Below are 144,179 nucleotides of genomic sequence, written 5' to 3'. Positions count from 1 at the left end.
ACAACTGCAAGATCACCGTCTGCTTACGGATCTCCTTCCTAAAACCCCTCTGAAACTTCCAGGCCTTCCGCGCTTCATAAGGATCATATATAAGGCAAAGCGGGATAGCTCTTGAAACTTGGCAGCGTACTGCTGTACTAATAGTGAATCTTGAGTCAGGTTCATGAATTCTTCCATTTTTGCATTCCTGACAGTGGCCGGAAAGTAACGTTCAAAGAAGAGCTCTTTGAATCGGGCCCACGTCAACGCTATTGGTATCTGTCGGTACTCTTCCATCTGGTTTACAGACACCCACCATCTTTCAGCCTCCCTTGCCAACTTGAACATGGTGAAGGTGACTTTCTACCTTTCAGTGTAGTTCAACACATCTAGGATCTTCTCAATCTCCTGGATCCAATTCTCAGCACGAACTGGATCTGTACTGCCCATAAAAGCTAAGGGCTTCAATCTGGTGAACTGCTCAATAGAGCAACCCATCTCAGTCGTAGTACAATCCTGCCCCCTATTCGTCCACACTACCTCAGCCATAAGCTGCTATGCAAAGTCACGCAACATACTAGTAGAGTCATTACCAGCCTCAGGGCCGGCACCCTCACTATTACTTCCACCCACGTTGGCTGTGATATCCTTGGATTCCATCCTGAAAATAATTACGAGAACCCATTAGAAAGGTAATAACCTACCCATCAACTACTACTATCACAATATAAGGTCAATTCTCCAAGTTCACGTTCTTAACATTGACATACTCCATAAATTTGACATCCTCATTCTAACCCAAATTTCACCCTTCTACTAGGAAACAAAATCATCAATGGATTGCCATGATTTTCTCAACCTTTGGACTGATCCATAAAAACACAGAAGTCTATCAATGAATTTTCGTCTCCAGATATACAAAGCAAAATCTAAGGTCTTATCCTTGTCCTATACTCTGGTATATTCTATACTATCACAACTAGCAACATCTTAGTTTAGCACATATCCTAAACCAGGCAGCATGAATCAAATCATACTTCCAACTGGCTATGGGCTCTGATACCAACTGTAACGACCTGACCCTTTATGCAGGCGTAGGTGGCTACTAATCATACAAATATACCTGTACCTGTTCAAGATACATAAACAACTCGCCCTAAACAGGGACATACGGGTGTAAATCATACATAATTACGATGTAAATGTTGCGAAAAAACATAAACATCCATTGGGATTTCTACTAGACTTATACTAGAGTTTACTATTATATTCTCAATATACAATCATCCAGATTCAAAACGAAAATTACTAATACAACCCCCATAACTAAAATGTTCCAACTACATTTAATCCACATATTTTACTTATACTATAATCCAAAAACGATCTTCCAAGTCCCTCTAGCTACTAGGACCGACATCCTGATGGACCTGAAAATAAGGGTTATATAACGGGGTGAGACACATCTCAGTACGGAAGAAAGTGTTACAACAGTGTGTGACTGCATATATGCACATTTTGATACAAACTCATTTGGTTGAAACATTTGTTTATAATATTGTAACGTATAATATATATTTGTATAACAAATATTTAAATCATGCATATGATTATTAGAACACCCCCAGCTTGATATGACAAAATGCCTATTTTACCCTGTGGCACGGGTTGTGCACTGATTGCCTCCGACAGTGCCCTGTTCGTGCAGACAAAGTCGGGCATCTTATGGTCCGAACGGCCCTTGGTTTATTTTTACCAGTAGCTTGCTAACTCCTCGCAGGACAACCATCTCATGTACCCATACTAATTTTCTCATGTATGGTTGCACTTGTACTATCCATATCGATTTTCTCAAGTATGGTTGCACTTAACGTGCCAGCATTGGTACCTAGCCCTAGGAGTTTATTTCAACCCCCATACTGGAGTATTTTTCAACCCCTTTTTTTTCAAATGAAGTTTCTTTCAACTTCTTTTCGGTCACAAGCTGTGGTTCCAGTATCATATATACAATTTATAGCAAAATATAGTAACCTGTGCAATTCCAGTATTTTTCACAATTTCAGATAATCTCATTGGGTTCAAACCGGTGCCTATCCACTCAGTTTACCCCTCTTTACTGATTCTGCTCGGTGTAACACCGACCTCTATTTTTCACATAATCAGTATATCAATATTGGAACTTTGTTCCCATAATCTATATCAATAGTATAGAAAATTCATACATTTCCATTTCAACATATATCACACGAGTTTAATCCAAAAATCCGCTAAATGATATAAATCCAGTAAACATTGTTTAAAAGGAAAAGTGAAGAATTCAAACATCTCCTATTACAATATAAATGCAAATAAGTGTTTTTCGTAAAATTTGGAGATCATAAGCAAAAATCCTCGTTTTTACCAAAAAATGAAAAATTAAAAAATCGGCATTTCTATTCGGTAGAATTTAGCAAATAAACAGTTGAATCATACATATAAGTATAAACTAGCTTTTTAGCTGTTTAGTTTTCCAAATATACTGTTGTAATCAAATTCCCCGTACCTTAAACTCGAAACGAAACTACGTTCGGAAACGATCCAAACTGACAACCCGGAATCCCGAAAACCTAAAACCACAAAACATAATCTTACTATATTTTTTACTACTATCCAAATATCCAATCAAAACTAAGATCAGATCCCTACCTTGATTTTTGGGAAAGACACGAAAATCTTTGAAACGACGATCCAATTTGCTAAAATTGTAGAGTTTCCTCTTCTGATCCACACAGTACCCTCCGTTTTTGGAAACGAACGACGAATGGCGAAGGATCTTAGAGAGAGAGAGAGAGAGAGAGAGAGAGAGAGAGAGAGAGAGAATAAAAGAATTTATAGAATAAAACCTAACTTAGTCTTTAAGTAATCTAAATAAATATTTCATCCAAGATATTTATATATAAATATCTCAAAATATCTTCTCCAAAATATCTCTTTATTTATTTATTTATTTTATGTTTATTTATTATTTATTATTAGTATTATTATTATTATTATTATTTATTTTTTTAATTTTTTTTTCTCGAGGTCGGGTTACTATAGAGCTGATATATTGAATGATGTGTTTTGTGAAAAGTGTGCTAGTTAACTACTATAGTGTTGACCTTATGGGTCATACCCCATTTTGATTATGACAAATACTTAGGTATTTAATGTCTGCCAAGTTGATGTGCAGGTTTATCTTGGCAATATCATATGATGGCACTCGGAGACCTGGAGGAAAATGAAGACTCTAATTGATATTTATTTGTTGTAATTTTTATTTGGGTCTATAATCTTAATTAAGAAAAGGTCTGTAATAATCTACATATCATGCATGTAGGACAATAAGCTCAAGACCTTAGAAAGACCTTATGAATCACTCTTCAGTTGACCAAAGCAGGATTTTTTCGGTGTCCTCAAAAAAACCTTAGACTGGCCATAGGACACAATTATGCATGAAAATGTTCCCTATTGCCTTAAAGTCAATCATCATATAAATAAGGAAAATATTTTAAAAAGAAAAGGACTAAAAGTGCCAAAATTGGCATGTTCAGTCGACCGGACTCCCATCAGGTCAACGGGTTGATCTCTCGGTCGACTGACCAGAAGTATATAGGCATAACCTAATCGACCGAACATTCCTGGGTTAACAAGTTGAACGCTCGATCGACCGACCAAGTTTATATGGACAACACCTTGGTCCCCCCCCCCCATGTGGGAAATGCCAACTTCCCGATCGACTGAACCTCCTAATTCAAATTGACCTAGTTGACCGAACCGCGTGGATTTGGAAAATCACCTTTGAAACCCTCAAGTCCAGTTGACCATCCTTCTAGTTCAAATTTCTCCTAGTCGACCAAACTCAGCCACTTGGTCAACCGAACCTTAAGTTTGGTCGACCGGTGCTCTTGGGTTGGCAAGAATTACTGAGGTTAAAATGCAGTTAAAATTTATTAACCTCACTTAAACTTTCTCAAAAATGACTAACATTTTCCTGACGATCATAATTCTTCCCATGTCTATATATATGAGATCATTTTCTAAAATTAAGACAAGATTAGGGAGTTAGATTAAGAAAATTCTCTTTGAATTTTTAAGTGTCCTTTCTTTATGCACAACCCATATACTCATCCATATGATCATTTTATTGCTAAATCCTTTTGAGTACGAGTATCTTGAGAGATCCTACACTAACTTATACTCTCACACTTGTGATTGCTTTGTTGATTTTCTTAAGAGTTAAGCCCAAAGGATTTCCCCAGTGATTTAGTTCATTAATTCATTTTTTAGGGAAACCTTCTTAATCTTGTGAGTCTTTGCATTCTCATTGCAAAACTCAAAAGTTTGTCTTGTGTTGTGAAGATAAATATTTTTGACAAGCTTATTTTTCAGAAACATCTCTTATGCTTGAGCTTTTGAAAATCTTGTTTGAGATATTTGATTGTCATATTGAGAGTTAAGTAAGGATTTTTCCACTGATTTAATTTGATACATCTTGTGTGGGAAAAATCCTATAGTTAAGTGGGTCTTTGCATTGTTATTGCAAGACTCATTTGAGCTTGTATTTTGTGTGTGCAAAAATCTTTTTACTAGCTTATTTTTAAATATCTCCTTGTGCTTGAATATTAAGAAAGTATTGTTTAGAAATATTTAGAATACCCTTGGTAGTAATATTTGAAACCCTAAGTTTGTGATTGAAATATAGTGATACATAGTTTCAAAGATAGTTCTAGAATACACTCTTGTACTTGATTAGATAAAGTCATTATTCTGAATGTTGATTGCACACATAGAGCACTGAGTTTATAGTTCCTATATTATATTATTGATGTGCATTGATTAGTACTTGTGCATAGTGGTACATATCATCTTGTGTAAGAAGCATTTCCACGTACACAAAATTTTATATACATTTGTTGTATTCTAGGCATAAGCCTGAAGAGGGAGACTAGCCCTGTTGAATAGTCCTAGATTGGCATAGACTCGGTTAGGAAAGTTAGGTGCATCATCCTGGTAAAGTGTAGGTTGAGGTTAGCCCCATTAATTGACCTGGTTGTAAATGGTGCCGCTCCACCCATTAAGTGAGTATTAATGGAATCCTCGGACTTGCGAGCTAGAGGCAGGGACCTAGGCAATATTGTCTGAACCCCGATAACATATCGTGTGTGCATTTTATTTTTTCGTAATTTATTTATCGCACGTGTATGTTATATTGTGAATTCCGCACATGATTTAATTTCCGCACGTTTTATTTATTTGTGCATTTGGAACTGTATAGTCAGACTCTAGGTTGTGAAATAATACTGATATCTTACTTAACTTAGGAGAAAAAGTTTAAAATTTCAATTCATCCCCCCCCCTCTTGGGAATACACCAAAGCCAACACGTAGGTTGTGAGTTGTTGAAATGAGATATAGGAATAGAAGTTCCAAAATGTTCTAGATTATGTGAAAATGCAGAGTCAGAATAAAACTGAAGGACTAGGACAATCGAAGCGTGCCAATTAATTACCGAAAGCTAAGATATGAGGTGTGCCGGAATAATACCATAGGAGGCCGAGTTAGTTAACTACCGTAAGCTCAAAAATCCGACTTGAGGGCGAGTGTGTGAAATACCACCTATGATTCCAATTGGTCACCGAAGGGTGTGAGTTGGCACCATGTTTGCACCTGTTGAACGTTGTGGGGCTTATGCTATGCCAGGTTACCAGGGGTGCCGTGTTGTGCGGCCAACTTAGGCCGAAGAGTGTGACAACACTAGACCAAGTGTCGTGACGTCCCAGACCCCTGCCAGAGAACTACTCTAGCAAAAATGTGAGTACGGCTGTGAATTGGGAAAAATGGATGTGTGATTTTGAAAAAGTATTTTTCATGGAAAACAATATGTGATGGAGTCGCCACTAACCTTTAGAAATGCGCTTAGAATACTTGATTGCTACCCCATTAGGTGTAGAATCGATCTGCATTACCATATTTGGGCTCGGGAGTACGGTTACGCGAGGGGAAGGTATTAGCACCCCCTACGCCCTCGTTCTTACGAATGGTACCAGATTAATCAAAAATTTTCCCAAAATAAATCTAACAAGCATTTCAAAATGACTCCCTTCCAAAAATCAAAGAATGAAAATACAATATAGGTATTCACTCAGAACTAGGGCAATCCAATACTTTGAATAGTCCATACCCTTTGTTGCAAACATCGGGATGGAAAATCAAGAAAATAAGATACCAAAATACACTCCTAAAGTTTTAAAATCTATAGGATTTTTCTAAGTATGAAAATAATATTTCTGAAAGTTTTTGGACTCCTTCAAGACGAAAACAGACCTCAAAAATATTTTTTGTGATTTTTCAATTTTTTTCCCGAAGTAATTAAATAACAAAAAAGGAATTAAGGCAAAATCAACAAAAATTGAAAAGAAGATGAGAAATAAAATGGAAGACCAAACCGGTTTCATATCGATTCAGAAGACCCAACCGGGTTGGGAAAGAACCAATCCAAGGAGGATCGACCCATTTTAGGACTGGTTAAGGCCAAGTCAACCAACGGTGCCCATGGGACACATGTGAGAGTGACAATGTATCAAAAATAGTCTTTATGTCACAAAACATTTTTCTAATTTTTATCTTTTCTATTCTTAGAAATTTTCCATATCTCTCTAGTCTCAAATATCGAAAAGATAAGTAATGAAAGTCAAACCAAGAATATTTTTTGAATTTTCTCCTAAATTTTTCCTTTTTATGATTTTTTATGTCCCTACAAATATACAATAATCACAAGTATATATACAAAAATAATGCAAATAGGATGGCATGAGAAAGAATATCATAATGCATGTGTGTGACGTGCATGCATGGGATGTTTGGGTGTGTGAGTGGGTGATAAATGAATCAATGTGTGCAGGTCTGTGCAGTGAGTGGGTGACGCTTGAATCAGTGTGTGTGCAGGTGTGTGTAGTGAGTGTGAGCGAGTGGGCGATGCGTGAATCAGTGTGTGTAGTGAGTGTGTGCGCGTGGGTGATGCGTGAATCAATGTGTCGAGGTAGGTGTGATAATGTGTGTGCAGGTAGGTGTAAGAGTGTGTAGGTGTGTGTGCATGAAACAGTGTGTGTGGCAGTGTGTGTGCATGAAACAGTGTGTGTTTTAGTGTGTGTAGCAATATGTTGATGTGTGTATTTGGGTAAGCTTTTGTGTGTGGTTTAGGGTGTGTAAAGGTGTGTATGTTGGTGTGAGTTTTCTGGGTGTGTAAGGGCATGAATGGTGGTTGGGGCTCAATGGTGTGTGTGTGGGTGTGCATTGCTACATGCGGGAGTTGTATGCGGGTGGTTGTGGCTGGAGTTGGGCTGCCGGAGTTGGTGATGTGGGTGGTTGCGGCTATATGTGTGTGGGTATGGAAGCTACGGGCGAGGCATGGAGTTGTGCAGTAGGTGAGAGGACAAGGATGGTGGTCAAAGCTATGAGGGGGATTTTGTGTGTGTTGATGGGTTGCCGAAATTGGAGTTGGCCACAGCTATGGGTGCATAGGTCGTGGAGGTGTCGTGTTAACAGAGTTGCAGGTAATTTGCGTTGGTGGGTGAGTGTTGTGCGTAAGGGTGTATTGAGTATATGTGTGAGTTGTGTGTTAGCTGTTGTGTACCGTGGCTGTTTTCAACAATTGAACCTTATCAACTCAAATTCGTTCTCAATGAGCAAGCAAACCTACTAAGAACACAATAATGCTTTTCAGCACCACAGTTTTATCATCATAAAGTCACTAAATATTAAACAAGCGTCCATTCTTCTGGAAACTCCACAAAGTTCCACATACTTCATATGATCAACCATCCTCCCAACTTTGATTCATCCATACTAACCATTGCAAACTACTTCCTCTTCAACTATCACTACTCAAGAACAAATTATAACCAAACAGGGATCAAATCCACCGTTATTCTCATTCTTTCTTCAACTAAAATCAATGATTCAATAACAAGAAGACCCGAGTTTCCATCAAACGTACAGTTTATGGAAAATTGAGTTTGAATTTGCTTCTCACAAGTAGCTGTCAGATTGCAAGTTTACGGAAGAAAAAAAAAATCAAGCAAAAGGTTCTTGGAAACTTGAGAAGGAAGCTAAACGTACCTTTCGTTGATCCTAGGTGAATGGCAGATATGGAATTTTAACGAAGTTTTCAAAAGCAGGGGTTAGAGCTCTTGATGCGACATCGTTGTTACCGGTGGTGGTGATGGCGCCGGGCTAGGTGATGGCTGAGGGTGACGTCGGCTGCTGGTTTGCTAGGGTGAGCTGGTGATGGTGATCGGAGCTGTTTGAAGCTGGAAGCGTCATCAGGATCTCGGAGTTGATGGGGTGGCCGGAGTGAGGTTGTGCTGGTTTGAGGAGTGACAGCGAAGCTCGAGCTATAGCTATCTTGTTCCGAGGCCGAATAAGGGAACTGAAGAATGGCTGGTCTTGGCACGACGACACTAGGATTGGTGTAACGACGACGTGGGGGTGACGAGGGTGGATATGGCTGAGACAGTTTCTAGAGAGACCAGATGGAGAGAGAGAGTTGGGAGAGAGATGGAGCTACTGGTTTGTTGGCTTGGTTGGAAACAAGAGGGTAAAGGAGGAGTTGGGTGGCAGTTCTGATGGTCTCGGAGAGGGAGTTTGGATCCTGATTGTCTGGTATGTGAAAGGGAAGACGTGGGTGGCTGAGATCTATACAGTGAGGGTCACGGGTGTTTCCACTGCGGCTATGAGTGAGGTTAGATCTGTTGTGGGAGACGAGAGGGAAAACTAGAGAGAGATGATGATGGGGGAGTCTCTGGCTGGAGCAGCTATGTGATAGGTGGTTGCAGGTGAGTCTACAAGTGCTACTGGTGGTGCGAGTGGTTATGGGAGCAGCTGGGATGCTTACTGGGCTGCGAAGGGGACCCGAGAGAGGAGGGAGCTGTGATAGAGATGAGCAGTAGAGAGATAGAGAGAGCCAGGGCCCAAGGATGGTGCTGGTTTGGATGGGGGTTGCAGGTGCTGCTCGTGGCCTCGAGGGTGCTAAGGATGGCCGGAGATGGTTGAGAAGGACATGGGAGGAGATATTGTGTGTGGTCTGGGGGCTGAGAGGGTAGTGCACGGGAGTTTGAGATGCTGGATCTTCTCGGTGTTGCAGCGGGGATGGAGAGGGAAAACCAACTAAAGAGAGAGAGAGAGAGAGAGAGAGAGAGAGAGAGAGAGGAAAAGAAGATGAACAGTGAATGTCCTCCCCCCCCCCCCCTTCTCTTTTTCAGTTATGCGTAGGTGCACTTATAGGGAGTCTATAGAGGGTTTTGGTGCACAAAAGCACGCGGGAAGCAAGAAGAAAGAAAAAAAAAATATTTAACAGAAAATATTTCTGCATGTCCTTTCTATTAAAAGGGTTCCTTCACACGCTTTTCCTTTTCTTACTTTTGAATTTATTTTTTGTTGCTCCATTTTTGTCTTGCAAAAGGAAAGACCGAGTTTAAGAATTAAAACTCGATTCCTGGCAACGGCGGACCCGGAATAAAAATGACTTAAGAAAAATTCATTTTAAAAATTAAACGACTTGACTTTGAAAATTTTGAAAATTTTGGAAAAACTCAATGTAAAAATTGAAAATTCTCAAATTGAAAAATTTAATTTTAAAACAAAAAAGACTTAGTTTTGAAAATACCCAGACTCGATCTTAAAACAGGACTCCAATAAAATAAGACTCAATTAAAAATACCGGGACTCGGTTAAGAACATAGGGACCCACATAAAAAATACCAAGACTCGATTAAAGACATCGGGACTCAATTAAAACTACTAGGACTCAAATAAAAATACTAGAACTCGGTTGAAAACATTGGGACTCAATTTAAAATATTGGAACTCAATTTAGAAGATCGGGCTTTTCAAAAGAGGTCCTCCAATTTTTAGGATTCGAAGTCAATTTTTATTACACCGGGTCTTCCCAGGAAGGGCTAGTAAAAATTGGGGTGTCTACAGGTGCCCCTCTTTATAGGCACTGTTGCTCAAAATAACAGTGGAGACTGCCCCTCTGTTATTTTAGAGCAACATGACTATAAAGATAAAAGAAGCCAATTTTTACCAAGCTAAAGCACATTGATCATCAAGGAGTTTTTTTTTTTTTTTTTTGGAATGGTGATTGTGGTGGATTCCATTTTGTCTTGTACTAGATTTGAGAATTTGAGCACCATAATAATTGATGACCCATACCAGGATAAACCTGAATACTATAGCAAATGACAACTTGTACTGGGATGAACCCAAGAACTATAGCAAATGACAAACTTGTACCGAGATGAACCCGAATATTATAGCAAAGACAACTTGCACTGGGATGAGCCCAAGTGCTATAGCAAAGACAACTTGCACTAGGATGAGCCCAAGTGCTATAGCAAAGACTGTAATGATCCAAAGAATAATGGTATTTAAATAATTAAGAGAGTGGAAAAAATGGAAACATAAAATAAAAGGGGGTAGTAGGCTTAATTGACGAGGTGATGTGGCTCGTCGACAAAGCCCCTAGTATAAATAGCCCAAACCTTGGATTTTACGCAGAAAAATCGGCAAAAATCCCTCTCTCTCTCTCTCTCTCTCTCTCTCTCTCTCTCTCTCTCTCTCTCTCTCTCTCTCTCTCCTCCCTATGGTTTCTCTCTCCTCTCTCTTCAATTTCGGCTCCGTCATTAGCCAGATCGACGATCTGAGGCCACCACGACACTCCTGGAAAAGTTCTCTCCAAATCTACTAAAGCGGATCATTAGTGGGGCAGAGTTGAAATTCATCCCTGGTTTAAGGTCAGGATTTTTATGCCAAATTTGGCCTTACCATAGTTATAGGAAATGTTATTCACCAAAAAATACTGAAGTTTAGTTCTCACGATTATTGGATTCAGAGTGTTGAACGGGGAACCCTGCGAGTGCAGGACCAGTGCATTTAGGGGGTTTCTTTTCAGTATCAAGTAAGAGAATAAACTAAAGCAATTATTTTCCATACAATTTATTATTATTTATCAGCAAATTAATTTTTAGGAAAACATATCTTATATTTGTAAATGCATATTTAAGAAAATATTGTTGTTATACATGAAATATGATTTTAGGATGAAATGTATGATTTTATTCAGCATTGTGTGGCATGAATATTATTTTACATGGTAAGTATTATATTATGACAATTTTATGAATAAAGTGTGATTTTCAGAAGTTATGAAATATTCGGTGTAAGGTCGTGATTAATAGCCGGCGCAAGGCCGTGTACATGTATGATTTTGGCACAAGGCCACAAATATGAAAGTAAACGGCACAAGGCCGTATGTATTTATGTTATTATAGAAAATGTTATCAATCTATTTACATTAAACTATATATTATCATGTATTATGTATTATAAGAACCCGAATGATAGTTTAGTTCAGTTATAGGAGGACGGTACCGTAACTATACAGATCAGATTACTATGTTCAGATTTGTGCTAACCGCCCCACGAGGGGGAGGGAGATAGATAGTCGATGTGGCTTTCAATGTAGAGCGTAGATGTCCACCTGGTAGTCTGGACCAAGGTGTGGCGGGCCCATCATACTTACAGACATTTTTGACTCGGTAGTGACCAAACAACCATTGTCGAGTCCCGCTTTCGGGCTGCACAACCCATCATGGGGGGTAGCTAGCTATATATCCTGGGTGAATTTTTAGTATTATTAGTTATAATAGACATTTTATGAACTGTATGATTTATTAGAAAATATAGAAGTATATGTTACCCTCGAGTTTGGGTTGACTATTTTATTTATTATGTTTTATTTTAAGATAAATTAAGTAGGTCGTTACAGTTTGGTATCAGAGCCTAGGATACTAGGTTCTGTAGACTTTAGAATGCAGGAGTAATAATACCAGAGTATAGGATAAGGGAATTTGAGGTCTGGTTTTGTAATCTAGATGCAAGACTTCTATGGTGGTTTGTGTGATTTTTCTAGGGTGACAATTTCAGGAAAGTCATGGTAAACTATCATCGGGTTGGGTATTTAGGTTGTAGGATTGAACCTTGAATTAAGAGTAGGAAAGATGAATTAATTATAAGTAAATATTATATTGGTTGGATGATATGTATAGTGACGGGGTTCTAAGTTAAGTTTTTTTTTTTTTTTTAGGATGGACCCTAGTGATAGTAGTGCCCATGCCATTGGAAATGAGGGTGCTGGGCCCTCGGGCGCTATGGATGGTGATTCATATGCAATCTTACGCAACGTGGCACAACAGGTTAGGACAGAAATTGCCAGGAATTTCACGAAGCTGAGTGGTTCGTCTGTAGGCCACATCAGCTCGATAGAGAAATTCGTTAAGATGAATCTTCCAGCTTTCTTAGGAGGAACTGATCCTACGTTACTAAAAACTGGGTGCAGGAGATAGAGAAAATATTTGCAGTGCTGCAATGTTTAGAGGAACAGAGGGTATTGTTTGCTACCTATAGATTGACTGGAGAGGCCGAGAGATGGTGGACGGCGATGAAACTCCTAGAGCAACAAAGGATAGTACCTGTGGAGATGACATGAGAGCGGTTTAAGGAGATATTCTTTGATAGGTATTTTTCGGCTTCGTCTAAGGAAGCTAAGATAGAGGAGTTCCTGAATCTGAAGCAGGGACAGCAGACCATGTAGCAGTACGCGGCTAGGTTCATCGAATTATCTTGCTTTGCCCCGTACATTATTCCAAATGAGGTGAAAAAGGAACGGTAGTTTGAAATAGGCCTGAGAAGAGAAATACATAAGCAGGTGTCGATACTGAAGCTACAGGATTTTACTGATTTGGTAGATAGGGCCACTATAGCAGAGGTTGTGGAGTGGATGGAGGCTGAGGAGCAGAGATAGAAGAAGAGATCCACACCTTCTAGTTCCCAGTAGGGAGTCGGCCATGGTTTGTGGAAAAGAGAAGGCTACTACAGAGATCATAGGTAGGATACCGGGAATCACGGTTTTCAGGGTGTACGTCTCTAGCTTGCCCGTCTTGCAAGAAGAGACACCTAGGGGAGTGTTGTGCCGGGTGAGGTGTCTACTACCGGTGTGAGGAGCCAGGGCATATGATGAGGGATTGTCAAGCTCAAAGTGATGTTGCTCCTGCTCCTAGATCTGCTTGAGGAGGCTACCAGACACCACGTGGAGGCCAGCAGAGGAATATGGCTCCAGCTAGGGTCTTTGCTCTAACGCCGGGTGATGCTGAGATAGTAGGCGACGTGGTGACAGGTACGGTTAATATGTTTTTATTTAAATTTATTACACTTTTTGACTCAGGGACCACACACTTGTTTGTATCTGTGGGATGTGTTAAATTTTGTGGGGCTGAAACATAATCACTAGATGTTGAATTATTAGTGGCTACACCGACCGGGTCAATGGTAAGATGTATTAGGATGCTCCGTTGTTGTCCAGTTGATATTCAAGGGAGAATTTTATCTACTGATTTGGTGGTACTAGACATACTTGGATTTGATATCATTTTCAGCATGGATTGGCTAGAAGCTAACTTCGCCAATATAGATTGTTGTGCAGGAGAAGTGATATTCAGACCACCAGGAATACCAGAATTTAGATTTACAGGGTCACTAGTGCAATCTCTACCTTAGATGATCTTAACTATTTAGGCGATGAGACTACTCCTTAATGAATGTCAGGGGTTCGTGGCTTTTGCAAAGGAAATGTCAAAGAATGAATTGAAGCTTATTAATAAGCCTGTAGTGAAAGAATTCACAAATGTGTTTCCAGATGAACTACCAGGTCTACCACCTGATCGTGAGGTGGATTTTCCTATCGATCTACTTCCTAGTACAGCACCGATCTCTAAAGCCCTGTATCAAATGGCACCGACAGAGTTGGCAGAATTAAAAGATCAGTTGCAGGATTTACTTAATAAGGGTTTCATATGACCTAGGGTATCCTCGTGGGGAGCTCCAGTACTATTTGGGAAGAAGAAGGATGGGTCTATGAGGATGTGTATATATTACAAGGAGATTAATAAAGTGAGAATCAAGAATAAGTATCCTCTACCCCATATAGATGATTTATTTGACCAGCTTTAAGATACACGGGCGTATTCTAAGATCGACTCCAGATCAGGTTCCCATCAAGTAAAGGTAAGGGCAGAAGATGTATCGAAGACGGCCCTTAAGACCAGGTATGGGCATTACAAGTTCCTTGTTATGCCATTTGGTCAGACAAATGCTCCAGCTATATTTATGGATTTGATGAATAGGATTTTTCATCCCTATTTAAATCAGTTTGTTGTTATTTTTATTGATGATGTACTGGTCTATTCGAGGAGCTATGAGGAACATGAAATACATTTGAGGCAAGTTCTACAAATGCTTAGGGAGAGGAAGTTGTATGCCAAGTTCAGTAAATGTGATTTCTAGCTCGAGAAAGTTGTATTTTTGGGGCATGTTATCTAAGGAGAAGGAATTTCTGTGGATCCCAGTAAGATTGATGCGGTGGTGAATTGGGCTAAACTGAGGAACGTCTAGGAGATCAGGAGTTTCTTGGGGTTAGCTGGTTATTACCGTCGTTTTGTTGAGGGGTTCTCAGCATTATCAGGGCCTCTAACATGGCTGACTAAGAAGAATATCATATTTGAATGGGATGACAGTTGTGACCAGAGTTTTCAGGAATTGAAGCAAAGACTTGTCACAGCACTAGTACTGATCATCCCATTAGGGAATGAGGGTTACGTCATTTACAGTGATGCATCCTTGAAGGGACTTGGCTTTGTATTGATGCAGCATGGCAGGGTGGTGGCATATGCGTCGAGACAGTTGAAATAATATGAGAAGATCTACCATACCCATGATCTTGAATTGGCTGCAGTGGTACACGCATTGAAGATTTGGAGGCATTACTTGTACGGAAAGCAGTGTGAGATTTTATCCTACCACAAGAGCTTAAAGTATTTCTTCACTCAGAAGAAATTGAATATTAGACAAAGAAGGTGGTTAGATTTAATTAAGGATTTTGATTGTATTATCAGTTACCACCCAAGGAAAGCAAATGTGGTAGCTAATGCGTTGAGCAGGAAGTTTGCGAGACCAGTGTTAGTAGCTATGGTGGTCTTGTATCTGATTATAATGGATCAAAGAGACTCGGCATAGAGTTGGTAGAGAGTGATTCTCCAGTATGTATCGCCAGTTTAGTGGTACAACCTACTCTATAGGAAAGAATTAAAGCCACTCAGAAGGAAGACCCAGAATTAGCAAAGGTGATAGATAGAGTGTAGACTGGTCAGAGAGAGGAATTCTGAATTTCAGATGATGGAGCTTTACGGTTCTGTTCCAAATATTTAGAATTCAAATAAATTTTTGGTAAATTTATCTTTGGGATGTTAACCAAATAACGTACTTCCGTATGGTTTCCGCAAGATATGGTGTAACCAACGTACTCCTTTTCAATTTTCGCAACCCAAATAAAAATTAAATCTTAAGTTTGTTTGATTTCCAAATATACGTAGTTTATATGATTTTCATATTTAAACCATCCACACAATTTAAATATGCGCTAAAAATAAAGAATAGGGAAAGAGAGAGTGAGACGGGGATTTTTACAAGGTTCGGCTTATACCCAGCCTACGTCCTCACCTTTGGCAAACCACCAAAGGATTCACTAAACCTATTCCATTGACGGGTTGAACAAAACCTTTGCAATCGATACCCCATGCTCAAACACTCCTTCACTAGGCTAGAGCTCGCCTCTCCAAACGATGTCCCCTCGTTCGGTCACTCCTTTAGGCTAGAGCCCTTCTCTCTGAGCAATATCCGCTTACTTAGCCAACGATCCAAACAATCCTTGGAACATCTAAGAACTACAAGAAAACAAGATATAATTTGCGTACAAGTATACTCTCTCAAAGATCAATTTAGAACAATTTCAGCACTATATACTTTAATGTAAAATATCAATATGAAATAGAATGAAGTTCAAGTGTAGAATTCACCAATATCCTTCTTAGATGAGGATTAGCAGTAGGAATTCAGAGAAGGAAGGATTAGCACTTAGAATATCTTAGCAAAAGAGTTTTGCAATGAGTGAGAAAAAAAACTTGTAAGAACAAGAGTGCTTTCAGCTTCTCAAAACAGAATTTTCAATTCTTGAATATATTTTGATTTGCAAAACCATGTATTTATAGGCTTTCAAACTTGTTTCCATGTTGATAAAGTTTCCTTAGAAAGTTTTCCAAGTTGTTAGAAAAATTGGAATTCAAAATGGCTATATTTTAAAATATTAGAATTTAAAAATTTGCCCGTTGAATAGTGTTCAGATGTCTGAAGATTTGAGTTCAGTCATCTGAAGTTCCTGAAACCCTTTAAAAAATGAACTGGACACAGGGTCAGATGTCTAAAGTGTTGAGTTCAGATATCTGAAGTGTCGAGTTTAGACGTCTGAACAGCTACTTCCTACTTTATTTTTGTCCCAAAAAATCTTCAGACGTCTAAAGTGACGAGTTCAGACGTCTGAAGTGGTTTTGTGTGCTGTTCAGACAGCTGAAGTGCCTCCCGTGAACAGTGTTCAAATGGTTGATAGCTGTGACCCTACTTTAGTATTTTTGACATAACTTTTTCTTTATAACTCCAAATTAAGTGTTCTTGGCGTCAAAAGAAATCTAAGAAAAAATCCTACAACTTTTATGTTGAACAAATTTTAAAATAAGGAGTTTTGATAGAGAAAAATGTACCTCAATGCGGATGTATAAAAACTGACAGCATTTGGAAAAACTCTTTTTGGTGCTTTTCATTTCAAAAACGATTCTAAGCTTTTTTTTAAATAATTTTTAACCGTATAAAAATATTTTCCAAGTATGTCCAAGTATGTTAAAAGGTATCTAGGTCCAAGAAGTTAACCTAAGAGTTTCAAAATATTTCAAACGATATTTTAAACATTAAAGCACTTACATGAGACTTCTATGACATTAACATTATAGGTTCTTGAGTCTTCATGCTTTGTCCTTGGATTGGGTTCATCTTTTCTTCAAGCTTTAATATTCTTTGAGCTCTCTCACTTTGCTTTTCTTTGGCTCTTTTGACTTTAATATTCCTTGGCTTTCAACAACTCATTGATGTCCTCATATTCTTCAAGGTTTAATATATCATCTTTAAATCCATGATTTGACTCATTTAAGCTTCATTTGATCCTTGTGACCACTTTGACCTTGTTTCTCATATATGAGCCCTGAAATATCATTACTCACACAAATACATTAAATTTCACTTGTTTGTTACCATTAAAACAAGATAACAAGATTTTAAGCCTTATAAGGCCAACAGTAGATCAGTTGACCAAGACCGTCCATTTCCTCCTTATCATAATCAACTACTCCCTCAGTCAATTGGCAGAGATTTACATTCAAGAGATAGTTGTTCTCACGGAGTGCATGTGTCCATAGTGTCAGATCGAGATCCACGTTTCACGTTACGATTTTGGAGAAGCTTGCAGGAAGCTTTAGGGTCTCAATTATCGTTTAGCACGGCATTCCATCCTCATACAGACAGGCAGGTTGAGAAGATGATACAGATATTAGAGGATATGCTCTAAGCGTGTGTATTAGATTTTGTGGGTAGTTGGATTCAGTTTATGCCGCTGGTAGAATTTGTATATAATAACAGTTATCAGGCCAGCATTGGCATGACACCGTTTAAGGCTTTGTACGATAGGAGATGACATTCTCCTTTATATTAGGATAAGATGGGTAAGCAGCGAGTTGTGGGACCAGAGCTTGTGCAGCAGGCGTATGATAAGGTTCATCTCATTGGGGATAGAATCAGTGCAGCTCAGAGCCAATAGAAAAGTTATGCCGATAATCGCTGTAGGAATTTATAATTTGATACTGGTGATCATGTATTTTTGAAGATAGCTCCATAAAAAGGAGTTATGAGGTTTGAAAGAAAGGGTAAACTTAGCCCTAAGTTTATCGGTCCATTTGAGATTCTAGAGAAAGTGGGTCCGATTGCCTATAGGCTAGCTTTACTACCTGCGTTATCCAGGATGCACGACGTATTCCATGTTTCCATGTTGAGGAAGTACGTCCCAGACCCTTCTCACATAATCAGTTTTGGTGAATTAGAGCTCAGCGATTCACTAGTCTATGAGGAGGTACCCATGCAGATTCTGGACAGAAGAGAATAGGAACTACGTAATAAGAAGATTCCTCTGCTAAAGGTTCTATGGAGAAATCATGCAATAGAAGAGGCTTCTTGGGAGCTCGAGGAGAATATCATACAAAAATACCCACAATTGTTCCAAGAAGATCAGATATAACTAGAAATGTAAGTAAATATGTAGTATTTCTTTTGTAGGTACATGTAATGCTTTAGTTAGTAAATGGTATTTTAGTTTTGGGGGAAATTTTTTTTTGTATATGTAATCTCCCAAGACTCAGAATGTAATCACGGTATTCTTCTGCCATAAGTGAGGGTAAGTAATAAAATAAGTAGACCGTTTTTCCTTTAAGGGATGATGAGGCATATGATAGTAAATTTTGAAGTCAAAATTTTATAAGGAGGGGAGAATGTAATGACCCGAAGAATAATTGTATTTAAATAATTACCTTTAAGGTGTGCTTCGTCTTCGTCGATGAATGTCCCACAGATTTTGGCGATGAGGTACACATGTCTCATCGACGAGAGATTACCAAGAGTTTGGGGAATTTTAGGAATTTCAAGTTCGTCGATGAAATAGACCCCTCGTCGACGAAGTGTCTTCATGGGTTCATCAACGAACCACTTGAATTCGTCAACGAATGTTGGGTTATAAAGGTCCCTCATTTTAGAACATGATTTCTCTCTCTCTCACTTTCTCTCTCTAGAACCAAGGTCCCCTCTCCTTCTCTCTTCATTTCTGGCTTTGTTAAATCCTGAATTGACGATCGGGAACCGCCATGAGGTTCTTGGGAAGATTCTCTGCAATATAGGCGGAGTAGATTTTCATATTGGAGTTCTGGGGCACCATCCCAAAATCAGGGTAAGTTAGATACTTTAAGGGTTTTAAAGTTGATTTGAAGTATATGGAGTTTAAGGATTTCCGAATGATATTTGTTCTAGGAGTTGAGATGTTTAATTTGGTAAAAATGTGATTTTTAGGCTTTTGAGTTGGGAACACTAAGGAGTAACAGATCTAGGGTATCAGTGAACCTCTCCGTAAGATAGGTAAAGGGAATAAATAATAGCAGTCTTTTTATGGAAATTATGGGTTGAGGAATATGTGAAAATTGTGTATGATGTTTTACCTGAAATTTATTTATGATATAAATATCAGATGAAATTTGTGTGGTATATGATTTATATTGAGAAATGTTTAAACTAGGTTAAATGAATTACCCTGAGAAATATGAGTTTATGAAATGTGTATTGATATATGATGATATTTGACCTAACAAGGTTGGTCAACCACAATTAGGTCCAGCCTTCGGACCGCACAACCCTATTCATGGGGGGAAGCATGACGTGGTAAGATATCCTTAGGGCAGCCATGAGTACAGACACGGATGTATTGGTAACTAGTGACACTCATGAGCTTGATATAGAAATGGAAATGAAAAGGAAAATGCAAATGGAAATGGAAATGAAATGAGAATGGAAACAAGAAAGAAAATTAGAAATGAAATTGCGTGAGTTAATAAATAATTAAAACGAAGTAAAACACACCGCCTAATGGCTTACTGAGTAAGGTGAGCGTTCTGATAAGTATCAGTTGTATCTGAACCCGAGTTAATCGGGTTAGGTTGCAAACGATATCAGGGCAGAGGGAAGCTGCTTGTATGGCGGGTAGGCTTCCCTATTCTCAGGAACCTCGCCAGTAATCTTGGGATACAAATGAATGATTTTGGAAATGGAAGTAAAATCTTAATGAAGCTTGTGTTGTATATTTATATGAATGTAAAAGTGGAAATTGTATATTTTCTCAGAAGATACTATCACTGGTATGTTATATGTTATGACATAATGAATCTCGTACTGCCACACACTATAGATAATTTATTCTATCTTACTGAGATGTGTCTCACCCAATCATTTAAATATTTCAGGAAACCGAGATAGACCTGATGATAAAGCTCTGAGATAGAGGGGAGCAGATACCTTGGGTAGACAAAGTGTGAATTTTGTGCTAGTTAGATTTGATTCCCCTAGAGTTTTTGTATTAGACTTGTATATATGGATGGTAGTACTCTGCTATGTGTATTCGTTGTGGTATGTATATATATATATATATGAAATGACTTCCGCTGTTAGGATTGTGTATTTGAATACAAATGTATACCTGGTACCCACTTTCTAGTTGGGTTATGTATTATGGTATCAGTGTTGACGTGGCTGATATGTGGTGTGTGTATTATTTATATGGAAAAAAATGGTTTGAAAAATTGAGGCATCACAGTATATGTCACAACATCCCAGAGGTGTCAACTCTCGAAGTACGGGGGGTTGAATCTTCATGTCGACTTAACCAAATGCTGAGCTGGAGTTTATGTTAAGGGAGTAATGCATGTAATGAGAAATGGGTCAACATATGGTCCAAGGGAGTTTCCACTAACATATTTAGTTCCAGGTGAGGTTAGAATACCTATTTAATATACTACCAATTCATCGGTATCTAAACTATTCCTAGATCCAAGAAACTGATAGTCATCCATAGTTTGCATTAGTCGGTCAGATTTGGGAGTACATATGGTTATGTAAAGGGAAGGTATTACCACCCCGTTTTCACCCTTCCAAAGGATAGTACCTGACTAACCTATGATCACCTTCGAAATTAATCGATCAAGACTTTGGATTCTTACTTTTTATTATAATTACTAGTTTAATATATTGGGAGGCTCTACAAAAGATAGAAACTGCCCTCACCTCAAGATCCCTGAAGGCATGCGAAGATACAACCTCCGACGATTCTAATGAGAATTAACTGTTTATTTATTTTATTTCAAGTTAGACAATTCCATTACCTGATCTTTAAATATCGGGAGGCCTTGCAAAAGACAAAGGTCACTCGCCTATGATTTCTCGAGGGTATGCAAAAACATAGCCCCCGAGTCTAGAGGAAAAATTATTATGGATTTCAATTTCATAAACACATATAGCAAATAATGCAAGTGTTTATTCAAAGTATGTAAACCACATGACATGTAAGAGAAATATGTATGGAAATCGAAGGATCTAACAAAATCTCTATTGTGTAAGTTTGAAAGGGTTCTACTAGACTCCTCACCCCTTAGGAGACAACCGGTGTCACAATGTCTTGGAGACGGGTTCGGAATGGCAAATATTAATAATATTGAAAATTTGATGGAGTCGCCACTAATTTATTATTTACCTAGGTGTGATTAATTCTCCTAATTACTACTTATTGATTGGTCTTCTAAACTAATCTTAGGCCAAGGAACCACTTGTCTCAATCTGCTTTTATTAAAGTTGGAATCAGTTATGCAAGGGGAAGGTACTAGCACCCCCTACATACTCGTTCTATATACGATACATAATTTATTATGAATTATCCATAAATTAAATCTAATGATCTTTAATTAACTCCTTTAAAAATAATTAAACAAATTAATTAATTAAAATTCAATAGAAAAATCAAAATCAAAGTGCGAGTAGGAATGCTTAATAAAACCTCCAAATGAGGGATCTTGTTAGATAAACCTCCCTTAGAGCTAATACAAGTGAGATTTGAAATACCTCTTTACCCTTTTTAAAATCATTGGGATGCACACACACGCACAAAAATCAATTAAAATCATCAAATTATAATCAAAATAATCTTTAAAAACATTCCCAATTTTTTTCAAAAGTTTTTAGATTTTGTTGAAAATTTTCAACATTTTTCTAAAATTTTCTAGAATCTTAAAAGACTTTTCCTCATTTTTTTGTCATTTTTATTTTTTATATATTTTAATTTGAGCCAAAATAACTCAAATATTTTTCCTATTTTTAATGAATTTTTATTATTTTTCTCCAATTTCTAAAAATTAAAAACTAATTCAAAATAAAATATATAATAAAAAAATTTTAAAAATGGTTCAGGAAAACAGACTGGTTCAGCCAATCTGAACTGAGTCATCCTGTTCAAGTTAGTGGGCCACATATCCACCCATAATGGTGATACGTGACACCTTTTATTCATTGTTTTTATTATTATTTTTTAAAAAAAAATTTTACTGTAGCAAGGTGATGTCAACATTACGTCACCCTGCCACGTGGTATCTTCTCCCTTGTTTTCTTTTTCTTTTTAAAATTACTACAATAGGATGGCGTGAGCATGATGACACCCTAGCACATGTCACCTCCTGAGTGGCTCAGTACAAAGGACAGGGATTGTTGACGTGGCAAAAATCCAACTGTTCAAAGAAAACACAAATTGGATGGTTAAGATCAAGCCACGTCACCCCTTAAATACTTGGCACAGATCATGACACGTGTCACCATACGAACGTGACACGCGTCCCACTACCCTTATATATAAAAACTAGCTTTTTTCTTCTTTTTCTCTCATTTTGCAATGTACTTTCTCTCTCCTCTCCTATTTTCCTTTCTTCTAGTTTCCACTTTTTTCTCTCTTTACTCCTCATAGCTCTCTTTACTCTCTCTAACTTCTCCTTTTTCTCTCACCGCTCTTCTCCTAGCAGCCTTCTGTACTCTCTCTTCTCCTTCTTGCAGATCACCCTAGTTTTCTTCTCTCCCATTTTCTTTTTTCGCTCATCTCACCTTTGATTTCCTCTTTATTTTGCAAGTTTTGGAAGCTTCAAGGGAACTACAACTGTCTCTCAGGGTCAAATCAAAGAGAGAACCGTTTGAAATGTCTATTTTTTTCTTGTTCATTTGTATTTTCTTTGGTGAAATTTTCTTGCACTTTCGCAACATCCAAACAGATTTGATTTACCCAAATTAACCTTGGTTAAATTAAGGGTGTTTGGGCTGAGAACTTGAATCGAGTTTGTTTGGGCTAATATGCTTGTATTATTGAATTTGGGCTCTATTTGGTTCTGAAAACTTGTGCCCGACCCATGTTTAGGCTAAGATTTTGGGGCCTTTGGACTCTAAGTTGAAGTCTAGGCTCAACTGATTACGCTCAAACACTTGGGTTTTAGGTTTTGAGTGAAGACTTGGGTTCAGTCCAATATGTGGGCTAAGGCTCTTGGGCCGAACCTTTTATTTGAAATAGATTTGGGCTTAAATAAATTATAGGTTAATGGATCCAGGTCCAAATTGGACCTGGGTCTCGGGTCTTTGGGTCCATAGCTCAAATGGGTCGAGTCATCCAGGTTTGGTGGATCGAGTCAACAGACCCGTTTTAATGGGCCGGATCCACCAATCGGATCCGGATCATCGGTTCAATTTTAGAAAAACTTTTTTACTGGATTGAATGTGAAAAACATAACACAAAATGTAAAACCAACCTTTGGTCTTTAGCTCCCCTAATCTTCAATCCCCCTTTGATTTTGTCTACAATTCTCCACCCTAAATTCTAACTTTTTAAAACCTCCAAAAAGGCTCTAACCTCGCAGCTCAAATTCTCTGCAATTTCTACAAGACACACTTTTCAATCAGAATTTCTCTAATCTCTTTACCAAAACTTCGAGAATAACCTCCTCTGTGTTAATGTTACTATATGAATCTATCAATGTGTGTCCTCTCCTCACTTTAAAGTTGTGACAACCTGCTTATTTTCCCCATTTTTTTATAATAATAAAATCAATATCACAAATCCCAACTCAGAAGATCATAATCTACCTGGACCCGTGGGTACCAAGGTTACATCAGAAACACATCACAGAAGCTTATGTAGCAGGAAACATAAATCACAAACACCTCATTATACCATACACCACAATACCAGAGTTACAACAATCACTATATACATATACACAACACTCAAATCAAAAAGATGGCTTAGGGCCATTTCTACAAAATACAACCAACCCTATCAAAATACTTACCCTTCTGGAAGGGCAGATTTACCGTACTAGATTAGCGGGACTTTATCCGCTCTGCTATCAGGGGCTCTTGAAATATTTATAAAATTTCGGGGTGAGACACCTCTCAGTAAAGGAAATAAACTAATACTAGTATGTGGCCACATGAGTATTCTGTGTTATACATATATCGTATAAAAACATATTTAATCAACTGCTATGTCATATCGAGGAAAACATATATATCATCATAACATGGCAGAACATACTGCATTTTCATAAACATATTTCATCTCATATAATAATAATACAAAAACATTCCTGGTAGGTTAGCTGGCTGTTGTCATGTATTACCCCCACATGACTGGGCTCTGTGGCCCGAAAGCGGGACCTGACAATGGTTGGCCGACCATTGCCAAGTCAAAAGTACAGTCTGTAAGTCTGATGGTTCAACCAAACCTAGTCCGTACACCAGGGGCGCTCACATACTTCTTAAAAACCACATCGACCATCCAATCTCACACCACTCCGTACAACAGCATTAACACAAATATCATGATCATGAAGACCATAGACACATAGTAACGGTACCATGCAAGTGCTAGTCTAGACCAAGCCAACCAGCTTCTGATATCATATAACATATACTGAAACTGTGATACATGGATATTACATATCATTAATTATCAGATTAATCATATCATTTTGCATATATACGTGTATCATGAAAAATCATCGGCCTATATGTCGGTATTTCACATTTTACCATAGCTCGCCCCGTATGCCGGCAAATCATAGCACAACCTGTACGCTGGCAAATCATTTCCATAGCTCGGCCTGTATGTCAAAAAACATACACATAGCACAGCTCGTACGCTGGCAAATCACATCCATAGCATAGCCCCTACACCAACAAATTATATCCATAACTCAGCTCGTACGCTGGCAAATCATACACAAAGCACGGCCCGTGCACTGGTTTTCCATTATAAAAATCTGTATCATTAACACATTCCCAAAAAATAGTATTTCATAATAATTTCTACTCACGCCACACTAACAGGTTTTCCGCATATTTAACATACCATCATTTTTAACAATATTTTCCTAATTATATAAATCATATATAAATATATTTATTTTCTGAAATTGAATGCTATAACAATACACATATTTTCATAATATACTAGCTTAGTTTATCCCCTTACCTGATTCTTGAAAAGCCCCTAAGAAAATCTGTCCCGCGCCCGCAGGGTTCCCAACTCAATACCCTGGGAACAACATTACCCAAAACTATTCCCCAGAACTAAAGTTCAGTATTTCTAAGCATATAACACTTTCTACAACTACCAAAAATCCAAATACTGAGTAGAAAGTCTTACCTTGGATTTGGGATGGTTTCCAACTCAACCCCACCGACGATCTGCTCTAGTAGACTTGCGGAGAACTTTCCCAGGAGCGTCGTGGTGGCTTCAGATTGTCGATCCGGTGAAGATCCGGCCCGAAATCGAAGAGAGAAGGGGGAAGGGCCGCAGGATAAGAGAGAGAGAGAGAGAGAGAGAGAGAGAGAGAGAGAGAGAGAGGGTTTCTACACTTAATTTCCATCAAAAATCTGAGTTCTTCACTATTTATAGGGCTGGATTCGTCGACAAGCCACGTCATCTCATCAACGAGTCCTTTAATAATTTTGTTGAAGAAACTCACTACTCGTCGACGAAATTCAAACTACCCAAAACCTCTCTCGATATTTCCTCATCGACGAATCCCCTGTGTTCGTCGATCTTTTATTATTTAAATACCATTATTCTTCGAGTCGTTATGAGAGTCCTTTATTTATAGGCTTGAAGGATTAATTTAATTGAATTTTGATTTGATCAATCAATTTTGATTGCTCTATTAACTTTTAAAACATATGAAAAGTTTGATCAATTAGTAATTCAAATTAAATTATCCCTACTAATCACCTTTACTTCTAATTTTTGACTCATGTTTAACCCTATTTTTCCTTTCTTTGTAGGTTCAAAATTATTGCAGATTCAAAGATTGCTGACCCACTACCTAATTTGAATCTTTGCATCTCCCTTTTCCCTGTATTTTTTATTTTTCCTATATTTCCTTTTTTTGTATTTGTATTTTTTCATGAAATAAATAAAAATGCCTTTATTTTGGTTATATAAGGCCCGAACTATTTTGGGTGTTTACAACAGTCCCTCTTTATAGGTTTGCAACTTAAGATGACAAAAGATCAATCTCTTGTCATCTTTTAGTAACAAATTTATAAAGACAAAAGACACAAATTTTGGATCGGGTCTTATAATAAAATCCCTACAAAAGAAAAATATATGGATTTACAAAGATTTATGGAATTCCAAGTCAACTCAACAAACTTATAGAGTAAGGTGTAAAATGTCCTAATTGATGGAAAGGATTACTACCGTAGGTTTGGAAGTCATGCCATGAACCATAAGAGTAGCTCATACAACTACTCAGATTTTTGGGAACTAGTGTCACATGCCTCTAAAAAAAATCAACAATTTGGATGTAAGTATTCAAATTTGGGAACTAATCTCATGTGTCTCTGAAATAGCCAGAACAACTTGAATGAGATCACTCATATTTCGAAACAATAAACATTGCAAACCTTTGAGATGACTAGAACACCTTGAATGAGACCACTCAGATTTGGGAACTATAAATGTAGGAACCCAAACTAAGAAAAAGGAAAAGGAAATAAATAAAAGAAAAGAAAAGAAAAGAAAAGAAAAGGGAAAGGAAAAGAGGGAAAAAGGTTTGGCACAAGATCAAACCGTCAACGGTTTCAGGGAGCTCGGAAAAACTATCAACAGTTTCAAACAACCGAGAGTTTTTATATAAGAATACGGAAAAATTGGTTTGATAAGTGACCAAACCGTCAACGGTTTCCCGCGGGCCAAGGGCTTATAAGTTAAGATCTTATATTTATTTTTCATTCTAACTCTCTCTCTCTCTCTCCTAGGGTTTTCACTCACTCCCTCACCCTTTCCCTAAACTGAGTCTCTTACTCTCTCTCTAGCCTAGGATCTCTCCTCACGTACTCTCCAATCCTCTCTCTCTCTCTCTTCTCCCGGCTTGCCGATCCTCGTCCACGGCTAGTTAAGAGGCTAGGGTTTGTTCTCCAAAGAAATAGGCAATTTTTTAGGAATAGATAAGGGGATTAAATTATGTCAGTTATTTTTGAAATGTGAACTGATTAAATTGAACTATAGGGATACGGGAATATTATATATGATTTTCTAAATGAATCAAGCATATAAAATGAGGATTTTGGTTATTATACGTATTTAAGGAAAACTAAAGTGAGTGGGGTGATCATCTTCTTTTCCTGAAAAAACCTATATACTGAGTTAAACTAAATCTTAGAGATAATCATACCTTTATTTCCAGTAAAATATATTTTTCCCCGGACAGTTTATTATATTATGATATATCACTTAAATCATGTGGCATGAGAATGTTTATCATTATTGCATAATTAGACCTAATGGTTTTTATGGTATTATACAGTGTAAGTTATGGTTTTATACTAATCTCGGAAATTGTTAAGAATAATGTGAATTTATGAAATGACGATTTTATACCGAGTTTTGATATGACAAGTTCTTTACAGAATTATGAATATGATGGCTTTATACCAAGTTGTGAAAAAGAGATCATGTTACTGTTTTTACTATGTATATTATATATATGGTGTTATACGTTGGAAGGGCCACGAAAGGGGTGAATTGGTCATGTAATGTGTGAAGGGCCACGAAATGGGTGAATTGACCATATAACATGTAAAGGGTCGCGAAAGGGTCAATTGGCCATATAACGTGTGAAGGGTCACGAAAGGGGTGAATTGACCATATAACGTGTAAAGGGCCACGAAAGGGGTGAATTGGCCATATAATGTGTCAAAGGCCATGAAAGGAGTGAAATGAACATATAATGTGTGAAGGGTCACAAAAGGGGTGAATTGACCATATAACGTGTGAAGGGCCACGAAAGGGGTGAATTGGTCATATAAAGTGTGAATGGCCACAAAAGGGGTGAAATGGCCATGTAATGTGTGAAGGGCTATGAAAGAGGTGATAGTCGATTTTTATACATATTAGTAAATTTATGAAAATGGGTTATAATGAGACGAAAGTATGTCATCGGGTAAATTATGTATTTTTAGTTATATAGGTGTGAGTACAGTTTTCAAATGCTATTTCACCTACAGTTAAATATATAAATATATTATGATCACACTAAAACTCATGTTAGCCACACACTGATGATAATCTAATCCGTCTTATTAAGAAGCGTCTCATCCTAATATCCAATTTATTTTTTAGGACCTATAGGGAATCGAGCCTAGCGTGCTACAGGGCTGGGTTTAGATTTTGTAGTTATTGTAAGTGTTAGCGAGACACTTGTTTATCATGTTTTAGTTTAGTTTAGGATGTAATACATAACATGGAGATAAATATGTGTCACTGGGATGGTTTAGAACTTTAGTAAAGTATTCTGAGGTTTAATTATCTTCCACTACATGTTTTATATTGAGTTGTGGATAGAAACACCCGGGACCCCCTTCCAGGTTCGGGTCGTTAGAATTATGGTATCATATATATATATATATATATATATATATATATATGGAAGAATTGCACTCCGGGCCCCACCGGGTTCGGGGCACTATAATAAACGTCGCAAATCTCTAAGATGACCAAAACAACTTGAAAGTGACTACTCGAATTTGGGAACTCTAAATGCCACAAACCTCCGAGATAGCCAAGATAACTTGAATGGGATCACTCATATTTGGGACCTATAAATGTCGCAAACCTCTGAGACAACCAGAATAACTTGAATGAGACCACTCAAATTTGAGAACTATAAAAGCCGCAAACCTCTAAGATGGCCAGAAAAACTTGAATGTGACTACTTGAATTTGGGAACTCTAAAAGCTGCAAACCTGTGAGATAGCCAAGATAACTTGAATGGGATCACTCAGATTTGGGAACTATAAACGCCGCAAACCTCTAAGATGTCCAGAACAACTTAAATGAGACCACTTAGATTTGAGAACTATAAACGCCGCAAACCTATGAGATGGCCAGAACAACTTGAATATGACTACTCAAATTTGGGAACTTTAAACTCCGCAAAACTCCGAGATAGCCAAGTTAACTTGAATGCGATCACTCAGATTTTGGGAACTATAAACACCGCAAACCTTTGATATAACCAGAACAACTTGAATGAGACCACTCATATTTGGGAACTATAAATGTCGCAAACCTCTAACAGAGCCAGAGCAACTTGAATGAGACCACTCAGATTTAGGAACTATAAACATTGTGAACCTCTGAGATGGCCAAAACAACTTGAATGTGACTACTCGAATTTGGGAACTCTAAATGCCGCAAACCTCGAAGATAGCCAAGATAACTTGAATGGGATCACTCATACTTAGGAACTATAAATGCCGCAGACCTTTGAGATGACTAGAACAACTTGAATGAGACCACTCGGATTTTGGAAATATAAATGCCGCAAACCTCTAAAATAGCCAGAACAACTTGAATGTGACTACTCAAATTTGGGAAAATTAAATGCCACAAACCTTCGATTTTGGGAACTATAAATGCCGCAAACCTTCGATATGACCAGAATAACTTCAATGAGACCACTCATATTTAGGAACTATAAATGCCGCAAACCTCTGAGATGGCCAGAGCAACTTGAATAAGACCACTCATATTTGGGAACTATAAACGCCGCAAACCTATAAGATAGCAAAAGAAACTTGAATGGAACCACTCAAACTTTGGAAACTATAAACATCACAAACATCAAAGATAGTCAGAATAACTTGAATGGGATCACTTAGATTTTGGGAACTATAAATGCCGTGTTGGAATTGGTGTATTCCTAAAAGGGGGGTGAATTAGAATTTTAAAAACTTCTTCCTAGGTTTAACCAGATATCAGTAATACACAACTTAGGGTCTTTCTAATCATATACTAATTACGTAGATAATGATATATGGAAATTAAATCATGCACAACATTCACAATATATTAAATATAACATACATGTGTAGGAATATAAAGTATTGGAAATTAAAGTAGACACACGATATGTTATCGGGGTTAGGCCAATACTGCCTACATCCCCTCCTCAAGTCACTAGCCTGAGAATTCCACTAATTGCTCACTTAACAGGTGGAGCGGCACCGTTTACAACACCTTACAAGATGGTGCACCTAGTTCTCTTAATCGGGCCTGAACCAGTCTGGGACTATTCATAGGGCTAGTCTCCCTCTTTTGACAACTCGTTGGGAGAACAACAGATATTCAATATAACTTTTGTGTACAAGGAAATGTGCTTCCAAACTAAGCAGATGATGTACAACAGTATGCTCAATACACTTGCGTATGATAAGGATTTATGCTCAAGTGAGATAAGGCCAGGCTATAAATCAACTTTTGGCCAATGTGTATATACTGTATATACGTGAGAGTGATACCTTTGATTCAATATAATATATTCAACAAATGAATAATCAAAGAACCTTGGAAACCCTAACAAGTATCCCAAAAAATATTTTATCAAATATTAAGCACAATAGATACTAGGGTTTGAGCTTGCAAAAGATTTTATTAAAAAAATAATATGCAAACTTTTGACTCTTGCAATAAAGATGCTAAGAATCAGAAGCGAGGATGAGATTTTCCCAATCAATATTTATCTATATCAAATAATATGGGAACAATCACAATAGCAAACTCTTAAGAAGGTTTTTCAAATATGTATGTTTATGTGAGAGTATATGCCAAGAGACGATATATGAATGTGCCAAATAATGAATATCAAAACTCCTTTCAAGTTGCAATTGATTTGCAAATAAAGGAGCAAGGAAAATGAGCAATATGCCTCAAAAGATTGGAAGAATATGAGCTATATGAGTACAATGAGTGAAGATAATTTCAAAGAATTTTTGGCTAATGATTTTTTTAATCTCTCCTACAAATTAGACCAAATGAATGGGTATATATAGATGTCCTAAAAAATATTACCATTGGGGACGTAGGAGGAATTTTGGAGAATGTTTAATGACGGTTAATTATAAATAACCTCATTTTATCACAGTTAAAAAATTTCAACCCGAGAGTTTCGGTTGACCCAATTGCCAAGTTCGGTCGACCGAGGCATTTTTGAACTACAGATATAGTCAGCTGAATTGAGGTGATTTTGAATTCGTTCGAGGTTCAGTCGACTATACTTGAAATTCGGTTGACCCAATAAAAAATGAACTAGAGGTTCGGTCGGCTGAACAGTTGGGTGTCAGACACGAGCCAGTTCGGTCGACTGTGGAAGATCACATTCAAAACTGTTCGGTCCACTGAACCTTAGTCAAACTATTGACCCCTGAGTGGTTCGATCGACCGAAACCCTTTCAAATTTCATTTTACGTCTAAATTCTTGATAGAGTTTACCCCTGATATATATGGTATGATTTGTAAGATAGAGGAGATTTTCCAAGTGATGTTAAGGGACCTAATGGTCGATTTATGGCCACTTGAGCTAACCCAAAAATTCGACGTCGGTCGACCAATGGTGATCCCTAAGGTCATTCTACGATCTTGAGCATAAATACCTATTATGCATGATATGCTGATTATTATAGATCATATGATTATCACAGACCCAAAGAAAATATAACACAATACAATAAAACTTGAAACAAAAAATTAAAATAACTTCATGCTCATATAAGTGCTTCTCGGCTTCCATTTCTCATCTTTCATCCGTGCTTAGAAAAGTAAACATGTTCATACACTTAACACGCAAATGAGATACTATGGTTTGTCATAATCAAAATAAGGATTGGACAAAAAGTCAATAATCTTCCCCTTTTTGATGATGACACACACAAAATCAAAATTTGGGTTTGCCTGACAAGGCTCCTCCGAAAAATATGCATTAAAATATTGATATCCAATAAAGTTCACATACAAGCATGAAGACTTCAGAATTTAGTTATGCATTTAAGTGCAGTTTTCATTTTACTTTATCATTTCGATCTCATAAAACATCTCCCCTTTTGGTATCAGCAAAAGGGCTAAGTTAAGTAAAAATATTTGTTCATTTTAAAATAAACCTTAGTTAAAAGGAAACTCTCCCTCATTTTGAACTACTTTCCCGCATTAGTCGTATAAATTCAAAAATAAATTCTCCCCTTTTTGATATAGCCTTTGGGCAGATAAGTAAGAAAAGAATATGTCACATATAAAATCATTTCTTCCCAAAAAAAAAATATATATGTAAATAAATATGTTGATTAAGGTGTAATCCCAAGAGGGGGGGTGAATTGGGTATTTTAAAATTCTTTGAACCTATTTACCACTTAATCCCTATTTGTATATTTACCAAATCAATTGCTAGGATTTATAACTAGCTTAAATTGATTTTATCAATAAGTTCTTTTTACCCAACTAATTGTGTGTAAATAATTCAACATCCATATGCAATGCAAATAATATAATGTAATGCGAAAAGTAAAGAGTTAAGGGAAGAGAGAAGACAAACACAATTTTTATGAGGTTTAGCCAACTCAGACTATGTCCTCACCTTGAGTAACCCACTCAAGGATTTCACTAAAATCCCTACTCCTTAAATTGGGACGGAGCTTCTCTTACAATCTCCTGCCTACAAGAGGTACATCTCCCTCCTACTCTGTTGCTTACAAGAGATACAACTCTCTCCTCAAATCCCGGTTCACAAGCTGAACCGTGAATACAATGAATCTGTAAAACACTCAAAATTTCTTCCAACAAAATCTAGTGAGAACAATTCAAGTTCCTAATACATTTACATATGATTAAACTTGAAACTCAGAATGTATGAAACGACGCAATTGTTTATGTATGATATGCTTCCACAAACAAAATTTTTCTCATCAAATCTCACAAAGATATTTATATAAATCATGGAGAACTTAAGTTAAATCTTTGAATACAAAAACAGCTTTGAAGATTGCAAAGATTTGACACACACTTTGTCAAAAACAATATTTCTCTCAAGATTTCAATCTCAATATGATCTTAGTAGTTTTTGGCCATATATATATGTGTGTGTGTGTGTGTGTGTGTGTGTGTGTCTATATGATGAGAATACCAAGGATCAAAAAGTTAATATATGATTTTCAAACACTATCCTTCAATATGTATAGATATAGTTATGCACTTCTTAGGATATCTAATCAACTAGTGAAATTAGGAATAACTTCCCAAGAGGGAGGGTGAATTGGATTTTAGTCCCTTTAGGATTAGTTCTTTTAACTTGTAAATCTTAAAAACAGTCACAATCAACACAGCAAGATCAAACACTCAGTATGTAACAATATATGTGAAAATTTGTTGCACTCACTATAAGCCCTATATCACAATTATTCTTCTTCCTAATGTTCAATTTTTAAATAAACTTTCAAATTAATAGGTCAAGGATTATCAACCAACGTAGTCCCTTTCGGTTTCCATAATCAATACTGATTTATCCAAAACGAATTACTTTCCGGTCTATTTAACAACCAAACATTCAGAATTAAAATTTAAAGCAACCATGCATATTATATCCTTAGAAAATAAAGAGTAGAGTAGAGAAAGAAGAACACAAGGATTTTTACGAGATTTGACTTCAACACAGCCTACGTCCTCGTCCTTGGCAAAACGGCCAAAGGATTCACTATTACCGTTCCTTTATCAGTCGATACAAAACCAGTTACAAGCACTTCTTGGGTAAGGCTAGAGCCCGCCTTCTCTAAACAATATCCCCTTGTTTGTTCCAACGATTCAATACTCAAATTGTCAACAAATCTTGTTACAAAGATTGAAAACAAGACGTACAGGAACTTGCTCCTCAAAGAGCTGATTAGTACAAATTTGAAACACTTATGCACTTCAGTAAATTCAGAATATGAATTTTAGAATAAAGCTCTTAGAAATTTATCACCGTAGGTATCTTTCAATGAAAGAATAAGCAACTTAATGATCAAACACAGTGAGAGATTGAGCGAAAAATTCTCTTAATTTCGAGCAAGGATGAGAGCAATTTGAAGCACTTTCAGAAATTCTGAATAAGAGAGAGTATGACAGCAGGATATGATTTCTTAATGATCTTGGTGTAGAAATCAATGTGTCTTAGGGGTATTTATAGATGTAGAAAACCTTTTTTCTTATTCCCCAAGAATACTTAGATTTGTTTCCTTATATTAAACTTATTTGAGTTTCCAAATATTTGAATTTCAAAAATTATATTCGTTGGAAAAAAGAAAAAATCCGCGAGGCAGACGACTGTGAAGTCCTGGCAGTCATCTGTCCATTTAATATAACTATAAAAACATAGGCAAAAAGGTGGCAGTCGTCTGTCCCTTGAGTGGTGATCGTCTGTCACTAGAATATGAGGTAACAGTCGTCTGTCCATATGGTGACAGTCGTCTATCCATGTGTAATTTTAAGCCTTTCAATAACATAGAAGGTGGACAGTTGTCTGGTGAAACTTACACAATCTTCTCACTTTTCACTGATAGTCATCTGTCAGAGCCTTGACAGTCATCTGTCAAGCTTCTTTGTTTCAGTTTTAAGCCTTGTTAATTTAGCCAGTCGTCTGTCTATTAATAGACAGTCGTCTGTCCACTTACTATTTTTCTTTTCTAGTCAATTTTTGATTTCTCTCTCATTGTTGCTTGGAATATAGATTTGTTTTAACTTTAAAAACATGTTCCAAGTTTTTATTTTAAGGTCTCTAAGTCTCTTTGCCTGATAAGCTTCAAAATGAAAACTTCATACTTGAATAAATTTAAAGTACTTACAAAGACTTGTCCTAAATACTTTAAAACTTCTTCTTTGTTCTGAACTTTCTTTGTTGCTAGTCTCTGATCTTTCAGAATTCTCTAATCTTTCATCTCTTTAAATCCTTTTGATATTTCGTCATTGACTCAGACTTTGAGCTCTCATGTTGATCTTCTTTAATCATCATGCTCTTATGGTCTTCAGACTTTGATCCATACTATCAGACTTTGATCCATGCTACAAGAGTAATTTCAACATTGATTCCTGAGAAATACAACACTCAACCGAAGCATGTTAAGTCCTACTTGTTTGTTAGCATCAAAATAGGGTATTAAGCCTTGTAAGGCCAACAGTGCCTTTAGAAGAACTAGCCAAGTGTTTCTTAATTTTATCAACACGTTGAACAAGATTTGAACAGTGAGTTTCCACAATGGAAACCTTCTCCCCAAGCGTGCCAAGAATAGTTTGCATTCCATCGCTGAAGGTCATATAGTGATTGTAAAATGGAATGAACCAAGAAGGAGTTTCTGGGTCAAACTGTACTAAAAGGGCTGACATGGAGGGCTGAGAAGGTGGTGCAGATGTGGTGTGATGATGTCCCTTGTGAGACCATCCTTTAGTAGTTTTCTTAAATCCCATACACTTAAGAATTGTATCAGAAAAGATATCGTAATGGGTTTTTCTTGTAAAGTTGAATGATGGTGTGAGAACATTAAAATGTGCATAATACTATATTCAATATGCCAACATATGGTAGAATGATACGAGGGACATCAACTTTCATATTTATCCATTTGAGAAGTAAACTTGGAAGATCCAGCTTTTTCCCTTTAAGAATACGCCACGTGATAAAACAATCTAAGAAAGAAACATGGTCATGGGAACTAGAGTGAGGTAGGATATTATATGTAATAAGTTTATGCAGGATTATAGCTTGGAGATTGAGCTGTTTGTAAAGAGTTGGATGCCCAAAGGAGATGGGTGTATCTGTTATGACTAGAGGTAAAAATTCCTCTGGAGTGAATCCTTGGGCTATTATCCATTGTTTTTCAGCAATTTGAATTTTGAAATCTCCCGGCTTAACTCGAAGAATTTTTCCCAAAGATATGGGAGTAAGATGAATACTCTGCCTTAGGAGATTCATTTTTATCCCATTATCAAGTTTCTCCATGTTAGCATAGAAATTTCGTACTACGTTTGGATAATACCCTTTTGCTTGATATGTAATAAATCGTTCCCATCCAATTTCCTTAAAAAGTTCCATGATTTTAGGAAAATCAGAATTGAAGAATGTAACATCAAGTACTTTTCCTAGAATAGTTTCTGCTGAAGCTATTTGATTTCTATAGAGAGTTTTGGAGTGAGGAGTTACTAACCACTTCTCTACTTCGTCGTTGTTGATTCGTGTGGAGGAAGAGGTACCCTTGTTACCAACTAATTTGATCTGAGGCATATTTGTTTTGAAGAGTGAAACTGATAAACCCTAGAACTTTATGCGAGATGATGCCAAGGTTAGGTTTGAAGTAGGATTTTAGACGGATTTGGAAGAGAAATTTGTTTGAAAAAGAGTAGGAATGAAGGATTTTGGAGTGAGAGGAGAAGGGGCAAGTGCTTGAGAGTAGTTAAAAGGGCACATAACAGGGTTTTAAACCCTTACCCATCGTGTGGCAGTCGCCTGCTATGAGGCGGCAGGCGCCTGTCAACAAAAGAAATGCAAATTCAGTAGCATGGCAGTCGTCTGCCAAGCAGATTTCTTGTTTAAATAGCTTCTCATATATGCATCATTCCTAATTCTCGTTTAATGAATATGAACCGCTCCTCAGAGAGTGGTTTTGTGAATATGTCTGCTAATTGATCGTTTGTATTGACAAATTCTAGTATTATGTCCTCGTTTTGCACATGATCTCTCAAGAAGTGATGCCTTTTGTCAATATGTTTTGTTCTTGAGTGTGGTACTGGATTTTTTGAAATATTTATGGCACTTGTGTTGTCACACTTTGTTGGAATAGTTTGATATTGAATTTTGAAATCTTTTAAATGTTGTTTCATATACAATGTTTGGGCACAACAACTCCTAGCTGCTGTGTATTCTGCTTCTGCTGTGGATAATGCCACAGAGTTTTGTTTCTTTGAAAACCAGGAGACTAATGAGTGTCCTAGGAAGTGACAAGTTCCACTAGTGCTTTTTTTTTTTTTATCTATTTTGCATCCAGCAAAGCCTACATCTGAACAGCTTATCATTTCAAACTCAGTTCCCTTTGGATACCATAAGCCTAGTTTGAGTGTGCCTAGTAGATAGATATCTAAGGATTCATTTAACTGCTATTTGATGTGATTCCTTAGGAGCCGATTGGAACCTAGCATACATACATACACTAAACATGATATCTGGTCTACTTGCTGTTAGGTAAAGTAAGCTTCCTATCATGCCTCGACAATGCTTGGTATCCACAAGTTTTCCTTGTTCATCCTTATCAAGACTCGTTGAGGTGCTCATGGGAGTTCCTATAGGTTTACTTTCTTCCATATCAAACTTTTTTAACATGTCTTTAATGTACTTAGTTTGATTTATGAAAGTTCCATTTTTAACTTGTTTGATTTGTAACCCTAGGAAGTAATTTAACTCTCCCATCATGCTCATCTCAAATTCTTTTTGCATAGACTTAGCAAATTCATTACACAATTCTTCATGAGTTGCTCCAAAAATAATATCATCAACATAAATTTGTACTATAAGCATGTCTTTATATTTGGTTTTTATAAATAGAGTGGTATCTATCTTCCCTCTTGAAAAATTGTTTTGAAGTAAGAACTTGCTTAGTCTTCCATACCAAGCTCTAGAAGCTTGTTTCAATCCATATAAAGCTTTTGTTAAGTTAAATACATGATTTGGATTTTTTGAATTTTCAAAACCTAGAGGTTGTTTGACATACACTTCTTCATTTATATATCCATTTAAGAATGCACCCTTTACGTCCATTTGGTATAATTTAAAATCCTTATGGGCTGCATAAGTTAGGAGCATCCTAATTGCTTTCATTCTAGATATGAGAGCAAAGGTTTCATCGTAATAAATGCCTTCTTCTTGATTATAACTTTGTGCTACTAACTTAACTTTATTTCTTATAACTACCCCATTTTCATCCTTTTTATATCTAAACATCCATTTAGTTCCTATGATTGACTTATCTTTTGGTTTAGGTATAAGTTCCCGCACTTGACTTCTTTCAAATTGATTTAGTTCCTCTTGCATAGCTATAATCCAAGAATCATCTTTTAAGGCTTCTTCAATATTCTTGGGTTCATCTTGAGACAAAAAGGCATAATGGTTGCAAATATTTTTCAATGAGACTCGAGTGGTTATTCCTTTTGATTTTTCACCAAGAATTTGATCTTTTGGGTGACTTTTAGCATATATCTATTCTTTAGGTAGTTCTAGATTTTCTATAATGTTTTCATTTGAAGTTTCATTATTATTTTCTTCTTTTATTTCATGATCTTCTTCTTTTTGTGGAATATCTTCTTTTTCATCAATCTTAACTCTATTGTTATAATTATTTGATTCATCAAATGTTAAGTGTATTGATTCAATAATAGTAAGAGTTCTTCTATTATAAACCCTATAGACTTTGCTATTTGTAGAGTAGCCTAAGAAGATACCTTCATCAGATTTGACATCAAACTTTCCTAAATCATTTTTAGTGTTAAAGATAAAGCATTTGCATCCAAATACATGAAAGTATGATATATTAGGTTTTCTACCTTTCCATAATTCATACGGTGTTTTCTCTATACTTGATCTTATAAATACCCTATTTACAATATAGCAAGCTATATTCACAGCTTCAGCCCAAAAGTATTTAGGTAGGTTATTTTCGTTTATCATTGTTCTTGTCATTTCTTGTAGGGTTCTATTTTTTCTTTCTACAACTTCATTTTGCTGTGGAGTCCTAAGTGCTGAAAAATTATTATTTATTCCATGTTCATTACAGAATTTGTTAACCTCTTTGTTTTTAAACTCCATACCTTGATCACTTCTAAAACATGTTATATTATATCCCTTTTCATTTTGTAATTTCTTGCATAAGGTGATTAGCATGTCACAAGCTTCATCTTGTTTGCTAAAAATAATACCCAAGTGAATCTTGAATAATCATCCATTATTACAAAAGCATATTGTTTTCCTCCTAGGCTTAAGGTTCTCATTGGACCAAATAAGTCTAGGTGTATTAGTTCTAGGAATTTTTTAGTAGATATATTTTTTTTTCTTTTTGAAACTTGTTTTGACTTGTTTTCCCTTTTGGCATGCATCACTCATCTTGTCTTTTATGAATTTGGTATTTGGTAATCCTTTTACAAAATTTTTCTTTGATAATTTGGATAATAGGTCCATGCTAGCATGTCCTAATTTCCTATGTCATAACCAACTTATTTCATTCATTGTTGCCAAACAAGTTACATTTTGATTCACTAGATTCTTAAGATTTATACAATAAACATTATTTATCCTATGAGCTATAAATAATGTTTTATTTTCCTTAAGATTTTGGATAACACATTTTTCTTTCTTAAAGGTTATTTCAAACCCTTTGTCACTTAATTGGCTAATGCTTAAAAGGTTGTGTTTTAATATTTCTACTAATAACACATTATCAATGGTAAGAGAAGGTTCTTTACCTATTTTCCCGATGCCAATAATTTTACCTTTGGCATTATCGCCAAATGTGACATATCCTCCATCCTTTTGTCTTAGAGAGGTAAACTTGGTCTTATCGCCGGTCATGTGTCTTGAACACCCGCTGTCCAAGTACCACTTATCCGTTGACAGTGTTGTCCTAAAACATCTTTACAATGGAGGATTCATTGTGTTAGTCTTTGGAACCCAAATTCTTTTAACTTTCTTTGTTTGGTTGTTAGTTCCATTATTAACTTTCCATTCTCCTTACACTTTAACATACTTTCTTTTTAGTAGGCAATTGAGCATTACGTGACCTTTAGTCTTGCACATATAGCAAGTGGTGTGTTCATGTTTGTTGTTTGAGGAAGTGCTAGCATAGTGCTTGGCTTCCTTGACAAAGTATCCCATGTATAATTTCTTATTCTTTTTATTTGTTTTACCATTATAACCTGTCCCTTCTTTATTTCCATGTAGCTTTTGCTGTCCAATCATCTTTTCAAAATTATATTTACCTTTGGTAAAGTTATATATAATTTTCTCCTTATCCTCTACTAATTTCTTAAGTTCATTTACTTCCAAATCCTTTTTATTCAAATTTTCTTTATGAGTTTTGCCTAATTCTTGAGTTACTTTATTTACTTCCTCTACTAACTTCTCAATACAAGAGTCTTTTCTTTTTCAATGGTTTTGAATGATTCAAGTTGCTTCAATAGTTCTTTATTTTGTTCCTTCAAGGTTATATTTCTTTTGGAAATTTTTATGAATCTTTTATGTAGAGAAAACAATTCAACTTGTAATTCCTTGTATGAAGGCATACTATCACATGACTCATCACAAGACTCATTGCAAGATTCTGTTGAAGAGTAGTAGGAATTTACCTCTTCTTCATTCGCTATAAAGCATATATTTGCCATCTCTTGTCCGCTTGATTCGTTTTCTGTCTTGCTGGAACTTGAGTCATCCCAAGTGGCCTTCATAGCTTCCTTCTTTTTCTTCTTGTCTTTCTTGAGCAACGGACAGTTCGGTTCGATATGCCCTGGTTTCTTGCAGTGATAGCATATTGGAGGTTCATTCTTACTTTTATTTTCTTTCCTACTTGTCTCTCCTTTTTCAGGTTTTTTTTATTGAACTTTCTAGGAAATCTTTTATTTCTTCTATAAAACTTACCTAGTCTCTTAGTGATGAATGTTAATTCATCTTGATCTAAGTCACTTGTTTCACTTTCCTCTTCACTAAAGCTGTGGCTAGATGCTTTTAGTGTAATGGATCTTTTATGCTTTGATTCAGGATTCCTTTATTTTAAGGTCATTTCATAGGTAAGAAGTGAACTTATGAGTTCATCTAAGGAGGTGGTCTTAAGGTTTCAACCTTCTGTAATTGGTGTAGCCTATGGTTCCCATATGGAGGGAAGGCCTCTTAAAATTTTTCTAATCATTTCGTAAGTGGTATAAGTTTTTCCTAAGGCACTTAAGGAAATGATTATGTGGGTGAATCTTGTGTACATACTTGATATGGTTTCATCTGAATTCATCTTGAATGCTTCATACTCGCTTGTTAACATGTCTATCCTATTGTCCTTAACATCAATAGTTCCTTCACATGTAACTTCTAATTTGTCCCATATTTCTTTAATTGTCTTGCAGGCCATGACCCTATTAAATTCGTTAGCATCTAAAGCATAGTATAAAACATTTATAGCACTCAAATTGATTTGAAGCATTTTTATAATTTAAATCAGTCATATCCTTTTGCTCTTTTGGAATCTATTTTCCATCTACTATTTTAGTGGGAATAAGGTCTCCATCCATAACTACTTCCTACGCTTTCCAATCCATGTGTTGGAGATAGATTTGCATTCTCTTTTTCCAAAAGGTATAGTTGTGTCCACAAAAGATTGATGGACGGGTTAAGGATTGGCCCTCTCCAAAAGGAGCTACTCCTATGTTTGCTATTTAGATCTTTTTATAGCTTCTTGTTAGGAATTTGCTATAACTTGTTTCAGATACTAATTGAAATTATGATAGCTTCCCGAGAGGGGGGTGAGTTGGGTTTTTTTTTTTTTTAAATATTTCCTTTTTAATATTTTTATAACAATAAGCACAACTAGTATACCTCCAACATAATCACCAAATTTAAATCAAGTCAACCACAACCAAACAACAAAGTAGTCAATATCTTGGTCTTTGAAGCAATAGCCCTATATCAAAGTGTAAAGCACACTGAATTTATATTAGTCTTGTGTTATTTCACAATCACACTTCTTCCTAGTGTTCAATTTTTAAATAAACTTTCAGTTTAATAAGTTTAGGATGATCAACCAACGTAGTCCCTTTCAGTTTCCACAATATATGCTAATCCAGTCAAAACGAATTATCTTCCGGTCTATTTAACAACTATACACTCAGAATTTATCAATTTTAAAGCATCCACGCAGGTTGTAAATTTTGCTGAAAAATAAAGAGTAAGGAAGAAAGAGAGAGACACAAGGTTTTAAGAGGTTCGGCTTATACCCAACCTACGTCCTCGTCTTTGGCAAATCACCAAAGGATTCACTAGTTCAGTTTCGTTGACGAGTGGAACAATACCGATTACAACCACTCCTTCCTTTAAGTTAAAGCCTGCCTCTCCAAATGATATTTCCTCGTTCGGTCCAACGATTCTACAACCTTAAATCATCTATAAACAAGAAATAAGATAGAGAAAGATTTGTGTACAAGAGACACTCTCATAATAGAGTTGATTAGTACAAGATTCAACATAAATATACTTCAAAGTAAATCAATATAAAAAGATTGAAGCTTAAACTAAATTTAGATCACCAAATGTATCTTCCAAGTATTAAAAGATTTAGACTTTGAAGGCTCTACTTCAGAATTTGTATCAACAGCAATTCAATAGTTGAAGTAGGATAAACACAAGAGAGTTTGAGAGCTTTTAGAGAACTTTGATTGCTGGAAAATTTTCTTGGTGTTGAAATCTTTGAAGTTTGAGGCTAATTATAGATGTTTAAAAGTAATTCCTTGCCCCCCAAGTTTACTTCGAGTAATCCTCAAGTTTTTCAAAAGAGTAGTGACCAAGTAATCAATTTAAAAAAAATCTTCCCATTGAGAATTTTTAACAATCTGTTCGAGTGGTAATTGCCTGCCATAGAAGAAACTAAACACTCAGAATACTGGCAGTCGCCTGCCAGAACCCAGACAGTCGCCTGACTTGACCACCCAGGCGCCTGACTATGCTCAGGCAGTCGCCTGGCACCCTACTGCATCTTTAAAAAATCCTTTTCTAATTTGGGCAGTCGCCTGGCTAACTAGCTTCACTTTATATTCTTTAAAAAAAAAAAACTTTCTTCTTTTAAGACCTCATTTACTTTGATTATAAAAACATTCTTTAAATATATTTCTAAGTTTCTTTTGATTTATTAGAACTTCAATTTAGTTTATATTGAAGTTTACATGAAGTACTTACATTCAAACATCCTTAAAACTATATTTTTTTGATCTTCAAGTAAGTCTTTGTTCTTTTATCTTCTTTGAGCTTCTGATCATCTTTCTTTCTTGATCTTTTTGAATAGTATTTTCACTATAAGCTTTATCATCCTTTTGAACTTTGAATTATCTTTAAGCTTTGCCTTCTTCCTAAAAGAATTTCACTTGAAACAAACTATATTAAACATTTCGTGATTTGTTATTATCAAAATAAGAATTGTAAGTCTTGTTAGGCCAACATACTGCACAAGTCCTATGCACAACTTCTTACCCTTGCAGGTTGTAGGAAAAATAATAAGCAGTAAGGTTCTTCATAGGATCATGTCCTTCGTATAAGCTTTATGAAAATTTCTTCACTTGGTTTGTTCTCTTTGATGACAATCTAGGAGCCTTTAGAGTTTGTGACATGTAGAGCCTCTATACACTAGAAAACAAAAATGCTAAGACATAGGGAGCTATAGACATCATCCTTAGGAGCATATCAATCATTTGTTCTATGTTTTTGTCTTCACCCTTGTAAAATTTAATTGCATAAAGAGTATAACATGTCAATTGGATTCACTAGGGCTTTTGAGCCAAACTAATATCAAGACTATTTGATGTGTTGCACTAGTTATGCTATTGAATTCTATCATAATTGTTACTCATGCATTGCCTAGTGAAATATTTGTTCTCTCTTTACAAATCTTAATTCATACAATCTTCATTGGGTAATTAAAATTCCACAAAGAAGGAAAAGTTATCTAGCTACTTATGACCCACTCATTACTACAACTTGTCATAAGATTTGGAGTTACTGGAATCTAATTAGAATGAGGATAACATAGTCATAATAAAATCTCCACTTTTGAGGCTTTGGAAAAATTTGTAGGAAATCTAGTGTAGCTTATTAGAGGGAAGTCATTTGTAGTTATTGAAGCTTAACCTTCAGTTGCACCACTAGTTTCTCAGGAACCCATTTTCATTAATATAATTGGAAAAGAGGCAAGTCCTAAACCGATTAAGCCATAACAAGCTAAGTCAACCAAATCCAAAGAAGAAGAAAGTCAGTCATAATGACAAAGATCATATGGCTTACATTGAGGAACAATTGAGGTCAATTCAAGGCATACAATATGGAGGTGTTAGAGATTTTGAAAATTTATGTCGTCTTACTAATGTGGAGATACTAAAGAAAGTCAAATTACCTGACTTTGATAAGTATAATGGGATTGGATGTTTGAAGATTCATCTTTAGATGTATGTAAGGAAAATGACTCCATTTTCTAAGAACCAAAAGATGTTAATACACATATTTAATGAAAGCCTAATTGGTTGACCTTTGAGATGGTATGCTTCACTTGACAAGAACCAAATTAAAAAATGTAGGGATTTGGCCAATTTGTTCATGAAACAATATTAGTTCAATGTTGACACCGCTATAGACAAAATGAGTCTTCAAACATGGAGAAGAAGACTTCAAAAACTTTCAAAGACTATGCTCAAAGATGGATAATGGTTGCTGCTTAAGTAAATCCGCCACTATTAGATATTAGAATGGTTAGTATTTTTGTGGGTACACTGAAAGGTGTATACTATGACAAGTTGATCCTACAAAGTCTATCTAACTTTGTGACAGTTATGGCTATTGGAGAAATAATTGAAATTAGACTAAAATTTGGAAAATTGACTAACTATACCACTTTGAAAATAGCTAAATAAGTTGTTAGGAAGAAATTTTTTGTCAAGACAGAGAAAAATGAAAAGGAAAGTGAATGCAGTTTCCAAGGACAAGGCAAAAAGCCAAAATCCAACTCAATCTATTTGCACATATACCACTAAACCTGCCATTAACTTACAATCCAATATGCCTATCTCATCGAATGCCAATCCAAATCAAGCCAATTCTAACCTAAGACCAAGGAATGAATTCACCACTCTTCCAATTCCCTTAGTTGACTTATACCATTAGTTTAGCTCAAGGGAATATTATGCCAGTACCTATGAAATTGAGGCAGAATATGGGGTTCTATGATTCGAACCTAAATTTTAAATATCATATGAATAAACCTATCCATGCCCCCAACAACTACTTAGCCTTTAAACATCAAGTCCAAGACCTCGTTGATGCAAAAATCTTGAAATTCTAGCCAAACATAATGCTTCAAATCCTAATGGAAAACAAACCCTTTAATAGATTATGGAAACACATACATCAATACTCTTGAATATGTGAAATACATGACACCAATCAATCAACATCTTCCATTACCATTAGTTTCACGCCAACTGTGATCCAGTATAATCCATGCTTCATATCTAATACCGAACCTTTGATTCTTAAACCATTTACTTCATTCCCATATTCCTCAAAACCACGTTGTGCCTTGAAAGTATAAAATAGAAGTGGTGAAAGTAGAGGAGTTAGCTAAGGTGGCTAATTTATCTATTGTTGGTGGTATAATAAGAAGTGGTTGTTGTTATACTCCTGCACAATTGGAAAGAAAAAGGAAAGGTGAAGAGAAAGTGGGTGAAGAGAAAGAAAATGAAGCTAACATGGAGAAGAACAAAGGTTAAAAGGTTAAAAAGTTCCCACAACAACTTAAGATTTGTGACTACATCATTGTGGAACAATGAATAAAACTTTAGCTTAGATTTTCATACTCAATTTACTCATTGCTTCAAAAGGTCACATGCATACCTTGCTGAAAGTATTAAAGGAAACCCATGCATCTCAGAATGTACCGATTGAACAGTTTAAGAACATAGTCAATTTTATGTTGACAATAAACAAAATTGCCTAAACAGATGACAAAATTCCATCTAATGGAAGAGGTCATGTGAATCTATTATATTATGAAATAAAATGTTCATCCAATGGTAAAAAAAAAATTAGTGTAAAAGACACTCACATCTTCTAAGGTTTGTCAAAAGACAAGAACCTCCACTGAGGTTTTTAAAATCCCATAGACACCCCTCTCAAGTTTGAACCTATGGAAACTTATACCCTCTTATGTATACTTTTTTGTTAGTATTCAAACGAAAGTTTAAAAAATATATTTTTTTCAATTATGCCCTTAATCATGAGCTGGTAGCTTTCTACACATGATGTGGTTGAAAATTATTTTTACCTTTTTTGTCTTTATTTACATAATGCCTTTAAAAATATTTCTTAAAAATATTTTTTTCACGATTATGCCCTCAATCAAAAGCTACTACCTTCCTACAAGTGATGTGGCTAAAAATTTAATATTCTTCACATTTTTAGACTTTGTCATAGGTCAATTTTTACTTGCTCTTTATGCTAACAAGGTGAGTTTTGGACTAATATTAAGTGTGCAATAACGAGATTATATCGTAAAGAAGTATACTTTTATGTGGATGTATAATTGAAGGCTGATTTCCATTTGATGGAGATGACTTTTTGTTTTGAAGGTAGGCAACGTGAAATGGGTTTAATAAGGGTAAAGAAGGGCAAAAAAGTTTCAAAGGTAATTGAACTATGCTGCAATATATAATTAAGGGCAACAAGGGAAAAAATATTTTCAAAGACAAATTGTGTCACGCTAGGAGTATAAAATTAAGGGCAAAATGATAAAAAAAATATTTTCAAAGGCATTATATAAATACAAGAAAAAAGGAGGGGGGGGGGGGATTTCAACCACATCACTTGTAGGAAGCTAACAACTCCTGATTAAGGGCTTAATTTTTTTTTAAAAAAAATTATTTTTAAAAATTATTTTTAAGGCATTAAATAAGGACAAAAAGGGGAAAAAAATCTTTTTAGCCACATCACGTATAGAAAACTAGCAGCTCTTGATTAAGGGCATAATTTGAAAAAAAGTTATTTTTTAAAATTATTTTTACAAGAGTTATGTAAATAAGGGTAAAAAGGGGGAAAATTTTGGTTATATCATGTGTAGGAAGCTAGCAAAACTTGATTGAGAGCATAATTAAAAAAAAGAAAAATTATTTTATTAACTTTCGTTTGAATACTAACACAAAGTTGACATGAGGGGGTATGAGTATTTATAAATTCAAACTTGAGGGGAAGTTTGTGGGATTTTAAAAATTTAAGGGGAGGTGTTTGTCTTTTTGACAAACCTCATGAGAGGCGAGTGTCTTTGACCCAAAAAAATATACTTGGGGTGGGAAACACAAATTTTCTGTCATCCAAAATGGATTATTCATTCTGAACCCCCATAAATTTGTCACTTAATTGAGTCGAATAAGGATTGCAATTTCCTTACCCGATAACCCACCTAATTTGTCATGAATTATCTAACCTGATCCATTTTGTTAGGTTTACTAAGGTGGTATAAGTGGAACATGTTGCTCGTAGGGGATGTCCGAGCGAATAATCGATAAAAATTCATATCATAGTGATTTAATAAGCTTTACACTAACTGTTAACTACATAACGCAATTCTCCTCCTTTACTTGGGTTTGAGACCAACTGTATCTGAAAATATTAAGACATTAAGCCCCCCGTATGAGAGTACTTAAAAAATTCTTATTACATTTATCGCTTAAAACAAACACTTTTACCAAAAATAGCATTTTACTTGTATAACAATAAACACTTATTGTAAAAAAATGCTATTTCAAAACTACTTTTTTGATAACCATTTAAGTAAATTTTGAGAAACAATCTAAGATAACTTTTTAGCCACTTATAAGTAACATTAATCATTGAGGGGTGAATTTTTAAAAATAAGAAAAATATTTAAAAAATATATTAGAAGATAATCGTATATTACTTTATTTTATATATTGTAATATATAAATTTTTGATAAAATATATTTCAATTCTTGAATGAAGAAAATAACCATCTATTGATTTAAATAATATTAAAAATTCAAAATACTAATTTAATTAATAATTTTAATTTAACATAAATTTATATGATAATCATATCCTATAAATATAAATTAAGAACAAGATTATTGTTAATAAAAAATAATATTATATTAATTTTAGGTAAACAAAAATATTTAAATATTAATCAAAAATAACAATTAACATAATTATTAATTAAAAATTGATCATATATTATTCTATCATGCATTATAACCTATTAATTATTAATGAAATATGATTGAATTCTGAAATGAATAAACAAAACCACCTATAAATTTAAATTCATATTAAATAAATAAAAATTTTAATTTAGTTGTTAACACTATTCTCAACATAAATTAATGTCAAATCACTTTATACATTTATAAGAAAATTTTTGTTAATTAGTAAGCTATATTATATAATTTTAGCTGGTAGAAAATATTTACATTTTAATTAGAAAATTAATATAATTATTATTTAAGATTTTAATTATAAAAATATTAATATTTTTATTTAAATATATTTAAAAATAGATATTAGTTATTAACTTATTATAATTTAACTTTGAGCTGAACAAGAACTATTTATTAACTTAAATTAACATTAAATAATTTAGAGTAAAAAACACTCACTTTCTTTGAGATTTAGTAAAAAGACAAGACTTTTCCTCAAGTTTTGAAAATTTCATTGACCTCCTTGAGGTTTCACAAATAACATAAATCTCTCTTAAAGTTTGCTAAAAAGATACAAATCTTCTTTTAAAAGATTTTTTTTTTTACAAAATATAAGAAAAGATTTGTATCTTTTTGACAAATCTCATGTGAGGTATATGAAATTCTTGAAATCTCATGGGAGGTTTCCGAAATTTTTAAAACCTCAAGTGAAGTCAATACTTTTTTGTCAAACTTGAGTGGAGGTTGATGTCTTTTATCCAATAAATCAAAATTTTAAATAATTAATAATATTTTTTTTATCATGATTTAAAGGAATATGCTTTAAAATATACATTAATAATTTCATATTATTTTAATAAAAATATTTAAACTTTAATTATAGTAATTAAAATAATTATTAATAAAATTATTAATTAAAGATATTAATATTTATAATTTGAAATATATTTGAAAATAATTAATATATGTACTAAACCTCACTTAACTGCATCACAGACAGTAGTTATACAAGAAAAAGAGGCTATAGGTAGGTTTTTCAGCTTGCAACGTGGTCGTTTTGTTAAATCGGGAGGACAGGTGATGTGGCAACTTGAGTGCCCGTAGGTGAGAGCCGAGTCGTACAACTTCCCAGTTCCCCTCAAGCTCCAGAAAGCTCTGTGGGACCTCGACCATAATAAAACAATCTCAACCAGCCAGCAAACGACGCCCTCCGCCGGTACGCGTCTTCGGAATCGCCGGTCGACACTGAATTCGTTTCCGACGGTGGAATCGCAGCTTCCCCTGCGATTCTAGCTCAATCCAAATGACTATTCTCCGAGAGATATGGGAGACAGCTTCAAAGGGAGATAGCCTTGCCATTCTCTCACATACGGTCTTCTGATTGAAGAATTTATTGGCACCTCGGAGATTTCAGGTTCTTGAGTTTCTCTCTCTCTCTCTCTCTCTCTCTCTCTCTCTGAATGTTACACTTCTCTTGCGACCTATTATTTTCCGTCTGATGTTTGGATTTCTGGTTTCAATTTCGAATAGGTTTAAACTTAATTTGTTTTAATTATTTGATTTCACCGATGCCGGTGTTTGCTCATTTTCGTACTCTTCAATTACATAGTACTTTAATTGGGCTTGAAAGCAGAATTGGCCTTGATTTTTAGTTTAGAAGCTCGATAGGTACTTCGGAAATGCTAACCAATTAGTTAAGTTCTTTTTCTGTCTACAGCTTATTTGTGGAGGCACATAGTCGCGATAATATAATTGATTAGTGGAATGCCCTTGTTTTACTAAATATCTGGTCTAGCCATCAAATACCATGCCCATTGTCGTTAATTTTGTTCCTTATTGTTATGATCTCTTGCCATGTTTTGGAGTTCCAATTTATTAAAGTTAGGGTTCCGTTTGGATCTAAGTATATGAAGGAAAATGAAAATAAGAGCCAAATGAATAATTATTAGATTTTCTATGTCAAATGCTGTTAAGAATAAAACCTGTTCAAATATCATTAAAAATTAAGAAAAAACTAAAGGCTAAAGACATTTAAAATCAAATTTTGTTGATTGGTTTACTATCTATTTTATTTTCTTTCTCACTTTCTTTGGGGATAAATGGATTTCTTCATATTTTCTTTCCTTTCCTTAAGATTTTCCAACTTCTAAACAGGTCTGGGTGTATTCTTGTAGTTGGCCTAGAAAAGTGCCAGCAATTTTCGTTCTTTTTTCTATGGGAAACAAGTACCACTGCCTAATCTTTTAACTTCAGTCTCAACAATTATTGTAACTGATCAGTATTTTAAGACAATGTAAGTGATTGGTGTGGCTATGGTCACTTCTGTGGACAATAATATTGTGAAGATACACCACTATAATGATGACTAGTGGTGGATCCAGGACCTTTACTTTGGTCTTGTGCACAGGTTTGGAAAAAAACATCTAGAATCTTCAATCATTGTCTGCTGATTTGGTGCAGAGTCGGATTTGGCTTATCTCTGGTGCTCTAACTTTTTTTATTTAGAGCTTTGCAGCAGCTTGATCTGCAAAGATATTGGAGGGTGTTGTTACTTTACTATTTTCTTTTTGATTTTCTTTTTACTTGGGAGGACACAATGCCCTCCTTTACTTATAATATATGATATATTTTTTCTTTCTCTTAATAATATTTCTTCTTTTATCCCCTCAAATAAAAATTACGAACATTTAGATGCCACTTTCTGTTTATGTAAATCCCCTTCAAAGCTCCATTTCAATTTATTATTATGGTTTTGATAATTGATTGGTATTTGAGGGCAATTTGAGGTGTCCCATGTCAAAAATTTTGGAAGCCCTTTGAGTGGGGATATTTTGATGTGTGAATTTGAAAGGATGTGAGTGAACAGGTGCTTGGTTTTGAATTTTAGTGTCTAAATATTGTAGGTTTACTTTTGGCTTGCTCGGGCTTTTAGATTTTAAGCACAATGCAATCACTGTTGTATAATTATATGCGTAGATGTTTTCTCATTTCTCTGTGTCCTGACTCATTGTGGTCCGCCCCTTCCATGGACCCCGCATATGTGGGAGCTTCATGCACTGAGGTGCCCTTTCTTTTGCCTCTTGTACGTATTTTTATTGGGTGCTTGGTTAAGTCGGTGCTTCTTGATGGGGTTCTGTGATTGTCTTCTCAGCATTTGCATGGAGTGTGAATCAGTTCTTTTTATTATCTGATCAAAGCTCTGAGTGCTGAAGATTTGTAAACCTCCAAAAAAGAGCTTATATGAAAATTTTTATTTTTGATGGTATTGTCAAGTACTTTTGCCCCTCGCTGTGGTCATGGTGTATTTAACGCTGGAAGAAAAATTTTTGATAGCTGATTATCTTTAATAGGGGAATGCTGTTTAGTGCTACTTTTCTTTTTTTGTTTGCGCATTCTTGTTTAGTGAACTTGCTTATTTTGTTTGCTTCTTAAATTCTTGTTAGTCTAGTTACATCATAATTGAAGAGTTGTTAAATAATAATTGTAGTTGTAATAATAATAATAATAATAATAATAATAATAATAATAATAATTTGATCTTTTGGGGTAGCTTTAGCTTAATTCCTGTATTGTTTTTTCTTAACTGGTTGTACAAACTTGCATCTGCAACATTATTTCTCTGTTGTTATTTTTTCATTTGTTTCTCTCCTTCAATCATAGGATCAAAATGGATTATTCCTATGGTGGTGAGGGTCCTGCTATACTGCAGCTGCACAAATGGGGACCCTCCCAGTTGCAACTCAACCTTTCAGAATTTCGTGAAGCTTTTATATCTCCAACAAGGGAGCTAGTGTTATTGCTTTCATATCAATGTGAAGCTGTGCTGCTTCCTTTGATTACAGGTGAATTTTACTGCCTCATCTGTTATTGTTGTTTTCTCCAGACAGCTGATATGTCTTTTGTCTGCAGGGGACTCAGTAGATAATACTGATCCTGGAAATTGTTATACTGAAAATATTGAGAATGCAAGTTCTGTAGCCTTCAACTCATCTACAGCAGTCCCTAGTAGGTTAGATCCAAGGGACTCAAGCACTTCAAGATTAGTAACTACAGTTTCTGATTGTGATATTTTTCATGAAAGTAATATTTCAAGATCTGATAGTTACCCTTCTGTTTGTGATGTAAACTCACTGGCTTGGGGGATGTCTGGGGATGCCTATAATCAGCATCAGGATGCCTCGTTTAGGGAGCTTCTCTTTGTGTCTGGCAACAATGGTGTGACAGTCCATGCTTTTCGTCAACCTCGTCAAACAAGTGAAATCATCGAAACCATGCAGGAGGGTGAATTTGGACATGGGATGTGGGTGGAGTGGGGACCTTCTATCTCACCTAACCATACAGAACAGGAGAACATCTCTTTGTGTTGCGAAACATCTGAAAATACCTTGGGTGTGAACAGGGCCAATGGAAGTGAGGAAAGTCGGCAGAGTTTTTGCAAGGAAGTTGAGAATGATGAATTGTCAAGAAGCGTGATTTTGAAGAGATGGTTGCGGACTTTCTTGACCCTTGCAGAAACTGTGGAATCTGAAGGTAACATTTATACTAAGTTTCCAGAGAAAGCATCTTTTCCACCCACTGCAAGGGTTGTTTCATTTAAAATTTTTGATCAAAATTCACCGCTTTTGGACATTCTTTTTCGTGACAGTTCATCAAGTAATGAAGAAAATCAGAAGGAAACAGTTTTAGATACCGTGGATGATATATGTGTAAAGTCAGATTCAAGTCCATCAAGCCCAAAACTCACTTCTGATGTTTTGTCCGAATTTTTGAGTGTTGGAAAGAATGGCGCATATAAATGTTTGAGAGTATTCTCCAGCAATTCACACCAATTAATTGGATTTGTTCTACATCCAGGGGAACATGAGTGTTCTGGTGCTAGTGTTGAAAGGGAGACCTTACTTCTTGTTGCCAGGTTGGATAGATGGGGAATGCATTGGGTTTGTTCAGTGAAACTTCAGAACAGTCTGGATAAAGGCAACTGGACAGACTTCCAATTTTCTGATAATCTACTTGCTTGCCTCACTACATCTGGCTTAATTTTCTTTTATAGTATAATAACTGGTGAACATGTTGCACGTTTGGATATTTTACAGATTTGTGGACTTAATTATCTGTCTAGTTTACAGGGGCAAGAACTATTTTCTGTGGAAAATGATGTGGTTTCAGGAAATATTGACATGCAGAATAAACCAGGTGGTGAAGTTTATGATAAGTCAACTAAAAAAAATAATGATTTATGTGGCAGAAGAATGTTTAGGAGGCTGATTGTTCCATCATATACCTCGTTTATGGCTGCAGTTGATGAGCATGGTGTTGTTTATGTAATATGTGCTGGTGACTACATGGCAGATAAGTTCTATTCATTTGAGAAGTTGCTCCCACATTTTCAGCATTTAAGCCTTGGGATATTGGCTGGCTGGAAGGTTGGTGGTTCTGAAATTAGCCACCAAAGAGTATTTTCTGATCTTTCAGGTTGTCAAAATTCAGATATTTCATCCTTTGGGAATGAGAAACGTTCCTTCTTGGGTGATAGTAGAAGTAATGAGCATAGGAACATTCAGGAAAGAAAAGGGACCCAATATGGCTCTCAGTTGAGTGGCTTCTCTACTGCGTCAGACATAACTGATGACAGATTCTCTTTTTCTGAATCACAAACACATCTTATGCGGAAAATCTTTCTTCCTGTAAATGGATCTAGTGAAGAAGATTTTATTTGTTTTTCCCCACTTGGAGTTACTCGGCTTATCAAGAAAAACCATATCAAGGATGAGAGGAATTTTCAAATTGTTCATTCCAATCTGCATGCCAACCTAAAAGTTCGCGATGACAGGTGCCTAGATTCTAGGTGCGAGGTGTATGATCTCCTAGGAGTGGAAGAAGCTTCTGTTGGAGAAGTTATTTCCTGTGCTTTCCAAGGATATTTTTATTTGGTAACACAGGTGGGTCTTTCAGTAGTTCTTCCATCTGTTTCACTTTCATCAGATTTCCTTCCTATTGAATCTATTGGATATCAACAACCAAGTATGACTATGGGCATTGGACTTCAAGTTGGAAACATTCTGACAATGGAACAATCTACATGGTCCTGGTCACACTGGAAAAGAGAAGTTCTGGATAGAGTTCTTGTATACGAAGGCCCTGAGGAGGCAGATCTCTTGTGTTTGGAAAATGGTGAGTTTTTCTTTAAATCAATGATATTGTTAGTAGCTACCTGTCATATCTTTGCAATAGATGGTGAACGTTTTGTGTATAAATAGCTGTCTTCCATGACTATGTGCTGGGTCAGTACTTCATTACCTGCTCTAGTGTATTGTCATTCCTTTTGGTGATTTGCTCTCATTATTGTTTTATTTTTTCTTTGAGTTCATTAATTGGAGTGTGCTAACGTGTGGTTATTTACGATTTTGAATAAATGATGTCTATGAATCGTGTTATGCTGTCTCAAAATGCCATATTTGTCAAATAGATTATTCTAAAATGAATTTGGGGGAGCTTCCTTGAAAGATTTCATATCTAATCCTATTATTCTTTCTTAGTCCCGAAGAATCCCAAAAAATGTGGTTGTGCTTAATTGCTATAGAGATTTATGCTCAACATGTCCTATTTGGCAATGAGAAGGATATCAGGGATTGACTTGTGCTTTTAGATAATTTGGGTATTAGTTTGGCGAGTATGATTTTACATAATGTGAGGGTGACAGTTTCCTAGGCTATAGGAAGGGAAGAAAAAATGAAGAGAGAAGTGCAAAAAAAAGGTTGACTAGTTCTTTCACTACGGGGTATGGGGGTAGTTAAGGGAGTAGGGGTGGGGTAATAAGTCTTTAGAATGAAGATTTTGAGCTGAAATATTAGGGGCTTAAATGATTGTAGAAAGTGTCCAACGAATAGGCAAGTTTTTCTCAAAGCTTGTTCGAGTGTGGTTATGTTTCACAAGTCTAAGTTAGAGATGGCCAATGGGTTTTTGTTTTGGAGTATTTGGGACCCTAAATATAAGGTTTTTTTTTTTTTGTTTGGTTGGGTAGTGATTTTGTTCGTTTTGGGGCATCCTTGTGGTTTGAGATATTGGGGCCAAAGGTTGGTACTAGAATAAAAAAGCTTGCTGGATATTTCTTTTTTTTGATTTTTTAGAAGGTAGGGTGGGGGTTATTCATGGTTAAGGTCTATTTATGGTCCTAATTGTACTTGTCTGAAGATTATGGGCTTTGTTCCCCATTATTATTATTGTCATTTTTTTTTTGGGGGGGGGGGGTGTTGTGTGATTTTTAATGTTATTAGGACTTCTCATTGGATGTTAGGAGTGTCACCTTTGATGAGCTCATGGGTATTGTTATTTGAAAATGCTGAGTTATCTTGGGGTTGACCTTTTGCCACTTGTATTGGTAGATTCTTGTTATGAATGTTTGGTAGAATGTTTTTTTCCTATCTTATCTCAAAAAGTCTTAACTATGGTGGTACCTAAGAAGCACTGATACCGACACAAGACACAGGTACAACACGAATTGGCACCTCGATATGACAATTTTTCAAAAAAAAAAAAAGTATATGACATGACAAGGATACATTGATTAATATATATGTATGTATATATAGGCATGTTACAAATATGTGAAAATTTTGATTTAAAATGAAATATGAGCACCATTTTTGTGCAAAATTATCAATTACATATTTCACAAACTATACTTATACAATCATCAACTATGTTCATATTATAGAATATTGGTTGAACAAAAAAAAAAAAAACAGCTCAAGGGCATGGCTAATCGTGGGTAATGGGCGTCACTTTGTAAGAATTTTTTTAAAACATTACATATTAACAAAGAGTGGCAAAATGGTGATGACTTTGCAGAAAGTTGGTGGGGGGGGTTTGGGGTGGGATTTTTGGGGTTACGAGGTCCAACGATGGTCTACAAGGCTGGTATAGTGGCAGTGGCGCTAGGGCTCCAAAGTCCAACCACTCCAATGTTAGAGAACTTGACTCTTGATCTCTTGACCTATTCTTGTTTTCTTTTCTTGGATTTTGTTAACAGAGTTAAAAGGGCAACATAAACGCAGCGTTTTGGTGCAAGAAGTGCCTTGAAGGTGTCCTTTCTATGTCGGGAAGTGTCTTAGTCATGTCCAAAAGTAATATTAATTAATTAATTTTTTATATGTGTTGGATATGTGTCGAGGAGTGTTGGGTAGGTGTCAATATCTGATACGTGTCAGACACCGACACTTTAGGCTTCCAGAAGTATCCATGTTTCCTAGGTGGTATCAGACCCTTGCCCCATTGTTCTTGTTCAATGAAGTGGGACCTACTCCGTTTTGGTTCGAAAATATGTGGCTGGGCATCTTGAGGTTGTTGAGTTGATTAGAGAAGGAGTGGAATATGTTTAAAATAACTTAAAGCAGTGGAATAAGGTGTTTAGGGACCTAGGAGGAATAGTGTTCTTATGAAGATTTAGGGATTTTTGCAAATTGGAGGAGGGGAATTTGTGGGAGGATTAAGCGGCTAGGAAGTTAAATGAATTTGATGAGATTCTTTTGAAGTAGAAAATTGGAGGCAAAAATCTAAGTTAAATTGGGCAAGGAAGGAGATTGTAACACTAGATTGTTTCATAGAGTTGCTAGTGGTAGAAAGCATAAGAGTTTCAGTAAGGAGTTCAGATTTAAGGTGGTGAAGTGATTAGAAATCCTTAATTAATTGCATATGAGACCACTTGCTTTTTTAAGTTGAATTTGGAGGATATTGGTAGGCTAACAAGAGATGTCTTGGATTAGTCTCCTATTTTGGTAGGAAAGGTGGAGTGATTAACAAATTTCTTTTTGAGGAAGAGGAGATATGAAAGAGGTTTTTGAGATGGAGAAGGACAATAGGTTTACCTTAGGCTTCTTCCTAGTTTGTTGGGGTATTATTAAAAACTCTCTGTTGAAGGTTTTTTAGTGAGTTCTTTGTTGTACTCCTTTCTTCCTTAATATATAATTTTTGTTCATAGAATAAGGTATGAAAATTTTTAAACTTAAAAGTATGCAAATTCAGATGGAAATTTTGATGCTTATTTTGATTCTAAAAATGATGGGAATTAATAGTAAAGTGTGAATTTTTTTTTCATGATATTCTAGATATTTTGAGTAAACATAATAATGCATGATTGAGAACTAAAATATTATAAATAAATATATTAATGACATGTGTGATGTGCACAAGGTCAATTAATATAAATGAATTTCATAATTTTTTAAAGTATTAGTTACTATGCAAATACAATTAATATTGACACACAATGTTGAGTAAATTGTTTTAACTAATATCTAAGTTAAATTTTGGATAAATTTATGTAAACACTATCATTCATATCCTTTTTTTAATAATTATTATTTTCAATAAAAAATAAGATTTATTAAGATAGAAATTTCATTTGAATTACTCGATTAATTATGATGGAAAAAATTTAAAAGGTGTTTTCTAGGTTAGGCGTTTATGTTTTTTTTTTTGTTTTTCTTTTTTTTTTTTGTTTTTTTGTTTTTTTGTTTTTGCAGTTTTTCTTGTTCTCTTTTTGTGAAGACTCTAGGTCAAAATCTAAGCTTGAGCTTGGCTCATTTATCTTAACAATCGATTTTGAATGAGCTATTATGAAGATGAGCACCAAGTAGCTTGTCAATAGCTTGATTCACTTACAGCCTTACTGTCAATCATTATTATTATTATTATTATTATTATTTGGTTTTAGGGGGGGGGGGGGGAGAGGGTGGAGGGAGCCCCAGGAGTTTAACTACATGAAGGAGGCGCCAATGAGGGCATTCTCATTGATGAAATCAAGGAATTCTCTCATGCTATTGCTTTTCAAAGATCTGCTCTTTTGTGAGTATGCAAGACCATATTGAATATTTTATGATAACCCAAGGGGCATTCCTTTGCCTTTGTCCTCTAGGAGCTCATTCCACAAAAACTGCCTAAGGGGATAACCTATGCCAGTGAAATCCATTTGAAGTTATCCTCCATGTTCTGAAAATACAAGAAACCAAGAAGGGATTTATTGAGTGATTGAAGATTTCCACCACTTCATCCTTCCAGAAGACAAGAAGATCTCCTGCTTTTTCAACAACTCCAAAATAAGTCATGCAACTCTTATGTCTCCATAAGCTCTTGACCAAAAACTTATTCACAGATTCAGTCTTAGTTTCCTGTAAGCATTATTACTCTTTTCCAGTCCTGATGAAGGATTTGTTTGGAGCCTTTTTCGAACTATTAATAATACCCCTCACATTCCACAGAAGCCAATTCCTCAACATTGGTTCACTAATAAAACCTGGCTACTGCCTGCCTCCTCCATGTCCGAAGTTTCTCCATTCTTATCATAGTTTACTAAAAATTCCAGTCGCATGAGTTACCTACAAGCATATTTTTTTCCTACTGGTGCCTTGTGGGTTTCTGAAGACAAGTTTTCTTTCTTGTGTTCATTTTTTCCTCTACTTCTTCAAAAAGGTTCAAGGCCTTGTCTTTTAAGCCTTCAAAAGATAGACCTATGTTTTTGCTAACCACCTTCATCTTACAGAGGACCAAGTCAGAGACCTGGTCATTGAAGCAAACACTGTCTAATCCCAGCCCTTTTAACTCCTCAATTACATGGGAAGTGAGGGATTGTCCAGTGTCTTCCAGCCTTTTATTGAATGCTGGAATTAGTGCCAGGCAGTCTTCTTCTTCCAGGGACTTGGGAGAATCTATATCAGTTCCCAGCTTGTTCTTTCAAGTTGCATGAGGTGCTCTTGCAAGGGTAGGGGCTTCAGGCTTTCTTGAGCAGGGGACCCAGAGCTAGCCAATGTCTTGTGGGCTATTGCAGGGTTTGGGCCTTCCTTAAATGAGAAAGGAATGAAGGAATTAGGCTGATGAGGGGGGCCATGGGGGAATGACTTGAAAGGGGGATGAGACTGAAAAGAAAGATGCCAGTACCTGAACTTCAGCCCAAACAAAGGTCCGCTGCCTGCCCCTAGATCAGCTGAGCATGAAAAGGTCTTGGGCCAGAAAAAGGGGGGGGGGGGTCTGCCTCAACTTTTTGGAAAAAATATTTGTTGGTTGCCAGTTGTCTCTGGGAGTCTGGGTTTCTGATTAATGTGTCCCCAATTGTCTTCCCCAGCCAGGGCATATGAGTGTTCTGCGAAGGGCTGAGTGAAAAGCTAATGGTTTTGCTGCGATGTGAGCAGCAGCACTCAAACCCTGAAAAAACCGAGGACGAGCCTGCTTCAAGAGAGGGGGACCATTACTTTCTTGTTGACGATTTCGAATGAAATTTCCTTGCAGGACACTTTGCTTTCCTTGTGAGGTTAGGAATCACTTGTCTTCCTAGTTCTGCTGCTGCTGTAGAAATCTTATGAGAGTCCTTTACATTGAAAACTTCTGGAACAGCAATATTCCTCTGGCCTCCTGTGTTGATATCCATTACGGCTAGAAATTTCCCAATTCCATTTTCCTTTAGCTGGAGCATTAGGGTTTTTTCCCTGTCGCACTTCCGAGTCTTCCTTTGGTGCAAATCCAGAACTTCTCTAAGCGGCAAGGAACCTATCAACTCGTCCAGTTCCAGGAATATAGAGATTTTCCTTGCAATTCTATATTCCATTATTCTGAGGAGATTGACATGCCCATCAAGAATCAGGTGAAAGTCTTCCCTTCAACAATCTCAGTCTTGTTGGCTCGTATGATAGGAGAGATGTGATAAATTTGGCACACTTATAGCATCCCTTTGACAGTGTCCTAATAAAGCCTTATCTTTAAATTGTGGAAACTTTGCCGTTAAAAGGTGAGTACTGCCCTTGTCTTACGCGTTTTCCTTTTTCTTGGTGTAGTTTTTTATTAAGCTGTTTCGAGTTTTTGAGGAGTTGCCGGCTATCTTTCTCCTTTAGATGGTTTTTTGTTCAAGGTTTTGAGGGTTTCTGTAGTAGTGAGGAGGGGAAGATATTTGGGAAGTGCTATCATTGCAGTAGTGTGGTGCATTTGTTTGAGAATATTGCTAGAATATTTTAGGGTCAATCCCTTTCATCTGATATCTTATGGAGTAGAGAGACTAGAGACTGTGGAGTTAAGCTTTTGGCTTTACTTTGTTGTTGTGTGAATGGTATTTTCAAAGGAGTGCCTTTGGTTGATATGCAAGGTGTGGCAACCTTTGCTTTGCTAGGTCGTTTTAGCTTTATTTGTTGTTTTCTTTTTTTTCTAGGAGGATATCTTATCTTCATTCGTGTATTATTTCTTCTTTCTTTCTGAATAAATTCTTTTATTTTGAAAAAAATATATATAACTTTGTGTTGGTGTGTGACACAACCTTCTGTTGATGGTTTGATTTTTAGTTGCTTAATGTAAATCATTTGTTTTTTATGGATTTTGACATTTTCATTGGGTTGTTGCTATTTTGGCAATGAAAGTTATTGTAATTATTTGTTTATTTATTTCATTCTTATTCTTATTCTTATTATTTTATTTTGCTACAATGGAAGGGAGGGGGGATGAAGCTTGAACCCATGGCCTAAGCTATGTTAAGAGCTGCGCTTATTGTTGAATAATCATTTTACTTCAAAAATTATATTTAATATAATGTACTCATCACAGATTAGTTACTTTCATGTCAGGGTGGGAACTAAGGATTTCTCGAATTCGTCGTTTGCAATTGGCATTGAACTTCTTGAAATTTGATGAGATAGAGAGGTAAGATTCTTCTTCTTCTTCTTTTGAGTTTTTATTATTGCATTTTGTGTCATTTAGGAGATTTTATTATTTTATTTTCACTATTACTGTCTCGTAAACTTGGACAATTGGTATAGTAAGTTGAAAGCTCACATGCTTAAGTGGTTAGTTTGCAGTTACCGAGATATTGTAAAATTGATGTGTACGTTTCTTGTGCTTTTGTTCACAAACACTGGATCTTGTGATTCAAGGTTTTGAACTTCCAACTAAAATCTATGTGTGCACGTGTGCGTAAATTGTATAGATGCATATATAGATAAACAAAGAATTGTATTAAGAAAGAGAGGAGTACAACAAAGGAAAAAACTAAGGAAAACAAAATATCCTCCCATTACAAAACAGCTAACATAAACAAAATTGGAGTGTCCTCATTGTGTTGGTTTTAAGGGTTTCGGTTATGGGTGGAGAAGTTTGATTAGGACTTGCCTGTCTAATACAAATTTAGCTGTCATTATAGAAAGGGAGCCTAGGTCCTGGTTTACAGCTCCAAGTGGTTTCCATGAGAGTGACCCTTTGTTTTTTTTTTTTTTTTTTTTAAATTTGTTCTCATAGCGCAGATGTTTTGAGTTGGTTAATTGATAGTACTATGGAAAGAGGTTTTATTTAGGGTACTACAGCGGGGAATGAAGAGGTGTTATTGTATTTCACTTGTTTTTGGATACCATTTTTTTTTTTTATTGGCCAACTAAGGGTGCATTTGGTATTTTTTTTTTTGCCCATTTTCCATTTACTTTTTCTTGGAATGCAAAAACAAGGACAAAAATGTGTTTGCTTTTGTTGTGCTTGAAAATCACTGGAGGAACTGTTTCTCTGGTTTCTCCAAAAAATAAAAACCACCTTTTGTTTTCCTACTTTGTTGCATAATGGATGAAGATATTTTTAAAAATCCAATGCACGGGGATTCAGTGTTCTAACTCCCACAAGTGCATATTCAACATCTTTTTCTTTTTTCTTTCTTTATCTGGTCTTTTATTTGCAGCTCACCTAGGGTTCGTGTTATCATCCTCATGCAGCAGCTCCAATCCACCACTCCCATCTCAGCCCAAGCCCTTTGATGCTACTACTATCTCCTTCCAGGTATTTAAAACAACCCCCACCCTTCTCTCCCCACCAAAATACCCTCCCATGTAGTTCTTTCTCTCTTTTGCATCTCAATTTTTTCTTTTTCTCATTTTTTTTTTTAAAAATTTTTGGTGATGATCTGCCTCTCTTTCCTCTGTCTGCGCATCAGTGGTCGTCTTTTCAGGCAATGACTCTAGCTGCGATATTCCAGACTGTTTTCCTCACATATATCTTAATTGAGCTAATTTCCAATCCCCACTGATTTTTGTTTTCTAGAATTAGATCTACATCATTAATACATATATATATATCCCCGCTGATTTTTGTTTTTTAGAATTAGATCTACATCATTAATATATATATATATATATATGTATATATGTGTATATGTATATATCTGCTCTTTTTGTTTCATAGGATCACATCTTTGAGTCACATCATGCAAAATGTGAAATGGTTGAAATAATTGGGGAGCCACAGTCCCAAAAGAGTCTAACCAATATCAACCTATTCGGTAGGTTTTTTAATCAGATTCTCTTGTGGTACTGTTGGGAGAACAAGCTATGAGATGAAAATAAAAATAAATAAATGAGAAGGACCCCCATTGCCCAATTGTTCAAAAGCAGCTATGTAAGATAAAAAAATAAATAAATGGTAGTGTAGCTTATGGATAAAGATTTTGTATTCAAATATTCACAGCTTATAAAGCATCTTTGGTTATGTGCTAATCAAGAAGAATAATCCTTGTGTAAAAGAAAGATACGTGATTTCTATTGTGCTATTAATTGGTTATTCCTATTTGTAAGGATTAATAGACCTATGATGATTTTTTTTTTTAATGTTTTAAAGTATTTGCAATTATTTTGGATTTTTTGGTATTCTTTATTTTTTCTCAGGTTTTGTTTTAAGTTATTATTATAGTTTCAAAAATAGACAAAAAATTGAAAACAAACAACCAAACTGGTTGTCAGTTTCAGATAGAACCGGTTGTTGGTTTTCAGTTTCTAGTTTCTGTTTTTTTTTTTCTTCTTCTGGTTTTCAGTTTTCATTTCTGGTTCAAATTTCCATAATTTTATACAGTGATTTCAAACAACCCCTAAGGGTTTTTTTTTTTAGATTCTTTTGGTAATATTGTTACCATTTTTTTTAAAAAAATTCTTACCATTCTTCGACTTTTGAGAGGGTTGCAGGGTTGAAAATTAATATGGATAAGATTGATATTGTAGCCACTAATTTCAACAAACTTGTGAAAATTTAATGCCTTAATTTCGACAGGTTGTTGGATGACTTGGGCATAATGTTTTCTGATCAAGGAGGTAATGTGGTCAGGCTTAATGATGGCAAATCCAGGGTGGAAAAGGGTCGGAGGGAATCAGCTAATTTGAAGTGTTCAGTGAACTATGATGGAAAGGGTTTAAAGAGGGTACTTCTCGGCTGATTTTAGCAATTGTTATTTTCTATTTTCATTCTTTTTATTTTTTCTTTTTTCTTTTTCAGTTTATTTTGTTGTTATTATTATTATTATTATTATTATTATTATTTTGAGGATTTAGTATCCTCGCCGTGATTATACATTCTCTACCTTAATACATCTTTTATTATCAAAAAAATTTAAGACCATGGGCACAGAAGGTGCACCTTTTGTACAAATTCATAATGTTCACAGTATGATGCATTTGCCTTTCTGGAGTTTGGTATTCTAGACCATTCAAGGAGTTTTGGGCATGTTTGGTCCTGACATGAGCCTCAATTGAGCTTATTAAATTCCATTGTAGAGAAAAATGAATTAAATTTAATTTATGGTGTTCAAGTGTTGCTAAATTTGTGAGAGATTTCTTTTTTGATGAAGATCATTAACAATGACTGAGAGGGAAAGCCTTGACTCAAAGGTCAAGTTGTTGCATTCAACTCTGAAGGTCAGGTTCAAATGATGGAAAAAGTCTTGACTGCATACATTTTACTCTCTTTAGACCCCTTACGGCATTGGAGCTTCGTGCACTTGGTGTTACATTTATTTTTTCTTTTTTCTTTTTTAACAATAACACTGATCAAAAAAAAAATTTTAATACTCTATTTTTAAGTTATTGAATTATCACTTTAGGATTGCTAGATTTAGGTTATGTTTGGTTGAATGCCTATTCCTAGGAATGCATTAATTATGGTATAGAAATTTGATGGTTTATATAGAAAAATATGTTGTTACCATAAAGCAAATAACAATGTGAAACTTTGTATGAATCCACAAGGAATGGACAAGGAAAAACTATCCTCAAATTTCACCATAGGAATATATCTATTCCTTTCTTATTACATGTTGGATGAAATAATAAGAAATATATAAGGAATAACGATTACCTCTATTCCCAAATTTCTCACTGTATTTCGTCTCATTCCAAGGAATAGCTATTTTGCAAACCAAACATAACCCTAGTGTTCTAGAGAAAAAAATTATCATGCTTCAAACTCTCATAGCAGTTGGCAGTTCGCTACTATGGTTTATAGACATGTCCTCTTACTATTTTCCCCACTTTCATTTTCAGTCTTCTATTATATTGAATATATTTAAGTCAATATTGTATTGAATTTAAGGAACAACGTACGAATAGTTCCTTGATTTTGGCTAAGTGATTGTTGAATACTTGTCTCCTTGGAATAATGGAATAAAACGGATTGATAATGGTGCGAGTGTAAAAATTCTATATAATACATCCAAAGAACGTTGTTTGGTTTTGTAATAGTTTTTCAATATAAGATTTTGTAGTTTATCCTTTATTTTGGCAAAAAAGTGGCTCTTATTGGTGTTATTAGTCCATCATACTGATATCCTCTGTTTATCGAATCTATTGTAGATTATTAGATTTTGTGCTTTCTTATGTAGTGGAGGTTTAGTAATAAATTATAAGTGAGATGAATTTCTTTGTTCCTTTTGGTGGTTGAACAGGTCTTTGGAAATGCTCGTGACTGTCAATTTGGCTGAGGAAGGCATCTTGAGGCTGTTATTTACTGCTGTTTATCTAATGTTTCATAAAATTGGTAACGATAGTGAGGTTTCTGCTGCATTAAGGTAGGACAGTTTCCTCATTTTGCATTTTTTTTTTGGCTTGTTGCTGAATTTTCTTCTGTTTACCATTCATAAAGGAAGTTGTGATATGGCCACATTGTCTGTTTATAAGATCAAATCAGTTTTCAGCTTCAAATCTTTTTGTGAAGTAAAAGCTAGTTGGCATTTGAAATCTTGATGTCTCAGTTTCTTTCTTTCTTTCTTTCTTGAAAGGGAAGAAAGTGTTCACATTTTTTCTAGGCATGATGGATTAAGCATATCAATGTTAGAGTTTTCCATAGACATTTCATATGGATTGAGTCCCTTGATATGTATTGTTAGCCCACTGCCCAACAACTTAAGTTCTTATTTTTTGATATTTTAAAAAAAATTAATAAAAGAGATAATTATCATCCTAGGAGGATAAAACAATAAAGCATGGTTTTAATAAGCCATTACGTGATGGTATCAGTGGCTGCTGACATTAAAATGTGATGTCTCAGAGGTCCCCCAAATGGCCTGTGAATGACTAAAACATATTTTTGAGTCCTTTTTCTTATTTTTTTTCCACCCTATTTCCTATATAAAAGCTTGGAAACTTAATTTTAATTGGTTTATTTTAATTAACAGATTTTTAATCTTTTTCATTTTAGGTTTATTTACTTTGGTTAGTATATATTTCTTTTAAAAAGCCTAACCTTTTCTCTCATTAAAAATAAACATATTTTCATATTGTAAGAGGATCAACAGTAAGGTTGCACCTTTGTGACCAGTTGGTTCCAGGTTCAAGTCCAAGGAAACAGTCTTTCTGCATAATAGCAGGGTTTAGACTGTGTACACTATGACGACGCTCCCCTGCTCTCTCAAAGTGGGGAGCCTTGTGGCTTGGGACACACTTTTTATTTTCATTTTGCAAGTTCCTTCAATTTTATTTTTTGAATTTTTCTTACACATAATATTGGAGATAAAAGCACGTTCTATTGGTCTGCATTTATGTCTCTTGTGAAATATGAACATTCTACATTTATATTTTGTTATATTTATGAGTTCTTGGTTATGATTTCACTTTCAATTTTTTTTTTTTGTGATCATTTGTTTTCGCTTAGCCAATGCATGGTTCTTTCTGCCGATAGCAACTAGAGAAACCAAGACAACATCCAATACTTTTAGTATATATTACACATGGATTGGTCAAAATTTACTAAAACCCACTTAAAGCATTAGTCTGAAATTTTGGGATCAAAAAATTATTCTTCTTTAAATAGTTTGCAAATGCAAAAAAGTGAATCCACGGACATGCTGTCTGTTACTCATTATGTAACATCCATAATGGTCTTGACCGTCACTGAATGAGCCTAACTCGTTATCCATTATGAGGTTGCTAGGCTGTTGTGGGGCAACCTGTTTAGTATTATCAGTGACGTGGTGTGTCCAGCTAATGTGGACGATTTTATGACGATAAATTTCTGCGCATTTGGAAGAAGTTAGAACAGAAATCTGTAGAGAAATGTTTGTTTTGCTGGAGAAGGGGAGCTTAGGCGCAATGGTAAGGTTGCCGCCGTGTGACCTTGAGGTCTTGGGTTCGAGGCATGGAAACAGCCTCTTGCAAAAATGCAAGGCAAGGCTGTGTACTATAGACCCATTGTGGTTCGTCCCTTCCCCAGACCCTGCATATGCGGGAGCTTTGAGCACCAGGGCTGCCCTTTTATGCTTGTTTTGCCAGTCTTTGGGTGTTTTGCATTTGAGAGGATGAATGGGGCTTTGTGGGATAACTTTTGCTCATAGACCACAGACTGGTGTTCTTTGCTTCACTATGGGCCTTTTCTTGTGGTCCTCCAGGATCTTCCATTGAGTTTCAGTGTGATTAGGGGGTTGCTTTAATGTAAATTTTTTTTTTTTCTCAGGAAGATGCTTTGCCCTTCATTCTGTATTTCTCTTCTAATCTTCTTTTCCTTTTACATTAGTTGAGGGGATACAGAGAAAAAAGAACCAAACAGTAGATATTAACTATTAAGTCAACAAAACTCTGCAATCCCAGTGATCCTGAAACCACACTTTCTTGACACAACAGGAAGAGTAAGTCCATAAAGATGCAGGAAAGCCTATTTTCTGAAAAAGCAACTTCGAAGTGGAAGAATGGTCATCAAACATACCAGCAATCTTCTCCAACTGAATGCTTGAAAGAACTGCAAATGCTGCATAGTTCCACATATGCTAGCAACATTAACCTTTCCAAAACATCTAAAAGAAGTAAACAAGAGATCTCCAAGGAGCTAGAACACACCCAACATTATCCAAAATAATCAAAAAACCTGTATCATGAACTTCAAGACACAGAACAATGCCAAAAAAAAAAAAGGAAAATAAAATAAAAAATGAGGATGCAAGTCAGCACTATCAAAACTGTTAGAAAAAAGTCAGGAGTTAAAAGTCTTAAGAGGCCGCCTAATTGACAATAGATGGTTGGTGTTTACTCTAGTAAGTAGTGCCAAGCGAACAGAAGCCTTTGCCTTGAATGGGACCTTATATTTCCAAATTTGATTAACCAGTGGAAAATGCAAGAGCATATCCTTGTAAAAGAAGGCTGAAAAGAATCCAACAGATTAGGTAGCAAAAAAAGCTGTACAGCCTCATGATCCCACGGATATGGACATTGAAAGAAACAAAGTCTCCATCGTGGATGGGGAAAGGATTAGGTACACTATTTGAAGAGGAGGGATGATAAAAACATGGAAAAAGCAATGGAAAAAGGATTATCCCAAACAAGAAACCACACCATTGCTGCGTGTGAGGAGCAAAGATTGAAATAACTGTCAGATTACAAATTTGACACAGATTAGGGTTCCATTACAGGAAAATTGTGGTAAAGAGGGATCCTCATGCGCGGGAACGCAGCAGTGGAGGCTATTGGAGGTGCCACTGGGTGAATCTTTGGCCTACACTTCCAAGTTCTCAAGACAATTCAGAAAAAATAGAATTATAACCAAATGAAATGGGAATTTAGTACTGCCTCTTCATTATTTCAGCTACATAAATACAAGGACATGACAGCCTTGTACATTAACTTCGCCTTGGAAAATGATTATTCTTGACTACAGCTGTTTCTAACTTCTCTAGAGTCAAAAGACCATACAATTAAACTTTGGAACTTGACTCATTATTGTAAATGAAGTTGGACTCTGGAAATGGCACACTTTGACTAGACCATAGTAGTGACACCTATATAACAATTAACATCTATTTGCAGGTAACATGACAAATAGTGGACTGATTTCTTGAGTATACTAACTGATGCTTCACAGGTTCAGCTCTGCATCATTCCCCCTAATTAGATGAAACTTGCCTCTCTGCAACTTGCCATATTTAATGGTTCACATGGGTGGGCAGCACACAGCAGAAGTTCTTGTTTGTCTATCTGAACTTTCCACTGCTCATGGCCTTTGCACATTACCATAAATTGAAAATGAGTGTCATTTTTTTCTTTAATTTCATGCATCTTTATTGCTTTTTTTTTCCACATATTTGATGTGATGTTACATGTATTTCCATCACACATGCTGCATCAAATTGGTATAAGAGCAGTTCCTTCCTTGGTTGGTTTTTGTTGCTTGCTGTTTGCTGCTTCATTTGGGATTGTTATTCTATTGCCTTTGACAGCTCCGATTTTGGTTATTCCTCTTTTGTCTTGTTTCTTGGAATTGTTTGGCATTTTATTCAAGCTTCAACTGTTAAATATGGCTGTTCATCCATAGTTGAAAGATAAATTATTCCCGATACCTAGAAGACCCTTGGTTATTGCTACTAGAAGGATGACCTCCGTTGATTAAACGGGTAGTATGGCAGTAGCAACCTCTAAAGAAGAGCCGAGGACAGACTGAAAATATTCAAATGAAGGATGGTTGGTTGCAGAAAACTTAATATAGAACAAGACGAGCAACACAAAGAAAGCTTTATAAGCTGGTTTTTTTGCAATGGCAGTTGTAATAGTTTGCTTGCTAAAGTAATGGTGGAAAAAATGAAGCTTGAAGTGTTGGTCACACCTGCAGTCTTATTGCATTCTTTGGTCTGATAAGAGAAGGAAAGGAAGTCTTCATGAAAACAAAGTGTTTGATCCATTTTTCAATTGGAATCTCTTATAATGAGTCTTTTCGGTGTGATGTAATACTGATGGACACATGCCATATTCTACTTGGTTGTCCTTGGATAAATGATAGAAGAGCTGTCCATGATGAGCATGACTATACCTAATCGTTCTATGTAAAAAATGGTGACAAGAGGAAGAAGCTAGTTTTAAAGCCTATGAACAATGTTGATTTGATAAGCAAGGAGAAGGAGAAAATGCAAGATGCTAATTTTGATTGAAAAAACAAACATGTCAGCGAAAATGAAATGGCTTAATAAGGCTGACAAGTTTTTCTGCAACTAAAATTAAGTTAGAGCAGATGAAGCTCTGGTACACTTGCTTGAAATATATGAGTGGTGTCAAATCAAAAGCAAGCCAATGGAAATAATATTGACCTTGTACCCATGGATGGTTCCCACAACAAGATTGCATATCATATAAGAAATGGATGAAGTAGTTGCTGCTACCACATCCAAATTAAGAGTGAGACAGGTAGAAGGAATCTGATCATCATCATTGAAAGTTTAGAAAGGTTCAAGAAGGGGACTTAGGCTGTGAATTGCAGTCACAAAGATGAGTTCTTAATAGGGAAAATTTCCACATATAAGGGAGAAGATGTGGCAAAAAATGTAATTGAGGTGCTTGATTTTCATTTTTTCTGGTGATATGGAAAGAAAAGCCTGACCATTACTCTTGGATAAGAAAATAGGAGATTATGGTGAGTGATGCGTAGACGTGTGAACCATTAAAATGGCAACTTGTGCAAATGTGAACATCTTATGCTGAGGGGGGGAATGATGCAGCTAACTTTTGCAACATCAGCTGATATTCTCTAGAAGTCAGTCCACTCTTTGCCTTATTAGTTGCAATAATATTTGTTAATTATTGATGACTTGTTATCATCATTATAATCTAGTCAAGTTGTCATTTCTCAAGTCCAATTTCATTGTGAGTCAAGTTCCAAAGTGCACTTATAAGGTCTTTTGAATCTAGAGAAGCCAACCAGCTGTAGTTCAGAACAGTCATTTTCCGAGGCACATTGCATGTGCAAGTCTGTTATGTACTTATATCTATGTTAATCCAGATGATGAATAGGAATTTTTGTTTCCATTTTCTTATCAATTCTGATATGTTCAGAATTTCCTGATATCTGGAAGGTGGGCTGAGGATTCACCGAGTGGCACCTTCCATGCCCTCAACTGCTACATTTCTGTGTGAGAGGTCTTTTTCCACTAAACATCCTGCAATTAATCCTAGTGTCAGATTCCTAACTTGAAAAATTCTCTAGTGTCTTTCCTCCATGCATGCTGCATCGCACTCTCAAAAACTGATCCTGAGGGCTGTAAAAGTTTAGATCAAGTGCTTTTCAGCTGTTTTCATTTTTACCCTCAACATATCAGGTAACTCATTTAGAGTGTGCACACATGGCATATAATAAGTGCACAATAGGACATCTAAGGTTATGTACTCTTGTTTTTTTAGTGTTCTTGCCTTTAGGATATATCACATTTTCTTGTTGTATCGAAGAAAAGTTGAGAATATACATATGTTGCTTCACAACAAATCTTGAAGATATGTTTAAATAAAATAATTTGTAATAAATATATTAACAAAGTCAGCATGTGAGCAGGGTACTACATGTAACTAGTAATAAATGTTTAGTGGCACTCTCACATCCCTTTGGGTGCACTGATGTACGACCTCACAAGAGATTGGAGAGCAGTGCTCTTGTAATTGACACTTGTTCTGTTGTTCTTGGTTCCTTCAGTAGCTCATAGTTTTTTTAATATTTTGTTATCTTGGGAGGCTCCTTGGCCTCTATTTTGTATTTTGTCTGCTGATTTAATGAAATTGTCTTTTATCCCAAAAGAAAATGTTTAGTGGCATCAGGCATGTATGGTTGAATATCCAATCTGCAGAATGCTGAGTGAGAACAAGAGCAACAAATTGTGAAATTATCTTATGCTGCACTGCAATAGGGAAATTGAACTTTCTACAGGGATCTGAAATGCTGAGACTTTTAAGATCTCATCCTTTTCCAATCCCAGATTCTGAAATTTTTTTGTTTGGGCATCAGATTTTGATTTGAAAACATCATCACTAAGATTATTGATGAGTGTTAAATTTCAGCTTCAAGGAATTCATGGGGTAGCATGTTTATAGCAATGAAACAACTTTGATGGTGATGGAGGTGATACGATGGTAGTTCTTGTGCTTAGAGATGGTGGTGGTAGACAAGCAACAACAGTGGGGTGGTTGAGGTTGTGACAATGGTGGCAGGTTGTAGGGAGCGGTCATGATGGACATGGTAAAAAAGGTGATGATGATGGTAACGGCAAGATATTTTAGTTGTTGATGATGGACTGAAAGAAGTGGTAATTGCTTGGTAATTGCAAGCTAATGGTGGTTGTGGTGGTGGTGATGGGGTGGTTAAGGTGGTCCGTTGGTAAAGCTAGTCATCATGGTGACAATGGTGGTTCCACTCAGTGGTGGTGATGGTGCCTTTTGCCCGCCGCTGGGGGGGGGGGGGGGGTGCGGATGACAAAGATGGTAGCTGTGGGAGCCTAGATGGTGGTGATGGAAGTTGTGAAGGAGGGGGCAGTGGCCATGACACGTGGTAGTGGCAGCAACATCAATGATGGTATGAAGAGGTGGTAGCTGTCAGGGGTGGAAGTGGCTGTGAGGTAGTGGTGGTGGTGCCATCATTGTTGTCTAAGATTTTATTTTATTTTTTGGGGTGGGGGGGAAGCAATGTTAATGAAGCCTTTCAGTTAATTTTAAAACCAAAATCAAATTTTGATGAGGAATGAAGATGAAAAGAAGCAAATGGATCTGCATATGTGAAAGATTGAGTTCACAAAGCTTGTAGTGTAAGTCATACAGACCGTTAAAAAGAAAGGGCAGCCCTGTGTACAAAGCTCCTGCATATGGGGAGTCATAGACTGTTGTAAATTATAAATAAATTGGCCTTTAGCGGTTACATCATTGCATCATTTTTGTATTGCTTTGAACATCAGCTATAAACTGATAGTGATCCTTATTGATTTGTCCATTATTTGAACGACTCTTTGCTAGTCAAAATTTTCATGTTTAGGTTCTGATTTCAGGCTTCTTGCGTTGGGCACGAAGTTTGCAACCAAAATGATTGGTAAATATGGGTTGATTCAGCATAAGAAAGATACAGTTATATCACAGGGCATCAGGGGAACTCAATTCTGCACCACACCACCAATTTCGCCAGAAAAACAGAAAAATCGGATGGAAAATGTAAAGAGGCTTAGGGAGATGGCTCACTTTTTGGAGATAATCCGAAATCTTCAATATCGATTTAGTGCAAAAATTAAAAGGCCAGGTCAAGGATTGGTATGATATTCTGTTTCTGTGCTAATTAGTGCACTGCCTGGATGTTCTGCAAGAACAATATCATAAAGTTTGAGTTATATTGCAGGGCAATGGCGAGGAAGCATTATATGGAGTGAATACAAATTTGTTGCAGGATGACACCCAGCTTTTAGTCCTACCTGCTGATGCACCAACATTAGAGACAACAAACCAACAAGAAATTTCTCTTCCTGTGTCTGCGGACATCAGCAATGCAGAGAAGCTTGCTTTGATGCCCACAGAATCCTTGGAGCCTAAAACCCATACAGATTCAGAGAACTATGGGGAAATATCTCTCCTAATGTCTCAAGAAGGACTATTGCAGAGGAAAGTTATTCCCTTGGAAAATCCCAAGGATATGATTGCACGCTGGGAAATAAATAATTGGGACCTTAAAAATGTTGTCAAAGATGCTCTGCTCTCAGGACGCGTTCCCTTAGCTGTGCTTCAATTGCATCTTCATCGTTTAAAAGACTTGGTTGCTGACAAAGAGCCTTACGATACCTTCACAGAAGTTCGTGATGTTGGAAGAGCTATTGCTTACGACCTATTTCTGAAGGTAGCTTTTAGATGTTTATTGCATGAGGTTAATTTTAATTTTTCACTTTGCACTGACATAGCATTATCAATAGGGCGAAACTAGACTTGCTGTAGCAACATTGCAAAGGCTTGGAGAGGATATAGAAACGAGCCTCAGGCAATTGGTTTTTGGCACTGTACGGAAATCTCTCCGAATACAAGTTGCCGAGGAGATGGAAAGGTATGGGTACCTTGGACTGCAGGAGTCAAAGATACTTGAGAGGATATCACTTATTGAGGTATGTGAAAATGCAATTGTTTGCTTTATTTCTCTATTCCAAGCATTTATTTTGAATTAAATTCTCTTAATTGAGCTGACACATCTATTTATATGGAAAAGAGGCTCTACCCATGCAGCAGTTTCTGGAGAACATTTGTTTTCAGGCAGAAAGACATGAGAGTTTCATCAAATATAAATTCACCTGGGGATAATAATTTACCCTTATTGCATTCAAATTCACTAAATAATAGTTCCATTGAGTGCGGTGAGATTGATGGAGTTGTTTTGGGTTCATGGACAAGTGTGAATGATGATTCTTCTTCTCCTGAGGTTGTCGAGGATAGTACTTTTGCTGGATATTGGGCAGCTGCTGCAGTTTGGTCTGATGCCTGGGACCAGAGAACCATTGATCGTGTAAGTTACTTTTAATTTTTCCCCTTCATCTATCATGCTGTCAGTTCCCCAGCAAATGTTTTGTTTTCAATTGCCATAATGGAAGGAAAAATGACAATGCTGCAGTGAGATTGTCTTGGGATTGAAGTGATGCAAGACAAATGTTCAACACAACATCCAATTTCTAATCAACTCCCCCTAAAATTAATAAGCTGGTATAGTAATGGGACTCCAAACTTGGATCCAAGCCAAAGATCTAATTAATTTTTATACATAAAAGATATCTTGATGACTGCCCAACTAAATTTGAAATTGTAACAATGTAAGCACTTGGTAATGCATATGTGTCTCTGCTCTGTTGAGAATTATTTTTATGTTTCTTATCTAATTGGTATTTTTGGGAATTTGTACTAGGTCCATCCTTTTGCCGGTTCTCATTCTTGGTCTTCATTATAACAAGAAAATCATTGTGTTGCTTCCTGCTTCAAATCTTAATATTGTTTCCTTCATTCTTATCCTTACAAACCTATCTTTTATTGGTTATTTATTTCAAGAAAAAATGGGTGAGTCGACACATTTGATTATCAAGTAATTGCCAACTCACAAGTGATGTTACCTTGGTGTTCCTTGATTTGATTTTTGTTCTGGCTTCTTCTTCTTCTCTCTCTCTCTCTCTCTCTCTCTCTAGATTGGCTAATTGGCTCAAGAACCATTTTGATTGGAAAAAACAGAAGGCTCAAAAGCAGTGTTAGAAGAAGAAAGTGATGCATAGGATATGGCTTCTCCTCTCTTTCTCTTTTAAGACTTGTAGGAATTATGGATGCAACAGGCCATGAAAGGAGGGTATTGGTTTTGATTCATGACCGGATAGACTGGGAAAGGGTGATTCTTTGGTTCTTGAAAATAATTCGGCTTGGAATCGGTGGGTGAATCTTTCCTTTATGCTGACGAAGTGGTCTCTGGAGGGACTGGCATCAGTTTTTGGCAGGTTGGGAAGGCGTTATCGAAGTGTTGCTATTGGTGGTGTGAGATATTGGTGCGCGATGACCAGAAAAACTTGGGAAACTCTTGATCTAGTACTGGTATGGAAAGGGAGACACTTTTTGGTGTTTGTTCTGGTGGATCAAAAGGAAATGGGTGGTGAGAATTTGTCAAGGAATTCTGTGCATGGTCTAGGGTCTTCGATACTGGGAATGGTGGTAAAGATGAAGGCGGCGAGGCGACTGTTCATGGAGATAGGTCATGATGGCGGAAAGAATGAGATTTTGGGGGGAAAAAATGGTTGTACCTTGTACGCAGAGCAGCAGTCGTAGAAACAGCCTTTTTGACCATCGCTGGCAACACAACTATCTTTGGATGGCAACAATGGCAGAGGCAACTAGACTTTTGTTGGGGTTGGGAGTGCATTAAAGATAAGTTTAAATGGGCCGAGATGCTTGATGATTATTTTGGATTTGTGCCGAGTCTGCTGACATTTAGACTTGAGGTGGGCTGGCTGAGTGAACAAGCTGAAGCTCCAAATGCCTTCAGTTATGAAAATGCCCAACTTCTAGAAGCCTCCAATTATGATCAGGCCCAAGTTCATGCCCAATGGACTTTGAATTAAGGTCAGGGTCCATTTGAAGACCCGATTTGTGGTAGGCATCAGAAGGATTCTAGAGGGAGAGCCGACTTGGAAGTTAATAAAGAGGAGGCCCATTCTAGGGCTTTAAAAGAACGAGCCTAGTTATGGCATCTTAATCAGGCCCAATGATTCTGGTAACAAAGAATGCTAGGCACATGAATAGGGTTAGTAAGGTAAAAGGGAGTACAGTGCTGGGGTTAGTGATCATTTTTGGAAGCATTCATTCTTGCGGCCCAAAACAGTTGGAGAAGAAGAATTTGAGCAATTTGTCTTTGTAAATGATGAGATGCAGGCTACAGGAGAGAATAAAGTTCAGAACAGTAATGGTTCCAGTGAGTGTGGGAAGCCGGCGCAAGTCTCTTTGTACTCATGAGAGAGGGCTCCTGGCATGACGCGATCAGTAAACACCCATTATTGAATGTTGATTGGGGTGGGGGAGAGGGGCTTTTTGACTAAGAATCATGAATGATGTGGGGCATAAGGTTACTTGGAAGGGAGGGATGTGTGGAAGTTTTAGTGGTAATAAGATTTATGTCTATAGGCGGGGTATGAGGATGGTGTGGATATTAGAAAATATTTTGATTCCAAGCAAGGGGATTCAAACAGGAGAATGAAAAAAATCTTAAGAAGAACTAATGAAGGGATCTTTGAGTGCTCAGAAGGGTGATACAGATGGGAGGGTTAGCAAAGGGAAGCAGAATAAAAATGGGGTGATGTATCAAAGAGGGATAATAATGACACTAGTTAGTTTGATCATGATTGTGGTTTGCTCCTGGGCGAACCTCAAGAACAATATGGCTATGGTTTTGGATTTTTTATGACTTATTTGGGATTTATTAAATGTGCCTACATTGCCGATGGAAGGTCTGGAGGGTATCTATCTTCGAGGATGATGCAATGGGCGAAAAAAAGCAGGAAAGACAGGATTTTGCGTACTCTAGGTGGAGGACACAAATTGGAAGGGCTTAGAAGCACAGCAACTCATGGGTAAAATGGGCCTGTGGCTGTCTAATCCTGGAGGTATTGAAGTTTGATTGAATGGGGATAAAAGGAGGATGGAAAAGGGCCAAAGGGAATTAACTATTTGTATTGTTCGGTAAATTTTTATGGGAAGGAATTAAAGAGGGGTTTTCTTAATTTTCTTATTTCTTTTGTTTTTTGTTTTTTTTTTTTCTGTTTTTTTGTTTTGTTCTTTCTTAAAATATTGTAATTCTTTTTTTTCTTAATACCATTTCTTTTTTTAAAAATAAAAAATAAAAAAGTGCTATTTTGATTGGTTTGGATTTTCTCATCAACAATGTATTGAATTTGCTAAATCAAGACTCTTTGGATTGTGAAAGAGTATTGGCAAAAGATTGAAAGGAACATATAGTATTTTGGAGAACCACCTGTTGTTATTTGGTCTGAATTGTTGGGTTGCCCAACCTAATAAAAAATAAATTTAAAAAAGGGTGAAGGAACTTTGTTACATGGGAAGTTGAGCCTTGCATGAGGAATGCATACAACTCAAGACTTAAATCTTTTGATTGACATGGAGTTGGCTAGGCCTTGCTTCTTTTCAAGACCAATTAAGTAGTCTTGTGCTTGTTTATGCATTAATGGGGGCTCAGCTTTCAGAGACATGCATGGTTGATCTTTGCAGCATGCTGGATTTTTCCTTGACGATTCCTCATAGAATAATGTAGATGGCTATTTTTTCCGAGAGTGCAAGAGCATATTTTCAGATCCATCTCTTGTCTTTGGGGGCAATTGCATAGATATTGTTATTTATTGGGTGGTTGTCATTTAATGCATGTTGGGTGTATTTAAAGAGTGGTGTCTTATACACATTTTTGGCCATGTGTAAGGAGGTGTGTTTTGTGTAGTGTAATTTCAAGCCAAAGAGAGGGAGTTTTTAAGAGGTCCACCTTGGGTTTTTCCTCTGCATTCCTTTTTTTGTGGGTTAGGAAAGAGTTGGTGGGTTTTCACAAATTGCAGGAAGAAAAATGTTTAACTCTCTAGTTGTATTTTTATCTAAACCTTAATAGTAATTAAAGTGTTTCCAGATTTCCTGTGGACATAGCCTAGTGCCAAACCACATAAATTTCTTGTGCTGTGGTTGTTTAATTCTCTTCTATTTCTTGCAATTTTGTCTTGTGCATTTGGCAATGGTGATCCTTGTGACCAACAAAATGAAACACCTTTTAAATATGTCCCTCCTTATTGGTGGCAATTATAGACAAATTTTATGGCATTCAATAATCATCTTCTGGTCTGACTGAATAGCTTGCTAAATTAATGATCTTATGTTTAGATGTGATATTGATAGAGTATAAATTAACGATCTCTTGTTTAGAGAAGAAACTATGAGTCAAATTCCTTAGCAAAACCCAAAGATCCTTCTCTTTTATTTGGGTTTTATAACCTGGCTTTGGAAGCTGAAAGATTCCTCAAATTATACAATCACATAAACATCTACTAATTTTTGGGAGTGTCATCAAGATAGAGTAAGTTCTAAGTAGTCGAAAGGAATCTATAATCTTGTCCAAAATGTTTGTAAGAGTATCCTATGAGTTGAATGTAACTACCACACAATTTTGAGTTCTTATGTGAATTATTGTACTATTGAATATGAAAATTGTGTTAGTCATTGCATATTGTTGGTGCACAATTTCAAGGACCCTTTAATGGACATGAGCCATGTGTCTTCCTATCTGGGAATCAACGATATTCCTTCTGAATACAATCTTAAATTTCCATGAAATCATCATAATTTTTGTTGAAATTTTTGTGTTTCATCACCTCAAAATCAAAATGATAATCAATTTTCCTCTTAAAAAAACTCCATTGAAGGTTCCCGTCCATCATCCCAAATTTCTAGAAAATTTGACTACAGAAAAATTTTTCCTTAAAATTAAAATTTGAGATTCAAAACTGAAATTGAAACTAAGTGTCTTTGGCATAAGTTGATAAAGAGTATGGGATCAAATGGAATGGGTGGGAGATGAAGAGCAGTGGCATCATATCTCACGCAAGTCCTTGGACCTCTCAGCCTCATTTGACCGATTTATTCTTTCTCTCATTGAGTTCAAAGTGGGACTTGGCAATAAAGTCCGTTTCCGAGAAGATGTGTAGGTGGGGGAGATTTCACTAGAACTGAAGGTTCCTTGTCTTTCAAGGCTCTCTTCTTTTCATAATGCTTCTATATGTTCCTTTATTTCATCTAAGGGGGTCAATCTTCTTGGGTTTCCACTTCTTTAGGGCCCGTTTGGTATCATGTTGTTTTATGTTTTTGGTTCTGCTTTTGAACAGTGAAGAAATTTTAAAAACACATTTGTTTATGTTGTCAATTTTTTGTTTCTATTGTCAATTTTCTGCTGTTTGCGAAAAAATTGAACCAGATTTTATAGTTTCCACTTGTTTTAGCTACCTGTTGCCAGAAATTTTAATATCCAAAAATAGCTCCTTTGGATTAAATCATTCATTTTATACACTTGTAAATTAAAATTAAAATTAAATGGTCATGTGAATTTAAGTATAATTGAAATAAAAATATACATACATTTCAAAAAAATAATAATAAAGCCAATTACAAAATATTTTTATTACTTTCCTTTTGTCATGTCCAATAAAATTTTTATTGATTGTAAATTTTTAAAGTGTAAAAATTAAGTGAAAATAATGATAATAATTTTATTTTTATTTTTGTATTTTTTAAATGTGTATTATTTTGTAATTTTATTATTTTAAATCATATTTTAATAATATTATTTGATTTAAAGGCGAAAATGAGCCTTTTTAATTAATTTTTAAATTTATTTATTTTTTTAAATATTAACCAACTGGGTTACTAGTTTCTAGTTTTTAATTTTTGTTTCTGGTTTTTGGTTTTCGTTTTTTGTTTCCATTTCTATAATTTTTGACAGTGATACCAAATGATCCCTTAGGAATCTTAATGAAAGAGAGTTTGATGAGCTCACTACCCTTATTTCCTTGTTAGACCAGTACATTCCCTCTTTTAATGAGGATGAGAGAGTGTGTGAGGGGGATTCTTCAGGTATATTTACTTCTAAATCTTCTCTCCTATCTACTGAAAACTCATACCCCTAATCCTTTTCCTTGGTCCGCTGTCTTTGGAGGGTTAAGGTGCCAGGGAAGATTCAGGCTTTTGTTTGGACCATGATTCTTGAAGGGATTAATACGCATGATCTGCTTCAGAGGAGAAGACCCTGTATGGTTCTTAGTCCCGATATGTGCTTCATGTGTTGTGAAAACAATTAGTCCAATGTCACCATCTCTTTGTGCATAGTACGGTGGCAGCGCAGCTTTGGAGCAAACTTTACTCTCTGGATGGGGAAGAGTGGGTGGCTTTGCGAAAGGTGAAAGACTTGCTTCAGGTTACCTTTAGAGGCTTTGGAAAGAACAGGTATTGTAGATCTCTATGGCATGCAGCCTTTTTTTCTATCCTTTGCACCTTGTGGATAGAAAGAAATGCAAGGATCTTCATAAGTCAATTGACTTTCTCACGACTTTTGTGGAATAGAGCGATTTTCCTTGCCACTTTGTGAGTGCATTCCTTGGGTTTCTTTAGGGGGCTTACACTGTTTGACCTGGTTGGAGACTACGAAGGCAGTGCTTTTGTAATGTTTTTTGTTTTGAGTTGTTCATATATTGGTACTTTTTTATAGTTTTTCTATAGCTTTTCTAGCTGGTTGGAGAGGAATCCTTGTCCTCCATATTATCTTCCATTTTCCAATTTTAATAAATTATCTTCTTTTTCTATCCAAAAAAAAAAATTGTAATTGAAATACATGTTGTAATAATCTTCTTTTTAATTGAAATAAAGATTATTACAAGAAGGAGCAAATAATAGGTTTCAGAATTTTGAAATTTTTTGCAAAATTGAACTTAGATATCAAGTACAACATTTTATTCAATATTTTGTGTTTAACTTAGTTGTATTTGCATAATAATTTATTTTTAACTGATTTATGGACTTCATCATATGTTTATTATAATTAGGGTCTTAATTTTCAATTTTGACTAAAAGTTCGAAACCCCAAAAGTATGGAAATTTCGATTTTGATGTCAATTTTGACTTTGACTTGGAAAAAAAAAATGATGGAAATTAGCAGTAAAGCATCGAATTCTTTCATGAAACTTTAGAAATGGTTAATAAACATAATAATGTAAGTTTTAGGCTAAGATATTACATATTAAATATATCTTTGTTGTGTATAAGGTGCAATAGTTGTAATATAGTATGTATTAAACATATTGAAAGATAATGTGTATTAAACATATTTGGTTAGTGTAAATGAAATTCATAAATCAATTAAATTACTTATTATATAAATAAAGATGATTTAGCCATGAAGTTTAAATAAAATGTTGTTGCATGTTTAGTTTCTCATATAATTTCAAAATCCCTTCCCTTGTAATATTTTTTTGTTTCAACAAGAAAATATGATAAATTAGGAGATAAATTTCACTTCATATCTAAATCTCACATTTGAATTCTAAGGAGTTTTCATTATATAGCTAAAATTTTGACATGTTTCGCCAAACTTTTGAGATTTCAATAAATTTCAGATGATTCTTTGAAATTTCAACGAAATTTATGTAAGATGGAAATCGATTGGCATTTCGACTTCAAGAGTGATGGAAAGTGGAAATTTCAATAATTTCATGGAAATTTAAAACCATGATTATAATATAGTTATTGAACCTTATACACCTTATACCTGTCATTATATTTATTTATTATATTTAAATTATAAGTCATACATTGAAATGTTTATTACTAATTTCTGAAGTACCATAAAAAACTTAATGGTTTACTATTAATTTCCATCATTTTTTTGAAATTGAAATGGAAATCAACATGGGAATTTTCATACTTTTGAAGTTTCGAAATTTAGTCGAAATTGGAATTTAAAACCTTGCTTCCATGAGAAGACTCTAGACTTGTATTTAATGCTCCTCGATGTAGCTAACATTACCTCTAGGGGAGAAACAGACCTTGACTTGTCATCAGATATGCCATGAGTTCTGTGATGCATTACCAACTTATAAGGACTGAAATGCTTGTTAATGACCCAATGACCAAACCGCAATAACTCATTTTTGACCCACTAAATAAATCGCACTTGCCTGCGCTAGATTTTCTTTGAGATTCCTCGGTTATTATTATTATTATTATTATTTTGGATAATAGAAGAAGAATTGAAGGGGAGCCTAGGTACAACGGAAAAGTTGTCGTTGTGTGACTTGGAGGTCACGGGTTCAAGGCGTTGAAACAGCCTCTTGCAAAAATGCAAGGTAAGGCTGCATACTATAGACCCATCACAGTTCGCCCCTTCCCCGGGCCCTACATATGTGGGAGCTTTGTGCACTAGCCTGCCCTTTTTTTAATAATAGAAAAAGAATTCATTAATAGAATAAGAATATACATCGAAGAGAATAAGACTTTCAAGAGGGGTGCCTTTGGGAACACGGACATAGGTGGTGCATGGCTGTCGTCAACTCGTGTCGTAAGGTGTTGGGTTAAGTCCTACAACGAGTGTAACCCTCGTGTTTAGTTGCCATCGGGAACCATGAACAGACTGTCTGTGATAATCCGGAGGAAGGGGAGGATGACATCAAGTCATCATGCTCCTTATGCCCTGGGCGCACACGTGCTAAAATGGCCAGGACAAAGGGTCGCGATCCCACGAGGGTGAGCTAACTCCAAAAACCCGTCGTCAGTTCAAATTGCTGGCTGCAACTCGCCTACATGAAATCGATAGAGTTTCTATTATTCGTATTAACAGCTACTTTAGGAGGAATGCTTTTATGCGGTGCTAATGATTTAATAACTATCTTTGTAGTGCCAGAATGTTTCAGTTTATGCTCCTACCTATTATTTGGATATACCAAGAAAGATGTACAGTCTGATGAGGCTACTATGAAATATTGACTCATGGGTGGGGCAAGCTCTTCTATTCTGGTTCATGCTTTCTCTTGGCTATATGGTTCATCCGGGGATGAGATCGAGCTTCTAGAAATAGTGAATGGTCTTATCAATACACAAATGGATAACTCCCCAGGAATTTCAATTGCACTTATATTCATCACTGTAGGAATTGGGTTCAAGCTTTCCTTTCTCATCAATGGACTCCTGACGTATAATATAAGAGGGAGTGCCTCCTTAACAAAGTCTAGAAAAAAAAAAAAAAAAAAAGGCATAAAGGAAAACCTACAGACTAAAGAACAAAAGAGAAAAAACCATCACCAATTTGCACTCCAACACATGACACCAATCGCGCTGAATATTAGAAAAGTTCAACCCCTCGAAATTGTCTTGTCCTACACACCAAAGAGAAGCCAAACAATGTATCTTTTCCCTAACCAGCACCTGAGCTGACTTCTTCCCTGGAAAAATGTGCATGTTACACTCCATCCACAATTCCCATGAAACTGCAAAAAAAGCACATTTCCAAAGTGCTGCCCTTTTCTTTCTCCCACCAAATCCAGCAAAAGTCACTGCTAAAAAAATCCTCCACTGTCTTAGAACTCACCCAACATTCGCCTAAAATACCAAATAGCTTATTCCATACACTCCTAGCATGGTCACAATGAATGAACAGATGCAGTGATGATTCTGAACCACTAAAGCAGAGAACACATATGTCTGGAGACATAGCCTTCAAAGGTCTCCTAACCTGCAGCAAGTTATTGGTATTAATTCTATCAAGTGCAACCAACCAGGTAGAAGCCTTAATTTTAAAGGGGCCTTTGGCCTTCCAAAATGGAACTATAGAGTGGAAAAGAAAAATTCGACCTATTCAAAAAATCATGAAACGATTTACATATGAGTAAACCCCGAAAGGATCCAGAGACCAAGACTGATTGAGATTCCACAGTTTTTGAGCTTGCTATTGAGAAGATCCTTCATATGTTTTCTCGTCCATGTATTGAACATATGTAGTAATGATCAATCTTTTTCCCCTTTACATATTCCTTAACAAAATCTATGGAAATATTCCTAACATTTCCTACATACTTCTTAGGTTTACTTTATAAGGATGTTGGACACTTCTATGCTTGAAAGTGATTTCACTGAAGCAGCTACTAGCTAGTGCTTCTCTAGTTGGAGCTTTTACCTTCTTGTAATCAGTATGGTCACATGTGAACCATGATATGGATGACTTGGAGCTGTCAAGCAATGACTCTTTAGTTGGAGGACCTATTTGTTATTCTACTCTTCTTTGGTTATTGAGGATGATATACAGTCCATGCTGGTTTTTCATTTGTTGGTCAGATGAAGTTGTTCAAGACTATCAAGTTGTTGCAACTACCCCTTTTCAAAACTCAAGGTTGAATTTTCTTTAACTAGGGGAATTTGATGGGCGTGCCTATGGTTAATTCTAGGATATCATATTCTAGTCATGGTCTTAAGTTTCAGTAATTGCTCCAAAATTTTGAATTTTTAAATTTTCAATATCTTGCAAAATTTCAGCTGCAATTTCAGATATATCAGCTAAATTTTGGGAGGCAGCAAAAAAATTTTTTCCCAAATTATTCACAATAATCTACATTAATGTTTCCCAAAGTTTCATATGCAATTTCAATAATTTATCACAAGTTTCCCATGTTTCTTTAAATTAAAATTAAGTATCTATTGAAATTGAAACTTCCTTTGAAATCTTACATAGAGTTATAGACGGAGACCCTTGAATTGAAATTTATATCAAAGTCTAAATTTAGTCCTTGATTCTTCTTTAAGAGTTAGAAACTAGAGATTTGTTTTTGCTTAGGACATCTGCATATGCTTTAGGAATTTTTGTTAGTTTAGGGTTGTTTTTGGATATTTTATTTATCTTGGGTTTATTTTGATATTTAATTAGTTTGAGGTCATTTTATAATTTTTTTATTATTTTCTTTTTTTGCCCTTATTTGGCAGCACTTGAGAAGAAGTGCTTATGACATTTATCACTTAAATAAGTGTTTGTGCATAATGAGTGTTGTTTGGCACCTTCAAAAAAGTGCTTATTGTACAAAGTGCTTAAAAAAACTTATTGTTTTGAGTTGAACTCTACAAGCACTTGTGATATAATCCATTTATTAATCCAATTAATGAGATATTATTAGAAGAAATTTATATATTTTAATAAACTGTACAATTAAATTTTTTATAGATAAAGCTGTGGGGAAGGCTACAGTCCCTTTTAAGATTCAAGCTTTCATTTGGACTTCAATTCTCAGCAGGGTTAATACAAATGACTTGCTTTAGACTAGGAGGCCTCACAAAATTCTTAGGCCAGATGTTTGCATGATGTGTTGAGAGGAGAATGAGACTAATTGTCACTTATTTTTGCAATGTGGGGTGGTGAGATTTTTGTCAAACAACCTGTTTTCCTGCTTTGGTGAGGTTTGCACGACACTGCAGACTGTAGTTCATAGCGGTGCACGGGGTTTTGGAAGGAATAGAAAAAAGCAAAATTTTTGGAATTCTGTAGTCTTTGCAATTTTGTGGACACTTTGGCTTGAAAGGAACGGCATATATTTAGAGATTAGAAGGTTCCCCTGACTTCGATTTGGGAGGAAGTTGCGTTTTTGGCTTCCTTTTGGGCACTCTTGTTGAGTTTTTTCGGGGTCTTTTGCTGTCCGATATCCATTGGGACTGCAAGGCAGTGTTGATGTAATCTTTTTTATTTTCTCTTTTCTGATTTTCGGTTTGTTTTCGAGGATGCATATCTTCCTCTATAATTGGCTTTTCTAGCTTCAATGAATATTTTGTTATCTATTTTTTTTCTATAGATTAATATATTTATTAAATTTTATTATAAATTCATATACTTTTATCAAATTAAATTGCATTTAATTGTAATCTCTTAATTTTTTATTTATTTATTTGTGTCTATATGGGACTTTCGCAATTCATTAAGGGTGTTTGTTTTGGTGGTTAAGGTTGACAAAACTGAACTAGAGGACTGGATTGAACTCGGCTGGATATAAATATTATCTTGACCCATGTTTGAACTGCAATACCCATTGACTAGGCTAAGGTTTTGAAAAGACCAAAACACCCTTATGGTTAAAAAAAAGCCCTCCTTTGCCTTGATCTTCCTTTTTCCCAAACATCCCAATAAAATCACAGCCTCAATTGCAAAACCAACCTCCATCATTGCCTTTTGCCACTACCCCACCTCCCACACCATCACCCCCAGCGAAAACTTCCCATTACCATTGATGCCACTTCCATTATTAGCCTTTGTCACAGATCTGTAAAATCCCTACTCCCAAGCTTTCAAGATTGCGACTGCATTTGCTGCAAACTCAGTCTGGTGTTTCCTGGTTGGAACTCTTGCTTCTTTGTCAATGACCGATGTGAATTTGCGATCTTTGAGGTATTGGAAAACTGAGATTGGGGCTTGTGCCACGTCTGAAGAGTCTAGCGTTGCAATGAATTTATCCTCCATTGCTTCGACACAAATCAATCTTTGAATGTAATCTAAAGCTTGATGGTGAACAAGCGACCATGTTCGTTGCCTGAGTTACAATTTTTCTCACATAGACACCAGACAAAGTAGAAGTGACAGAGGAGGGAGGGAGAGAGAGGAAAGGTAAGGCTGCTGGAGAAGATGACCTGATATGGAGAGAGCTTTGGTTGTCAGGTTGTGGGGGTGGGAGAGGAACTTGTGTGAGTCAATATGCTATTTTTGTATTGCTTAGCCAGAGATGGCCCATGGGGAGGGGGGACCGCCCAACCCTATCTCGCATGACTGGGCCAAGCCACCCCCCATTCTTGGCCAGTCCTATTTTAATTTTGTTTTGTACAAAACATGGGCTAAGGTTCCTTACCCTAGCCTAGCCACTGAATTAAACACACCCTAATGTATAAAATATATGCCAATTTATCTAAAAATTCACACCTTATTATAAATGAGACCAGATAAATACAACTTATTTTACAAGTGTTTGAAATCACTTTATTCAGTTGTGCAAGTGTATGAGACGCCCACAATTCATCGAAGGACAAACTATGTAGTCTCTGTTTTTTTTATCTTAGAAAAAAAAATTTCACTGCTTTTAAGTACAAATGTGAGTAGCTATGCTATCCAAAAAAAAAAAAAGTGAGTAGCTAAATACTACTTATTATACAAAGTATAGAAAATCACTTTTTTATTTTCTGGCACAACTAACTGGTACTTATGACTTTCAACTTATTTAATTTAGCACTTGTTATGAGCCCTTATCAAATTCAACACCTTTTCAAGTTTAGCACTTAATGATAAGTGGCTCCAAATGATCCCTAGGTTTTCTTAGCTACATATAGGCTTCACATTTGACACACTCTTTGACCCCTTGAGTTCTCCATGATCCTTTTTCTCCTCGTTTCCCTACTTCTTCCTCATCTCGTCTTCTCCTTCTTCTTATCTCTCTTTCATTTTCTCCTGTCTATTTTATCCTCTCACCCATATTTTCTTATGCCACTATCTTCTACTTCTCTCTCTTCACTTCTTCCTTCAAAAGCCAACATAAGAAGGGTTTGAATGGCTTCTTGAACAAATTGACCTTAATATCTTTAATTCTCTTTTCTATTCATTTTTTTTTTCTTTGAGGATGCCTTGTCCTCCATTAGTTTGTACTCTCCTCTTTTCCTTAATTAAGTTTATTTTACTATTTAAATAATATGTGCAGTCTCTCTCTCTCTCTCTCTCTCTCTCTCTCACACACACACACACCACATTTGATATTAGTTAACCTTAAAAGTAAGGGGTTGTTGGGTGTGACCTTGGTACTCAGCTCACCAAAATTTCATATGCTTGTCCTATCAGTGGAAGTTCGTAATGCATGCCAAGGCATAATACAGCAAGCATCTGAGGCCTTTTTATTTTCATTTTAGTTTTCAAGTTTGGTGCTTTTTGTTTTGCCTCATCTCAGAGAGTTGCACCATGACTATGCCTTTGAAATTGCTGGTACTTTCACTCGTTTGTATGCGATAAGCACAAATAAAAGTGCGAATAAACTGAACTTGTCATATTTCAGTGAACAGTTCTGCACTTACTTTTTATGCATTTCCATATTTCTTTGAAGTATTATTATTATTATAATAGTAGTAGTAGTAATAATAATCATAATAGTAATTATTATTATTATTATTAATTGTTATTTTTTTTATATTGAGCAAATTTTATCTTATGTGAAATGAATACTGTATATGATACAGAAAATGTAGGAACTGATCCTCGATCTGGTACATTCATAGTTCCTTATTGTATATCATATTAATGTTTATTGCTACAGATGGCTTATTTCTGCACCAGAACAAGTACAACTCCATACCACTCAAAACATATTCAAAATTTTTTTGTTAATGAGTTTTTATTTGTTGACTGATTAATTTTGGCACTCAAAACATATTCAAAATTTTTTTGTTGATGAGTTTTTATTTGTTGACTGATTAATTTTGGCTGTATTTTGCGACATCTTGCTATACAGATGGTGCTGGATCAGCGTTTTCTTATGGGTGTTCATGTTTTATGGGAATCTCAACTTGAGTATCACATATGCCGAAATGACTGGGAGGAAGTCTCCAAACTCCTGGATGTGATTCCTATGTCTTTATTATCTGATGGATGCCTTCAGATCAGCTTGGATAGTTTACAATCTTCTTCAAACAGTGGATGCAATAGGGGATCACCTGACTACAGCAGCTGTATGTTCCCTCTTGAAGAATTGGATGCTGTATCCATGGATGTTCGAGGCATCAAAATTTTCAGACTTTCATCTACTAATATGTGTTCCATGTGGTTAAGACTGCTTATGGAACAGGAGCTTGCTAAGAAATTTATTTTTATGAAGGAATTCTGGGATGGCACTGCAGAGATACTAACTGTTCTGGCACATTCTGGCTTCATTACAAGCGGATACAAAATTTCTTATGAGGATGAATATATTGAGACTTCATCAGATCTGAGTTCATCCAGTATCAGAGGAGCAACTCACCCTGATACTGCGCATGCTCTACATAGACTTGTTTTGCATCACTGTGTACTATATAACCTGCCAATTCTTATGGACCTTTATCTCGACCATCACAATTTGGTTGAGGATAATAATTCGCTTAGTTCACTACAGGAAGCTGCTGTAAGTTTCCACATAATGCAGTTTGTTCTACTTCTCCATCATGTTACGTTCCCCTTGTTTATGCATTTAAGTTCATTCGTTCTATAAGTTGTGGGTTTACTTGTACTGTTTTTCTTAGTTCTTTTAGTAGTTTATAGTTTTTTATATCTTTTGTTATCTAGGGAGGACTCCTTGACCTCTATTATTTACTTTGTTTATTGCTTAATAATATTGTATTTTATAAAAAAAAAAAGGGCAAAAGACACTGACCTCCCCTGAGGTTTAGCAAAAAGACCCAAGGTTTCAAAAATCCCACAAACCTCCCTTGAGATTTGATTTTTGGGTCACTTGCACCCCTTAAAAGATTTATATTTTTCAAAATATAAGAGGAGGTTTGTTTCTTTTTAGAAAAAGTCAGGGAAATTTAATAGAATTTTTGAAACCTCATCCCAGGGATTTTTGATACCTCAGGGGAGGTGAGTGTCTTTTAGCCAAACCTCAAGGGAGGTCAATGTCTTTTGCCCCCAAAAAAAATATTTGAATCCCTTCACCCATGTGAGTTGAATCTATTAGAAGGCAATCGAAACCAAGATCCTAAATTTCGATTTCAACTAAAATTTTGAGGCTCCAAAAGTATGGAAATTTTGATTTCAATGTCAATTTCGATTTCGATTTTGAAAAAATGATGAAAATCAGTAATAAAGCATGGAATTCTTTCGTGAAACTATAGAAGTGGTTAATAGGCATAGTAATGTAAGTTCAGGACTGACATATTACAAATTAAATACATCTATATTGTGTATGAGCTGCAATGGTTGTAATACAATGTGTATTAATATAATCCTAGCAATTGGAATTCTATAGGGTTAAATAAAAATTCGATTGACCATTTGATCGAATTGCCATGCTTAGTGTTTGACTCGATGGTTTTTAAGGATTAGGATTTACAAAAATGGACCAGTCCACGGTATGAACTAATAACTATAGAAATAAAACTGATAATCATCCCATCACTTTGTATTATCTAAATCCAAAATCCAAAAATCCAGTCAAGATATGATATATTGTTCATATCATTGTAGCAACTTCAATCTTTTTTGCATAAATAAAAGAAACATATTTGGTTAATATAATGAAATTCATAAATCAATTAAATATAATTTATCATCCAAATAAAGATAATTTAAACATGAATGGTTAAATAAAATGTTGTAAGTTCAGTTTTTCATATAATTTCAAACCCACTTGTAATAATATTTTGTTTCTATAAAAAAAAAAAGAAGATAAATTAAGAGAGAAATTTCATTTTGTGCCTAAATCTCACACTTGAATTTCGAGGAAATTTTATTCTATATTTAAAATTTCAACAATTTTCACTGAAATTTCGAGATTTTGATCAATTTCGAATGATTTGTTGAAATTCCGAAAGAAATTATGTAACGAGGAAACCGACTACCATTTCGATTGCAAGGGTGATGGAAAATGGAAATTTTGACAATTTTGTGAAAATTTAAGACCATGATTGAACTAACGTACCAAGCTTGGAAGTGACTGCACTTATTGAAAGATGCCAAAGACTGGTAATTTTCAGTTGGTGAATGCACTTATTAATTAAGTCGAATGCACCCTGTTGGCAATGTCTCAAGTAATAGAACAAACAACCAAGAGCACACATGGGGCAAGAATTATAAACATAATAGGCATCCATAATATAGTGACACGCATGTTTAACCAAGAGCACACATGGGGCAAGAACTATAAACATAATAGGTACCCATAATATAGCAACATGCGTAATAAACATGCCCGCACGACACATATATGAAAGAGTCTTCTTGCACCATTCATCTAAAGTAACAATACATCCATATGTTTTGGAATTCATATTACGATCCAGATCCTTGAAAAAATTACATATTTTGATCCTGCCATATTGTTGCCTATGCCGCTGCCCTTTGACATCCCGTTTTTGCTAACCTGTGAAATTCTACCCACTCAATTTGTCAGTGCCCTCATTGACTTGGGAAATAAGAAGTCGTCAATCTTTTGTGTGGAGAGTTGTAGAAGTCTTCGACCTCATTCCAACTGGTTTCTTCCTCTCCCAATTATTTCCTTTTGAATGGAAACTCTTGTTATAGATGACTTGCTGCTTCACATGGTGAGGATCTCATCAACTTCTTTCTTTGTGGCCTGGGTCCTTGACTCCTTGGAATGGGTGGTCTCAGATCTGTCTATTGGCTAGGATATTCTTCATCTGCATGATATGACTTCAAGTTGCTAATGTGGAAGATTGGGTGGATACTCATCCACTCTAGTGGCTCAAATTGATATAGCACTCATCTAATTCTTGCCATTATTGGGATTGGTCATTCATACTTGCATAGGGAGTCCCTTGTCCTTGTTGTAAAGGATAACATAACACATTAAAAAAACACAAGATCTCCAACTTCAAACTGCTATTTGGCTAATATTGGATCCAACCCTCGTATTTGGAGCCTTTTTGAACTATTTCGTTCAGGAGGTTCGTAAGAAGAAGGAGAGGAAAGCTTTGTTATGGTGATTATTTGGTGTGTTTGGCTGGAGAGAAACATCAAAATTCGTAAGGGCATGGCTACTTTATTTTGGAGCAGAGTGGTGTTTTTTTTGTCATAGTGATGTTTGGTAAATGGCTTCTTTCGACATGTCCCTCTCAAAGACTTGTAGAGGGCTTGGCTAGCTTTGCTTCACTTATTAGTTGTTCTGCAATTGTTTTTTTCTAACCATTTTCCTTTTGTAAAGGAAGTTTATCTTGTTCTCCTCTTACTTTCTCTCTTGTTCTAAAACGGTTTCTTTGTTTAGAAGAAAAAAATAAAGTCTTTCCAATATATGTGCCATTAACAGTGTGTGGTAGTTTTTGTTTGCTGGCATGTGATAATCTCAAAAGGGGTTTAGTTAGCTACGTAAGATTTCTGCTATTAAAACAAAATTGAGCCACATCAAGTAAAGAAACCCAATTCTTTTGATTTGCATTCGCAAAGTGTCACATATATTCTTCCAAGTTCGAACAACCCATTAAAGCATTTGTCTATCAAGCAGTCTGTGAGTGGTATAGCATGAATCAAAGGCTTGCAAGAATAATACTCAAATGTATCTACAAACCAATCTATCTCTATCTGTGTAAGCATGAAAAGAATTAAGCACATTAAACAAAATTACAAGATCATTTGTCTCTATGTTATTTATGTTTCTCACAAAGTGAAATCTGAGGAAACACGTGCTCCTGGAAAAAGGCAAACCAGAATCTAAGTATCATAGTTCATGAAGAGTAAATAAATGTAAAAGGCAGGGCTACCCTTGAGCCAAAGAAGCCTCTCCAACCTATTGATCTTCCAAAAAACTAATTATCTCCCTATTACGAACCTTAGACCAAACATGAGGGAGAAAAGGACAATAAATCTGCTAAACAAATTTCCAAGGATTTGTTTAAGTAATATTAGCCCCAATTTGGCACTCCACTCATTATATCGATGCCCTAACGTACTACAATTACCTGATGCCAAAAGAAATTGGGTTTTAAAGGGAAATGGTCAATTGTCATAATCATTTTCCAACCAGGGAAATGTTTTTGGACACCAAATCACCTTAACCCAAGTCCCTTTCCTAGATCTACTCATTGTCTCTGATGCCCGACCATAAAAATTCCATCACTAACTTCATTAACTTACACACCAACTTCTCACAGATCATCTTAAAAGGAAAACTAGTTCAACAGAGTTAAAAAGAGAGACATGAATAAGAGTAATGTGATCCCACAAAGTAAATAAAAATCTCTTTTCCATCCATCCAACCTCATAGAAACTCTCTCATGACTTCCAAAGGAAGATGTAGTAGGATCACTGCCCAAGAGAGCACCTAACTAATTAGTCAACTCAAAAACACCACAACCTTCTATGCCAGCAAAAGATGAGAGAGTACTCATTTAATGCCAATTCCCACAATAGTAGTTTTGGAAATTTTGATTCCCTACCCTTGAATTTTCTCAAAATTTTGTAAAAAAAAGTTTTACTGGAGAATTCATCTAATAAAAAAGGATAAGATATACAAAAGGTAAAAGTTGAAATAAGAATGCTAAGATGGATGAGCGGTTAAAGATAAATTAATGAATGAACATATTTGCTGTTAGGCCTGCCTCGTGTAGGAGATATGATATGTTGGCTTGGGGGGCGAGGGGGGTGCAGCTTTGATGGTTTGGGCATGTGCAACTAGGCCAAGCAGTGCATCATTGAGGAGTGAACTAGTTACTGTTAGTAGCAATAGGAGGGGTAGTGGTAGACCTAAAATAAGTTGGAATGATATAGTGATAAGGATTTAATAGCCCTTATATCGTTGAAGGAAATTGCCTATGATTGCGGAGATTGGCAGGAAAGGATTTGTGGGCCAAACTCACCTATTGAGACTTAAGACTTGGTTTTTTTTTTTTGTTGTATACGATAAAAAAAATGTCATTTGCAAACTGTAGAAGTAAGATAAACAAATTCTCGTTATGCTCCTTAATACCTTCTAGAAGACTTCTATCAACTCCTCTTAATCATTCTACTCAACACATCACCCACAATTGTGGATGAATGGATCCCCTTGTCCAACACTCCTTGAGGCTTTAAACTGCAACTTGGCCTCTCCATTCACTAAAATTGAAAAAACCACGAAAGAGAGACAATCTAATCTGTTCCTTCCACTTCATACTAAAAACCCTTCTTCTCCAGTACTTTGTATAAAAAAAAACTACAGCTAACACTGTCATAAGCTTTTTCAAATCTCAATTTCAAAATGTTACTTCTCTTTCTTCTTTGAAAAACATGTTTCAGATCCTTATTCGCCACCAAAGTGACATCTAAAATCTGATGGTAACAAAAGCACTCTAGTGGGAAATGGTATCCGTTAGTACTCCAACCAACCTCTCAATGGAACTTTGGTCAAGATTCTATAAACACCTGTCACTAAGCCAATGGACTGAAAATCCCAAACCCTAGTAGCTCAATTTTTTTTTTTTTTAGAAACTAGTTCAGTTGTGTTCCACTTCATTTTTTTTTTTTTTTTTTAATTTTTTAAAAAAAAATCATTTTTTTTAAATAAAAAGAATAAATTTTATTAAAGAAGAGGAAGTTTAACAAATCCTCTTTAGAATGTAAAGCACAAAAAAAGAGCAATATCAAAGACTGCTCTGCCCTCTACTCATGCTGTAAGCCTGAGAAAGACAATTCCTTAAAACAACCAGCTGCAAAGGCCCACAACAAGGTCAATTACTGAATCCTACCTCAAAGCATAGACTAAGGCATCTTCTTTCCCATGAATATACGTGCATTCAGCTTGAACCAAATCCCACATAACACAGCAAAAAGCCCACACCTACACAATGCTCCAATAGATCCTCCACAAAATCTGGAGACACCCAATTATCTCCAATTAGTCCAAATAAAGTATTCCACACCCTCTATGAAAAGGAACAATATGAAGGAACATATGAGAGACAGATTCCGAACTATCAAAACATAAAGAACAAATGTCTTGAGATAATGCCTTAAAAGGCATCTTACTGCAACAAATTATTAGTGAACTCTACTAAGAACCAAATAAAACCCTTTGTCATAGAGGGGACTTTGGCCTTCCAAATTGTACTAGAGACCTCCAAAAGTGAAACAATCAAGTGAATTCATCCATATTAGAAATAAAGACCAAAGAAATAGGATCATCATGCAAAGAGCACAGCCTATTCAAATGAGGAAAAAACTCTTTAAACACTCTTTAGAACACCCCCCTTCAAAAAATTCCAAATTTCTTAAAAAAGAAACCAGCATAAACCCATCTTGCTCAGGTGATATATATTTATCCATCTCAAATCTCAAATACTGCTCCTTTAATCTCATTTTCCTCAAAAGGCCTCTCTAACCATGGTTTGTTCGTAGCAACAGGAGACCAATCCAACCCTCAACCATTGCTTTATCATCATCCTGTTTTGAAAACAAATTCTTACTAAAATCAGTAATCATCTCTGCAATGCTATAAGGTTGCCTTGTTACAACGCCCCTATCATCCTCCCACTCTTTCATAAATGTCCTTCTCTTACCATTCACCACCCTCAGAAAAGTGTCATATTACAGTCTCATCCTCCCATTTTATTCTAGTCTCTGCCTCCATCTGACCTCCTGCCTCAAAAGTAACTTGCTCAAACTCATTTACTAAATGAATTTGTCTACCAGCTAGTGAAAGTGGACCCATTTCTCTTGTCTATCATACATATCTGTTATAAAATCCTTTTTCTAATATGCATATTACTGAAAACCTTGGCATTTCAAACTCTAATTTTTTATTTACAGAACCCCCCCCCCCCCGGCCCACCCAAGGTGCCATTTTCCCTTGCCAAACTTTGAAATACTCTCAATTTTAAAAGGAGCTGGACCTCACTTTCCCGGGATTGGACTCAAAACTAATGAGCATGACCTAAAATCACTTAAGCACCTCTTCAGTTAAACTTGGAGAAATGCCTGCCAATGGACCACACAGTATATAACCATGTGAACAGTGCATTAGAAAGAGAAATATCTGTAAAATTGCAATCCTTGGTAAAAGAATCAATAGCGAAGGTTGTACATGGAATAAGTTTGTTGTTTGTATCACAGAAAACTCTGGTTGCATGTGTGTGGTTTGGGTGAGATTAGGGAGGGATTGAGGTTGTAATAGTGCATATTATACACTCTATTGCTCAGACTGCAGAGACTGACAACACTAATTTGAATATCCAACCACTACTCGCATGTTCTCAGCCTATTTTTATTCTTACAATATACATGTATAATAGATGTCATAAAATGTTAAGTGCACCTGTGCACGCATTTACGGACAGAGATCAATCCCCTCCCTCCCTTTTTTTACTGGAATGTGCTCGAAGAATCCCAAATTGTATAGTTATATGTGAGCATAGTTAACTTTTCTCCTTATATGATCTGAATATGTGCTTATATTGTCTGATGCAAAGTTAATTATTGGACATGCATCATTGCTCTTATATTTTTTGACGTGGTATCATCCTTTTCTTTCCTTCGACTCTGTTCTAGTCTTGTATAATATGCAAAAAATGATCTGTATTAAGAACTTGCATTTGATATGTAAATTGTACAATGCATTTTTTCAGGGGGATTGTCAATGGGCAAAATGGTTGCTCTTATCTAGGATTAAAGGCCATGAATATGATGCATCATTCTCTAATGCTCGTTCAATTATGTCCCATAATTTAGTTCCTGGTAACAACCTCAGCATTCTGGAGATAGATGAAATAATTCATACAGTTGATGACATTGCAGAAGGTGGGGGGGAAATGGCTGCTTTAGCTACTCTGATGTTTGCCCCTATCCCAATTCAGAATTGCTTGAGCAGTGGCAGTGTAAACAGGCATTCTAGCTCCTCAGCCCAGTGCACGCTAGAAAACCTTAGGCCAACTCTCCAGCGCTTCCCTACACTTTGGCGCATGCTCATAGCAGCATGTTTGGGACATGATACTGCTTGCAACTTCATAGGCCCTATGGCAAAAAATGGTCGGTTTTTACCTTGCACTCTCTTTCTCGTCCTAGCTTTTACAGAAGTTCTTTCTATTGTGTCTAATAATTGTCTTCTAATCTACAATATTTGGCAATTCAGCTTTATCAGGCTACCTGTATTGGCGCGATGACATATTCTTCTCCACCACACGTGATACTTCACTTTCACAGATGCTCCCATGCTGGTTTTCTAAGGCTGTTCGAAGACTAATTCAGCTTTATGTCCAGGTCATTTTATGCTCTTTTCAGATTACTGTAAGCCTGTCAGTCTATTATTTCTAAAATTTGCTTTATGCAAACAATGATTGGGCGGATTCCTGAACTTTGCACTAAGATTCTTCACTAGCAGTCATATAATTTTACTTAATGTGGGGGCCCCCGCAGCTACTTCTGAAGTTTTATTTGCATGTTTGCGAGCATGTACTGTAAGGGGCTTACAGCATTCCTCTTAGTTTATAGTGTCATATTTCTGTTGTTTCAGGGTCCTCTTGGATGGCAATCACTAGGAGCTCTGCCTACGGCAGACGCTTTTATGCACAGAGAAATTGACTTTTTCATTGCTTCTGATGAACATATTGAGATCAGTGCCATTTCATGGGAAGCAACTATACAAAAACATATTGAAGAGGAGCTCTATGCTTCTTCACTTAAGGTGCATATTATTTATGCTTTCAAATTGATTATTTTTTAGTTCACAATATTTTTGGTTGACTTTTTGGCTAAAAAGGGAAAATGATGCTTGATCTTGTAAAACTTTTTGAGTATTGAGGCAGCCTTTACACCCATATTGATGTTTTTACCCCCATTTAGTTTGTGGGATCTGGCCTGCAATGGAATCAAATTTCAAGAATAGAATCATATTCTTGTATTTGGTTTGTGGAATCAAGAGTGGAATCATATTCTAGATGGAATACGACTGCTGTGAATACGATTCCTGCAAATGGTGGAATCATGATCCTAATCCAGAATGCGGATGGGCTGGAATCCATCTTCATTCCATGGAATCAAACTTATTTTATAAAAAAAAATACATATATTGTAAAAACAACAACGAATAGTAATAATACTAATTATTATTATTATAAAAAAAAAAACTAATAATAATTTCAATAAAAACAATACTTATTTATTGTAAAAATAATAATAACAAGAAGAACAATATTAATAATAAAAAAGGCCAAAATAATAACAATTATTTTAAAGATAATAATTATTATAAAAATAATAAAATAGTTATAACAATTAAAAATAATAGTTACTCTAATAATAATCACTATTATAAAAATAATAATAATCAAACAAAATAACAATAAAAAAAAAGCCCGTACCCAAACAAAATAACAATAAATAATAAATAAATAAAAAAGCCAGCCCGATGCACAAAGCTCCTGCATATGTAGGGTCCAGGGAAGGGGCAGACCATGATGGATCACCCCGCGACAACTTTATTATTGCAAGAGGCTATTTCCAAGCCTCTTGCAAGAGGCTTTTCAAAGAGGTTGTTTCCACACTTTGAACCATAGCCTCTAGGTCGCATAGTGACAATTTTACTATTGCGCCTAGGCTCCCCTTCAAAACAACAATGAATAACAATACCGTTTACTATTTTTTATTATAAAAATGATAACTAATAGTAATTAAGACAACAATAATATTTCTTAATATGAAAAAATAATAACAATAAGAACAATAATGAAAAAAGAAAAAATTATTATTATTATTATTATTGTAAGGATAATAGTTATTATAAAAATAACAATGACAACTATAATAATTACAATAACAATAATATTCATTATTATAAGAATAATAATAAAAGAAAGAACAATAATAACAATAAAGGCAAAAAATAAAAAATATTAATAGCAACAATGAAAAAAATAATAATGACACTTATAGTAATCACCATTATAAAATAAAAGTAATAATTATTAAATTAAATAATTATATATTAGAGGTATTTATATAAAAAAAAAAATTGGCTTAATTTTCATTCCATTATAGTAGCCATTGAAGAATACCAAATGTTGGAAAGAAATTGAAGTTGTAATTTCTACATTCACCGACCAAATGCAATAGTTGCATTCCAAAAGCAATTCCATTCCTATCTTGATTTCATACCTCCCTCAATTCCTTTCCTACTTCAATTTCATTCCGCAAACCAAATGGGAGGTTAGTTCCATACTTTTAGCCCCTAAATTTTTTTCTTTTATTCCTTTTCTTTGTTGTGGGTGTGAGGGGACTGAGTTTTGAACCTTGAGCAATTCTTGAGGTACCTTTGTCACAGATGGAATGATATGTATACTGACATCCAACCCTGGTGAGCAAGGATGAGAATGCATAACATATTTTCTCTTGCTGGGGGGATTCTTTCTCAATTGGATTTTCTTAGAGGATGAGAATTTGCATTGCTTTTGCTCTATTAAAGAGCTTTCTCCCCATCTGATGCACCAGAATATTTTAGTTGCCACCTGAAGCGGAATTTTCCTTTCTGCTTCTCAGCTGGAGTTCTGATCAACTTTGTGCTTCTTTGTGTTCTTTTGTACGCTTCTTAGAATATTTATGTTGTTTTTTTCTCTCCTTTCTGTCTTTTCATTCTCTTTCTTTCATTTACTTCCTTTTCTAAATGTTAGTGTTGCTACCATGTATTCCTGATGTACGAAGGTTTGCCCCCTCTGGTGCATTTTAATTTATATTTATTTTTCATACAATATTACTATCATATAATGAAATCCGTATTTATGGATCGAATAATTACTTTGCAATCCTTATTATACTTTTGAACATTTATTCCCAGTGGTCCTCCAGCTTTACCAGTATGACAACTTCTTTGGGTACAAAGTAAAAGGCAGTTAGTTTTTCAATTGTTTTTTCTTTTTTAGATAACTAAAGAAATATATGAAGAGAAGAAAAAGAAATCACAAACTAGGAGAGGTCCTCAAAACTCAAAATTGATTACTGGTTGCCATTGATAGGAGGAAATTAACGGGTAATGATTATATTTTAGAATCTGCATGACATCTTTTGAATTTTTTTCCTGGCTTGGATTGAGTTATCACCCTTCTGGGTAGGTTACCATTTTTATATGTTTATCAGTGCGTTGGTCTAATTTTACAACATATGGAAGGTGCTGCTACAAAGCTTTTTGAATCCAACCCTCCTTTTGGACTTTCATATCAATGATTTGATCATCAACTTCAGGAAACTGGACTTGGACTTGAACACCATCTGCATCGTGGACGTGCACTGGCGGCTTTTAACCATCTTCTTGGAGCTAGAGTTCAAAAGTTGAAGTCAGGACATATTCATAAAGAGCAATCTGGTGCTTCAGTACATGGACAAACAAATGTTCAGTCAGATGTTCAAATACTACTTGGACGAATAACAGACAGTGAAGAGTCTTTTCTTTCATTTGTATGAATTACGTTACCTTTCATTCAATACCATTAAATTTTGCTTCACCATGTGTGATTATGATTTATGCTTGGGAAAAAAGCACTGGCCTCCCCTGATATATAAAAAATTACAGGGACCTCCCCTGAGGTTTTAAGAAATCCACAGGCCTCTCCCAAAGCACAAAATGATTTTAAAATATATCTGATCGACATGATTCTGGATCCAAATCCATATATTTATGCATATTGTTTGATACTTTGACATTGGATACAACCCAATATTCGGATTAACTACAATCCTAGATTCTTATGTAATGCAATCAGCTTACAAAAATTAAAAACATCAACTGCAAAGAAATCAGAGAGCTAGGTTAATCCGTATAAGAAGATTGAAAGCCCATGCTCAATGCCAATAGAGAGGTAAAACTGTAAAGTTTTATTGCATTAGCCTGAAAATATCATTAGTTAGTGTTTTAAAAAAAAAAATACTGACTGCAATTTTGATTAACCCCTTCAGAAGTTTCTGGGATGCTCTAGCAAAAGCACCATCTTAGTCCTTCGTTTAGAATTTATGCGACTATAGATTTTTCTAACAGAAATTTAAAAACATTAGAATGACAGAAGCCCTTAAACAGTGATGCAGTGCAGAGTTACACTCCTCCCCACAACTGTAAGCATAGTCCAAGCTCAATTTGGAGAGAGGCCGACCACACAGTGGATATGCTTCATTTAGGAATTTTTGCAAATTACCATTCCTTTTATTATATCGAGGTTTTAGTTGTTGTTTTTTTCTTTTTTTTTCCCTTTTTTTTCTTTTTTTTTTTGCAAATCTTTAGTCATTTTATCATTTTAATTCAGATGTAGGAAGTCATTCTTAGGAACTTGTTTTCAATTAGGACTTGGTTCCATTCTTCCTAAATAAGCATGGAAGCAAGGGTGGTGGTTTCCTTCCATTTAAAGAAACATTTCATACAAAAGGTGACCAAATGCATCTTGAGTTATCTCTCTAATGTTTTATGTGCTAAGAAGTTTAACAATAACAATAGGAGGCCAAGCTTGAACTGCTTCTGATTTACAGTTCTTTCGAAATTTTGTGTGACTTCAATTTTTAGGTCAAGCCACTTGCTATCATGCACTTCGAGGATTCTGTGTTGGTTTCTTCATGTGCTTTTCTCTTGGAGCTTTGTGGTTTATCTGCCAGCATGCTCCGTGTAGACATTGCTGCATTGAGACGAATATCTTCATTTTACAAGTCCACTAGTCAACATGCTGAGCACTACAGGCAACTTTCACCTAAAAGCTCTGCATTTCATGCAGTTTCCCATGAAGGTGACATAACATATTCTCTTGCTCGGGCATTGGCAGATGATTATCTGCACAATGATGGTGCAAGCATTATGAAGCATGGTGGAAGTTTGAACTCTGTTAGTAGTAAGCAACCTTCTCGAGCTCTCATGCTTGTCTTACAGCACTTAGAAAAGGTAAGCCTTCCATTGATGGCTGATGGAAGGACGTGTGGATCTTGGCTGTTAAATGGCATTGGTGATGGAACTGAATTGAGATCCCAACAAAAAGTTGTAAGCCAGCACTGGAATTTAGTTACAGTTTTTTGTCAGATGCATCAGATTCCTTTAAGCACAAAATACCTTGCTGTGTTGGCCAAAGACAATGACTGGGTATGTCTCATTGTTTGCTTTCTCTCAGTTTTGAAACATCACTATTTGTTTCATTTTCAAAAATTAAAGTGGAAGTGCATTCTGGTAGGTTGGCTTTTTGTCAGAAGCTCAGGCCGGAGGATACCCTTTGGATGCAGTTATCAAAGTTGTAGGTTTCATGTCCTTTCTAAATGAATGAACTTAGAAAAGAAAGCATGAAAATACATGGTAAATTGCTGCAAATTCTCTTATATTTTTTTTTCTCTTATTTCAGGCATCAACAGAATTCAGTGATCAGCGTCTCAAAATTCACATCTTAACTGTTTTAAAAGGCATACAATCAAGAAAAAAACCCAGCTCTTCATCTATTTCAGATACTACGGAAAAAAGGAGGGAAACTTCCTTTTCGGATGAACTTATGTATTCCCCCGTGGAACTTTTCAAAATTTTAGCGGAGTGTGAGAAGCAGAAAAACCCTGGAGAGGCCCTTCTGACAAAAGCCAAGGACCTATGCTGGTCTACTTTGGCAATGCTTGCATCCTGCTTTCCGGACGTGTCACCATTGTCTTGCTTAACTGTTTGGCTTGAAATTACTGCCGCAAGGTTACCGCCAATTTCTTATAAAATGAGCTTTACACTTCATAGACATTTCTGTTTACCAAATTTAAGGTTTTAAGCATTTATGCTTGATTTGTTTTAATACTTGGTTGAAGGACTGTTTGTGTGCATCTTAGCACAACAGTTCATTCAGGAGATTGCATTGCATGCTATAAATATTTCTTTTAATTTTTGAACTTAAGAAATCACTCAAATTTCCAATTTGTTTTGCAGGGAAACTTCATCCATTAAGGTGAATGACATTGCATCCCAGATTGCAAACAATGTTGGAGCAGCTGTTGAGGCTACTAATTCCCTATCGCCAAGTTGCAGAACCCTTGCATTTCATTATAACCGGAGGAATCCAAAACGGAGACGTCTTATGGAATCCATGTCAGTGGATCCCTTGGCTGCTGCTAAATTTGATCTTTCTAGCACATCTGCTGGTGCAAGAATATTTGTTGCCCAAGGAATTATCGCTGAAGAGGAAAGGAAAAAGGATTCTAGGGAACAAAATAAAGCTTCAAGTAATTTTGATGAAGGGCTTGTTTCTCTCTGCAAGATGGTTGCGGTGCTTTGTGAGCAACACTTGTTTCTTCCTTTGCTCAGGGCTTTTGAAATGTTCCTTCCTTCATGTTCTCTGTTACCATTTATCCGTGCCCTTCAGGTTTGTTAACTACGTGAAATGCTTCATAAAACATGCATTATCTTATTTGTTTAGCTCTGACTAGAGCAACAGGTTCTCAAACCCGCTAAAGTCATCCCTTTTTTCTGTGATTAGCAAGTTGGAGGAAAAGGAAACTTGTTCTCTGTGTAAATGCATAAAATTACTATTTTGTCCTTCGTTATGAAATCACAATGCATGGAATTCGCATGTACATACTTGTGAACTAATTGTTAACTACCTTCTGTTAGCACCATTTTGAGAGGTCAGATTCGTAGTGCACATATCTGCAGGGTCTCTCTACCAGCCCTGACCTGTTAGCTTTTTCATAGCCTGCTGAGTGAGGCGCATGTCAAGTATGACCTTTCTCTCTCACCCTAACCATGTATAACCACTCCATTAGACTAAAGATCTATCCCCTTCTCATTGGTTGGGATATAACGTTGCATTCTCTTATTGGACGATGACGATACACACATGCCTTTCCCCTGTGAATACACTCAACCATGCTTTATTAAGGCCTTCTAGCACTCAAGCAACCACAAGCATGCTTTGTTGAGGCCTTTTGGCATTCAAGTGAGCCCAACCATGCTTCTCTTGCGTCTTTTGGCATAAGAAATTGAAGTCTCTCTCTCCCTCCCGCAAATATTTCCCCCAAATCTTGGAATTCCTTCAGCTTAAGGTTTCCCTATAGCCATCAGAGTTTTCTTCACTTGCCTCCTCTTACTCTTGAACGTTGTAGAGGATTGTGCAATTCTCCTCTTAAAGCCCTCTTTAGAACATCGCTTACTTGTGTACACAAAAGAATGGTTCTAAAATCTGATATGGATCATGTGATTCTAGGATCCAGATACACCCAAATGATCCAAGTCGCAACAAAAGTCAGAATCAAGTAGAATCATGGTTAAATCATAAAAAAATTGATTGAATTGTAGAATCGTAATTGTAGAATCATAAGTAGAATCGTATGGACCCTACTTTGTTACCTGGATTGGGTCTTTTTTCCCCCTTTTTGGGCTTCAATAATATGGCCTAATACATGTTTTTCTTGGCCCAAAGGCCCCAAAAGGTTTTTGTTTGGTCCAAAGTCTTCAAAAACTGCGGCAAAATAGCTCTCAGCCGCCTGATGAATAGATTCAGTAGAATCTGCACCTGACTTCCTTGGAGTTTGACACCTCAACCATATACTCTTTGAATTTTATTGACCCAGCACCTAATTTTCTCTCCTGTTTGACAACCAGAGAGCCCTCCATCTGGTGAGTGGTGTTTGATCAGCAGCAGCCAGCAATGTTGGTGTTCAAGAACCAGAGTTCTTGGTATTTGACAAGAACTCAGTCCTTTGTCATCTTCCTTTTTTTGGTGTTTGACAAGAACACCTCAGTCCTCTTCAACACTCAGTTTCTTGTTGTTTGATCGGCAGCAGCCAAGAAAAGAGCCAAGCAAGCAGGCCCAGCAAGGCTGCAGAGGTATGCTTCGAAACAGATCTGTTTCTTGATGAGACTCAACAGTGGGCATTGTTTCCCTAGTACTTCTTTTCCCTCTTCTTGCTCTTCTTCTTTTTCTTCTTTTTATTGTTTGAACTTTTTATTGGATTTTTAACTTCTTATTTACTAAGGTACTAATCAAGTTTTTAGTCATAAGACTTGTCATAAAGTTCCGCATGTATAATTTTTTAATATTTATTTTACATTGAAGCTAGAATTTTATAATTCTCGATCTGATTCTACAATTCGATCCTCCAGTCCCCTCCAACGATCCCACTTAGTATCCCAATTCTAACAACCTTGTAACAAAGGCTCTCTCGTTCTCTAGAATCTCCTCTACACTCCATAACAAGTCTTTATTTTGTTAGATGCAGAGTTGAACACAAAGGCGGCCTCCCCCCTCCCAGCCAAAAAATATAAAGCTTTTCCTAAGGCTACCCATGCCACATGTTTTATTTTCTTAAAGAAGCAAGATTCATACATTTTACCTTGCAATTCATTTTTCATCAACTCCTTATAACCTGAAGCATGATTTTAAGAGGGGTTTACTATATTTTTGGTCTTTATATAGTATGCCTTAGATTTTTTATTTTATTTTTTCAAAGATATAGTTTGGCCTAGGTTACAATTTGATCTAAGAATTTTTCTTATTTTCAATAAGGTACTCTTTAGTTTTAAAATGGTTGTAATATGTGATGACCTGTAATCTAGCACTTGGAGCCACAATAATCTGTGTGGTGGATAATGAGTGATTCAAGTGGCCTTGTTCACATCACTTAATCAAAATAAGCTTCCTAAGTCATGTGGATGCCACCTAAAACTAGATTTCCATCCCATATATTCATAGAATGGGTGGCAAATCTAGTGTAATTACCGTCTATAAGCTCAGTTGATTTATAAGTGCTGTGGACATAGCAATGCCTCATCATTTATCTGCCCTCATTTTCCAATTATGCGCCACATAAGCAAATTTTATGATTCCAAGTGACTAGCTAACCTTAATTATGCGCATTACATTGTTATTAATGAAGGTCTTAAGGACCAAATTGTAACCTAGAGCAAACTAGAAGGACCAAAAGTTTATTTTGTTCCTTGAATTATAGACTTAGTTATGAATTGAAATAATGCATGATGATAAAGCTAAAACTCCAATTCCCAAGACCAGATGTTAATACTCACTTTGCTGTTAGATTACCACTTTACCTAAAAGCTTAAGATGTTAGGTTGTGAATCAACAATGTTTATCAAGCTTTAACACTCTCCTGCACATGCAGCCCGGGAGCATTTGGAGAGATAAACAAACGAACACCACCCATTACAGGTAATACAATAATTTTTAAGCGCCACACAATAAACGCAGGCAACAAGGCTAGAACCCTGGACCTCCTACTAACCAACTCTAATACTAGGTTAAATTTCCACTTTACCTAAAAGCTTAAGCTGTTAGTTTGTGGGCCAACAATGTATCTCAAGCTTTAATAGTTGCAATAGCAATTTATGACTTGGTTTTAGAACCCAAACAAGTGATCGACATGGTGAAGTCAAGAGGTTGGTCAGACCAATCGAACCAAGTCAACTTGATGGTCGAAATGGTGGGGGTGTTTTATATGTGGATGCCTAAGAAAACTACCAAGTACTATCATATCCTTTAGTAATGCTTCTGAAGGCCAACTATGGCCACCAAGTCACTAGTATACCTATGTTGATTGAGCGAAATACCTGAGGGACTATGATTCACCACAAGACCAAGAAAATATGTGAGAGACCCAAGATCTTTCATATGAAAGGACTATGAGAGATGAGTCTTGAGTTGAGCAAGTAAAGCCAAATCGAAACAATAAAGTGTCATACTTTCTCTGCTTGAATGAAAATTGTAATAAAGTGGTGCGGAATTTATCAAACTAGGCCCTCAAAGCTTGTTTGAGACCATAAAGAGAACGAAAAAGCTTACACACATGTGAAGTCGAAGAGGGAAACAAGCCTGGGGGTGGCTTCATATAAATACACGCTTTAAGATCCTTGTGAAGAAAAGCATTCTTGACATGCATTTGATGTAGTGGCCACTCACTGGAAGCAACAATAGCCAGAATCATACGAACAGTAGTCATCTTAGCCACAGGAGTAAAGGTCTCTTCATAATTGACACCATATTCTTAATTATTCCCAAGTGCAACAAGGCGAGCTTTGTAACAATCCAGACTTCCATCAGATCGGACCTTGACTGAGTAAACCCGTTTACAACCCAGAGGAACAATGGTGGAAGGACAAGGCTCAATGTCGCAGGTGTGATTGGCCTCTAGAGCGGCAATTTCTTCCTGCATAGCTTGTCGCCAACAATCATGCTTGGCAGCGTGTGAGTAGGAAGTGGGAATATCTAAATTGGACAATGCAGTAGTAAGAGTTGAAACAGAGTTACCAAAACTTGAAAAGGGAAACCCATGCCTGTCCGGGGGTACAGACACTCAAGAAGAGTGATGTACCAAAGGCTCTGGAGGTGTTGCAATTGACTAAATCTGGAGCGTGGCAGGATCAGATATCGGATAAGCTACTAAAAGAGATTGTGGGCTGGGGTGCCGTGTATACACAATACCTGGTTTAAAACGAGAACTGGCCGGGTGAGGATCCGAGAACTGCTCCTCAAAGGAGGGGAGAATCACAGTAGGAGAGGAGGGTACAGAGGACATAGGAAAGAAATGTTGATTTTCAGAGAAAATAACATTCCTAGAAATGCGTGTACGATGTAATGTAGGATCATAGCAAACAAATCCCTTTTGACACACATTGTATCCCAAGAATGCATATCAAACAGATTGAGCAGATAATTTATGCCGCTCATAAGGAGGTAAATGAACAAAACACACAACCAAAGGTACGGAGGTTATCGTAACTAGGTTGCTTAGCAAATAAATGGAAATAGGGAGACTCCATGAGTAGGATTGGAGACGGTAAACGATTAAACAAGTAGCAGTTTTCAGAGCCTCAACCTAGAACAAGGATGGAATAGAGGATTCCAGCAAGAGAGTACGGACCACATCTAGGAGATGACGATTTTTCCGTTCGGTTACTCCATTCTGTTGGGAAGTAGCAGGACATGAACATTGATGAATAATGCCTTTAGAAGCCAAAAATGCCTGAAACTCAGTAGACACATATTCACCACTAGAAATTTGTGCGTAATTTCTTAGTAGAAGCAGAAAATTGATTGTCAACATATGCTAAAAACTCAATGAAAGTACGAAAAACCTCAAATTTAGAGCGAAGAAAGTAGACCCAAGTAAATATGCTATGATCATCAATGAAAGTCACATAGTATTTAAGATTTTTCATGTGAACTAACCGGGGAAGGTTCCCAAACATCGCTATAGATAAGCTCAAAACATTGAGAAGCTCTACTAGCATGCAAAGGGACGGGAAGAGTTTTGCTTTTACCAAGTTTGCAAGAGGCACACTCGAGATAAAGAAGAAAATTCTTTATTACCAAGTAAACCGGAGTTCAATACATGAGATAAGATCTGAGTATTGGGATGACCTAAACGACGATGCCACACCATACTAAGATCTAAATCATTATTACAAGAAAAAGACTTAATGGAAGAAACTGAAGAACGTGCTGGAACAGGCAAAAGTAGTGGAAACAAGTGCCTCACTTTAGGTCCCTTCGCGATTGGCTCCCCTGTTACCTGGTCCTGCACAACACAACCATTACCAGAAAAATTAACAACACAATTGTTATCAACTAATTGGCCAATAGAAATAAGATTCGCGGAAAGCTAAGGAGCAAGAAACACATTAGTGAACTTAGAAAAGGCATCTCCGACAACAGCTATTGGCAAAGAACTACCATTGGCAGTCTAAATAGAAGATTGACCAGCGTAGGGCCAAACATGACACATGGTAGTGGCATTATTCATCATGTGATTAAAGGCACCCAAGTCCACATACCAGAAATTTGTAGAATTGTTACCTTGGAGCCCCATTGCTGATAATGCCAAAATTAGCATTTGTTGCACCATTTCGGGTGTGCAGTAATTCGCTGGAGGAGGTGCAAGAACAGAGAAGTCATCTGAAGAAGAGCCAGGGGCTGCAAAAGTACTGTGGGGGGTACAACAACAGAAGTCTAGAATGCCTGGGCCAATGATTCTGCGGACGGATACGACATTCTTTGATAATGTGACCCTTCTTCTTGCAATAAGAGCAGAATTTCTTGGAACAATTGGCAGCGATATGTCCAAATTCTTTGCAGCAAAAACACTGCAAAGTGCTAGAATGTGCAGGCGGTCCTCATCGTTGAGCGGCATAAGCCATAGGGATAGACACAGAACTACCATGAGATTGTGCCACAGTAACTTGAGTACTAAGCCGTTGTTCTTCACGAAGTAACTCACCAAAAAAAACATCCAAAGAAGGAACAGGAGAGCAATTTAGCAAAGACGAGCGAACAAAATCATACTTGAGGCAGAGTTTCATAAGAAACTGATCACGACGACTAGTCTTGTGAAGACGTTGAATAATGGGAAGAGAAGCTACAGGAACATCCGCAGTAACCAGATCAGAATATTCATTCCAAAGAGTCAGAAACCCTGAATAATAGTCTTCGATGGAACGATTGTCATGTTGAAACATGGCAATCGCATGCTCTAACTGAAAATGACGGGCACCGTTATCTTGATGATATACTTTTTTTAAAGAAGTCCACATGGATTGAGTGGTACGATAAGGTCGCAAGTTGGGGACAATATGTGGCTCAACTGAGCCAAGAAGCCAGGACATAATCCGAGCATCAAGCACAGCCCATGAAGGACAAGCTGCAGACTCCTTGAATTTTTCAGGATTGGGTGCACAATCTGTGCCATTAATATGACCACAAAGATCTTTTCCCTTCAGGAAAAGTTCAAACTGAAAAGCCCACGTAGAATAATTGTTGCCCGTAAACTTGGCATACACAAGTGTGGAGTCCATGCTAAATAATTGAGAAAATCAAGAAGCCCAAAAAAAAAACAGACTGTGCCGAAAGAAACAGACCACCAGAAAATCTAGAAGCCCAAAATAAACAACGCAGGTACAAAGAAAAACCAAGAACAACCTCCCTGCACTAAAAAATTAAATCTTGAACCAAAAACCTGCTGTGCAGAGAAGATAAGTGCCAGAAACAGCAACAGAAAGCTGTTTCCTGCTTGCCGAAGGTCATAAACAGCAACAGAAACTGGAGAAATAAGTGGCAAACCAGAAACCTGCTGTGCCTGCTTGCCGAATTTCACAAGCCTGCTTGCCAAGAGTCACAAACAACAACAGAAACTGGAAAAAATAAGTGGCAAACCAGAAACCTGCGATGCCTACTTGCCGAAAGTCACAAACAGCAACAGAAATCTGTTGTCTGCTTGCCTAGAATCACAAGGACATAAACTAGAGGAATAAATGGCAACCTAGACAGAAGTACCAAAAGAACAGAGAAAATTTCCAGAAGAGAAAACAAAACCACAACAGCCACGAAACCGAGAAGACAAAAAAAAAATCGAAGGGAAAAAAACCTAGCAGTCAGTTGGCTCTGATACCATGTCAAATATTTTTTGAATGGCAATGAATTGGCCTTGAGTTCTGTATATTATACATAGACTTTACAAGAATGCTATACATGGAAAGTAAATAAGGTCTAGCATGATTCTAGCCCTATACAAGTAAACTATAATCTGTCAAGCCCTATATATGTAAACTAAATATATGCTAACTGTGCAAAATAATGAATTCAAATATAAGGAACTAAATGTGGGCTGAAGTAAGGAAAGAAATCTTTTGCTTTGCTGTTTGCTGTTCCGTTGACACAGCAGTACAAGAATGGGATTTCGCCTACTGATTTACAGGAGATTAACAGGAAGGACTTAAAGAGTCACAACAATTGCTGGATAAAATAGGCTTGCAGCTGTGATCCAGGAGGTAAACAAAGTTTGTTTGGATCGGGGTTAGAGACAGATAAAAAAAGGTCCACAGGAATTAGCTAATCAGCAATGTTTGGTGAATTACGATGGGTAGGGTTTAAAGAGGGGCTAACATTGTTTCTTGTTTTCCAGTTTTCTTTTGATGTTTTTCATTTTTCTTAAGGATTTCTTGTCCTCTAGTAGGTTGTAATCTTCCCCTCCTCAATACAATTTCTTTATTAATTTAAACATAAATATTACACACACACACGCACGCACGCACATAATGTCATTTAACTTCCACATCATCTGGCTGTTTTGCATCCATCGGGATGAGTGTTGCGTCTGTCCTATCTTCCCCTATGGTCTAGTGTATTGAAAAGGCATATCTCATTTTCTACAAAAGCCTAAAAATGATTTTTTTTTTCTGAACTTAAAAGTTAATTTCAGGCAGAAAATATTTATTTTTACTAATCCAAATGTGTGCATTTTATTTTTTTTTAATAGAAAAGTCATAAAATAAAGGATATTTTTAAAAATAAGGGTGACAGTCACAATGAGACATGAAGTAAGATCATGAGGTGTTACTTGAAGCTACACGTCCCTTAAGATCATGTCACTCATATTTTTTTTAAATGTCATGGAAAAAATTATAATATTTCTGTTGATACTCCCATGGAATTAAATGTAAAGCTTCACAAAGAGGAGGGTGATTTACTTGCTGATCCCAATTTATACCGGAAGTTGGTGGGTAGTCTTGTCTATCTCACCATTATTAGACCAGACATTTCTTTTGCTATACAGCAAGTCAGCCAGTTTCTCCAGACTCCTCGTCATCTTCATTTGGCTGCTGTCCATAGGATCATACGCTATGTTCAGCGCACTTCTGCCCATGGTTTATTCTTCCCTACAGGCAATTCTGCTTGCCTTGCTGCTTATAGCGATGCTGATTGGGCTGGTTGTGCGGATACACGTTGCTCCATCACTGGTTGGTGTGTGTTCTTAGGTGATGCATTGATCTCTTGGAAGAGTAAGAAGCAAGACACAGTTTCTAAGTCATCAACAGAATCTGAATACCAAGCGATGTCTCTTGCTTCTTCTGAAATTATTTGGCTTCGAGGCTTCCTTGCTGAGCTAGATTTTTCTGTGACCAATCCTACACCTCTACATGCCGATAATACGAGTGGTATCCAGATCACAGCCAATCCTATCTATCATGAGCGCACAAAGCATATTGAAGTCGATTGTCACTCTATCCATGAAGCATTTGAAGCTCATGTTATCACTCTTCCACACATTTCCACTGAATTACAAATTGCGGATATCTTCACCAAGGCTCTCACTCGTCATCGGCATTGCTTCCTAAGTAGCAAATTGATGCTTGTTGATCAACCTGCATCAATTTGAGGGGGGCTGTCAACAGAACAGCAAAGCAAAAGATTTCTTTCCTTACTTCAGCCCACATTTATTTCCTTATATTTCAATTCATTATTTTGTACAGTTAACATATATTTAGTTTACATGTTTAGGGCTTGACAGATTATAATTTACTTGTATAGGGCTAGAATCATGCTAGACCTTATTTACTTTCCATGTATAGCATTCTTATAAAGTCTATATATAATATACAGAACTCAAGGCCAATTCATTCGGCCATTGACAAAATATTTCACAGCTTTTAACCCTTCGCATCATCCTCAGAACATAGGAACCCTCCAAACCTTCCAATTGCAATGGAGGTACATACAGTAAATCCCCAAGTAAATCTGGCGATCAGAACCATAACCATATTATTCTAGAAACTCATCTAGAAAGCAATCCATGATCATGATCAGACTTACTAGTGTCATCAGTGTCACTCTCTGGCACGTCACCCTGTTTCTTCTCCTTTGCTGACCCTCCCTGTGTCCCCCTTCTAACCACTCAAAGATTCCACAATACACTACTTCCTTCAATACTTCTTAACACTTTCTTTGTTCTCCCATCTGAATCACCTTGCTTGAATTCAGACTCTTCCTCATATACACACGACTTTATTATTGCTAGCATTTCCACACTTTCTTCCCTTACCAGTAACCTTTTTCCTGCATCATCACCTTTACCCTGAAAATCCTCCACACATCATTCTGATCCTTAACTTAGTCTGCCCCACACTCAAATCAACATCTGTGAAAAGATGTTTACTATCTCATCATGACAGCTGCCCTCTCCCACTCAAGAGGCAGCAATCTCAGCCATCCTCCCACACTTACCTGAACCATTTTTATTCATAGCTTCTTCCCTACACCTCATTGTTAAATCTAATCTGCAAAGAAAATAAACTGGGCTTCTTCGTCTCCTGCTGGAAAACAGACCTAATGGGCCTGGAAGGATGTGTCCTCGACTCCTGCATTATATCCCTCTTCTCCTTCCTGAGCCTATTCTTGGGCCCAACAGTCCTGGTAATTAAATTAGAATATTGGGCTGATTCAGATGCCCATTTTGATTCATAGACATACTGACTTGGTCCTGCCCCACAATGGGCCTTGATTCTAATATCTTCCAAATTGACTGTCCCTTAAGACATCTTTTGACTCGCGAGACTTTGCATTCTTATTTTTTGTTCACAAGCCTGTTGGGCAGGACTTTGGACCTCGTCACAATTTAATACATTTGGAAACTGGGCTTTTCACGAGTTAAATAACATTATATATATCATGTTCAATGTGATGATAGAAAAATCATGAAGCCCAGATGGTTGTTCATTTTTTTATACACACGCAGGTATATGTATGTACGTCTGTGGCGCATTGTTCATTTCCTGCCCACTGCATATTTTCCTTTTAAAAGGTTAAAGAGGGACAGAAATGGGCTGGGTCAATGACCCACTGGTTCAGGCCAAGTGGTGCTGGTTCACCACAGCTCAGCCAGGTTGATTCTGGTTTGCTAGAATTCTGGTTTTCTTCGTAGTCTGGCCGGCCAAGTGATCCATTGCTGTCAAACCTGGCTGGAAAAGCTGTCTGGGTCCAGATTTTAAGACGATCAATTGTGGCCTTTTGAGATTTATAGCACACATTTACCCTTTTTTTTTAGTGGGGGAGGGGGGGGGGGAGCAGTGGGGAGGAGGGGCTTGGTTTGGAGAAAGGGGCATGAAGATTTGCATTCGATGTTTTGAGGTATGAGTAGGATTTTGCGGATGGAAAGTTGGCAGAAATGGTTCTGTGTTAAATATATTACAGATCAATCTTATTTCATTTTTTTATAAATCTTTCTGTTTTCTTGTAACTTGCAGTATAGATATGTTTCAGCTTTGTTATTTTTAGTCGATTTCAAAATTTGATTTAACTCACTTGACTTTGTTTGCTTGTGTGGATGAAGTTGGGCTTCATTGCAAGTTTTAATTTGAAAAATTTTCAAATATTAACTGTTTTTGTCTCTATTTTTCAGGCATTTTCTCAAATGCGCCTATCTGAAGCATCAGCACATTTAGGCTCCTTCTCTGCCAGAATTAAGGAAGAATCACCGCATTTTCTTACAAGTATTGGAAAAGAAGGACAAATTGGAATGTCATGGATAAGCTCCACTGCCATTAAAGCTGCTAATGCAATGCTGTCAACATGTCCATCACCCTATGAAAAAAGATGCCTGCTGCAACTTCTTGAGGTAACTGATTTTGGGGATGGAGGATCTGCTGCATCATATTATGGGCGACTACTTTGGAAAATTAATCTGGCAGAGCCTTCACTACGGAAAGATGATGTTCTACATTTGGGAAGTGAGACTCTAGATGATGCTTCACTTCTGACAGCATTGGAAAAAAATGGGTTCTGGGAGCATGCACGCGATTGGGCAAAGCAGTTGGAAGCCAGTGGTGGAACTTGGAAATCTGCTGTACACCATGTTACTGAAACACAGGTAATTTAGATCGTTTTACAGCCATGCCTATGTCTTCTAGATCTGTGTAGAACATCAATGTTTTAAAAGGCTGAACAAAGCCTCACCTTGAGGCTTGCCTCAAGATGAGGCATGTCCAGAAGGCCTTGAGGCAAAGTCTAGAATACCAAATCCCAAAAAAGGCCAATATATTATTTGCTTAGACTTGCACATTCATTAAAAAATAAATTTTAAATTTAAATTTAAATTTATTAAAAAAAAAAAAAAAAAGGCACTTTTTGCACCTTTTCAGTTGACACTTGTGCATTTTGGGTGTGTGAATTTCAAGTTAAATTTGACCAGAAACTTGTTTATATGAAGCAGTGTGTTAATATGGGTTGATCTCTTAAACCTCAACCTTCCCCAAAATATTTGACGGTTGCATCTTAGATCATGAAAATAATTTTAACTTTGAAAATTCATAGCGAGTGTTTTATAAGGCTCAATTGATATTTGCCTCAAGTTGAGGCATGCCTAAAATGCCTTGATCTCTAAACCTCTTAAACCTCAACCTTTCAAAGTTCCAAGCTTTACTACTAATTTTTGTCATTTTGTAAATAAAATCCAAAATTAGCATATCAAAATTCCCATGCTTTTGAAGTTCTGAAACTTTAGTTGACATTGAAATTTAAGACCTTGTGGCCAACAAGTGGTTTAAAAATTATATTTAATTTTTTTCCTACATCTTATTTGTAATTTTATTAGCTTTTTCTTTATTTTAAAAAAATGTCATTTGTTTAAATATTTTTATGTGAAAATAAAATTCTCAAAAAGCTTACGCCTCAATGCCTATAGGCTTGCTCCTCATCTCTTAAGGATTACAAACTTACAACAACTTTCCTTATGCCTAAATGTTGGTTATGACGATCTCGGCATGATTTACCTAATGAATTCAAGTTAGTGTTCTTATAATGGCTAATGAGTATTTTACAAATTATATTTATTTTTTGCATTTATTAATAATTCTTAATTTTTTATTTTAAAAATATATGTAATTTATTTACATATTTTTACCCCAAAAAAAAATTCTCAAAAGTCTTATGAATGCTTTCAGGCTTATGCCTCAAGGTTAGCATATTGTTGGCAAGAAAGTACATTTCTTGAGGTTAGAATATAGCTTGGCTTCCCTAAGAGTGGTGGAAACATGATAAAGATTATGTGAATGCTCTTCAATTGACCTTTTATAGACCAAGATATCATTAAAGTAGAGCACTTCAAATTTTCCTATGAATTGCTGCAGAACATGTGTCGTGGCCCTTATAAAAGTCTAGGAACATTAGACGGAGTAAAGGAACGAGTAAGCATCAAACAAATCTTCATGGGTCTTAAATGCAGTCTCCCATTCATATCCTAGTTTAATCTAAATCTAATGGTAGAGGTCTCAAATTTCAAGTTCGATTAAAATTTTGAAGCTTCAGAAGTATGGATAATTTGGTGGAAAATTCTATATGATTTTAAAAAATTATGGAAATTATTGTATGTTTGGTACATAGGAATAATGAAATCGAGCGGAAAGGAATTGAATTTATGACTTGATTTTGTCATGCTTCCTATTCAGATTTTCATTCCATTCCTTAGTCCTATTCCATCCGTGAACAAAACTAGATGTTAGTAGCAAAACACAAAATTCTTTTATGAAACTTTAGAAATGGTTAATAGACATAGTAGTGCAAGTTTTAAAACTAATATATTATAAATTACAAATACATCAATAATAGGTATGTTGCGTATGAAGTGCTATAGCTGTAATATAGTAATTTTATCAAACATATTGGTTAATCTGAATGAATTCATAAATCAGGCTAATGCTGTTTATTATACAAATAGAGAAAATTTAGACATAAATGGCCAACTAAACTATAGTTGCTAATATCTAAGTTTAATTTTTCTATAATTTCAAGAGCCCTTGTAATTACCCTTGATTACAATAAAAAGTGAATAAATTAAGAGCGAAATTTCATTCTACTTTTAAATCTCACCTTTGAGTTCCATGGAAATTTCATTTTATAGTTAAAATTTCAACAAGTTTTGCCAAAATTTTGAGATTTCGATAAATTTTGGATGATTCCTTGAAATTTTGATGGAAATTTTGTAAGGCGAAAATCAACTAACATTTCAATTTCGAAGGTGACAGAAAGTGGGAATTTCAGCAATTTCATGAAAATTTAAGATTTAATATCATGATGGGACCCAGTGCACGTGCATGCTCTTAAGTTTCCATGAAATTTTCAAAATTTCCACTCTCTAGCATCCTCAAGATCAAAATGGCATTCCGTTTTAAAATATTTCCATTGAAATTTCCTTGAATCACCTAAAATTTATTAAAATCTCAGAATTTCAGCGTACTTATCGAAATTTTAGCTGTACAATGAAATTTCATTGAATTTCAAATTTTTGATTTAAAACCTAAATTGAAATTTCTTGCTTAATTTAAATTATTTTCTTTTTGAAATTAAAGAGAATAAGGATATAGCTTTCATACTTTCAAAATTAAATGTTTTATTAATTTTGTTTATATTAATTAAATATGCTTAATATGATTATTACATTGCTGTTATTGCGCCTTACTACCTTATACACTGCACGCCTGTCCTTGTTGTTTTTATTAATAATATTTCAGTTCTAAATCTTGCATTATATTTATGTTAATAGTTTCTAGAACTCCATAAAAGAATTCCATGCTTTATTGTAGATTCCATCGTTTTTAAAAATTAACATTAAAATTGACATCCACTGTAAAATTTCCATCAAAATTGCAATACTTTTGAAACCTCTAAATTTTAGTCGAAGTCAAAATTTAAGAACCTGTGCACATGTTGATCTTGGATTACCAAGTAAAGCCAACTAGCATGTAAATTGTAAAGCATTTCTTCAAATCTAGGGATAGAAACCAATACTTGATGGTGATCTAATTTATGGCTCCACTATGCATGCATATTGTTCCGTCTTTCTTGAGTTTTAGAAAGGTTTTGTTGAACAAGGACTATGGTTGTGGGTCACAAAGCCCTTCTTTACTAGCTCTCTTGCTTGCCTATTCATTTTAGTGCACTCCTTTGGGTTCATCCTATAATGAGAAAGTTTAGGCATCTATAAACTTGGACCAAATCTATAGCATTTTAAATACCTCGCATTGGTGGTAACTCACTAGAAAGCTCATTGTGTACAAAGTGAAAAAAACTCTTTTCTCTACCTCGAAGGAAAACTAATGTGTAAGATCAATGACCTTAGAGGGAACCTCTATATTTCTGGATGATTATATGACCTCTGGCAAGGTCCCGACAGCTCGCACAAATGAACTTCTAACCTAAGGAGCACTAGAACCACTAAATGAGTCGGTTAAGATTCTTAATGCCTAGCGTTTCTTTGAGGTAGACTATGACATAACTCTAGAGTAGGGAACAATCGACCTAGATTAAGTAAAGGATAAAGACTGATGGAGCTCACTCACCTAAGATGACGTCCTATGAGAAATATTGAGGTACCTTTCTATAGCATGGTTTTCTCGTAGGCCACATTTAGAGACTTGGGTGAGTACCATTTCTGGATGTCTGCCTCAAGACCATTAATAAACCTAGGTAGTAGTATTTGATATATAATACCACTCCAAAAGAAAGGCTCTTAAAATTGTTATGTGGCTTGTCTACAGTTCCAGAGCTCACTAAGCAACTCTTACTTGTACAAAGGTGGAAGATATCTCTTTTAGCATGTCTTGTTAGTTCTCAGTGGGTAATTGGAGGTTAATCCCACCGAGGGATCTTCCTAACAGTTTGCCAATACCTTTTGGCTGGACTACAAGTTTATTTTGGGCAATCAAACCTTTTCCCCACTCCTTGTATGGTATCACTCAAAATTATCCTCCATATCCACCAAACCTAAGAAGCTATAGGTATCTAACTCCCTCATATTTATGCACCATCAGCATACCCTCTTAATAATCTCCCTGTAATCCCCATGAATAAACCGAGTACTACTACTACTGCTACCAGGTGGGAAGAATACTTTGAGTCTATCCCTTTATCTAGGCAATGCCTTACCCAAAATTTTCAAGACGTGTAATTTGTTCATTGAGTTACTCAAATTTATCATCCATGATATCTTAACAAGGGGACAAGGACTGGGGTTTAAATGGTGAATCTCATGCAAGGTGGAGTCAATGTTTTTGTTATGGGCCAACAGCCATAGTTAACATAAAGATTAAACAAATGGCAAACGTTGAGGCAAACTAAATTTACAACAACAAAATTCTAATACACTATGTTAGACACAAAAGTTTTTAAAGAAAATGAAATGCAAAGCTCTAGTAGGTGAAATGAGCAAGATGGTGAAGTGCAGATAAGGATCTTTTCGAGTTTTTTTTTTTCAATTGGTAGTCAAGAAAACTTGAAACTGCAAGATTTACTAATTTTCCTAATCAAATAAATACTAATCAAGCTTCAAATGAAAGAATTTCTACCTTACTAGGTGCCTGCAAGAACTGGTTTTTCAAGGAAGGTGAAGGGACTGCAACAAAGCTGAAACTGCAAAAGGAGCTTCAAAGTTGGAATGAGCCAAGGAAGGCTCTAATGCAAGGGACTGAAAGTGATGGGAAAGGGCTGCAACAGTGGGAAAGATGAATTCAGTGACAGTGCTTGCTGGTTCTGATGGAAAGGTAATCGGGCAGGGGTTGAATTCCTCTTCCTGATGTGAAGCTTTGAAGCAGTCGCTGCCTTTTTCTGGAGCCTTCTCTGAATTTCTCACATGCAGTAACTTCTTTTTCTTTTTTTTCTCTACTCTATTGGTTCTTCCTACAGCACAACAACTTCTCTTTTTTTCCTTTTTTTATGGGTTTAAACATGGGTTTGTGGCTGCAAGGCTGGATTTAGGGTTAAAAAAGGTAGACAAAAGAACTGAAAGTAGGAGTGAGCGTTCAGTCATACGGTTAACCAAACTGAATCAAATTGCACAATTTATCAAACAAAAATCAACCAAATTAAATTTCAGTTAAATTGGTTAATATACTTCAACCAATTTTTAATATGCATATTTCTTCCTTCGCACCCTTCTTTGACTTGACAATCAAATGCATATCGTCAAGCTTCTTTTCAAAATCTATGACAAAAGCTCTTCTATTGAAACTGCAAATGGCCCCTGCGTGATCAGCTTGAATCAAGCCCATACTACCTTAAAATTTATCAGATGTGGAATTCTCCAATTCATTACTAAAATTTATTGCCCACCTTTCAAAAATGAAATGTGGACAGACTAACAAAAGGGTGATGAAGAATAACCGAGCAAGATGCTATAGGCATAGACGAGAAAAAACATGAAGACAGAGCCACAGAGGATATGCATGTGATTCTTGAACTCATGAAGGGAAGATCCAAAGAGGCTAGGCTGCAAATCCTATGCGACTGTGAAGATTGGAGAAAGGGGTGACGGCCGATGAGAGCTGGTAGGCCATACTGGAAGTCTTGACTCTAGAATGCAGTAACGTGCTTTCGATGACCTATGTTGTGTTGAAGGGATATCGATATGATCCAATAGATTGCGTAAATCCCGCGGTAGCAATGGAATTAGGGAAGTATACAGAAAAGGCAGTTCTTTTCTATTCTATTAGTATTAGATTAGTATTAGTAGTTTAGATTAGTATTGGTTAGTGATCCTGGCTCAGTGAATCCTTCATTTCATGATGAACTTTTCGCACCAGCTGTAAGTTCTACGTCTTCGAGATCAAGAGCCGTAAAGTTCAGCCAAGAGGTGAGACTATGAGAGGGGCGACTGACAAATAGGCGAAGGGGAGGGAAAATGGGAATAAGGCCATGAGGCCATAACATAAGGGATTTGAAATTTATACTAATACATATAAAATAACAAAATTATTAATATATATTTAGTTAATTTGGTTAATCGAAAAAAATTAAACCCTATAATCAAACTGTTAACAGAAAATTGAAATTTTGTGAATTTATAATTGATCTGACTAAATAATTTTGTTTTAAGCAAACGAAACTGACCAAATTTATTTGGTTTGATCGGTTAATTCAGTTTTGACTGAATTTTGCTCAACCCTAACCAAAAGCTACCCAAGCGAAAGGATTAATGTGTGTGGATGTACTAATCAATGGGAAGAGCGCTCCCACTATGGTTGATACCAGGGCTACCCATAACTATCTCATAGGAAAAAGTGTAAAGACTTAACTTGACCTTAGAGAAGGATTCAAGATTTATGGAAGTGGTTTACTCAAAAGCTCAAGCTACTTTAGGAGTGGCCAAGTGAGTGACCGTGAAGCTTGGACAATGGGTAGGACGTACGAATTTTATAGTCATGCCAATGGATGATTTTCAAGTGATTCTTGGAGTAGAATTCTTTAGGGAGATTGAGGTAGTACTGATGTCATTTGCTAGTTCCTTTTATTGCGAAGAAAGGCGATGATTATCAGTACCTCTCAACAATGTAACTCAAGAAGGGTTTAAGGATAAGTGTACAAACATATCTTGCCATGTTGGTGGTAGATGAAGACGTAGGTCATGAGCAGGTGCCTATTGCCATCTAAGCTGTCTCAAATGAGTATAAAGTTGTGATTCCAGACAAACTACTTCACAACTTGCCTCCACAATGGGTTGTGGAGTATGTAATCAAGTTGTTTCCAAGTGTGAAGCCGCCTGCTAAAAGTTCATATCAAATGGCACCTCTAGAGTTAGCAAAGTCGAGGAAACAGCTTGATGAGTTATTGGAAGCGGGTATATACATCCTTCTAAAGCACTATTCGGAGCACTAGTATTGGTGTGGTCAAAAAGGTGACTATGCACGATAAGTACCGCATTTCACTAATTGCTGATTTATTTGATCAGCTAAGTCATGCAACGTAATTCTCCAAACTTGACTTGCAACCAGGCTACTATAAGGTGAGGATAGCAAATGGTGACGTACTGAAGACGACTTGTGTGACAAGGTATGGGGCATATGAATTCTTGGTAATGTCGTTCAAGTTGACAAATGTTCCAGCGACATTCTACACCTTGATGAACTTGGTATTTCATGAGTACGTCAACAAGTTTGTCATGGTATGCCTGGATGACATTGTTGTTTGTAGTTTCACTCTAAAAGAACATAAAGAGCATTTGCGGAAGGTGTTCAATAGACTAAAAGGGAACAGTCTTTATTGAAGAGAGAGAATTATTCTTTTGCTTAGAGAAGTATCAAATTCCTCAGTCATGTGATCAAGCAAGATCGTATTTGGATAGATATAACAAAGATGAGAGCTATTCAAGATTGGAAGATCCTAATGACAATGAAGGAGCTACGTTCCTTTCTTGGGCTGCCAACTTCTACCAAAAGTTAGCAAAGGGGTACTCAAGAAGGACTGCCTCGTTAACAGAACTATTGAAGAAAGGTCATAGGAGAAACTAGAAGAGAACTGCCAAGGAGCCTTTGACAACTTAAAGGAAGCCATGCTGAGAGATCCTATACTTGCTCTTCAGGATATCATGAAACCCTTCGAGGTACAAACAGATGCATCAGACTATGCTATTGGGGGTCTTGTTACAAAATGAGCATTTTGTTGCATATGAGATCAATGAAGCTAAACGGAGGTGCGCTACTCAAGAGAAGGAGATTCTAGCAGTGACCCATTGTCTTCACATGGGAGGCATTACCTACTTGGGTTGAATTTTGTGGTGAAAACAAATATCTTGGCTATTAGTCACTTCTTTACAAAGCCAAAATTATCACTTAAGCAAGCCCATTGACAAGAATTCCTGGTAGAGTTTGATTTCTTATTTTGGCCACAAAGCGGGACAAATGAACCAAGACGTAGATGTAGATGCACTAAGTAGGAAGGCAAACTTTCAACGTTATAGCCAGTAACACAGTTGACAGTGAGCAAGGTCACTACCACAATAAGGAGAACCCTACTAGAGATCCAATTGCCCAAAACCTTATAAAGTTGGTGGGAGAGGGCAAAGCACTCTAGTTTTGGTTAAAAGATGGATTGTTGATGACACATGGTAACCAAATCTTTGTGCCTCAATTTGGAGGCCTAAGGAAGACACTGTTGAGAGATTGTCATGACCTTATAGGGCTAGGCCAGCCAAGATGGTGATGCACTTTGGCATCATTGAAATAGAGGTACTATTAGCAACACATGCGTGATGAGGTAGTCGAGTATACCCGAACTTGTCCCACTTGCTAGCAAGACAAGGTGGACAAAAGAAGTAGGGTTGCTTGAACCTCTTCAAGTACCAACAACCCAGTAGGGGAGTCTTAATTGACTGTATCAGCATCTTGCCCATAATGGGAGACACAGGGTCTATAGTTGTGGTTATAAACAAGTTTTCGAAGTACGATGCTTTCATACTTGCACCAAAGTACTATTTGGAAAAGGAGACAACACAATTGTTCTTTAAACATATTGTGAACTATTCAGGTGTTCCCCAAGACATTATTAGTGACCTAGACTCAAGATTGCAAGCAACCTTTGAATAAAACTTTTTAGAATCCTCAATTCACATCTTGATATCTCTTCAAGTTACCACTTGTAGGCAGATGGCTAAATGGAGAGACTTAATGGTCTACTAGAAGAGTACTTGCGCCATTTTGTCATCACCAATTAGAAGAATTAGGTGCAACTACTCAATATGGCACAGTTTTGTTCCAACGCCCAAAAGAGCTCAACAACCAACGGGAGTCCTTTTAAGCTTCTTATAGGCCAACTACCATTGTTACTTCACACAATGGACGAGCCGTATAGAGGAAAGAGTCCAAGAGCATACATATTCACCAAAGAATGGAGACAGAATGCAGAGATAGCCTAAGCTTAATTGGAGAAAGATTCCAAGCGAATGAAGAAGTGGATAGATTTGAGTGAAAACCGTTGCACTTCAACATGGATAACTTGGTGTATGTTAAGCTCCATCCTAAACAAATCAAGTCACTATGGGTCAAGATAGGAGACTACCTCGAAAATATAAAGGACCTGTCACCATCTTGGCTAAATTTGGGAAGGCTTCAAGTCATTCAAGGCTTGGATAAAAGTGCATCCTATGTTTCACATCAGTTGCCTCAAGCCAATCATTCAACGCCTCGACACTGAAGATCCTAACAGAAGTCAGCCGACTAGAGCACCACTGAAGATAGTGCAACTTGACAGAAGATAAGTTGAAGTCATCCTTGCAGACAAAGAATTCACATCATCAAGGAAGAAGCTACGCGAGTTCTTAGTGGAGTGGAAAGGCCTTAGAGACTAAGAAATCAGCTAGGTTTCAGCAGAAGACTCACAACTGTTCATGGACAAAGTTGAAGAGCACCGAGTGTCAAACTCAACAAGGACGTCAACTGCATAAGTGGGGGAGAATGTTACAAGTCAAGCTTGTTCAAGGCATTATGCTTTCCTGTGACCGCTTGTCTATGGGAATAGGATGGTTACCATCATGTAAATAGTAGTATAGGCATTGTTAATTGAGTAGTCGATGCCTTAGTGTAGAAAAGGAGTATAACCCCTCGAGCATTTTGATGTTTCCTAGTGCCAAAGATAAAATAGCATATATAGCTCTTTTCAGGAGAGTGAGTGTTCATCAGACTTGTAAAATTCACTAGCTTTAACACAAGTTACTTACAGAGATGGTGTTAATGAAATTATGTTTAGCACTTGATTGCCATTTTCTTTAATGAATGTTTACCGCATCTGCTTATTTTTCACCAACTGCTGTGAATGTGTTCTTGTGGTAAACTTCAGTGATTTTTGGCTGACTAGTTAAGCAAGTGTGCTTTAGCTAATACCGCATAGCTTTTCACAAGGTGTCAAGTCTTCGGCCCATGACAGTGACTCTTGGGATGAAATACATGTATCCCATAAGTATGTTCCTTTCATTTCTTTCACAAATAACAACCAACAAGTTGGACAGATGGAATTATTTGCAGTGGTCTAAGGCTCTCCACTTAGGCAAATCTAAACATTTGTTTAATCCAAGCCCATTGAAGACAAATGGAAAGATGTATGCTATGAGATTTGTATTTGAGTTAAGATTACTTTTACGTACGATCTCTCTTTGAAGAACTTAACTACAAAGAGAAGCATTCCCACAAGGAACTCAACATATGTAACCAATAATAGACATTGTTTGTGAGATGCCAAGAAAATGGAGCATATGGCAATCCTACAAGTCCTATCGGGTTTGAAAACCGAGCTTGAAGCTGGTCCAAATTCTTCCTAATGCAAAGTTGCCATCCTTAGATAATGTTTATTCTCATGCACTTCATGCTTTTCAAACACTCATTTTTCAGTCACTGCTTCCAATATTTCAACTTTGGAGAATATTACTTTTGTAACTTTGTTACACAAGGTGGTTTTGGTTTCAACCAATTAGCTACAAAAGTTCCCATGGCCATTCTAGTGGTCATGGTGGAAGGGATGGACATGGCAAAGGCTGGCCCCAATGCACATGTAGTCACTGTGGGAAAGGTTGTTATATGATTAAGCAGTGTTGGGATCTTCACGGTAAACCCCAAGCAGTGCCAATGCAACCACTGCAAATTCCATTCTTTCCGGTTTAGAAAATGGGATCATATTATATCATTTCAAAGAATGAGTTTTCAAAGTCACTACGGTATTAGAGCATCCCTAACTTGCTTTTCTTCTCATTGCATCTTTTGCTCAAATAGGTAATGATGTAGGTTGCTTGTCATTCAGCATTTCTCCCACTAGTCCTCAGGTTATAGATTCAGCCGCTTTTGACCATATAACAAGCATAACCAATTTCTTTTCCACCCTCCAGCATTTTGAAAACTTACCTCATGATACCTTTACTAATGGATCCACTACCACCATTAAGGGAATAGGTACAATAAATCCTACTACCTCTGTCTCTCTTTCTTGTGTTTTGTAGATTCCTAAATTTCCTAATCTTATGTCTTTCAGTCAAATTACAAAATCCATGAATTGTTTTGTAACATTCTTTCCTTTATTATCTTTTACATATGAAGACAAGAAAGACAATTGGTGGAGGATATGAGGCTGGTTGACTTTACTAATTTGAGTATCTGTCTCCTCCTAGTGCTTGCACTATTCCTTCTCCATCACTTCAAATCCATTTGAGTATCTAGTCTTGTGTGTGAGTCTTGTTAGTTGGGAAGGCTTAATAAACAGATAGAAAGCACTTTCATGTGAGTACATTCTGACTTTTGGGGCCCTAGTCTAGTTGTGTCAGATTTGGGTTTCTAGCATTTTGTCATTGTTGTCGATGATTACTCAAGCATATACCTAGCAATATGGATAAAAATCTGTTAATCTGAATTGAATCCAATCCACCTTGCCAACTTATATATGATCTGCATGTTAAACGAGTTAAATATGATTTTAAAACTAAAGGGGCCTGGTCAATTATATTCAGTAGCTATTCACTTGATCCGTTAAGAAAAAGCCTTATACAATTTAGCCTATTTACCTAGCCCAACTGGCAACCATCCAAGGGACCAAGTGCCAACTTGTGAAGGCTGTGAAGCATGAAGGCCCTGAACTCTAAAGGCCCAGAACCCACCAAAACCTTGAAATTCTTATTAATCTCCAGATTGCTGCCTTCACTGAAAATTACAATTCAATTCTTAAAATCTAAAAAGTAGCAAGTTAGAAAGTAAAAGCCCAAAAACTAAAATCAAATTATCAGACATTCATTCTCCGGTCATCATACTTCATAGCCATAACATGAGATTACCAGACACCTATGAACAGGATAGAAATCATGGCACTTGCACCACCGCCAGAAATTCGGCAGCAATAATCACCAATTGATCCAATCCCAACTCTCGGCAATTCACATCCATCAACCACGCAATGCAGCGGCATGGCCCACGCAATCAGCCAATCATTACTTGAATGCACAATTACGAAATAATTAAATTATTAGAAATGTTTTTACTTTTGCAATTGGTTATTAAATGTTTTCCAATTTACCAAGATATAAATTAAAACACAACTTTAGTTATTATGCCTATGGTTTTGCTTGCATGAACACACAATTATGAAATTATTAAAATCACTAGAAATGTTTTTACTTTTGCAATTGGTTAATAAATGTTTTACAATTACCAAATTATGAACTTGAAAACTATTTTAGATATTATGTTATGAAATAAATTACAAATCAAATGGTTAAAAAAAAAATTATTGTTAGGAATGGTTGAATATTCATAATCTGCTTTGGATTATCTGATCAAAATCGCCATCAATCCGTCACTTAATTGAGTTGGATATTGATTGTAATTTTTCCATCCGGTTATCCTCCTAATGTGCCACAGATTCCTATCTGCTTTGCCAAATCTACTCAAGAATGAATTGAATTTATTTAAAGGATTGTTTTGAGTTATTTCATATAATTTTTTGCCTTTTGTTCAAAGAAAAACCTCAATTTGATTGACATGTCTGGATACTTTCTAGTGATAATGCTAATGAATATGATTCACTACCTATACGTTTGTTATGATTCATCAATCATCTTGCGACCAGACTCAACAAAATTCTGTTATGATTCACCAATCATCTTCTGCCTGCACTCCACAACAAAATGGAGTTGCGACGAGAAAAAATGGATATATCCTTGAAGTGGCTCGTACCTTACCATATCAACTGAATGTCCCTAAAGGTTTTTTGAGTTATGTCTTGCTCACCACATGCCTTATTATCTAATTCATCAATCATCTTGTGAACGGACTCAACAAAATTCTGTTATGATTCACCAATCATCTTCTGCCCACACTAAACAGCAAAATGGAGTTGCAACGAGAAAAAAATAGATATATCCTTGAAGTGGCTCATACTTACTATATCAAATGAATGTCCCTAAAGGTTTTTTGGAGTTTTTTCTTGCTCACCACAGGCCTTATTATCAATAGAATGCCATCCTGTGCTTTTGGTGGTGAAATATCATATTCTGTTGATCTGTTCTCTTCCTGATTGCTCCTTTATGCCCATTACCTCCCTGTATATTTGAGTGTGTCCTTTGCCCATCAATTAACTCCAAGTGTGCATAAGTTGGATCCTCATTCTATCACATGTATTTTTGTTGGTTACTCATTTACTCAAAAGAGATATTGCTGCTATGGTCCTACCTGCGGTCGTTTTCTTGTTTTTGATATTACCACCTTTGAATTTACGCCACACTATTGATATTCCTTTTCCTATTGAACTTGATGAGCCCCTTCCTCTGCTCAGCCTTCCAGGTTTTGGCCTATTATCTCTGTTTAGTCATCCTTCCACATCTTCTCTAGTTTGGGTCCTTCTAGTCACTTCCATCATCCTAATTGGCTAATTTGCATGTGTACACATAACAGCAACTCAAGAGAGGAGAGCTGCCTCCAGCTTCCCCCACTATGCCTTTAGTTTCCTCATCTACTAGAGTTTCCCAAGATGTTGATCTTCTTGTTGCTATTTAGAAAGGTAAATGCACATGGTTCCAGCTTACAATCTCCAATTTTGTTTGCTGTTTTTTGTTGTCGCGTTCACATTACTGTCTATCCACTACTATTCCTAATAGATCTTTTTGTAAAGCCTCATCTCATTCTAGATGGATGACTACAATGGTTGAATAGATGCATGTGTTACAAGATAATTACACTTTGGAACTTGCACCTCTTCTTGTGGAGTCTTGATGATGGGTGTATACCATGAAGGTCAATCCTAATGATTCCATGGCTCATCTAAAGGCTTGTTTTGTTGCTAAAGGATGTACTCAAATGTACTATTTGGATTACTATGACACATTCTCCCCGGTTGCCAAACTTTCCAGAGTTATGTATTCATCTCCTTGCCCATGAGTCATTGGCCTTTGCTTGATTTAGATGTGAATAATATCATCCTCCACTATGTTATCTAAAGAAAAAGAACGCTTCATACACAGTTATCTTCAGGAGGAGGTCTATATGGAGCAACCACCTAAATTTTTTGCTCAAGGGGAAACATTGGTGTGTCATCTAAAGAAATTCATAAATGATCTAAATAAATCTCAAACTAGGAAACACAAACACTCTCAATATGCCAAAGTGCAGTATCTTACACATGGTAGACACAAACACGACTTCATGCATGCCTGACACTTGTTAGAAATTAATTTCAGATGTTTCTTTTTTCAAACATATCTTGACTACTAGAGCAGTGTTGACATGCCCAAGACACTTTTGCAGCAAAAATGCTGCAATTTGATTCCTTTGGTACCTCTATACAAAACCAAAAAAAAAAAAGGAAAGGGAGGAGGCAAAATTCAAGACTAGAGATTTGCCCAAGATTCGGAGCCCTAGCGCAAGCTCAGCCAACTAATCTCCATCCTTTCCTGTCAAACCTCCTAGCCTCCTTCACCAGGGTTGAGACATCCATTCCCTTTCCAAGTTCAAATTGTGCTTTGCCCCTACTTAGCTTTTGTTGAAGCCTCAAAGGCTGATGAAACTTTTAATCTTCTTATGTTAGGGCTTTTCTTGCTTCGTTCTTGGTCATCAACTTTTAAGCTTGCACTCTCACTGTAGTAGTTGAAGGAAGAAGTGCTTTGCATGGTGGATGTGAGTGTGTGTGTGAGAGAGAGATAAAGAGAGAGGTGGGTTTGGGTTTTGATGGAGAGGGTAGTTGGTGATGAGGAAGGCAATAAATAAAGGTCGGTATTTTGGATGCAAATGTGTGGGTTTTGAATGGGGTTTTTTCTAGTTCTGTGTGTCTGTATGTGTGTGGCACGTGGAGTAAAGTAGTGGAGGTATATGAGGAGATTGGGTTTTGGCATATTTGAGAATGGAGAGGACAAGGGAAAGCAGTAAAAAAAATTTTCATTTTCGGTCTTTATTTTAAAAAAAAAAAATTGATGGGTGAATTTATGATAAGTTGCATGAATGATGCCTATATTTCATTTAAAATTAAAATTACCTCAATAATTGCAATCTAAAAGGAAAAATATGCGTATATATATATATATATATATATATATATATATCAATTAATGCATCTTAGTCGTTGATATCAATTAACGTATCCTGATCGTATCATAATGTGTCCTCATTTTTTTTCAAAATCATCATATTGCTGTGTTGGTATCATGTCATCAAGATCTTAAATTTCGATTTCGATTCAAATTTCAAAGCACAAAAGTATGGAAATTTCGACGAAAATTTCGATTTCAATGTCGATTTCGATTTCAATTTGAAAAAATAATGGAAATTCGTAATAAAAAATGAAATTCTTTGTGAAACTTTAGAAATGGTTAGCAAACATATTAATATAAGTTTAGGACTAATATATTACAAATTAAATACATCTATGTTTTGTATGAGGTGGAAAAGTTGTAAAATAGTATGTGTATCGAACATATTTGTAAGATAATTTACATTAAATATATTCAATTAATACCAATGAAATTCATAAATCATTTAAATATTATTTATTGTACAAATAATGATAATATAGATATAGACATGAATGGTTAAATAAAATGTTATTGTAAATTTATTTTTTCATATAATTTCAAAAACACTTATAATAATCTTTTGTTTTGACAAAATAAATAAAATAAATTAAGATAGAAATTTCACTTCACTACTAAAATTATCATTTGAATTCTGACGAAATTTCATCGTATGGTTAAAATTTCGACTAGTTTCGCTAAAATTTCAAGATTTCGATAAATTTCGAATGATTCATTGAGATTTCGATGAAAATTATGCAAGACAAAAATCGACTGCCATTTAGATTTTGAGGGTGACAGAAGTCGAAAATTTCAACAATTTCGTGGAAATTTAAGACCATGCATGTCATTCGCATCCCATGTCAATATTGGTGCTTCCTAGCTCCCAAAGCATCTTTGGTAGGTTAAGTGCGGTTGTGCTTCAGTTTAGACTTCAACAAATGTATGGTAGATCACTCTGTGTTCTATTGCCATATTTTTTGTCCCTTGTATGATTTGGCTGATTGTGTATACAAATGACATTGTAATTACTAGTAATGATGATTAGGTTATTCAGAGTATGAAGCAGTTTCTCCAGACAAAGTTTTAAACTAAAGATTTGTGTTTGTTAAACTACTTGGTTATAGAAGTATTAAAATAGCCTTGTCACAAAGGAGGTATGTTCTAGATCTTTTAGATGAGACTGAGTTGTTGGGATCCAGATTTGCTAATGCACCTATGGGTCCTAACAGCAAATTAATACAAGATTAGGCTGATTTGTTGGTTGACCCTAGACCTAGGCCTTGAATTAAGGTGCACTATTGTCATATAATATTCATGATAAATATATTCAGTTAGTGTAAGTTAAATTCATAAATTTGTTTAATATTGTTTATTTTAAATACAGATTTGGACATAAATAGTCAAATAAAATGTTGTACCTAATATATAAGTTTAAATTTTCACACAATTTAAAAAGTTTGAATGCTATTCATATCCTTGTTGTAATAATCTTTGGTTTCGAAAAAAAAAAAAGATTAATTAAGAGAGAAATCCCAATTTGGGTTTTCAACGAGTTTCAAGATTTCATTTAATTTTGAATGATTGGTGGAAATTTCAATGGAAATTTTGCAAGGCGAAAGTTGAATGCCATTTCGATTTCGAGGGTGGTAGAAATCAGAAATTTCGACAATTTCATGGAAATTTAAGACCGTGCTTTAACGATATCAAAGAATTTTTGGGAAGTTAAATTACCTTAAAATCACATAAGTAGACATTTGCAAGATGTGTAATGAGCCAGGTCCTAAATTCTACCCGATGTTTTAAAAGGCGAAGGCGTAAGGCGTGGCATTTTAACCCTTACGAGGCGAGGCATAACCCTTAAGGCGTTGGGGTGTAAGCCTTTTGAGAATTTGTTTCTAAAATAAAAATATATAAATAAATATATGTATTGTAAAAATAAATAAAAAATTAAGAAAACCACAAATATAATGTAAAAAAGAAAAATTAGATATACTTTGCAAACTACGTGTTGGTCATTCAAACATTGCTAACTTGAGTACATGACTTAAATCATGACGAGATAGCTATACTATTATTAAGTTCAAACTATTTTCATGATCTAAGATACAACTCTCAATTATTTTGGAAAGCTTGAGGTTCAAGAATTTGAAAAATCAACTCATATTATTACATTGCTTTTATATAAACATGTAGTTAAAATTTTCTAACCAACTCTAACTTGAGAATCACACCCCCAAAATGCGTAAGCCTCAACTAAAAAGGCACCAAAGGCGTGCCTTTTGTAAAAATGCGTAAGCCTTAGCAAGTAATGTGTTAGCCTTTTTGGAGTTCGGTATTTTAGATTGAGCCTCAAGGCATTTTAGGTATGCCTTGCCTTTAGGCGAGCCTCAATTGAGCCTTTTAAAACAGATTCTACCTATATGAGCCATTGGGATGTTATGCACATCTTGCAATACCTCAAAGGTGCATACCTCAAAGGTACAGGTCTCTTGTACTTGGACTGGGTCACACGCATATTAAGGGTTCACCCTGGGAGGAGATGGGCAGTGTGTGTTTGTTGGTGATAATCTAGTATCCTAGGAGAGTAAGAAACAAACAATTGTCACCTGACCAAGTGCTGAGTGAAATATGGGTGGAACATACTACTTGGAAATGGTTTGCACATGTTGGAAGAAGTTGCGTTTTTATAGGCTCAGCCGATGGAATTTATGTATGATTATTCCATGAGAGAACAAAGCATATTGAAGTTTACTGTCATTTTTTTGGGAGAAACTTGTGCAGAAGCTCAACCACTCAAAGTGAAGCTCGAAGACCAACTTTATGATCTTTTCACTAAGCTTTAGGGGGTGCTTGGGTTAAATCAATTTGTTACAAGCTAGGAGCATAATCTGTGCTCCAGCTTGAGGGGAAATGTTATTGGCTTTTGGTTTTTTAGTAATATTACATATGCTAGTAACTAAGAGTAGAGTTAGAGAGGGTATTAGATGTACTTAGCTATATTATAAATAGAGAGGGACACCTATTGCTATGATTAGGTCTTCCAATTTACACAGCACTTCTAGCACTTGCATCTCTTCTTCTCTTCTTGCCTTTTCTCTCTCTCTCTCTCTCTCTCTCTCTCTCAGACACATGTTTGTGTAACACACACAGATGGCATTTGATTTATTTATTTAATATTGATAAAATTTCATTCATATAAATAATAAATTACATGCAACAACAACAACAGTAAAACCATAACTCCCACAATATGAGGGTCAGCTAAATGCCGCACAAAATAGAGGAACATCCACTAAATGTTGCAATGTTGTCAATCATTTCTTCATACCTTAGTTCAAGTTATTTTTACATCTGCCCCTTGCCCTCATACAAACTCTAAAAGACCAATCAAATCCATTTTTCCTCACTACCACAGTTTCTAGTTTACATTACAAGTGCCCAAACATCATACCCACTCTTCTTATCTTCGTCGAGTACTACTCCAGCTCACAATCGTTATGTTCATCTCCTCCTATTTTTTTTTTTTTTTTGGGTGGACCAAGATATTCATTTTCTATTTTGTCTTAGAGTTATATCACTCATTAAATCTTAATTCTATATATATTTGTATCTCTCTCTCTCTGCATGTGGATGCATGCCCTCGTTAACGTATGCGTTAATTAAATAAATTACTATTCAGAGTCTTGGACAGTCATCCTAGAAATTTTATGCAGCAGTAGTTTTTATTGTGCTAGTTATTTTAGTAATGCCATTTATTAGCAAAGGTTGTTTTCCATATGCCCACTAGCACAAAATTTTTGCACCCTACAGGCTACACCACATATTTTTCATGTAAAACTGTTAAGAGGAGCAAAATTTGGAATTTTTTATTTTGTTTCTAGATGATTCAAAATCATCTATTGTAATATTTTATTTAAAATTACCTTAATTATTATGTGTTTATGATGTTGCTTTAATCAAAATCGAATTTTCCATAAATTGAGACCCTCAAAACTTCCATTGGAATCAAAATTTCCTTGGTTATAATGTAAGAACCTAACACCATCTCTATAAAATATCTCATGTATATCATAGATTCACAATGACTATCAAACCCTTACTCACACTCACTAAGATACAATAATAACGCTACATAACCAGTGACAATGCTAAAAATTGTGATCTTGATAGGAGAATATTGCAGATTAGAAAATGCTTCAAGGCACGTTACAATGTCGTTTTCCTTAAAACATTATTTGCCCCAACCAGATCGGTGTATATTGAGTCTGTAAGAAAGAGAAGGAGAGAATGATGAATTTTTTGTATTTTTCGTGGAGTTAATTCTATCTTTAAATAGACAGAATTATGCCTTTTTCGAAAGGTTGCATCTATTCAAATCGCGAAACAGATTCAACCTAGTCGCACCAGGCGTCGACCTAGTCGTGCCAGGTGTCAACCTAGTCACGCCCTGGTTGAGACATCCTGGAAAATCAATTATTCATTCATGTTTAGTCGATGGTACCTTCGACCAAGTCGCACATGGTGTCCTGGTCGTGCCACTTAATCTCCTAGTCGCGTCATTTGATCTTAAAAAATATAAGATTAATTTTAAGTCATCCAATCATGATAAACGGTCACAATCTCGCAACGATGCAAGCGCACAAAGTGTTAAGTGTTTGTGCGCAAACTAAATGCCCCACTAGTGCCCTACAGCCCACGCCGCGCGTGTGCATGTGTGTGTGCGGATGGTGCTTTGCACTAGAGTACACACTAGCACTTTCTCTTAACCAACTTTAATAGATTATTCCACCCATGGTCTTAAATTTCCATGAAATTGTCGAAATTTCCGATTTCCGTCACCCTCGAAATCGAAATGGCAATTGATTTCCGTCTTGCATAATTTTTGTCGAAATCTCAACGAATCATCCGAAATTTGGCGAAACTTGTCGGAATTTTAACTATACGATGAAATTTCGTCAGAATTCAAATGATAAATTTAGGAGTGAAGTGAAATTACTATCTTAATTTATTTTATTTATTTTGTCAAAACAAAAGATTATTGCAAGTGCTTTTGAAATTATATGAAAAAATAAACTTACAATAACATTTTATTTAACCATTCATGTCTATATATATATTATCATTATTTGTACAATAAATAATATTTAAATAATTTATGAATTTCATTTGTATTAACTGAATATATTTAATGTACATTATCTTACAAATATGTTTGATACACATATTATTTTACAACTTTTCTACCTCATACAAAACATAGATGTATTTAATTTGTCATATATTAGTCCTAAAACTTATATTAACATGTTTGCTAATCATTTCCAAAGTTTCACCAAGAATTTCATTCTTTATTACGAATTTCCGTTATTTTTTCAAATCGAAATCGAAATTTCCGTACTTTCGAGCTTCGAAATTTGAATCGAAATCGAAATTTAAGACCTTGATTCCACCTTATCATTTATTAATGACTTTTCCTTTTCCACTCTTTCCAATGTGGGACAAACCCACATAGCTTTAAATGCTTATTTTAGAAAATATTTCAACAATCTTATGCTTTTCACCTTTTTCTATAGTCATAGACACATCACTCAAATGGAAAACTCAGATTAGAAGAGGGGGAAAATAATAATAATTGAAAAATAAGAGGTTTGCCTCAAAGAGACCTCATGCCTTATTGTGCCTCATGCATGTTGCCTCACCTCAACCTTTATGGGACACCAGGGCCATCACCTCTTTGCACCTCATGCCTTTAACACCAATGATATGGACATCTGATTGTTGAGGGTTTTACAGTTGTTGACTGAGAAGGATCCTCATGTGATTGTCAATCAACGACTGGATATTATACCTTCCTTGAAGACAATCTTATTCTGCATGCATTCCATGCATTGTGGATTACATTTTTTAAGCAGTGTAAATGGGCTGCAGGGGCTTTGAGAGTGGTGTGTGCTGGTCAAGAGTATAACAGTCATTTTGTTACTTTCCTTTTAATATAAACAGAAACTAACTGTTAGAAACTCTATTATGACCTATGAGCTCTGATCAAAATCTCTCTCTCTGTCTCTCTCCCCCTCCAATCCTCAAAATCATAGGTGAGCCTAATAGCTATACTGAATCAATTTACATTGCAAAGGTACATATGATTACTGATCAGAGAGTACAAAAACCAAACTTATGATTGATATGAAAAATTGAACATATCAAAGCATTAGTTGAAACCAAATCTGAGTAATGATGGTAATTATCCTCTGTGCAATATATTTCATTCATAACATTATCTGCTCATTTATTCATCTAAATTTCAAACTCATGGCAAGTGTTTTTTTTTTTTTTCAGCATTTGATGTGGTTTTTTCATTGAGGTTTCACTGCCAACTCTTTTTCTACTTTTAGGCTGAATCCATGGTAGCAGAGTGGAAGGAGTTTCTTTGGGATGTTCCAGAAGAAAGGGTTGCTGTATGGGGCCACTGCCAGACATTATTTGTCAGATATTCCTTCCCTCCACTGCAGGTATGTTAATATCAATATAGCATTAGCTTTTCATTCTGTACATTACAATTTGATCTGCTGTCACTTTGCTTTCAGGCTGGATTGTTTTTCTTGAAACATGCAGAAGCTGTGGAAAAGGATCTTCCTGCAAGAGAGCTCCATGAGTTGTTGCTGCTTTCTCTACAGTGGTTAAGTGGGATGATATCATTCTCCAATCCGTAAGTAATTTTCCCCAATTGCTATAGTGCCATTTTTACATCATTTTAAAAATTGTCTTCAGTAAACTTGGGTGAATTCAGTGTCTATCCCCTGCATCTTCTACGAGAAATTGAGACTAGAGTCTGGCTCTTGGCGGTAGAATCAGAAGCTCAGGTGAAGAGTGAAGTCGACTTCAGTTTCACCAGTACCATCCGGGATCCTGTGATCAGGAATGGCTCCAATATAATAGACCGAACTGCCAGCATTATAGCAAAAATGGACAATCATATAAACATGGTTAGGAATAGGAGTACAGAGAAAAATGAAGCAAGGGAAAATAACCAAACACATACCAGGAATCCTCATGTTCTTGATGCCAGCTCTTCAGCCTCAACAGGAGCAATTGCAAAGGCAAAACGAAGGGCTAAAGGCTATGTGCCATCAAGACGGTCATTAATGGACACAGTGGATAGCAGCGCTGATCCTGAAGATGGTTCCAACCTTCTCAACTTCAGAAATGACTCTCCATCACAAGATGAGAACTTTAAAGTAGAAACATCTTTTTCAGGTTGGGAGGAAAGGGTTGGTCCTGCTGAACTGGAAAGAGCTGTTCTTTCTTTGTTGGAGTTTGGACAAATAACAGCTTCCAAGCAGCTGCAATACAAGCTATCTCCAGCACACATGCCTTCCGAATTTATACTTGTCGATGCTGCCTTAAAACTTGCAACTATCTCTACTCTTAATAATGGGGTGCCAATATCCCTGCTCGGTGAGGAGGTTCGTTCGGTTATGCAGTCATACAATATACCAATGGCTTCGCATATGGTTGACCCATTACAGGTACTATCTAGTCTCTTCTTCTTCTTTTTTATTTCTTTCATGATTATTCCTCAATAGTTGCTGGTGTCAATCCAACTTTTCACTATTAATGGTAATTTACAAAATTACAATGCAACCACAGATTTTGGAGAGTTTATCAACCATTTTAACTGAAGGCAGTGGACGAGGACTCTGTAAAAAAATAATAGCAGTCGTGAAAGCTGCAAATGTGTTGGGTCTTTCATTTTCAGAGGCATTTGAGAAGCCACCAATTGAAGTGCTCCGGCTTCTTTCCCTTAAAGCACAAGATTCATTTGAGGAAGCAAATCTCCTTGTACAAACTCATTCTATGGCAGCAGCTAGTATTGCTCAAATTCTTGCAGAATCTTTTCTAAAGGTGGGTGGTTTGGTGTCAGATTTTTCTGCTATTTTGATGCTAGAGTATGTATTTTAATATACTGCCATCTGCTTAGGGTGGAAAATTGGGGCTTTTGTCAGACAGGAAGTGGCTATGAGACATGGTTTTAAACCCCAAACTAGTGATCAACCTAGTAAAGCCACTGGATCAGTGAGACTGATGAGACTGTTGGGTCAGACATGACATATGCAAGACACTACAAACAGAGTCTTAAATGTCCACAAAATTATCAAAATTTCTGTCAAGATTTCTGCCTCCCACCACCTTTGAAATCAAAACAGCAACCAATTCACATTTTACAAATTTTCCACCCAAATTTATCAAAACATTGAAATTTTGAGGAAATTTCTCGAAATATTGACTATGAAACAAGAACTTCTTGAAGTTAATTTGAGATTCATAAATCAAAATTGAAATTTCTGTCTTAATGAATCTTCTTTTTTATTAAAAATAAAGATTACTAAAAGAATGTTATGAATGATATCTTTCAAACTTCTGAAATTTTATGCAAAATTGAACTTGGATATTAGCTGCAACATTTTTTTGACTTTTTTATGTCAAAATCAGTTATGTCTGCATAACTAATATTTGATTGATTTGTTTTTATTTATATTAATTGAGTATGAACATGTTTAACATGGTTATTACATCACAGTTATTGTACCTTACCGCATTCTTCTCATTGATGTGCTTTATTCATAACATTTTAGTCCTAGATCTTGCATTATTATGTTTATCAACAATTTGTAAAGTTCCATACAAATTCTATGATTTACTTTTGATTTCCATCTTTTTCTTTAAAATTGAACTCAAAATCTACATTGAAATTATCATAAAAATTTTGGGGTTTTGCAGCCTTGAAACTTTTAGCTGAAAACTAAACTATATATTTTCACAAGTGAAGCTTCACGTCACTTAACCATATGTGTGTGCACATAAACACACATATGACCATGTGATCATTCGACAAAAAAATGGAGCCAAAAAAACAATTCAGGTTAGACAGCTAGAATCATTTTTGTACTGTTTTCTCATTATCCTATATATTTGTATTACATTATGATTACTTTTATGAGAAACAAATATTAGAAAATCATGAAAGAAACAGTTTGATAATTAAAACTTAATTAAGAGTAGAACAGTGAATTTGACCTAAAAAGCTGCTGTTGGATCATAATTTAAATATATGCCCATGTGTAGTATTGTTTTCTAAATTTTTCTATAGTTTAAAGTTGAAATCAAAGGTCAAAAAAGGGTAAAATGGAGGGGGAAGGATACATAGAGGATAAAAAGATTTTTTTTAAACTGAATGTCCTTTGTTTTAGTTATGTATGTGTGCATATCATTGTAATTTTTACGAGAGGCACATATATACTGCAAGACCAAGTGCAGAAAGCCTCTCAGATCTTCGTTTAGGACCAGAAGATCAAATCCAATCTGTTTGGTTTGGACTATGTAAGCTCTTTCAAGTCAGATGAGGATATCAACTTAATGAATCTGTTTTGATCAGATAAAAGGAGTGATTACATTTGTCAGTTGTGTCCATGCCCAATATATATATATTTTTTTTTATGTTTTACTCTTGTGTTTTAGGGTTTATTGGCTGCACATCGCGGGGGATACATGGATTCCCAGAAGGAGGAAGGTCCTGCTCCCTTGTTGTGGAGATTTTCGGACTTCTTGAAGTGGGCAGGTCTTTGCCCTTCTGAACCAGAAATCGGCCATGCATTGATGCGTTTAGTGATTACTGGACAAGAAATACCTCATGCCTGTGAGGTTTGTTGTAGTTTCTGTTGTTTTCTTTATTTTACTGCAAGGAAATTATCCACATGCCAAACATGATTTGATAAGGCTGTAGTGCATTGTTAAATGCTTTTCCCTCAATGTATTTATTGAATAATTAGATCAACTATTTTTAATCTCAGCTTTGATTTTCTTTTTCATTTCTTTATTCTTCTTCTTCTTCTTCGTCCTTTTTTTTGCATTCTACTGCTTGCATTGTTTGTTGGTGTATTCATCAAATTTTGATGAGCTGAACAAATTTTGAAATTATATTTCAGGTTGAGCTCCTCATCCTGTCTCACCACTTCTATAAATCATCAGCTTGCCTCGATGGAGTTGATGTTCTTGTAGCCCTAGCAGCAACTAGGGTGGAAGCTTATGTGTCTGAGGGTGATTTTGGATGTTTAGCTCGTCTTATAACTGGAGTTGGAAATTTTCATGCCCTCAATTTCATTCTTGGCATTCTTATCGAAAATGGACAGCTGGATCTTCTTCTTCAAAAATATTCAACTGCAGCAGACACTAACACAGGCACTGCAGAAGCTGTTAGAGGATTTCGAATTGCTGTTCTAACATCACTCAAGCATTATAATCCAAATGATCTTGATGCATTTGCTATGGTCCGTATGTGCAACCTTAACTGTCCTAACATTGAGGTTGAACAAATTTGCATGATGTTTAAAAATGACACCTCATTAAAGATCATACTAGGTGGAAAGACTGCCGCAATACTAGGCAAATGGCTACATCAAAGCAAGTCTAATCTAGCTGAATACAAATTGATATAGATGCTATTTAATGTATAAGACCTGATGGAGAGTCATGAGTTATCGTTCCAGTTTGGTGTGGATAGTAGGTTTTACGTGCACACATTTAAATTTGCATCCACATTATCGATTTAACTTGGATAAAACTAGCTGCACAATGCTTTTTTTTTTTACAGTGCATTCTTCTTTACAGGTCTATAACCACTTTGACATGAAGCATGAAACAGCTGCTCTTCTGGAGTCACGAGCTGAACAGTCTTCTCGACATTGGTTCCTCTGCAATGACAAGGACCAGAATGAAGACCTACTGGAATCCATGCGTTATTACATTGAAGCAGCTGAAGTTCACTCCTCTATTGATGCTGGCAACAAAACACGCACTGCTTGTGCTCAAGCTTCTCTTGTTTCTCTTCAAATTCGAATGCCAGATTTTCAATGGCTCAGTCTATCTGAAACCAATGCCAGGAGGGCCCTAGTTGAGCAGTCCCGCTTCCAGGAAGCCCTGATTGTTGCAGAAGCATATGATCTAAATTGGCCTAGTGAGTGGGCCCTAGTGCTTTGGAATCAAATGCTCAAACCAGAATTAACGGAACAGTTTATGGCTGAATTTGTGGCTGTGCTTCCTCTCCAACCTACAATGCTTCTTGATCTTTCAAAATTCTATAGGGCTGAAGTTGCTGCCAGGGGTGATCAGTCACAATTCTCAGTGTGGCTCACTGGTGGGGGATTGCCCGCAGAATGGGCAAAATATTTAGGTAGGTCATTTAGATGTTTATTGAAGCGGACTAGAGATTTGAGGTTGCGATTGCAAGTTGCTACAATGGCAACTGGATTTAGCGATGTCATTGATGCATGCATGAAGGCATTGGATAAGGTTCCCGACACCGCTGGGCCCCTTGTGCTGAGGAAAGGACATGGTGGAGCCTACCTTCCCCTGATGTGAAAAAATGTGTATTATTATTGAACGGAAAATAATTTTATGATCATAATAATGAATTTTGATGATGATACATATGTGGATTTGTTACATTCTGGTTATAGCTGGGCTGCAGGACGGAAAAATTGGACGATAGTTGTGATGCTGTTCATTTTTTTCTTCGTCTCCAAATCTTAAATGGGTCAGAATCATGAAGCTGTGGTTTAAAGAAACTAGCAATGTACACTTCACCATCAATAATACAATGGTACTTGATTTGTTCCATCCTAATGTTTTGTTGTCTTGATTCTTTTTATTTTGGCACTCTTTCTTCATATGCCCTTTTCTATAGTTGCACTCTATCCAATAATGCGGTCCTTAGAGTAACTAAAGTTCATAATGAGACAATTGTAACTATTCGACAGTGTACAAAACAAAGTCACCTATCATCTTTTAACATCATCACTGGAAAGCATTTAAGTGATCTGAGACTTTGGCCCCTTCACTCTTCAAGGATTTCCTCTTTTGGAAAAGTTTATGGGAGAGAAATTTAGCTTGATACAAGCTTTCCAATTTTTTTCACAAATTAGCAGCTATCTTCTCAGGATTGTAGAAATTGCTCTCATGTCCATTTCTTCTTAATTATCATCAACATCTTTGTCAGCTTTTTCTTCTAAGTAAAGCTTTGTGTTGCCTAAGTTGAACGAATACTTCATGGACCTTCAACTTTCAAAGTTTAAATTTCTTTTTGCCATCAAATTTATCCACCTTAAACCAATTGCTTGTAACTTTTTCAATCTTTTTCTTTCAAGTGATTTGTCAACTCCTTATAAATAAAAATGGCAACTTTGATACCACTTTGTGGGGTCACAAGGATCACCCACACCGCAATTAGTAAAAAGAATGAAATTGTAAGAAATAAACGGAGAAAAAAGTTTACATGGCTCACTGGTTTACATCAGGCAATCTAAAAAGAATTTAATTAGTATCAAGGTTCAAAGAAAATACAGTCAGAGAGTACTCAACAATTATGAAAAATCACAATCATTTTTTAACCCAAAAAAGGGTACTTCTGTGTATGAGGAAGAACCTAAGACGAATCCCTTTTACAAGGAGTCAACCAAGCACCAAGTTGTAAAAAGCCAATCAAGCATGCCTTTGAAAAGACATGACATGCATCTACTAAGAGCATTAATTAACTAGCCTTGAAACAAGTTTGGCATGAAAACAAACACTTATACCCCCATGCAATATTAATCAACTTCTAACACCTTTCTTCCTCCATTTTTATTTTTATTCTATTTTATAATTTGTATTAATTGGGTTCCATCGCATGTACAGAATCAACCCAACAATATATATTAATAAATATATATACACACATACAAGCATATCTCGTGCACAGACAGACATCTAATTGTTGTATTACGCTATTACATAATGCACCTACTTGAAACAAAGTTGGCCACACTCCTACGTGCATTATGTAATATTGTTTTAATTAGATGCCTGCGATACAAATATGCTTGTGTGTGTATGTGCGCACGCATATATATATATATATAATCATATAACAGGAAATTAAGCACTACATTATCATTTAATAAAGGAGGCTATGGAGCAGTACTACAGAAAATTTTCAAGAACCCCATGTAGAATTATGAGAGAAACAGTAGGGTGATCTTTCACAAGGAAAAGATGAAAAAATATAAATCAGCACTATGTCATATGAAACTGAGCTGGATTGATTTTTTAAAAAAGAAAAAAAAGGGAAAAAAAAAAATGAGTGTTAATTTTTTACTTGGGCTTCTCATGCCGCATGATTAGCGTCCACCTAATAATATTTGTTCTCCAATCCCTAAAATGAATACATAGGGCCTTTTATAGGCTTACAATACTTTAAAACGAAGCAATTAATTTTAGAATCTTATATAAACTAAAAGTACTATTTTTCTAAATAATATTAATACCTATAATCTAAAATTAATATATTTCTGAATGAAAATTTTCTTATAGGGGTGTTCAACTCAGATTTCTTGAGAATGTGACCTCCGAAATATTGAGAGCATTTGGCACACACATTATGTAGAAAACTTGAAACTACCCTCAATTCAGTACTATTTGTTTTCCTCAAACAGACGGTTAAATAGTTGTAAACAAGAGTTTGAAAATTTTACTGAGTTTGGTTGCGAAAATGTTAAGGATTGGGATCTTGTTTTTCCCACAAGTTTAATTTGCTTGCAATCATTTTCAAATGGCTAGAATCCACTGCATCCATTGAATTTGGGTCTCTTCTGACTATCAATAATTTTAGTAAAATGAAAGAAATATTTGAACAAATTTAGAAGCTACATGAATAGATTTCTGGGAAGATTGCGAGGCCAAGTAATCAAGAAGCATCGTGGTCAAGCCAACGAGCATTAAGAAGGTAATCTAGTTTGGGTTCACCTTGGAAAAAGGAGATATCCTCGTGGCAAATTCGAAAAGATCAAACCAAGGGTTGATTGGTGAAAATGCCTACAAAATTACCCTTCTGGTGGTTTATGATGCTACACACACTTCCAACGTTGTTGATTTATCTCCTTATCATGGTGATCATGATAGCACACGACTCAAGGACTAGGGGAGCATGACAGAAGAGTGTGGTCAACTAGTTCAAGTGAATTTGTGCTATTGGAAGGTGACTTAATTATTATGCAAATAAAGTCAATTCCTAAAGTTGTGGTCTAGTGGATTATTGACGGGTGGAGGGGACACTCAGTCACTGGTTGTGACTGAAACTCGGTGAGAATCAATTGCAAAAACAATGATGTAATTCAATCTAAAAATAAATAAATACAGAGGACTTCAAAAAACGATTCTCTCTCTCGCTCACTGGTTATTCACTCTCTCAACACCACATTCTACATTGCACACACACACATCTATTTATAACTGATTCTAAATCAAAATAATCAACGATTATGGCTGATTGGTGAGGTTGGTGGCCCCCAATCAACAGAAGCGACTGGTCGACAGTCGTCGTCAAATATTGCTGTCACCGTCAAGTTTACTCTTCAACAATTATAAGTTAATTTTGATCCCATTTTCAAAGAAGATTCTAAAGGTTAAAAACATGCGCAACATATAAAGAAAGTTGAACAGGTGCTCTTTTCAAAGAATTAAATTAGAAATCAATTGAAGTTGTCTGCAAGAAGTCACAGTTGTTTGAATTTTAAGCTTTTTATGTATTTGTTTGTATTCCCCTATATCAAAAAACATGTTAAGCTCTTCTTTAGATCCGTCTTTACAAAATTTTGTAAATTTAATCAATCTTAGCAAGGAAACATGAAGTATTATTTTTCTAAACTTGGAGAGTTATTTTAAGTCTATAAAAACATATGAGGCATGTATTAAAAAAGTAAGTAAAGTGTATGATTTGAAAGAAATTGGAGCATTACACTTTGCATTATTTCTCCTCAATTCTTCAATTCCTTTCTGAATGGCTAACTTATATAAAGTTAAATATCTTTAAGATCTATTTAGGTTAAATATTTTATTTAGAAAAAAAAAAAAGAGGAAAGGAAAAAAGATGAGGAAATTCATTTTTCACCGTATTTTCTTTCAATATTAAATTCTATTAAATGAAAATTTATTTATATAATTAAAAATTAAGAAAAATTTATTACTAACGGCTAAAATCAAAATTTTGTTCATAAATTTGGTATACATTTATATTTTTTTTCTTTTTACTTTCTTCAATAATTAATTATAAAAACATGAAATCTTTGTTGTTTTTTTCTTTCTTTAATTTTTTTCGGGTGCAAGTACACGTACATGTAATGACCAATCCCTTCTGTAATTTCTCATGGGATCATTGGAAATGTCTAAAGAATAGAAATGGGTCAGTTGGCAATACAACTAATTAACAACTTTCTGAACGCTTCATTTGGCGGGTACGATGTCGGGGCTTCTCCTCCACCACCACCCTCAATATCCCCCTTTGACCTCTCTCTCTCTCTCTCTCTCAAAATTCGCAAATCCATCCGCTATGAAGTCTCTTCCAAACTGGTCAAGAAACTCTCTCGTATCCATCCATTTACCAATACCCCTTTTTCAAATTAATTACGTAATTTTCAACCTCGGCATTTTGGTTAATTCCCATGCATGCAGGTATATACGAACGTACAACCTGCCAATCCAATCCAATCCACCCCTTCCACCGCCTCCTCCCAGCTCCTCCTTCTCAGTTCCCCGGCGTCATCATCGTCCCCTCCGGAACCGGCTCAAACCATGGCCCGAGCCGGGGTCTTGAGATGGGCCGCCGTCTTAATATCACTGCTGGTAGTACTGGTCTCATCGGGGGGCTGCGTTGATGCCGTCGGCGTGAACTGGGGCACCATGGCCTCCCACCCTCTCTCGCCGGACGTCGTCGTCGGCATGCTCAAGGACAATGGATTCAGCAAGGTCAAGCTGTTTGATGCCGATTCCTGGTACGTCAGCGCCTTGGCCGGCACCGGCATTGAAGT

The 144,179-nt window shown here is 36.0% G+C and overlaps 2 protein-coding genes across 3 annotated transcripts in view; both read left to right on the top strand.

The window, feature by feature from the left end:
- Positions 1–49,044: 49,044 nt before the first annotated feature.
- LOC131160497 (uncharacterized) lies at positions 49,045–139,956 on the top strand. Of its 2 annotated transcripts, XM_058116260.1 has the most exons (26): positions 49,045–49,366; positions 51,613–51,794; positions 51,862–54,123; positions 60,552–60,627; positions 64,670–64,792; positions 71,999–72,254; positions 72,340–72,831; positions 72,905–73,090; positions 73,192–73,485; positions 87,554–88,201; positions 95,349–95,748; positions 95,852–95,979; positions 96,233–96,403; positions 98,953–99,165; positions 100,259–100,822; positions 100,911–100,970; positions 101,076–101,404; positions 101,633–102,065; positions 112,885–113,352; positions 134,676–134,792; positions 134,868–134,989; positions 135,071–135,809; positions 135,931–136,185; positions 137,800–137,982; positions 138,267–138,608; positions 138,949–139,956. In XM_058116260.1, exons 2-26 carry the CDS (start codon positions 51,620–51,622, stop codon positions 139,696–139,698), a joined length of 9,786 nt encoding a protein of 3,261 aa, XP_057972243.1. In that variant the 5' UTR covers positions 49,045–49,366; positions 51,613–51,619; the 3' UTR covers positions 139,699–139,956. The 2 variants fall into 2 exon arrangements, with proteins under 2 accessions (XP_057972243.1, XP_057972244.1); XM_058116261.1 differs by lacking the exons at positions 49,045–49,366; positions 51,613–51,794 and having other exon boundaries at positions 52,352–52,482; positions 52,598–54,123.
- Positions 139,957–143,943: 3,987 nt separating this feature from the next.
- The window catches only part of LOC131160765 (glucan endo-1,3-beta-glucosidase 8-like), a 1,989-nt gene continuing 1,753 nt past the window's right edge, over positions 143,944–144,179 (top strand). Inside the window, exon 1 of the mRNA XM_058116648.1 lies at positions 143,944–144,179. This exon is cut by the window's right edge and continues 120 nt beyond it. Within this exon, the coding sequence (XP_057972631.1) occupies positions 143,944–144,179 (236 nt within the window).

This window comes from Malania oleifera, chromosome 7 (genome assembly GCF_029873635.1).
Source record: "Malania oleifera isolate guangnan ecotype guangnan chromosome 7, ASM2987363v1, whole genome shotgun sequence".
Classification (NCBI taxonomy): domain Eukaryota; kingdom Viridiplantae; phylum Streptophyta; class Magnoliopsida; order Santalales; family Ximeniaceae; genus Malania; species Malania oleifera.
The sequence above is the reverse complement of the archived record's forward strand: the minus strand, read 5'-3'. Positions and strand labels throughout refer to the sequence as shown.

Bases quoted from the DNA above. Each gene is read 5' to 3' on its own strand.
- LOC131160497 (XM_058116260.1), top strand. From the start codon at position 51,620: ATGGATTATTCCTATGGTGGTGAGGGTCCTGCTATACTGCAGCTGCAC. The intron at 88,202-95,348 runs GTAAGTTTCCAC...GCATTTTTTCAG, and splicing joins GTTCACTACAGGAAGCTGCT to GGGGATTGTCAATGGGCAAA. The intron at 101,405-101,632 runs GTTACCGCCAAT...TTTGTTTTGCAG, and splicing joins CTTGAAATTACTGCCGCAAG to GGAAACTTCATCCATTAAGG.